Source organism: Lepisma saccharinum, chromosome 2 (assembly GCF_977018435.1).
Source record: "Lepisma saccharinum chromosome 2, izLepSacc3.1, whole genome shotgun sequence".
NCBI classification, from domain to species: Eukaryota; Metazoa; Arthropoda; class Insecta; order Zygentoma; family Lepismatidae; genus Lepisma; species Lepisma saccharinum.
In genome coordinates, this window is record NC_139230.1 from 156,836,116 (window position 1) to 156,958,011 (window position 121,896).

The 121,896-nt window shown below is 40.0% G+C and overlaps 38 non-coding genes across 38 annotated transcripts; 18 read left to right on the top strand and 20 right to left on the bottom strand.

The window, feature by feature from the left end:
- Positions 1-3,170: 3,170 nt before the first annotated feature.
- Positions 3,171-3,252, bottom strand: TRNAS-GCU (transfer RNA serine (anticodon GCU)). The gene has a single exon. It is a non-coding gene; the product is annotated as a tRNA-Ser (tRNA).
- A 434-nt stretch (positions 3,253-3,686) lies between these two features.
- TRNAK-CUU (transfer RNA lysine (anticodon CUU)) lies at positions 3,687-3,759 on the top strand. Its single transcript has one exon. It is a non-coding gene; the product is annotated as a tRNA-Lys (tRNA).
- An 8,010-nt stretch (positions 3,760-11,769) lies between these two features.
- Positions 11,770-11,842, top strand: TRNAK-CUU (transfer RNA lysine (anticodon CUU)). Its single transcript has one exon. It is a non-coding gene; the product is annotated as a tRNA-Lys (tRNA).
- A 2,606-nt stretch (positions 11,843-14,448) lies between these two features.
- On the bottom strand, positions 14,449-14,530 carry TRNAS-GCU (transfer RNA serine (anticodon GCU)). Its single transcript has one exon. It is a non-coding gene; the product is annotated as a tRNA-Ser (tRNA).
- A 434-nt stretch (positions 14,531-14,964) lies between these two features.
- TRNAK-CUU (transfer RNA lysine (anticodon CUU)) lies at positions 14,965-15,037 on the top strand. Its single transcript has one exon. It is a non-coding gene; the product is annotated as a tRNA-Lys (tRNA).
- Positions 15,038-17,645: 2,608 nt separating this feature from the next.
- On the bottom strand, positions 17,646-17,713 carry TRNAS-GCU (transfer RNA serine (anticodon GCU)). The gene has a single exon. It is a non-coding gene; the product is annotated as a tRNA-Ser (tRNA).
- Positions 17,714-26,018: 8,305 nt separating this feature from the next.
- Positions 26,019-26,086, bottom strand: TRNAS-GCU (transfer RNA serine (anticodon GCU)). Its single transcript has one exon. It is a non-coding gene; the product is annotated as a tRNA-Ser (tRNA).
- Positions 26,087-34,388: 8,302 nt separating this feature from the next.
- On the bottom strand, positions 34,389-34,470 carry TRNAS-GCU (transfer RNA serine (anticodon GCU)). The gene has a single exon. It is a non-coding gene; the product is annotated as a tRNA-Ser (tRNA).
- A 434-nt stretch (positions 34,471-34,904) lies between these two features.
- TRNAK-CUU (transfer RNA lysine (anticodon CUU)) lies at positions 34,905-34,977 on the top strand. Its single transcript has one exon. It is a non-coding gene; the product is annotated as a tRNA-Lys (tRNA).
- Positions 34,978-37,273: 2,296 nt separating this feature from the next.
- On the bottom strand, positions 37,274-37,355 carry TRNAS-GCU (transfer RNA serine (anticodon GCU)). The gene has a single exon. It is a non-coding gene; the product is annotated as a tRNA-Ser (tRNA).
- Positions 37,356-37,789: 434 nt separating this feature from the next.
- On the top strand, positions 37,790-37,862 carry TRNAK-CUU (transfer RNA lysine (anticodon CUU)). The gene has a single exon. It is a non-coding gene; the product is annotated as a tRNA-Lys (tRNA).
- A 2,347-nt stretch (positions 37,863-40,209) lies between these two features.
- On the bottom strand, positions 40,210-40,291 carry TRNAS-GCU (transfer RNA serine (anticodon GCU)). The gene has a single exon. It is a non-coding gene; the product is annotated as a tRNA-Ser (tRNA).
- A 434-nt stretch (positions 40,292-40,725) lies between these two features.
- TRNAK-CUU (transfer RNA lysine (anticodon CUU)) lies at positions 40,726-40,798 on the top strand. Its single transcript has one exon. It is a non-coding gene; the product is annotated as a tRNA-Lys (tRNA).
- A 2,347-nt stretch (positions 40,799-43,145) lies between these two features.
- Positions 43,146-43,227, bottom strand: TRNAS-GCU (transfer RNA serine (anticodon GCU)). The gene has a single exon. It is a non-coding gene; the product is annotated as a tRNA-Ser (tRNA).
- A 434-nt stretch (positions 43,228-43,661) lies between these two features.
- TRNAK-CUU (transfer RNA lysine (anticodon CUU)) lies at positions 43,662-43,734 on the top strand. The gene has a single exon. It is a non-coding gene; the product is annotated as a tRNA-Lys (tRNA).
- A 2,558-nt stretch (positions 43,735-46,292) lies between these two features.
- On the bottom strand, positions 46,293-46,374 carry TRNAS-GCU (transfer RNA serine (anticodon GCU)). The gene has a single exon. It is a non-coding gene; the product is annotated as a tRNA-Ser (tRNA).
- A 434-nt stretch (positions 46,375-46,808) lies between these two features.
- Positions 46,809-46,881, top strand: TRNAK-CUU (transfer RNA lysine (anticodon CUU)). The gene has a single exon. It is a non-coding gene; the product is annotated as a tRNA-Lys (tRNA).
- Positions 46,882-49,440: 2,559 nt separating this feature from the next.
- TRNAS-GCU (transfer RNA serine (anticodon GCU)) lies at positions 49,441-49,522 on the bottom strand. The gene has a single exon. It is a non-coding gene; the product is annotated as a tRNA-Ser (tRNA).
- Positions 49,523-49,956: 434 nt separating this feature from the next.
- TRNAK-CUU (transfer RNA lysine (anticodon CUU)) lies at positions 49,957-50,029 on the top strand. The gene has a single exon. It is a non-coding gene; the product is annotated as a tRNA-Lys (tRNA).
- Positions 50,030-52,325: 2,296 nt separating this feature from the next.
- TRNAS-GCU (transfer RNA serine (anticodon GCU)) lies at positions 52,326-52,407 on the bottom strand. Its single transcript has one exon. It is a non-coding gene; the product is annotated as a tRNA-Ser (tRNA).
- Positions 52,408-52,841: 434 nt separating this feature from the next.
- On the top strand, positions 52,842-52,914 carry TRNAK-CUU (transfer RNA lysine (anticodon CUU)). The gene has a single exon. It is a non-coding gene; the product is annotated as a tRNA-Lys (tRNA).
- Positions 52,915-55,261: 2,347 nt separating this feature from the next.
- Positions 55,262-55,343, bottom strand: TRNAS-GCU (transfer RNA serine (anticodon GCU)). The gene has a single exon. It is a non-coding gene; the product is annotated as a tRNA-Ser (tRNA).
- A 434-nt stretch (positions 55,344-55,777) lies between these two features.
- Positions 55,778-55,850, top strand: TRNAK-CUU (transfer RNA lysine (anticodon CUU)). Its single transcript has one exon. It is a non-coding gene; the product is annotated as a tRNA-Lys (tRNA).
- Positions 55,851-58,197: 2,347 nt separating this feature from the next.
- Positions 58,198-58,279, bottom strand: TRNAS-GCU (transfer RNA serine (anticodon GCU)). The gene has a single exon. It is a non-coding gene; the product is annotated as a tRNA-Ser (tRNA).
- Positions 58,280-58,713: 434 nt separating this feature from the next.
- Positions 58,714-58,786, top strand: TRNAK-CUU (transfer RNA lysine (anticodon CUU)). The gene has a single exon. It is a non-coding gene; the product is annotated as a tRNA-Lys (tRNA).
- Positions 58,787-63,617: 4,831 nt separating this feature from the next.
- Positions 63,618-63,690, top strand: TRNAK-CUU (transfer RNA lysine (anticodon CUU)). The gene has a single exon. It is a non-coding gene; the product is annotated as a tRNA-Lys (tRNA).
- A 2,559-nt stretch (positions 63,691-66,249) lies between these two features.
- TRNAS-GCU (transfer RNA serine (anticodon GCU)) lies at positions 66,250-66,331 on the bottom strand. The gene has a single exon. It is a non-coding gene; the product is annotated as a tRNA-Ser (tRNA).
- Positions 66,332-66,765: 434 nt separating this feature from the next.
- Positions 66,766-66,838, top strand: TRNAK-CUU (transfer RNA lysine (anticodon CUU)). The gene has a single exon. It is a non-coding gene; the product is annotated as a tRNA-Lys (tRNA).
- A 2,554-nt stretch (positions 66,839-69,392) lies between these two features.
- On the bottom strand, positions 69,393-69,474 carry TRNAS-GCU (transfer RNA serine (anticodon GCU)). Its single transcript has one exon. It is a non-coding gene; the product is annotated as a tRNA-Ser (tRNA).
- A 434-nt stretch (positions 69,475-69,908) lies between these two features.
- On the top strand, positions 69,909-69,981 carry TRNAK-CUU (transfer RNA lysine (anticodon CUU)). The gene has a single exon. It is a non-coding gene; the product is annotated as a tRNA-Lys (tRNA).
- Positions 69,982-72,535: 2,554 nt separating this feature from the next.
- Positions 72,536-72,617, bottom strand: TRNAS-GCU (transfer RNA serine (anticodon GCU)). The gene has a single exon. It is a non-coding gene; the product is annotated as a tRNA-Ser (tRNA).
- A 434-nt stretch (positions 72,618-73,051) lies between these two features.
- Positions 73,052-73,124, top strand: TRNAK-CUU (transfer RNA lysine (anticodon CUU)). Its single transcript has one exon. It is a non-coding gene; the product is annotated as a tRNA-Lys (tRNA).
- A 2,558-nt stretch (positions 73,125-75,682) lies between these two features.
- TRNAS-GCU (transfer RNA serine (anticodon GCU)) lies at positions 75,683-75,764 on the bottom strand. The gene has a single exon. It is a non-coding gene; the product is annotated as a tRNA-Ser (tRNA).
- Positions 75,765-76,198: 434 nt separating this feature from the next.
- TRNAK-CUU (transfer RNA lysine (anticodon CUU)) lies at positions 76,199-76,271 on the top strand. The gene has a single exon. It is a non-coding gene; the product is annotated as a tRNA-Lys (tRNA).
- Positions 76,272-78,829: 2,558 nt separating this feature from the next.
- TRNAS-GCU (transfer RNA serine (anticodon GCU)) lies at positions 78,830-78,911 on the bottom strand. Its single transcript has one exon. It is a non-coding gene; the product is annotated as a tRNA-Ser (tRNA).
- Positions 78,912-86,824: 7,913 nt separating this feature from the next.
- Positions 86,825-86,906, bottom strand: TRNAS-GCU (transfer RNA serine (anticodon GCU)). The gene has a single exon. It is a non-coding gene; the product is annotated as a tRNA-Ser (tRNA).
- Positions 86,907-105,340: 18,434 nt separating this feature from the next.
- On the bottom strand, positions 105,341-105,422 carry TRNAS-GCU (transfer RNA serine (anticodon GCU)). The gene has a single exon. It is a non-coding gene; the product is annotated as a tRNA-Ser (tRNA).
- A 434-nt stretch (positions 105,423-105,856) lies between these two features.
- Positions 105,857-105,929, top strand: TRNAK-CUU (transfer RNA lysine (anticodon CUU)). Its single transcript has one exon. It is a non-coding gene; the product is annotated as a tRNA-Lys (tRNA).
- The last annotated feature ends 15,967 nt before the right edge of the window (positions 105,930-121,896 follow it).

Here is a 121,896-nt window from a genome sequence, read left to right on the forward strand (position 1 = left end):
ACAATTAGACCTTTCATCAATTTTAATTACGCAGTTCAGCGAAATCAGTTGATAAGCACCAAATCGTTTAACACGGATCTCCTTCATTCTATTCTAATTAACTCCTACTGAAGTCAAGTAGTAGCGAGGCTAATATTCAACGCTGATAATACATACATCGATTTGAAGGAATATTTACATACAACTAAATACTTCACATTCACAATTCGACGATATGCAGTTCTCTACTGTACGTTTTTCATCAATGACAATATTTGTAGCTGCAAAGTTAATGCATCAAAGTGAAAAACATTTTTCAGGGCCACAAGGAACTACTATATACATATATACGTGGTTTGGTTCAAGAAGAAACTTCATTGCTATACGCAGAGACTATTAAGTGATGTTAACAAGAGTTAAATTATGGTATATTACTTGAACTCTTTGTGAGAATCAGAATCACTCAAGCATTAATTTTATGGACAAATGTTAGTGCTGTGATTTTATCTATCGAACACTATTATATTCTTATTTTCAAATACATAAATTCATGTACATATATTATTACTCAAGGACAATTACTGATACAGTGTATATATTTTGATTAACTTCAAGTTTTCTAATTAAATATTTACTGTGATAATTGACATATATTATAAATAAAAACAACAGCGATATTTACACGATACACTAAAGTAAGAGACGGTGAACTTTACATCGAAAATGTGTGTGCAAGTGTAACTCGGATGAGTATCACAAACGTTGCTGATTTTGTAAATATTAACTTCAAAATATTTAATAGTGTTGTGCAGTGTCAGTGTTTACATGATCAATATTACATACTACTTCGCTAGTGTCTCATTGAGACATCAATTTTGACAAGATCCATTCTTGTGGAACAATGCTTTTATAATTTTCTCAATTGGTGTCAGAGTGTTGCATGCATATGCACGGCCTACGTTACGTCATCATGTAGAATTGGAACTTAGGTGTGGAGCGTAAGACTCTCAATGAATACGCGCACGAGCAGATTGATGAGTTAGCATAACAAACTCACATGTCAGTGTTTACCTTTCATATGCTGACAAGTTTTGTTTATTTATTTTGTTTGTTTATTGGTTATTTTTTTCCATTCCTTTTTTTTCTTTTTAAAGAACTATATTAATCAAATTACATATTTTTGGTTATGGTATGTTAACTCAATAATTTTGGGACTATATTTTATAATAAAAAAAAAATCTCTCCATAGAAAGGATCGATATGGAATCCAACTTTAAATCTTTCATATTTAAGTGAAAATCAAAAGATTTTCTTTAGGGGGTAGAGGAGCGTATCGTACCCAAGGTATTGGGCAAGCAGTATAAAGTCTTAGCATAGCAGGTATCAGAGAAAGGAATGCTGAATAAGTAATCAGGCAAAGGTCGGGTGATTGACTTGGAAGGCGTATGTGGCATGAGGGTTGGAATTGTCAGGAGGTGTGATCAGTTGGCGAGAATAGGCGAGAGAGTAAGGTATGCGGATTGTGAGAGAGGAGCAAAGTAGAGAACGATTATTGGACGATGGTGTGTGATAGATTCGATGTCTGACAGGGAGGTCAGACAAGTGATAGTCGAGAGGACAAGCTAGGAACAATCTCCATATATTTGTAAGGCAAGTAATATCCTTTCATTAACCAATCCATATCGATTCGGTCATGGAGAGTATAAAACCCATATTTAATCTAAGCTAATTTCTATCGCCATTCCTTTAAAAGGTAACCTCTTGCATTTATCACATTTAGGCCAAGCGAGTGATAACTACCTGAGGGATGAATGAGGAATAGCTACATCACCCAATTAAATCTAGAGGTTCTTGGTTCGATCCCAAACGCAGCTTGGGAGTTGCGTTACGAAACCATCAACTTTGGGGAGGCTATGACCAGATACAGCAAAACACATGACTTATTACTATATGCTAAGTATATAATTATGGGTATTGTTAACATTTTTACTAAAAAGAGTTTCAACAGAAGATGTGCATGAACTAGGAGAGTGGATGGGACGTTCGGGCTACAAATGGCTCTCACATGACATTCAAAACGAGATCGTTGATATATTAGGGAGATCTGTTTTGCGCTCCGTGGTAGCAGATATTAAAAGTCGGGAATATTTTGCTATTATGGTTGACGAAACTTGTGACATATCCATTCGTGAACAATTGGAATTTTGCATTCGAACTGTAAATTAAAATTTTAATATTTTTATGGAATTCATGGGCTCTTACGAGATTCCGAACACTGAGGCCAAAACTTAAAAAAGGGAGGGAGTGGTTCGGATCTAGTTCAAGGGTGGTGTTCGGAGGGATGCTGCCACACGGTCGATAGGGGCGTAGGCGTGGGGAAAACAAGATTTGATTGACTTAGTTTGTTTTACTTCGCGTTTTGTGCCTCTTGGCTAATTTGCGAAGATGGGGATGAGTGATAAAATGATGAAATTGATGAATGGACTTTCACAAACAAACAAGTCCGAGCGGGATTTCTCTATTCGGCAGTATACCCGTCATTCACACATTTTCACAATCTTTCACACATGTCAATTTTCACTGTATGCACGTTGGTTCTCATTGTTCGGACAAACACGAAGATCATGCCCGAGAGGGATTCGAACAAAGAACCTCTAGCATTTCAGCGCGATGAAATAACCACTCGACCACAGGGTCCGGCTGAGAAAAACATAAGAATAAGTTCTACTTGCAGGGTAAAACCGGTTAAACTTTGGCGTTTGCGGGTGGACGATATCGTAAACTAAAATCAAAGTTACCAAACAACTTGTCCAGGAAAGCACGAACGCGGGGCTTCCACAGATCACCAGAGCTTCCACAAAATGGCACACAGGCCCGATTCTCTCACCTCCTATTTTCATCCACATTGCTAAGATTCGCCTACACTCGAGCTGCCTTGGCATCACTTTAGAGGTTAGTTGTGGTCAGCGCAACGAAATTCCACTCTTTGTTGTATGTTTTACAAAACCGGGTTACGCTACTCATTCGTTGCTCCCCAATTGCCTCACACCGCTCCCATACACTGGCCGAGATCTCAGATTAAAAGTTGTTAAGCTCTCCCTGCAGGACACTTGAACGAGATGGCCACGAAGCGGGAATTCTTTACTATAAGAAATCAATAATATCCTTGATAGTGAGAACAAAATTTGTAACGACGAGGATGGGATTCGAACCCACGCGGGCAGAGCCCATTGGATTAGCAGTCCAACGCCTTAACCACTCGGCCACCTCGTCCTGTAATGCTACCAAAGGTATCGTAGTGGGTATTTATGTAAATTGTTCAGCTTCGAATCTCAAAGGTTTGTTGTGTAAAATCTTTGTGGATACTTTTCTAAAAAATAATTTGGTTGCCATTTTTGTTTGTAAAAAAGAGTAAGTAGAATCGTCCTTTGATGGCTGTCTGTCTGAAGTGTTTTCATGAAATTTATGAAGTCGACCGAATATTGCAACCGAAGGGATGTTATGTGCCCGGATAGCTCGGTCGATAGATCTTTAGGCTTTTAACCTAACGGTCTAGGGTTCGTTGAGTCTTAAAATTGAATGTGTCTATCTAATTTAATCTAATCACCTGTAGAAAAATTATCACACATTAGCTCAAGAATATCCGTTTACTTCTGCCACAATGCTATGTAGAGGTATGACCAACTTTTGCCATAGTGTAGGTGCAAGCCCGGCTAGCTCAGTCGGTAGAGCATGAGACTCTTCATCTCAGGGTCGTGGGTTCGAGCCCCACGTTGGGCGACTTTCATTTTCCGACACTACAATATTCACAGAGGGTCAAAGTATTGTATTTGTTGACGCCCAGAATATCCAAATCTCTGTCTGTTCAACTCTTCAAACCATTTCACTTGTAGACTCGAATAAAATATGAGTGTCAAATACCTATCTCAGTATCGTCATTTACATGCAAGAGAGGGGGAGGTCATTTGATCAGGGAAGGGGGAGTGAGGTGTCTTATGTAAATATGGGGTGAAGATTCTAAATAAGATGAACATTGCATTGCCATCTGATTCGCAACAATTACCTTTATCGCGACTACGTACTATGCAGGGGCTGCTCAAGATAAGACTTCTCTCCAGGGAGAGATGGAATTTTGGCGCTCTAATAAGAAACATGTACGGTTTTAATGACGAAAAATTGTAACCTTATGAATAATATACTTTAAGTGTTACTGTTACAGAAACGTTTATTGTGCGTATTTGTTCAGTGACGTGCACTGAGGAGTAGCTAGTCTAGCAGAGATAGATCAATCAATCACGTCTCTAATTATTTTCAAATCACAATATTTATTATCTTGAAGCCTATGTTCATATGCAACATTTCTTTCCACGCGCTTCTCGTCCCTCAATGTGATCAGCTGGCAAGGCTAAATACCTTAGCTGGCCCTTCTTCCGCCTTACCAGATCCAGGTATAGACAACCGCCCGAAGGGAAAGGGAAGATTTCTGCCTGTACCTCCATTGCCCCCTATTTTTAAGAATACTGAGCCCTAAAGCGCGGAGGGGGATTATGACTCACACTACCCTCCCTTGCGCACGCCACTGATTGTTACCCCAAGTGTCGACATCGCCCCACGTCACTGTATTTGTTTATTTAATACTTACTTACTTAACTCTAGATGTTCTTTTCAATATACTTATTATGTCTTATGCAACAGTATCTTCAATTAATTCTTCTCAACAATAAATCCAACTCTTTTAAAAACAAATAGCCATGTATCCGATCATAGGCGCCGACTTCATGGGGCCTGGGGGGGGCTTGACCCCCCCAATGTTAACGATGTGGGGGCAGAGCCCCCAAAATAATTTTGCTTAAGAGGATTTAATATATTATTTTGCTTCTCTTGTAAGGTTTACTCTGAATTGTGCCACATGAACTTAACTTTAAATACACAATTGAAATGTTCTAGACCATCAACTTTGGGGGGGCTATGACCAGATACAGCAAAACACATGACTTATTACTATATACTAAGTATATAATTATGAGTATTGTTAACATTTTTACCAAAAAGAGTTTCAACAGAAGATGTGCATGAACTAGGAGAGTGGATGGGACGTTCGGGCTACAAATGGCTCTCACATGACATTCAAAACGAGATCGTTGATATATTAGGGAGATCTGTTTTGCGCTCCGTGGTAGCAGATATTAAAAGTCGGGAATATTTTGCTATTATGGTTGACGAAACTTGTGACATATCCATTCGTGAACAATTGGAATTTTGCATTCGAACTGTAAATTAAAATTTTAATACTTTTATGGAATTCATGGGCTCTTACGTGATTCCGAACACTGAGGCCAAAACTTAAAAAAGGGAGGGAGTGAGTCATTCATTAATTTATTTCAGTGATCAGAGCTCCCCCAATAATTTTGACAAGTCTGTCAAAGCCCTGTATCCGATGGAGGCACATAGTGGTTCGGATCTAGTTCAAGGGTGGTGTTCGGAGGGATGCTGCCACACGGTCGATAGGGGCGTAGGCGTGGGGAAGAACAAAGAACCTCTAGCATTTCAGCGCGATGAAATAACCACTCGACCACAGGGTCCGGCTGAGAAAAACATAAGAATAAGTTCTACTTGCAGGGTAAAACCGGTTAAACTTTGGCGTTTGCGGGTGGACGATATCGTAAACTAAAATCAAAGTTACCAAACAACTTGTCCAGGAAAGCACGAACGCGGGGCTTCCACAGATCACCAGAGCTTCCACAAAATGGCACACAGGCCCGATTCTCTCACCTCCTATTTTCATCCACATTGCTAAGATTCGCCTACACTCGAGCTGCCTTGGCATCACTTTAGAGGTTAGTTGTGGTCAGCGCAACGAAATTCCACTCTTTGTTGTATGTTTTACAAAACCGGGTTACGCTACTCATTCGTTGCTCCCCAATTGCCTCACACCGCTCCCATACACTGGCCGAGATCTCAGATTAAAAGTTGTTAAGCTCTCCCTGCAGGACACTTGAACGAGATGGCCACGAAGCGGGAATTCTTTACTATAAGAAATCAATAATATCCTTGATAGTGAGAAGAAAATTTGTAACGACGAGGATGGGATTCGAACCCACGCGGGCAGAGCCCATTGGATTAGCAGTCCAACGCCTTAACCACTTTTTTTTTTTTTTTTTTTTAAGTTTTATTTCACTATTCTGTTTACATCTATGGATTTTTTTCCTACATGTATACATTCAATTACATTACATCCAGATATTTACCAAAATATTGTGACAATCTGACATTTTGTTTTTTTGATTGTTTCCATCTAGATCTTTTAAGATACATTGTATATAGGGTGATATTTGGTTCAAACTTTTTGCTATATATATAGTATATTGTATGTGCTATTAACCACACAATAGCATTTTGTTTCTTCACAGGGAAATATTTGAAGTCTGGTAATATACATATTTTTGCTTGAAAGCATTTTGGCGATATACGACATATTTTGGCAAGGCACATAATGAGAAAGGCCCAAATTTCTGAAATGCCTTTACATGTAGTGAGGCGATGTTCATTTGTATCCACCTCTCCACATTGTCTACACTCATTTGTTGGTAATCTTTTTATTTCATTTAGTCGAACATTTGTTGGAACTAGATCATGCACCAGGGTATACCACAAACTTCGTATGTCCGTGTCAAGGAAAGGCTTGTGGAGATTTTGCCAGACATTTGACCAAATAACATTAGGAAATTTTTTCTCTATTCGACTCTGCTGCAAGATAAGTTGTCGTTGAAAATGTTCATACAAATATTTGGACAACGTATTATCCTTCAAATCCATGGGAAACTCAACATAACTCCATTCTTGTACAAAAATTCGTACATACATAGGGTTCTTTGTTAGTCGAGACAAGTTGGGTGGATTTTGCGGTGGAAACGTATCGGTAAATATACGCAACCACATTGATGTAATCGACCGTTCGATTAAGTACAATTTATAATTTCTAGCTAAAAATAGCAACTTACATTTATTTTCAATATTCCATAGTTCTAGACCACCTGTTATTTGTGTTTGGCACATGATCGGGAAAGGTACCCGAAAAAAATGTCCGTACCACATGAACCATCCCACAGCAGACTTTATTTGTCGGAGATATTGCTGTGTGATTGGCAACACTTGAGCGACATAATTTAATTTACTAAAAATAAAAGTGTGTAGGAACCAAACACGCTGAATTAAATTGAGTTGTCTTCCTCTCATTTGATAGCACTGTAACCTGATTTCGCTTACAATTTTCGTCCAGTTTAGATCCAGCATTCTGGATTCGTTAGTATGAAAAGTAATGCCCAGTATTTTGAGTTCGTTTACATATTGTATCCCTATGTCCGGATTATCTTGCTTCCAGTTGCCAACAGGTAAAGCTCTTGATTTTGTCATGTTTACTTCCGCTCCGCTGGCAGAACAATACAAACACATTGCATTTAGTATATTTTGAAGCTGGTTCGTTGTTGTTACACAAGCTGATAAATCGTCTGCGAATGTAAACACTTGCGTTTCAAGGAAAGCACTCGCTGCGGGTGGGGCTCGGCACTGAATATATCGGAGTAGTGGGTCCAAGGTCAAAGCGAAGAGAAGCATACTCAAGGGGCACCCCTGGCGAATGGATCTCGTCACGTGTATTGCAGGAGTCACGAATCCATTGATAAGAAGACGGGAGGTTGCCTTTCTATAGAAACATTGCAAAACAGATATAAAAGCTTCACTGAAGCGATACGCTCGAAGTACTTCAAACAAATATTGGTGAATTACAAGGTCAAAAGCTTTTGTAAAATCAAAGGATAGTACACAAGCTGATGTTTGTTGCATTTCATAATAAGATATGACATCACGTATACCCGCCACTGTTGAAAATATATTTTGAGTTTTACTGACACATGTTTGCTGTGAACTGAGTAAGGAAGATAATATAGGTTTCAGTCTATTAGCCAAGACTTTGGCCATAATCTTATAGTCACAGTTTAGTAAAGTAATGGGTCTAAAGTCAGTCACTGCACTCGGACGCTTTTTTTTGGCAATCAGTACAATTATACCTTCATTTTGAAGCACGCATTTGTTTCGAAAAGCATCTTGTATTATCTTGACCAATTCATGTTTCATAATATCAAAAAAACGTATATAAAATTGGTAGCCTATGCCATCGTTCCCAGGAGTGCGCTTAACGTTACAAGTACGCAGTGCTTCATACACCTCATCGACAGTGACGTCACTGTCTAACAAAGTTCTATCTTCGTCCGTCAAAAAATTATTTACCGAGGTGAGCAATTGTTGTACAGCCAATTGATCTACTTCTTTGCCAGTATACAAATTATTATAATACGTGTAAAGCGCTTGTGATATACCTTGTTGAGTTCTATGTGTATCTCCGCCAGAATCGACAATATTGTTTATCAAAAGAGCTCGCTTTTGTTTTTGTGTTTGTACATAGTGAAATAGAGAGGTTCGTTCATCTTGCAAAGATGACGCATGAGTAGCTCTTATCTTTATACCCTCCAAATGATGCCGTTGCAACGTAAGGATTTGTGCTTTGTATTTTTGTATCTGTGGATAATGTTCGGTGACGTCAGGTCGCATACATAACTCATGTAAACATTGGTAATAGAAGTTCAACATTAAGTTCCGGTCACGTGCACTCTCTTTCCCTAGCCATTGAAAATAGGATTTTATTCGAGGTTTTACGTATTTTACCCACCACGTATTGTAATCAGTATAGTGTTTTTGTTGCCGGCACCAATACTTCCATTTTTCTTCAAACATTTCATTAACATTAGGCAGTTGAAGTAGGGCAGAGTTCATTTTCCAATAGGACGGACCCCAAACTAATTTAGATTCTTGTAGATTAATACTCATTCTGATTGCTATATGATCTGAAAAAGGTACCGGCAAAGCATCTATTGTCGTCACATATTTTATAGTATGACCAAGTGTATAGAATCTGTCCAGTCTAGAACCTGCTTTGTTATTGAAATAGGTAAACATTATGTCCTTTCGTTTTTCGGTCCAGATGTCCTTCAGCTGTAAATCGCTGATTAAGGTCGTTAAAGCTAAACTATTTTGAAACTTGCCTACACAATCACATGATCGCAGCACTTGATTAAAATCACCACCTAGGATTATACACGAATCATTATTTGGAAGTAAGTATACTATGTCAGTCTGGTAAAATTGTTCCCTTTTCCATCTGTTTTGCTGTCCGGAGGGGGCGTAGATATTAACAAAAGTATAGTGTTGACTTTGAAAACTAATTCCCCTCCCATCGACTAATTTCTTTACATTTTGTATTTCTATACCACTTTTGATTAAAATTGCCGTCCCTCTCCCGCGTGTCCCCAAGTTTACAATAGCCTCGTACCCATACAAGAAGTTAAAATCTACAATACAAACTTCCTGCAAGTATAAGATGTCAATCGAGTGGATTCGGACAAGGTCCGCAAGGAATTTGCATTTCACTGGAGTCAAGATCCCATTGATATTAAGGGTACACAGACGAGTGCTGTAATTCATGCACAATATGAAGTTATAAAAAACTGAATATAAGAATACCACGTAAATGTGCATTTTTGGTGCTCAATTACACTAAAGTAATTATTATTCCTAAGTGGTTTCAGAATGATAATAATCGTTCATGTGCATGACACAATTTACACTATTTTTTCTACCTGTTATTATATCGATATTCATCTTGTAACTCACTATCATGTAATATGTAACATTACACTGTATACATTAGGAAAGTAAACAAATTTCTGTCCCGCACTACACCCGTAAATCATTCTCCTCTCAAAACATAAACAAACATTTCTCCTTACACAAACTACCTAATGAAGGGGGAGGGAAAGGCGATCGGAACCACATCTAATTAACATTTCGCTTTTGTTGGGTCTTCTTGCTGGGTATGACGGACTGCTGGCTTAGAGACATCCTTGTACATTTCTTTTTCTTACCTTCTGTTACCGCTTTCAGTCGTGAACTGGTGCGTTTTTTTCTATTTCGTTGACCTTTGTCCATAACTTGCTTATCATCTGTGGATTCCTCTTCGGTTTGTGAGTCATCTCCTGATACCATTTCTTGCGATTGTGATGAGGGAAGGGGGTAAACAATTGTAGGTTGGTCATGTTGTTCACTCACGTTTGCTTCTGCTAGTTTCAAGGTCGTTGTGGAAGAGGAAGCGCCTGGTAGGAAAAGCTCATGACCTGCCTGGCTCCTTTCACCTTCCGATACACAGCTGTTCGCGGGGAGGGGAGGGACCATCTTATCACTAATCGAGGCTTCAGGCGTGACCTGGTAGTTACTCGAAAGTTCCTCGCGTTCAACTTCTGCTGCCCATGTCGAATTGTGAACTTCTGTTGCTAACAAATGGGAATTTTCCTTTGCTGCCCTCTCTGATGAAACTTCGTTCGTCGGAAGATCCAGTGGCGTGTGTGCGGCACCTTCGGATTCCTTTACATACAGTTCCTTTGGGAATTCTGTCATTTCTATGTCCAGGGTTGTCTTGGGTAATTGAAAACTTGTAGGCTGGTATGGCAGTGGTTGTTCTGCTGCATCAATATTGATTGGCGATCGGTGGATGGCTTCCGCATATGTTGAAGCTGTCCTTCTTCCAGGTTTTCTACGCTTATCGCAACAATTTGAGAGATGTTCTGTAGATTCACATATCCTGCACGTAATCTTTTGACCATAGTACGTTTCCCAATATCGATCACCTTTGATAGTGATGTACGATGGAATTGGTTTTTTAAGCGTCATGCGAATTCGCTTTGTACCGGTACGCGTAGGGTATATATGTTCATCCGTGTATTTTTCATCGTCAACATATTTCACATCACCATATGTTGTCAGTGTCTGTTGTAGAACGTCCATTGGAAGTTCCATAGGAACTACGTGTACGTTTACAATTACACTATTTTGATCCGCCCATTCCAGTTTTACCTCATGCTCCCCATTGTCATCAGTGTATACTAATGTGCCTCCCGATCGTAATATTATCTGCTCGCCTAACACTCGCGATATTAACTTTATAAACACACACTTACGATATTGATCAATTTCAATACTAAGCACGTGATCTTCTGTTAGTGACAAATTCTGCTGTATCCACCGATGCAGTTGTATCGATGTCGGATTTTGTCGCACATTCGTGAAGACCAATTTCACAGTATTCACTCGCCGTACAGACATGGTTCAGAACACGGAAGGTAGACTTATCGGAATTTCACTCGCTTGCACGTAAATGCTCAACACGGACCGCACGTAGAGACGATGCAAAGCGTGCCAGTGCTGGCAGCGAACTTGTATTGTATTTGTACCACTCGGCCACCTCGTCCTGTAATGCTACCAAAGGTATCGTAGTGGGTATTTATGTAAATTGTTCAGCTTCGAATCTCAAAGGTTTGTTGTGTAAAATCTTTGTGGATACTTTTCTAAAAAATAATTTGGTTGCCATTTTTGTTTGTAAAAGTGAGTAAGTAGAATCGTCCTTTGATGGCTGTCTGTCTGAAGTGTTTTCATGAAATTTATGAAGTCGACCGAATATTGCAACCGAAGGGATGTTATGTTCCCGGATAGCTCGGTCGATAGATCTTTAGGCTTTTAACCTAACGGTCTAGGGTTCGTTGAGTCTTAAAATTGAATGTGTCTATCTAATTTAATCTAATCACCTGTAGAAAAATTATCACACATTAGCTCAAGAATATCCGTTTACTTCTGCCACAATGCTATGTAGAGGTATGACCAACTTTTGCCATAGTTTAGGTGGAAGCCCGGCTAGCTCAGTCGGTAGAGCAAGAGACTCTTAATCTCAGGGTCGTGGGTTCGAGCCCCACGTTGGGCGACTTTCATTTTCCGACACTACAATATTCACAGAGGGTCAAAGTATTGTATTTGTTGACGCCCAGAATATCCAAATCTCTGTCTGTTCAACTCTTCAAACCATTTCACTTGTAGACTCGAATAAAATATGAGTGTCAAATACCTATCTCAGTATCGTCATTTACATGCAAGAGAGGGGGAGGTCATTTGATCAGGGAAGGGGGAGTGAGGTGTCTTATGTAAATATGGGGTGAAGATTCTAAATAAGATGAACATTGCATTGCCATCTGATTCGCAACAATTACCTTTATCGCGACTACGTACTATGCAGGGGCTGCTCAAGATAAGACTTCTCTCCAGGGAGAGATGGAATTTTGGCGCTCTAATAAGAAACATGTACGGTTTTAATGACGAAAAATTGTAACCTTATGAATAATATACTTTAAGTGTTACTGTTACAGAAACGTTTATTGTGCGTATTTGTTCAGTGACGTGCACTGAGGAGTAGCTAGTCTAGCAGAGATAGATCAATCAATCACGTCTCTAATTATTTTCAAATCACAATATTTATTATCTTGAAGCCTATGTTCATATGCAACATTTCTTTCCACGCGCTTCTCGTCCCTCAATGTGATCAGCTGGCAAGGCTAAATACCTTAGCTGGCTCTTCTTCCGCCTTACCAGATCCAGGTATAGACAACCGCCCGAAGGGAAAGGGAAGATTTCTGCCTGTACCTCCATTGCCCCCCTATTTTTAAGAATACTGAGCCCTAAAGCGCGGAGGGGGATTATGACTCACACCAACCTCCCTTGCGCACGCCACTGATTGTTACCCCAAGTGTCGACATCGCCCCACGTCACTGTATTTGTTTATTTAATACTTACTTACTTAACTCTAGATGTTCTTTTCAATATACTTATTATGTCTTATGCAACAGTATCTTCAATTAATTCTTCTCAACAATAAATCCAACTCTTTTAAAAACAAATAGCCATGTTTCATTCCCAACAATAAATCCAACTCTTTTAAAAACAAATAGCCATGTATCCGATCATAGGCGCCGACTTCATGGGGCCTGGGGGGGGGCTCGACCCCCCCAATGTTAACGATGTGGGGCAGAGCCCCCCAAATAATTTTGCTTAAGAGGATTTAATATATTATTTTGCTTCTCTTGTAAGGTTCACTCTGAATTGTGCCACATGAACTTAACTTTAAATACACAATTGAAATGTTCTAGACCATCAACTTTGGGGGGGCTATGACCAGATACAGCAAAACACATGACTTATTACTATATACTAAGTATATAATTATGAGTATTGTTAACATTTTTACCAAAAAGAGTTTCAACAGAAGATGTGCATGAACTAGGAGAGTGGATGGGACGTTCGGGCTACAAATGGCTCTCACATGACATTCAAAACGAGATCGTTGATATATTAGGGAGATCTGTTTTGCGCTCCGTGGTAGCAGATATTAAAAGTCGGGAATATTTTGCTATTATGGTTGACGAAACTTGTGACATATCCATTCGTGAACAATTGGAATTTTGCATTCGAACTGTAAATTAAAATTTTAATATTTTTATGGAATTCATGGGCTCTTACGTGATTCCGAACACTGAGGCCAAAACTTAAAAAAGGGAGGGAGTGAGTCATTCATTAATTTATTTCAGTGATCAGAGCTCCCCCAATAATTTTGACAAGTCTGTCAAAGCCCTGTATCCGATGGAGGCACATAGTGGTTCGGATCTAGTTCAAGGGTGGTGTTCGGAGGGATGCTGCCACACGGTCGATAGGGGCGTAGGCGTGGGGAAAACAAGATTTGATTGACTTAGTTTGTTTTACTTCGCGTTTTGTGCCTCTTGGCTAATTTGCGAAGATGGGGATGAGTGATAAAATGATGAAATTGATGAATGGACATTCACAAACAAACAAGCCCGAGCGGGATTTCTCTATTCGGCAGTATACCCGTCATTCACACATTTTCACAATCTTTCACACATGTCAATTTTCACTGTATCCACGTTGGTTCTCATTGTTCGGACAAACACGAAGATCATGCCCGAGAGGGATTCGAACAAAGAACCTCCAGCATTTCAGCGCGATGAAATAACCACTCGACCACAGGGTCCGGCTGAGAAAAACATAAGAATAAGTTCTACTTGCAGGGTAAAACCGGTTAAACTTTGGCGTTTGCGGGTGGACGATATCGTAAACTAAAATCAAAGTTACCAAACAACTTGTCCAGGAAAGCACGAACGCGGGGCTTCCACAGATCACCAGAGCTTCCACAAAATGGCACACAGGCCCGATTCTCTCACCTCCTATTTTCATCCACATTGCTAAGATTCGCCTACACTCGAGCTGCCTTGGCATCACTTTAGAGGTTAGTTGTGGTCAGCGCAACGAAATTCCACTCTTTGTTGTATGTTTTACAAAACCGGGTTACGCTACTCATTCGTTGCTCCCCAATTGCCTCACACCGCTCCCATACACTGGCCGAGATCTCAGATTAAAAGTTGTTAAGCTCTCCCTGCAGGACACTTGAACGAGATGGCCACGAAGCGGGAATTCTTTACTATAAGAAATCAATAATATCCTTGATAGTGAGAAGAAAATTTGTAACGACGAGGAAGGGATTCGAACCCACGCGGGCAGAGCCCATTGGATTAGCAGTCCAACGCCTTAACCACTCGGCCACCTCGTCCTGTAATGCTACCAAAGGTATCGTAGTGGGTATTTATGCAAATTGTTCAGCTTCGAATCTCAAAGGTTTGTTGTGTGAAATCTTTGTGGATACTTTTCTAAAAAATAATTTGGTTGCCATTTTTGTTTGTAAAAGTGAGTAAGTAGAATCGTCCTTTGATGGCTGTCTGTCTGAAGTGTTTTCATGAAATTTATGAAGTCGACCGAATATTGCAACCGAAGGGATGTTATGCGCCCGGATAGCTCGGTCGATAGATCTTTAGGCTTTTAACCTATCGGTCTAGGGTTCGTTGAGTCTTAAAATTGAATGTGTCTATCTAATTTAATCCAATCACCTGTAGAAAAATTATCACACATTAGCTCAAGAATATCCGTTTACTTCTGCCACAATGCTATGTAGAGGTATGACCAACTTTTGCCACAGTGTAGGTGCAAGCCCGGCTAGCTCAGTCGGTAGAGCATGAGACTCTTAATCTCAGGGTCGTGGGTTCGAGCCCCACGTTGGGCGACTTTCATTTTCCGACACTACAATATTCACAGAGGGTCAAAGTATTGTATTTGTTGACGCCCAGAATATCCAAATCTCTGTCTGTTCAACTCTTCAAACCATTTCACTTGTAGACTCGAATAAAATATGAGTGTCAAATACCTATCTCAGTATCGTCATTTACATGCAAGAGAGGGGGAGGTCATTTGATCAGGGAAGGGGGAGTGAGGTGTCTTATGTAAATATGGGTTGAAGATTCTATATAAGATGAACATTGCATTGCCATCTGATTCGCAACAATTACCTTTATCGCGACTACGTACTATGCAGGGGCTGCTCAAGATAAGACTTCTCTCCAGGGAGAGATGGAATTTTGGCGCTCTAATAAGAAACATGTACGGTTTTAATGACGAAAAATTGTAACCTTATGAATAATATACTTTAAGTGTTACTGTTACAGAAACGTTTATTGTGCGTATTTGTTCAGTGACGTGCACTGAGGAGTAGCTAGTCTAGCAGAGATAGATCAATCAATCACGTCTCTAATTATTTTCAAATCACAATATTTATTATCTTGAAGCCTATGTTCATATGCAACATTTCTTTCCACGCGCTTCTCGTCCCTCAATGTGATCAGCTGGCAAGGCTAAATACCTTAGCTGGCTCTTCTTCCGCCTTACCAGATCCAGGTATAGACAACCGCCCGAAGGGAAAGGGAAGATTTCTGCCTGTACCTCCATTGCCCCCCTATTTTTAAGAATACTGAGCCCTAAAGCGCGGAGGGGGATTATGACTCACACCAACCTCCCTTGCGCACGCCACTGATTGTTACCCCAAGTGTCGACATCGCCCCACGTCACTGTATTTGTTTATTTAATACTTACTTACTTAACTCTAGATGTTCTTTTCAATATACTTATTATGTCTTATGCAACAGTATCTTCAATTAATTCTTCTCAACAATAAATCCAACTCTTTTAAAAACAAATAGCCATGTTTCATTCCCAACAATAAATCCAACTCTTTTAAAAACAAATAGCCATGTATCCGATCATAGGCGCCGACTTCATGGGGCCTGGGGGGGGAGCTCGACCCCCCCCAATGTTAACGATGTGGGGCAGAGCCCCCCAAATAATTTTGCTTAAGAGGATTTAATATATTATTTTGCTTCTCTTGTAAGGTTCACTCTGAATTGTGCCACATGAACTTAACTTTAAATACACAATTGAAATGTTCTAGACCATCAACTTTGGGGGGGCTATGACCAGATACAGCAAAACACATGACTTATTACTATATACTAAGTATATAATTATGAGTATTGTTAACATTTTTACCAAAAAGAGTTTCAACAGAAGATGTGCATGAACTAGGAGAGTGGATGGGACGTTCGGGCTACAAATGGCTCTCACATGACATTCAAAACGAGATCGTTGATATATTAGGGAGATCTGTTTTGCGCTCCGTGGTAGCAGATATTAAAAGTCGGGAATATTTTGCTATTATGGTTGACGAAACTTGTGACATATCCATTCGTGAACAATTGGAATTTTGCATTCGAACTGTAAATTAAAATTTTAATATTTTTATGGAATTCATGGGCTCTTACGTGATTCCGAACACTGAGGCCAAAACTTAAAAAAGGGAGGGAGTGAGTCATTCATTAATTTATTTCAGTGATCAGAGCTCCCCCAATAATTTTGACAAGTCTGTCAAAGCCCTGTATCCGATGGAGGCACATAGTGGTTCGGATCTAGTTCAAGGGTGGTGTTCGGAGGGATGCTGCCACACGGTCGATAGGGGCGTAGGCGTGGGGAAAACAAGATTTGATTGACTTAGTTTGTTTTACTTCGCGTTTTGTGCCTCTTGGCTAATTTGCGAAGATGGGGATGAGTGATAAAATGATGAAATTGATGAATGGACATTCACAAACAAACAAGCCCGAGCGGGATTTCTCTATTCGGCAGTATACCCGTCATTCACACATTTTCACAATCTTTCACACATGTCAATTTTCACTGTATCCACGTTGGTTCTCATTGTTCGGACAAACACGAAGATCATGCCCGAGAGGGATTCGAACAAAGAACCTCCAGCATTTCAGCGCGATGAAATAACCACTCGACCACAGGGTCCGGCTGAGAAAAACATAAGAATAAGTTCTACTTGCAGGGTAAAACCGGTTAAACTTTGGCGTTTGCGGGTGGACGATATCGTAAACTAAAATCAAAGTTACCAAACAACTTGTCCAGGAAAGCACGAACGCGGGGCTTCCACAGATCACCAGAGCTTCCACAAAATGGCACACAGGCCCGATTCTCTCACCTCCTATTTTCATCCACATTGCTAAGATTCGCCTACACTCGAGCTGCCTTGGCATCATTTTAGAGGTTAGTTGTGGTCAGCGCAACGAAATTCCACTCTTTGTTGTATGTTTTACAAAACCGGGTTACGCTACTCATTCGTTGCTCCCCAATTGCCTCACACCGCTCCCATACACTGGCCGAGATCTCAGATTATAAGTTGTTAAGCTCTCCCTGCAGGACACTTGAACGAGATGGCCACGAAGCGGGAATTCTTTACTATAAGAAATCAATAATATCCTTGATAGTGAGAAGAAAATTTGTAACGACGAGGATGGGATTCGAACCCATGCGGATTAGCAGTCCAACGCCTTAACCACTCGGCCACCTCGTCCTGTAATGCTACCAAAGGTATCGTAGTGGGTATTTATGTAAATTGTTCAGCTTCGAATCTCAAAGGTTTGTTGTGTGAAATCTTTGTGGATACTTTTCTAAAAAATAATTTGGTTGCCATTTTTGTTTGTAAAAGTGAGTAAGTAGAATCGTCCTTTGATGGCTGTCTGTCTGAAGTGTTTTCATGAAATTTATGAAGTCGACCGAATATTGCAACCGAAGGGATGTTATGCGCCCGGATAGCGCGGTCGATAGATCTTTAGGCTTTTAACCTAACGGTCTAGGGTTCGTTGAGTCTTAAAATTGAATGTGTCTATCTAATTTAATCTAATCACCTGTAGAAAAATTATCACACATTAGCTCAAGAATATCCGTTTACTTCTGCCACAATGCTATGTAGAGGTTTGACCAACTTTTGCCATAGTGTAGGTGCAAGCCCGGCTAGCTCAGTCGGGCAGTTCGCTGCCAGCACTGGCACGCGGTGCATCGTCTCTACGTGCGGTCCGTGTCGAGCATTTACGTGCAAGCGAGTGAAATTCCGGTTAAGTCTACCTTCTGTGTTCTGAACCATGTCTGTACGGCGAGTGAATACTGTGAAATTGGTCTTCACGAATGTGCGACAAAAACCAACATCGATACAACTGCATCGGTGGATACAGCAGAATTTGTCACTAACAGAAGATCAAGTGCTTAGTATTGAAATCGATCAATATCGAAAGTGTGTGTTTATAAAGTTAATATCGCGAGTGTTAGGCGAGCAGATAATATTACGATCGGGAGGCACATTAGTTTACACTGATGACAATGGGGAGCATGAGGTAAAACTGGAATGGGCGGATCAAAATAGCGTAATTGTGAACGTACATGTAGTTCCTATGGAACTTCCAATGGACGTTCTACAACAGACACTGACAACATATGGTGCTGTGAAATATGTTGATGATGAAAAGTACACGGATGAACATATATACCCAACGCGTACCGGTACAAAGCGAATTCGCATGACGCTTAAAAAACCAATTCCATCGTACATCACTATCAAAGGTGATCGATATTGGGTCACGTACTATGGTCAAAAGATTACGTGCAGGATATGTGAATCTACAGAACATCTCTCAAATTGTTGCGATAAGCGTCGAAAACCAGGAAGAAGGACAACCTCCACATATGCGGAAGCCACCCACCGATCACCAATCAATATTGATGCAGCAGAACAACCACTGCCATACCAGCCTACAGGTTTTCAAGTACCCAAGACAACCCTGGACATAGAAATGAAAGAATCCCCAAAGAACCCAGATGTAAAAGAACCCGAAGGTGCCGCACAGACGCCACTGGATCCTCCGACGAACAAAGTTTCATCAGAGATAGCAGCAAAGGAAAATTCCCATTTGTTAACAAAAGAAGGTCAAACTTCGTCATGGGTCGCAGAAGTTGAACGCGAGGAACTTTCGAGTAACTACCAGGTCTCGCCTGAAGCCTCGATTAGTGATAAGATAGCCCCTCCCCTCCCCGCGAACAGCTGTGTATCGGAAGGTGAAAAGAGCCAGGCAGGTCATGAGCTTTCCCTGCCAGGCGCTTCCTCGCACACAACGACCTTGAAACTAGCAGAAGGAAACGTGAGTGGACAACATGACCAACCTAAAATTGCTCCCCCCCTTCCCTCGTCACAATCGCAACAAATGGTATCAGGAGATGACTCCCAAACTGAAGAGGAATCCACAGATGATAAGCAAGTTATGGACAAAGGTCAAAGAAATAGAAAAAAACGCACAAGTTCACGACTGAAAGCGGTAACAGAAGGTAAGAAAAAGAAATGTACCAGGATGTTTCTAAGCCAGCAGTCCGTCACACACAGCAGGAAGACCCAACAAAAGTGAAATGTTAATTAGATGTGGGTTCAGATCGCCTTCCCCCCCCCCCCCTCCATTAGGTAGTTAGTGTAAGGAGAAATGTTTGTTTATGTTTTGAGATGAGAGTGATTTACGAGTGTAGTGCGCGACATAAATTTGTGTACTTTCCTAGTGCATACAGTGTAATGTTATATATTACATGTTAGAGAGTTACAAGATGAATATCGATATAATAACAGGTAGAAAAAATAGTGTAAATTGTGTCATGCACATGAACGATTATCATCATTCTGAAAACACTTCGGACTAATACTTACTTTAGTGTAATTGAGCACCAAAAATGCACATTTACGTGGTATTCTTATATACAGTTTTTTTATAATATCTTATTGTGCATGAATTACAGCACTCGTCTTTGTACCCTTAACATCAATGGGATCCTGACGCCAGTGAAATGCAAATTGCTTGCGGACTTTGTCCGAATCCACTCGATTGACATTTTATACTTGCAGGAAGTTTGTATTGTAGATTTTAACTTCCTGTATGGGTACGAGGCTATTGTAAACTTGGGGACAAGCGGGAGAGGGACGGCAATTATAATCAAAAGTGGTATAGAAATAAAAAATGTAAAGAAATTAGTCGATGGGAGGGGAATTAGTTTTCAAAGTCAACGTTATACTTTTGTTAATATCTACGCCCCCTCCGGACAGCAAAACAGATGGAAGAGAGAACAATTTTACCAGGCTGAGATCGTATACTTACTTCCAAATAATGATTCGTGTATCATCCTAGGTGGTGATTTTAATCAAGTGCTGCAATCATGTGATTGTATAGGAAAGTTTCAAAATAGTTTAGCTTTAACGACCTTAATCAGCGATTTACAGCTGAAGGACATCTGGACCGAAAAACGAAAGGATATAGTGTTTTTAACTATTTCAATAACAAAGCAGGTTCTAGACTGGACAGATTCTATACACTTGGTCATACTATAAAATATGTGACGACAATAGATGCTTTGCCGGTACCTTTTTCAGATCATATAGCAATCAGAATGAGTATTAATCTACAAGAATCTAAATTAGTTTGGGGTCCGTCCTATTGGAAAATGAACTCTGCCCTACTTCAACAGCCTAATGTTAATGATATGTTTGAAGAAAAATGGAAGTATTGGTGCCGGCAACAAAAACACTCTACTGATTACAATACGTGGTGGGTAAAATACGTCAAACCTCGAATTAAATCCTATTTTCAATGGCTAGGGAAAGAGAGTGCACGTGACCGGAACTTAATGTTGAACTTCTATTACAAATGTTTACATGAGTTATGTATGCGACCTGATGTCACCGAATATTATCCACAGATACAAAAATATAAAGCACAAATCCTTACGTTGCAACGGCATCACTTGGAGGGTATAAAGATAAGAACTACTCATGCGTCATCCTTGCAAGATGAACGAACCTCTTTATTTCACTATGTTCACACACAAAAACAAAAGCGAGCTCTTTTGATAAACAATATTGTCGATTCTGGCGGAGATACACATAGAACTCAACAAGGTATATCACAGGCGTTTTACACGTATTATAATAATTTGTATACTGGTAAAGAAGTAGATCAATTGGCTGTACAACAATTGCTCACATCGGTAAATAATTTTTTGACGGACGAAGACAGAACTTTGTTAGACAGTGACGTCACTGTCGATGAGGTGTATGAAGCACTGCGTACTTGTAACGTTAAGCGCACTCCTGGCAACGATGGCATAGGCTACCAATTTTATATACGTTTTTTTGATGTTATGAAACATGAATTGGTCAAGATAATACAAGATGCATTTCGAAACGAATGCGTGCTTCAAAATGAAGGTATAATTGTACTGATTGCCAAAAAAACGCGTCCGAGTGCAGTGACTGACTTTAGGCCCATTACTTTGTTAAACTGTGATTATAAGATTATGGCCAAAGTTTTGGCTAATAGACTGAAACCTATATTATCTTCCTTACTCAGTTCACGGCAAACATGTGTCAGTAAAACTCAAAATATATTTTCTACGGTGGCGGGTATACGTGATATAATGTATTATTATGAAATGCAACAAACCGCAGCTTGTATACTATCCTTTGATTTCACAAAAGCTTTTGATCTTGTAATTCACCAATATTTGTTTGAAGTACTTCGAGCCTATCGCTTCAGTGAAGCCTTTATATCTGTTTTGCAAATTTTCTATAGAAAGGCAACCTCCCGTCTTCTTATCAATGGATTCGTGACTCCTGCAATACACGTGACGAGATCCATTCGCCAGGGGTGCCCCTTGAGTATGCTTCTCTTCGCTTTGACCTTGGACCCGCTACTTCGATATATTCAGTGCCGAGCCCCACCCGCAGCGAGTGCTTTCCTTGAAACGCAAGTGTTTACATTCGCAGACGATTTATCAGCTTGTGTGACAACAACGACCCAGCTCCAAAATATACTGAATGCAATGTGTTTGTATTGTTCTGCCAGTGGAGCGGAAGTTAACATGACAAAATCAAAGGCTTTACCTGTTGGCAACTGGAAGCAAGACAATCCGGACATAGGGATAAAATATGTAAACGAACTCAAAGTATTGGGCATTACTTTTCATACTAACGAATCCAGAATGCTGGATCTAAACTGGACGAAAATTGTAAGCGAAATCAGGTTACAGTGTTATCAAATGAGAGGAAGACAACTCAATTTAATTCAGCGTGTTTGGTTCCTACACACTTTTATTTTTAGTAAATTAAATTATGTCGTTCAAGTGTTGCCAATCACACAGCAATATCTCCGACAAATAAAGTCTGCTGTGGGATGGTTCATGTGGTACGGACATTTCTTTCGGGTACCATTCCCGATCATGTGCCAAACACAAATGACAGGTGGTCTAGAATTATGGAATATTGAAAATAAATGTAAGTCCCTGTTTTTAGCTAGAAATTATAAATTGTACTTAATTGAACGGTCGATTACATCAATGTGGTTGCGTATATTTACCGATACGTTTCCACCGCAAAATCCACCCAACTTGTCTCGACTAACAAAGAGCCCTATGTATGTACGAAATTTTGTACAAGAATGGAGTTATGTGGAGTTTCCCATGGACTTGAAGGAAAATACTCTGTCAAAATATTTGTATGAACATTTTCAACGACAACTTATTTTGCAGCAGAGTCGAATAGAGAAAAAATTTCCTAATGTTATCTGGTCAAATGTATGGCAAAATCTCCACAAGCCTTTCCTTGACACGGACATACGAAGTTTGTGGTATACCCTGGTGCATGATCTAGTTCCAACAAATGTTCGACTAAATGAAATCAAAAGACTACCAACAAATGAGTGTAGACAATGCGGAGAGGTGGATACAAATGAACATCGCCTCACTACATGTAAAGGAATTTCAGAAATTTGGGCCTTTCTCCTTATGTGCCTTGCCAAAATATGTCGTATATCGCCACAATGCTATCAAGCAAAAATTTGTATATTACCAGACTTCAAATATTTCCCTGTGAAGAAACAAAATGCCATTGTGTGGCTAATAGCACATACAGTATATTATATATATAGCAAAAAGTTTGAACCAAATATCACCCTATATACAATGTATCTTAAAAGATCTAGATGGAAACAATCAAATAAACAAAATGGCCGATTGTCACAATATTTTGGTAAATATCTGGATGTAATGTAATTGTATGTATACATGTAGGGAAAAAAATCCATAGATGTAAACAGAATAGTGAAATAAAACTTATAAAAAAATAAAAAGAAAGTGGCCCCGTGGTAGCGGATAAGTTTCACGTAAAAAAAAAAAAAAAGTCGGTAGAGCATGAGACTCTTAATCTCAGGGTCGTGGGTTCGAGCCCCACGTTGGGCGACTTTCATTTTCCGACACTACAATATTCACAGAGGGTCAAAGTATTGTATTTGTTGACGCCCAGAATATCCAAATCTCTGTCTGTTCAACTCTTCAAACCATTTCACTTGTAGACTCGAATAAAATATGAGTGTCAAATACCTATCTCAGTATCGTCATTTACATGCAAGAGAGGGGGAGGTCATTTGATCAGGGAAGGTGGAGTGAGGTGTCTTATGTAAATATGGGGTGAAGATTCTAAATAAGATGAACATTGCATTGCCATCTGATTCGCAACAATTACCTTTATCGCGACTACGTACTATGCAGGGGCTGCTCAAGATAAGACTTCTCTCCAGGGAGAGATGGAATTTTGGCGCTCTAATAAGAAACATGTACGGTTTTAATGACGATAAATTGTAACCTTATGAATAATATACTTTAAGTGTTACTGTTACAGAAACGTTTATTGTGCGTATTTGTTCAGTGACGTGCACTGAGGAGTAGCTAGTCTAGCAGAGATAGATCAATCAATCACGTCTCTAATTATTTTCAAATCACAATATTTATTATCTTGAAGCCTATGTTCATATGCAACATTTCTTTCCACGCGCTTCTCGTCCCTCAATGTGATCAGCTGGCAAGGCTAAATACCTTAGCTGGCTCTTCTTCCGCCTTACCAGATCCAGGTATAGACAACCGCCCGAAGGGAAAGGGAAGATTTCTGCCTGTACCTCCATTGCCCCCTATTTTTAAGAATACTGAGCCCTAAAGCGCGGAGGGGGATTATGACTCACACCAACCTCCCTTGCGCACGCCACTGATTGTTACCCCAAGTGTCGACATCGCCCCACGTCACTGTATTTGTTTATTTAATACTTACTTACTTAACTCTAGATGTTCTTTTCAATATACTTATTATGTCTTATGCAACAGTATCTTCAATTAATTCTTCTCAACAATAAATCCAACTCTTTTAAAAACAAATAGCCATGTATCCGATCATAGGCGCCGACTTCATGGGGCCTGGGGGGGGGCTCGACCCCCCCAATGTTAACGATGTGGGGGCAGAGCCCCCCAAATAATTTTGCTTAAGAGGATTTAATATATTATTTTGCTTCTCTTGTAAGGTTTACTCTGAATTGTGCCACATGAACTTAACTTTAAATACACAATTGAAATGTTCTAGACCATCAACTTTGGGGGGGCTATGACCAGATACATCAAAACACATGACTTATTACTATATACTAAGTATATAATTATGAGTATTGTTAACATTTTTACCAAAAAGAGTTTCAACAGAAGATGTGCATGAACTAGGAGAGTGGATGGGACGTTCGGGCTACAAATGGCTCTCACATGACATTCAAAACGAGATCGTTGATATATTAGGGAGATCTGTTTTGCGCTCCGTGGTAGCAGATATTAAAAGTCGGGAATATTTTGCTATTATGGTTGACGAAACTTGTGACATATCCATTCGTGAACAATTGGAATTTTGCATTCGAACTGTAAATTAAAATTTTAATATTTTTATGGAATTCATGGGCTCTTACGTGATTCCGAACACTGAGGCCAAAACTTAAAAAAGGGAGGGAGTGAGTCATTCATTAATTTATTTCAGTGATCAGAGCTCCCCCAATAATTTTGACAAGTCTGTCAAAGCCCTGTATCCGATGGAGGCACATAGTGGTTCGGATCTAGTTCAAGGGTGGTGTTCGGAGGGATGCTGCCACACGGTCGATAGGGGCGTAGGCGTGGGGAAAACAAGATTTGATTGACTTAGTTTGTTTTACTTCGCGTTTTGTGCCTCTTGGCTAATTTGCGAAGATGGGGATGAGTGATAAAATGATGAAATTGATGAATGGACATTCACAAACAAACAAGCCCGAGCGGGATTTCTCTATTCGGCAGTATACCCGTCATTCACACATTTTCACAATCTTTCACACATGTCAATTTTCACTGTATCCACGTTGGTTCTCATTGTTCGGACAAACACGAAGATCATGCCCGAGAGGGATTCGAACAAAGAACCTCCAGCATTTCAGCGCGATGAAATAACCACTCGACCACAGGGTCCGGCTGAGAAAAACATAAGAATAAGTTCTACTTGCAGGGTAAAACCGGTTAAACTTTGGCGTTTGCGGGTGGACGATATCGTAAACTAAAATCAAAGTTACCAAACAACTTGTCCAGGAAAGCACGAACGCGGGGCTTCCACAGATCACCAGAGCTTCCACAAAATGGCACACAGGCCCGATTCTCTCACCTCCTATTTTCATCCACATTGCTAAGATTCGCCTACACTCGAGCTGCCTTGGCATCATTTTAGAGGTTAGTTGTGGTCAGCGCAACGAAATTCCACTCTTTGTTGTATGTTTTACAAAACCGGGTTACGCTACTCATTCGTTGCTCCCCAATTGCCTCACACCGCTCCCATACACTGGCCGAGATCTCAGATTATAAGTTGTTAAGCTCTCCCTGCAGGACACTTGAACGAGATGGCCACGAAGCGGGAATTCTTTACTATAAGAAATCAATAATATCCTTGATAGTGAGAAGAAAATTTGTAACGACGAGGATGGGATTCGAACCCATGCGGATTAGCAGTCCAACGCCTTAACCACTCGGCCACCTCGTCCTGTAATGCTACCAAAGGTATCGTAGTGGGTATTTATGTAAATTGTTCAGCTTCGAATCTCAAAGGTTTGTTGTGTGAAATCTTTGTGGATACTTTTCTAAAAAATAATTTGGTTGCCATTTTTGTTTGTAAAAGTGAGTAAGTAGAATCGTCCTTTGATGGCTGTCTGTCTGAAGTGTTTTCATGAAATTTATGAAGTCGACCGAATATTGCAACCGAAGGGATGTTATGCGCCCGGATAGCGCGGTCGATAGATCTTTAGGCTTTTAACCTAACGGTCTAGGGTTCGTTGAGTCTTAAAATTGAATGTGTCTATCTAATTTAATCTAATCACCTGTAGAAAAATTATCACACATTAGCTCAAGAATATCCGTTTACTTCTGCCACAATGCTATGTAGAGGTTTGACCAACTTTTGCCATAGTGTAGGTGCAAGCCCGGCTAGCTCAGTCGGGCAGTTCGCTGCCAGCACTGGCACGCGGTGCATCGTCTCTACGTGCGGTCCGTGTCGAGCATTTACGTGCAAGCGAGTGAAATTCCGGTTAAGTCTACCTTCTGTGTTCTGAACCATGTCTGTACGGCGAGTGAATACTGTGAAATTGGTCTTCACGAATGTGCGACAAAAACCAACATCGATACAACTGCATCGGTGGATACAGCAGAATTTGTCACTAACAGAAGATCAAGTGCTTAGTATTGAAATCGATCAATATCGAAAGTGTGTGTTTATAAAGTTAATATCGCGAGTGTTAGGCGAGCAGATAATATTACGATCGGGAGGCACATTAGTTTACACTGATGACAATGGGGAGCATGAGGTAAAACTGGAATGGGCGGATCAAAATAGCGTAATTGTGAACGTACATGTAGTTCCTATGGAACTTCCAATGGACGTTCTACAACAGACACTTACAACATATGGTGCTGTGAAATATGTTGATGATGAAAAGTACACGGATGAACATATATACCCAACGCGTACCGGTACAAAGCGAATTCGCATGACGCTTAAAAAACCAATTCCATCGTACATCACTATCAAAGGTGATCGATATTGGGTCACGTACTATGGTCAAAAGATTACGTGCAGGATATGTGAATCTACAGAACATCTCTCAAATTGTTGCGATAAGCGTCGAAAACCAGGAAGAAGGACAACCTCCACATATGCGGAAGCCACCCACCGATCACCAATCAATATTGATGCAGCAGAACAACCACTGCCATACCAGCCTACAGGTTTTCAAGTACCCAAGACAACCCTGGACATAGAAATGAAAGAATCCCCAAAGAACCCAGATGTAAAAGAACCCGAAGGTGCCGCACAGACGCCACTGGATCCTCCGACGAACAAAGTTTCATCAGAGATAGCAGCAAAGGAAAATTCCCATTTGTTAACAAAAGAAGGTCAAACTTCGTCATGGGTCGCAGAAGTTGAACGCGAGGAACTTTCGAGTAACTACCAGGTCTCGCCTGAAGCCTCGATTAGTGATAAGATAGCCCCTCCCCTCCCCGCGAACAGCTGTGTATCGGAAGGTGAAAAGAGCCAGGCAGGTCATGAGCTTTCCCTGCCAGGCGCTTCCTCGCACACAACGACCTTGAAACTAGCAGAAGGAAACGTGAGTGGACAACATGACCAACCTAAAATTGCTCCCCCCCTTCCCTCGTCACAATCGCAACAAATGGTATCAGGAGATGACTCCCAAACTGAAGAGGAATCCACAGATGATAAGCAAGTTATGGACAAAGGTCAAAGAAATAGAAAAAAACGCACAAGTTCACGACTGAAAGCGGTAACAGAAGGTAAGAAAAAGAAATGTACCAGGATGTTTCTAAGCCAGCAGTCCGTCACACACAGCAGGAAGACCCAACAAAAGTGAAATGTTAATTAGATGTGGGTTCAGATCGCCTTCCCCCCCCCCTCCATTAGGTAGTTAGTGTAAGGAGAAATGTTTGTTTATGTTTTGAGATGAGAGTGATTTACGAGTGTAGTGCGCGACATAAATTTGTGTACTTTCCTAGTGCATACAGTGTAATGTTATATATTACATGTTAGAGAGTTACAAGATGAATATCGATATAATAACAGGTAGAAAAAATAGTGTAAATTGTGTCATGCACATGAACGATTATCATCATTCTGAAAACACTTCGGACTAATACTTACTTTAGTGTAATTGAGCACCAAAAATGCACATTTACGTGGTATTCTTATATACAGTTTTTTTATAATATCTTATTGTGCATGAATTACAGCACTCGTCTTTGTACCCTTAACATCAATGGGATCCTGACGCCAGTGAAATGCAAATTGCTTGCGGACTTTGTCCGAATCCACTCGATTGACATTTTATACTTGCAGGAAGTTTGTATTGTAGATTTTAACTTCCTGTATGGGTACGAGGCTATTGTAAACTTGGGGACAAGCGGGAGAGGGACGGCAATTATAATCAAAAGTGGTATAGAAATAAAAAATGTAAAGAAATTAGTCGATGGGAGGGGAATTAGTTTTCAAAGTCAACGTTATACTTTTGTTAATATCTACGCCCCCTCCGGACAGCAAAACAGATGGAAGAGAGAACAATTTTACCAGGCTGAGATCGTATACTTACTTCCAAATAATGATTCGTGTATCATCCTAGGTGGTGATTTTAATCAAGTGCTGCAATCATGTGATTGTATAGGAAAGTTTCAAAATAGTTTAGCTTTAACGACCTTAATCAGCGATTTACAGCTGAAGGACATCTGGACCGAAAAACGAAAGGATATAGTGTTTTTAACTATTTCAATAACAAAGCAGGTTCTAGACTGGACAGATTCTATACACTTGGTCATACTATAAAATATGTGACGACAATAGATGCTTTGCCGGTACCTTTTTCAGATCATATAGCAATCAGAATGAGTATTAATCTACAAGAATCTAAATTAGTTTGGGGTCCGTCCTATTGGAAAATGAACTCTGCCCTACTTCAACAGCCTAATGTTAATGATATGTTTGAAGAAAAATGGAAGTATTGGTGCCGGCAACAAAAACACTCTACTGATTACAATACGTGGTGGGTAAAATACGTCAAACCTCGAATTAAATCCTATTTTCAATGGCTAGGGAAAGAGAGTGCACGTGACCGGAACTTAATGTTGAACTTCTATTACAAATGTTTACATGAGTTATGTATGCGACCTGATGTCACCGAATATTATCCACAGATACAAAAATATAAAGCACAAATCCTTACGTTGCAACGGCATCACTTGGAGGGTATAAAGATAAGAACTACTCATGCGTCATCCTTGCAAGATGAACGAACCTCTTTATTTCACTATGTTCACACACAAAAACAAAAGCGAGCTCTTTTGATAAACAATATTGTCGATTCTGGCGGAGATACACATAGAACTCAACAAGGTATATCACAGGCGTTTTACACGTATTATAATAATTTGTATACTGGTAAAGAAGTAGATCAATTGGCTGTACAACAATTGCTCACATCGGTAAATAATTTTTTGACGGACGAAGACAGAACTTTGTTAGACAGTGACGTCACTGTCGATGAGGTGTATGAAGCACTGCGTACTTGTAACGTTAAGCGCACTCCTGGCAACGATGGCATAGGCTACCAATTTTATATACGTTTTTTTGATGTTATGAAACATGAATTGGTCAAGATAATACAAGATGCATTTCGAAACGAATGCGTGCTTCAAAGTGAAGGTATAATTGTACTGATTGCCAAAAAAACGGGTCCGAGTGCAGTGACTGACTTTAGGCCCATTACTTTGTTAAACTGTGATTATAAGATTATGGCCAAAGTTTTGGCTAATAGACTGAAACCTATATTATCTTCCTTACTCAGTTCACGGCAAACATGTGTCAGTAAAACTCAAAATATATTTTCTACGGTGGCGGGTATACGTGATATAATGTATTATTATGAAATGCAACAAACCGCAGCTTGTATACTATCCTTTGATTTCACAAAAGCTTTTGATCTTGTAATTCACCAATATTTGTTTGAAGTACTTCGAGCCTATCGCTTCAGTGAAGCTTTTATATCTGTTTTGCAAATTTTCTATAGAAAGGCAACCTCCCGTCTTCTTATCAATGGATTCGTGACTCCTGCAATACACGTGACGAGATCCATTCGCCAGGGGTGCCCCTTGAGTATGCTTCTCTTCGCTTTGACCTTGGACCCGCTACTTCGATATATTCAGTGCCGAGCCCCACCCGCAGCGAGTGCTTTCCTTGAAACGCAAGTGTTTACATTCGCAGACGATTTATCAGCTTGTGTGACAACAACGACCCAGCTCCAAAATATACTGAATGCAATGTGTTTGTATTGTTCTGCCAGTGGAGCGGAAGTTAACATGACAAAATCAAAGGCTTTACCTGTTGGCAACTGGAAGCAAGACAATCCGGACATAGGGATAAAATATGTAAACGAACTCAAAGTATTGGGCATTACTTTTCATACTAACGAATCCAGAATGCTGGATCTAAACTGGACGAAAATTGTAAGCGAAATCAGGTTACAGTGTTATCAAATGAGAGGAAGACAACTCAATTTAATTCAGCGTGTTTGGTTCCTACACACTTTTATTTTTAGTAAATTAAATTATGTCGTTCAAGTGTTGCCAATCACACAGCAATATCTCCGACAAATAAAGTCTGCTGTGGGATGGTTCATGTGGTACGGACATTTCTTTCGGGTACCATTCCCGATCATGTGCCAAACACAAATGACAGGTGGTCTAGAATTATGGAATATTGAAAATAAATGTAAGTCCCTGTTTTTAGCTAGAAATTATAAATTGTACTTAATTGAACGGTCGATTACATCAATGTGGTTGCGTATATTTACCGATACGTTTCCACCGCAAAATCCACCCAACTTGTCTCGACTAACAAAGAGCCCTATGTATGTACGAAATTTTGTACAAGAATGGAGTTATGTGGAGTTTCCCATGGACTTGAAGGAAAATACTCTGTCAAAATATTTGTATGAACATTTTCAACGACAACTTATTTTGCAGCAGAGTCGAATAGAGAAAAAATTTCCTAATGTTATCTGGTCAAATGTATGGCAAAATCTCCACAAGCCTTTCCTTGACACGGACATACGAAGTTTGTGGTATACCCTGGTGCATGATCTAGTTCCAACAAATGTTCGACTAAATGAAATCAAAAGACTACCAACAAATGAGTGTAGACAATGCGGAGAGGTGGATACAAATGAACATCGCCTCACTACATGTAAAGGAATTTCAGAAATTTGGGCCTTTCTCCTTATGTGCCTTGCCAAAATATGTCGTATATCGCCACAATGCTATCAAGCAAAAATTTGTATATTACCAGACTTCAAATATTTCCCTGTGAAGAAACAAAATACCATTGTGTGGCTAATAGCACATACAGTATATTATATATATAGCAAAAAGTTTGAACCAAATATCACCCTATATACAATGTATCTTAAAAGATCTAGATGGAAACAATCAAATAAACAAAATGGCCGATTGTCACAATATTTTGGTAAATATCTGGATGTAATGTAATTGTATGTATACATGTAGGGAAAAAAATCCATAGATGTAAACAGAATAGTGAAATAAAACTTATAAAAAAATAAAAAGAAAGTGGCCCCGTGGTAGCGGATAAGTTTCACGTAAAAAAAAAAAAAAAGTCGGTAGAGCATGAGACTCTTAATCTCAGGGTCGTGGGTTCGAGCCCCACGTTGGGCGACTTTCATTTTCCGACACTACAATATTCACAGAGGGTCAAAGTATTGTATTTGTTGACGCCCAGAATATCCAAATCTCTGTCTGTTCAACTCTTCAAACCATTTCACTTGTAGACTCGAATAAAATATGAGTGTCAAATACCTATCTCAGTATCGTCATTTACATGCAAGAGAGGGGGAGGTCATTTGATCAGGGAAGGTGGAGTGAGGTGTCTTATGTAAATATGGGGTGAAGATTCTAAATAAGATGAACATTGCATTGCCATCTGATTCGCAACAATTACCTTTATCGCGACTACGTACTATGCAGGGGCTGCTCAAGATAAGACTTCTCTCCAGGGAGAGATGGAATTTTGGCGCTCTAATAAGAAACATGTACGGTTTTAATGACGATAAATTGTAACCTTATGAATAATATACTTTAAGTGTTACTGTTACAGAAACGTTTATTGTGCGTATTTGTTCAGTGACGTGCACTGAGGAGTAGCTAGTCTAGCAGAGATAGATCAATCAATCACGTCTCTAATTATTTTCAAATCACAATATTTATTATCTTGAAGCCTATGTTCATATGCAACATTTCTTTCCACGCGCTTCTCGTCCCTCAATGTGATCAGCTGGCAAGGCTAAATACCTTAGCTGGCTCTTCTTCCGCCTTACCAGATCCAGGTATAGACAACCGCCCGAAGGGAAAGGGAAGATTTCTGCCTGTACCTCCATTGCCCCCTATTTTTAAGAATACTGAGCCCTAAAGCGCGGAGGGGGATTATGACTCACACCAACCTCCCTTGCGCACGCCACTGATTGTTACCCCAAGTGTCGACATCGCCCCACGTCACTGTATTTGTTTATTTAATACTTACTTACTTAACTCTAGATGTTCTTTTCAATATACTTATTATGTCTTATGCAACAGTATCTTCAATTAATTCTTCTCAACAATAAATCCAACTCTTTTAAAAACAAATAGCCATGTATCCGATCATAGGCGCCGACTTCATGGGGCCTGGGGGGGGGCTCGACCCCCCCAATGTTAACGATGTGGGGGCAGAGCCCCCAAAATAATTTTGCTTAAGAGGATTTAATATATTATTTTGCTTCTCTTGTAAGGTTTACTCTGAATTGTGCCACATGAACTTAACTTTAAATACACAATTGAAATGTTCTAGACCATCAACTTTGGGGGGGCTATGACCAGATACAGCAAAACACATGACTTATTACTATATACTAAGTATATAATTATGAGTATTGTTAACATTTTTACCAAAAAGAGTTTCAACAGAAGATGTGCATGAACTAGGAGAGTGGATGGGACGTTCGGGCTACAAATGGCTCTCACATGACATTCAAAACGAGATCGTTGATATATTAGGGAGATCTGTTTTGCGCTCCGTGGTAGCAGATATTAAAAGTCGGGAATATTTTGCTATTATGGTTGACGAAACTTGTGACATATCCATTCGTGAACAATTGGAATTTTGCATTCGAACTGTAAATTAAAATTTTAATATTTTTATGGAATTCATGGGCTCTTACGTGATTCCGAACACTGAGGCCAAAACTTAAAAAAGGGAGGGAGTGAGTCATTCACTAATTTATTTCAGTGATCAGAGCTCCCCCAATAATTTTGACAAGTCTGTCAAAGCCCTGTATCCGATGGAGGCACATAGTGGTTCGGATCTAGTTCAAGGGTGGTGTTCGGAGGGATGCTGCCAAACGGTCGATAGGGGCGTAGGCGTGGGGAAAACAAGATTTGATTGACTTAGTTTGTTTTACTTCGCGTTTTGTGCCTCTTGGCTAAATTGCGAAGATGGGGATGAGTGATAAAATGATGAAATTGATGAATGGACATTCACAAACAAACAAGCCCGAGCGGGATTTCTCTATTCGGCAGTATACCCGTCATTCACACATTTTCACAATCTTTCACACATGTCAATTTTCACTGTATCCACGTTGGTTCTCATTGTTCGGACAAACACGAAGATCATGCCCGAGAGGGATTCGAACAAAGAACCTCTAGCATTTCAGCGCGATGAAATAACCACTCGACCACAGGGTCCGGCTGAGAAAAACATAAGAATAAGTTCTACTTGCAGGGTAAAACCGGTTAAACTTTGGCGTTTGCGGGTGGACGATATCGTAAACTAAAATCAAAGTTACCAAACAACTTGTCCAGGAAAGCACGAACGCGGGGCTTCCACAGATCACCAGAGCTTCCACAAAATGGCACACAGGCCCGATTCTCTCACCTCCTATTTTCATCCACATTGCTAAGATTCGCCTACACTCGAGCTGCCTTGGCATCACTTTAGAGGTTAGTTGTGGTCAGCGCAACGAAATTCCACTCTTTGTTGTATGTTTTACAAAACCGGGTTACGCTACTCATTCGTTGCTCCCCAATTGCCTCACACCGCTCCCATACACTGGCCGAGATCTCAGATTAAAAGTTGTTAAGCTCTCCCTGCAGGACACTTGAACGAGATGGCCACGAAGCGGGAATTCTTTACTATAAGAAATCAATAATATCCTTGATAGTGAGAAGAAAATTTGTAACGACGAGGATGGGATTCGAACCCACGCGGGCAGAGCCCATTGTATTAGCAGTCCATCGCCTTAACCACTCGGCCACCTCGTCCTGTAATGCTACCAAAGGTATCGTAGTGGGTATTTATGTAAATTGTTCAGCTTCGAATCTCAAAGGTTTGTTCTGTGAAATCTTTGTGGATACTTTTCTAAAAAATAATTTGGTTGCCATTTTTGTTTGTAAAAGTGAGTAAGTAGAATCGTCCTTTGATGGCTGTCTGTCTGAAGTGTTGTCATGAAATTTATGAAGTCGACCGAATATTGCAACCGAAGGGATGTTATGCGCCCGGATAGCTCGGTCGATAGATCTTTAGGCTTTTAACCTAACGGTCTAGGGTTCGTTGAGTCTTAAAATTGAATGTGTCTATCTAATTTAATCTAATCACCTGTAGAAAAATTATCACACATTAGCTCAAGAATATCCGTTTACTTCTGCCACAATGCCATGTAGAGGTATGACCAACTTTTGCCATAGTGTAGGTGCAAGCCCGGCTAGCTCAGTCGGTAGAGCATGAGACTCTTAATCTCAGGGTCGTGGGTTCGAGCCCCACGTTGGGCGACTTTCATTTTCCGACACTACAATATTCACAGAGGGTCAAAGTATTGTATTTGTTGACGCCCAGAATATCCAAATCTCTGTCTGTTCAACTCTTCAAACCATTTCACTTGTAGACTCGAATAAAATATGAGTGTCAAATACCTATCTCAGTATCGTCATTTACATGCAAGAGAGGGGGAGGTCATTTGATCAGGGAAGGGGGAGTGAGGTGTCTTATGTAAATATGGGGTGAAGATTCTAAATAAGATGAACATTGCATTGCCATCTGATTCGCAACAATTACCTTTATCGCGACTACGTACTATGCAGGGGCTGCTCAAGATAAGACTTCTCTCCAGGGAGAGATGGAATTTTGGCGCTCTAATAAGAAACATGTACGGTTTTAATGACGAAAAATTGTAACCTTATGAATAATATACTTTAAGTGTTACTGTTACAGAAACGTTTATTGTGCGTATTTGTTCAGTGACGTGCACTGAGGAGTAGCTAGTCTAACAGAGATAGATCAATCAATCACGTCTCTAATTATTTTCAAATCACAATATTTATTATCTTGAAGCCTATGTTCATATGCAACATTTCTTTCCACGCGCTTCTCGTCCCTCAATGTGATCAGCTGGCAAGGCTAAATACCTTAGCTGGCTCTTCTTCCGCCTTACCAGATCCAGGTATAGACAACCGCCCGAAGGGAAAGGAAAGATTTCTGCCTGTACCTCCATTGCCACCTATTTTTAAGAATACTGAGCCCTAAAGCGCGGAGGGGGATTATGACTCACACCAACCTCCCTTGCGCACGCCACTGATTGTTACCCCAAGTGTCGACATCGCCCCACGTCACTGTATTTGTTTATTTAATACTTACTTACTTAACTCTAGATGTTCTTTTCAATATACTTATTATGTCTTATGCAACAGTATCTTCAATTAATTCTTCTCAACAATAAATCCAACTCTTTTAAAAACAAATATCCATGTATCCGATCATAGGCGCCGACTTCATGGGGCCTGGGGGGGGCTCGACCCCCCCAATGTTAACGATGTGGGGGCAGAGCCCCCAAAATAATTTTGCTTAAGAGGATTTAATATATTATTTTGCTTCTCTTGTAAGGTTTACTCTGAATTGTGCCACATGAACTTAACTTTAAATACACAATTGAAATGTTCTAGACCATCAACTTTGGGGGGGCTATGACCAGATACAGCAAAACACATGACTTATTACTATATACTAAGTATATAATTATGAGTATTGTTAACATTTTTACCAAAAAGAGTTTCAACAGAAGATGTGCATGAACTAGGAGAGTGGATGGGACGTTCGGGCTACAAATGGCTCTCACATGACATTCAAAACGAGATCGTTGATATATTAGGGAGATCTGTTTTGCGCTCCGTGGTAGCAGATATTAAAAGTCGGGAATATTTTGCTATTATGGTTGACGAAACTTGTGACATATCCATTCGTGAACAATTGGAATTTTGCATTCGAACTGTAAATTAAAATTTTAATATTTTTATGGAATTCATGGGCTCTTACGTGATTCCGAACACTGAGGCCAAAACTTAAAAAAGGGAGGGAGTGAGTCATTCATTAATTTATTTCAGTGATCAGAGCTCCCCCAATAATTTTGACAAGTCTGTCAAAGCCCTGTATCCGATGGAGGCACATAGTGGTTCGGATCTAGTTCAAGGGTGGTGTTCGGAGGGATGCTGCCACACGGTCGATAGGGGCGTAGGCGTGGGGAAGAACAAAGAACCTCTAGCATTTCAGCGCGATGAAATAACCACTCGACCACAGGGTCCGGCTGAGAAAAACATAAGAATAAGTTCTACTTGCAGGGTAAAACCGGTTAAACTTTGGCGTTTGCGGGTGGACGATATCGTAAACTAAAATCAATGTTACCAAACAACTTGTCCAAAAAAGCACGAACGCGGGGCTTCCACAGATCACCAGAGCTTCCACAAAATGGCACACAGGCCCAATTCTCTCACCTCCTATTTTCATCCACATTGCTAAGATTCGCCTACACTCGAGTTGCCTTGGCATCACTTTAGAGGTTAGTTGTGGTCAGCGCAACGAAATTCCACTCTTTGTTGTATGTTTTACAAAACCGGGTTACGCTACTCATTCGTTGCTCCCCAATTGCCTCACACCGCTCCCATACAATGGCCGAGATCTCAGATTAAAAGTTGTTAAGCTCTCCCTGCAGGACACTTGAACGAGATGGCCACGAAGCGGGAATTCTTTACTATAAGAAATCAATAATATCCTTGATAGTGAGAAGAAAATTTGTAACGACGAGGATGGGATTCGAACCCACGCGGGCAGAGCCCATTGGATTAGCAGTCCAACGCCTTAACCACTCGGCCACCTCGTCCTGTAATGCTACCAAAGGTATCGTAGTGGGTATTTATGTAAATTGTTCAGCTTCGAATCTCAAAGTTTTGTTGTGTAAAATCTTTGTGGATACTTTTCTAAAAAATAATTTGGTTGCCATTTTTGTTTGTAAAAGTGAGTAAGTAGAATCGTCCTTTGAAGGCTGTCTGTCTGAAGTGTTTTCATGAAATTTATGAAGTCGACCGAATATTGCAACCGAAGGGATGTTATGTGCCCGGATAGCTCGGTCGATAGATCTTTAGGCTTTTAACCTAACGGTCTAGGGTTCGTTGAGTCTTAAAATTGAATGTGTCTATCTAATTTAATCTAATCACCTGTAGAAAAATTATCACACATTAGCTCAAGAATATCCGTTTACTTCTGCCACAGTGCTATGTAGAGGTATGACCAACTTTTGCCATAGTGTAGGTGCAAGCCCGGCTAGCTCAGTCGGTAGAGCAAGAGACTCTTCATCTCAGGGTCGTGGGTTCGAGCCCCACGTTGGGCGACTTTCATTTTCCGACACTACAATATTCACAGAGGGTCAAAGTATTGTATTTGTTGACGCCCAGAATATCCAAATCTCTGTCTGTTCAACTCTTCAAACCATTTCACTTGTAGACTCGAATAAAATATGAGTGTCAAATACCTATCTCAGTATCGTCATTTACATGCAAGAGAGGGGGAGGTCATTTGATCAGGGAAGGGGGAGTGAGGTGTCTTATGTAAATATGGGGTGAAGATTCTAAATAAGATGAACATTGCATTGCCATCTGATTCGCAACAATTACCTTTATCGCGACTACGTACTATGCAGGGGCTGCTCAAGATAAGACTTCTCTCCAGGGAGAGATGGAATTTTGGCGCTCTAATAAGAAACATGTACGGTTTTAATGACGAAAAATTGTAACCTTATGAATAATATACTTTAAGTGTTACTGTTACAGAAACGTTTATTGTGCGTATTTGTTCAGTGACGTGCACTGAGGAGTAGCTAGTCTAGCAGAGATAGATCAATCAATCACGTCTCTAATTATTTTCAAATCACAATATTTATTATCTTGAAGCTTATGTTCATATGCAACATTTCTTTCCACGCGCTTCTCGTCCCTCAATGTGATCAGCTGGCAAGGCTAAATACCTTAGCTGGCTCTTCTTCCGCCTTACCAGATCCAGGTATAGACAACCGCCCGAAGGGAAAGGGAAGATTTCTGCCTGTACCTCCATTGCCACCTATTTTTAAGAATACTGAGCCCTAAAGCGCGGAGGGGGATTATGACTCACACCAACCTCCCTTGCGCACGCCACTGATTGTTACCCCAAGTGTCGACATCGCCCCACGTCACTGTATTTGTTTATTTAATACTTACTTACTTAACTCTAGATGTTCTTTTCAATATACTTATTATGTCTTATGCAACAGTATCTTCAATTAATTCTACTCAACAATAAATCCAACTCTTTTAAAAACAAATAGCCATGTTTCATTCCCAACAATAAATCCAACTCTTTTAAAAACAAATAGCCTTGTATCCGATCATAGGCGCCGACTTCATGGGGCCTGGGGTGGGGGGCTCGACCCCCCCAATGTTAACGATGTGGGGGCAGAGCCCCCCAAATAATTTTGCTTAAGAGGATTTAGTATATTATTTTGCTTCTCTTGTAAGGTTTACTCTGAATTGTGCCACATGAACTTAACTTTAAATACACAATTGAAATGTTCTAGACCATCAACTTTGGGGGGGCTATGACCAGATACAGCAAAACACATGACTTATTACTATATACTAAGTATATAATTATGAGTATTGTTAACATTTTTACCAAAAAGAGTTTCAACAGAAGATGTGCATGAACTAGGAGAGTGGATGGGACGTTCGGGCTACAAATGGCTCTCACATGACATTCAAAACGAGATCGTTGATATATTAGGGAGATCTGTTTTGCGCTCCGTGGTAGCAGATATTAAAAGTCGGGAATATTTTGCTATTATGGTTGACGAAACTTGTGACATATCCATTCGTGAACAATTGGAATTTTGCATTCGAACTGTAAATTAAAATTTTAATATTTTTATGGAATTCATGGGCTCTTACGTGATTCCGAACACTGAGGCCAAAACTTAAAAAAGGGAGGGAGTGAGTCATTCATTAATTTATTTCAGTGATCAGAGCTCCCCCAATAATTTTGACAAGTCTGTCAAAGCCCTGTATCCGATGGAGGCACATAGTGGTTCGGATCTAGTTCAAGGGTGGTGTTCGGAGGGATGCTGCCACACGGTCGATAGGGGCGTAGGCGTGGGGAAGAACAAAGAACCTCTAGCATTTCAGCGCGATGAAATAACCACTCGACCACAGGGTCCGGCTGAGAAAAACATAAGAATAAGTTCTACTTGCAGGGTAAAACCGGTTAAACTTTGGCGTTTGCGGGTGGACGATATCGTAAACTAAAATCAATGTTACCAAACAACTTGTCCAAAAAAGCACGAACGCGGGGCTTCCACAGATCACCAGAGCTTCCACAAAATGGCACACAGGCCCAATTCTCTCACCTCCTATTTTCATCCACATTGCTAAGATTCGCCTACACTCGAGTTGCCTTGGCATCACTTTAGAGGTTAGTTGTGGTCAGCGCAACGAAATTCCACTCTTTGTTGTATGTTTTACAAAACCGGGTTACGCTACTCATTCGTTGCTCCCCAATTGCCTCACACCGCTCCCATACAATGGCCGAGATCTCAGATTAAAAGTTGTTAAGCTCTCCCTGCAGGACACTTGAACGAGATGGCCACGAAGCGGGAATTCTTTACTATAAGAAATCAATAATATCCTTGATAGTGAGAAGAAAATTTGTAACGACGAGGATGGGATTCGAACCCACGCGGGCAGAGCCCATTGGATTAGCAGTCCAACGCCTTAACCACTCGGCCACCTCGTCCTGTAATGCTACCAAAGGTATCGTAGTGGGTATTTATGTAAATTGTTCAGCTTCGAATCTCAAAGTTTTGTTGTGTAAAATCTTTGTGGATACTTTTCTAAAAAATAATTTGGTTGCCATTTTTGTTTGTAAAAGTGAGTAAGTAGAATCGTCCTTTGAAGGCTGTCTGTCTGAAGTGTTTTCATGAAATTTATGAAGTCGACCGAATATTGCAACCGAAGGGATGTTATGTGCCCGGATAGCTCGGTCGATAGATCTTTAGGCTTTTAACCTAACGGTCTAGGGTTCGTTGAGTCTTAAAATTGAATGTGTCTATCTAATTTAATCTAATCACCTGTAGAAAAATTATCACACATTAGCTCAAGAATATCCGTTTACTTCTGCCACAGTGCTATGTAGAGGTATGACCAACTTTTGCCATAGTGTAGGTGCAAGCCCGGCTAGCTCAGTCGGTAGAGCAAGAGACTCTTCATCTCAGGGTCGTGGGTTCGAGCCCCACGTTGGGCGACTTTCATTTTCCGACACTACAATATTCACAGAGGGTCAAAGTATTGTATTTGTTGACGCCCAGAATATCCAAATCTCTGTCTGTTCAACTCTTCAAACCATTTCACTTGTAGACTCGAATAAAATATGAGTGTCAAATACCTATCTCAGTATCGTCATTTACATGCAAGAGAGGGGGAGGTCATTTGATCAGGGAAGGGGGAGTGAGGTGTCTTATGTAAATATGGGGTGAAGATTCTAAATAAGATGAACATTGCATTGCCATCTGATTCGCAACAATTACCTTTATCGCGACTACGTACTATGCAGGGGCTGCTCAAGATAAGACTTCTCTCCAGGGAGAGATGGAATTTTGGCGCTCTAATAAGAAACATGTACGGTTTTAATGACGAAAAATTGTAACCTTATGAATAATATACTTTAAGTGTTACTGTTACAGAAACGTTTATTGTGCGTATTTGTTCAGTGACGTGCACTGAGGAGTAGCTAGTCTAGCAGAGATAGATCAATCAATCACGTCTCTAATTATTTTCAAATCACAATATTTATTATCTTGAAGCTTATGTTCATATGCAACATTTCTTTCCACGCGCTTCTCGTCCCTCAATGTGATCAGCTGGCAAGGCTAAATACCTTAGCTGGCTCTTCTTCCGCCTTACCAGATCCAGGTATAGACAACCGCCCGAAGGGAAAGGGAAGATTTCTGCCTGTACCTCCATTGCCACCTATTTTTAAGAATACTGAGCCCTAAAGCGCGGAGGGGGATTATGACTCACACCAACCTCCCTTGCGCACGCCACTGATTGTTACCCCAAGTGTCGACATCGCCCCACGTCACTGTATTTGTTTATTTAATACTTACTTACTTAACTCTAGATGTTCTTTTCAATATACTTATTATGTCTTATGCAACAGTATCTTCAATTAATTCTACTCAACAATAAATCCAACTCTTTTAAAAACAAATAGCCATGTTTCATTCCCAACAATAAATCCAACTCTTTTAAAAACAAATAGCCTTGTATCCGATCATAGGCGCCGACTTCATGGGGCCTGGGGTGGGGGGCTCGACCCCCCCAATGTTAACGATGTGGGGGCAGAGCCCCCCAAATAATTTTGCTTAAGAGGATTTAGTATATTATTTTGCTTCTCTTGTAAGGTTTACTCTGAATTGTGCCACATGAACTTAACTTTAAATACACAATTGAAATGTTCTAGACCATCAACTTTGGGGGGGCTATGACCAGATACAGCAAAACACATGACTTATTACTATATACTAAGTATATAATTATGAGTATTGTTAACATTTTTACCAAAAAGAGTTTCAACAGAAGATGTGCATGAACTAGGAGAGTGGATGGGACGTTCGGGCTACAAATGGCTCTCACATGACATTCAAAACGAGATCGTTGATATATTAGGGAGATCTGTTTTGCGCTCCGTGGTAGCAGATATTAAAAGTCGGGAATATTTTGCTAATATGGTTGACGAAACTTGTGACATATCCATTCGTGAACAATTGGAATTTTGCATTCGAACTGTAAATTAAAATTTTAATATTTTTATGGAATTCATGGGCTCTTACGTGATTCCGAACACTGAGGCCAAAACTTAAAAAAGGGAGGGAGTGAGTCATTCATTAATTTATTTCAGTGATCAGAGCTCCCCCAATAATTTTGACAAGTCTGTCAAAGCCCTGTATCCGATGGAGGCACATAGTGGTTCGGATCTAGTTCAAGGGTGGTGTTCGGAGGGATGCTGCCACACGGTCGATAGGGGCGTAGGCGTGGGGAAGAACAAAGAACCTCTAGCATTTCAGCGCGATGAAATAACCACTCGACCACAGGGTCCGGCTGAGAAAAACATAAGAATAAGTTCTACTTGCAGGGTAAAACCGGTTAAACTTTGGCGTTTGCGGGTGGACGATATCGTAAACTAAAATCAAAGTTACCAAACAACTTGTCCAGGAAAGCACGAACGCGGGGCTTCCACAGATCACCAGAGCTTCCACAAAATGGCATACAGGCCCAATTCTCTCACCTCCTATTTTCATCCACATTGCTAAGATTCGCCTGCACTCGAGTTGCCTTGGCATCACTTTAGAGGTTAGTTGTGGTCAGCGCAACGAAATTCCACTCTTTGTTGTATGTTTTACAAAACCGGGTTACGCTACTCATTCGTTGCTCCCCAATTGCCTCACACCGCTCCCATACACTGGCCGAGATCTCAGATTAAAAGTTGTTAAGCTCTCCCTGCAGGACACTTGAACGAGATGGCCACGAAGCGGGAATTCTTTACTATAAGAAATCAATAATATCCTTGATAGTGAGAAGAAAATTTGTAACGACGAGGACGGGATTCGAACCCACGCGGGCAGAGCCCATTAGATTAGCAGTCCAACGCCTTAACCACTCGGCCACCTCGTCCTGTAATGCTACCAAAGGTATCGTAGTGGGTATTTATGTAAATTGTTCAGCTTCGAATCTCAAAGGTTTGTTGTGTAAAATCTTTGTGGATACTTTTCTAAAAAATAATTTGGTTGCCATTTTTGTTTGTAAAAGTGAGTAAGTAGAATCGTCCTTTGATGGCTGTCTGTCTGAAGTGTTTTCATGAAATTTATGAAGTCGACCGAATATTGCAACCGAAGGGATGTTATGTGCCCGGATAGCTCGGTCGATAGATCTTTATGCTTTTAACCTAACGGTCTAGGGTTCGTTGAGTCTTAAAATTGAATGTGTCTATCTAAATTAATCTAATCACCTGTAGAAAAATTATCACACATTAGCTCAAGAATATCCGTTTACTTCTGCCACAATACTATGTAGAGGTATGACCAACTTTTGCCATAGTGTAGGTGCAAGCCCGGCTAGCTCAGTCGGTAGAGCAAGAAACTCTTCATCTCAGGGTCGTGGGTTCGAGCCCCACGTTGGGCGACTTTCATTTTCCGACACTACAATATTCACAGAGGGTCAAAGTATTGTATTTGTTGACGCCCAGAATATCCAAATCTCTGTCTGTTCAACTCTTCAAACCATTTCACTTGTAGACTCGAATAAAATATGAGTGTCAAATACCTATCTCAGTATCGTCATTTACATGCAAGAGAGGGGGAGGTCATTTGATCAGGGAAGGTGGAGTGAGGTGTCTTATGTAAATATGGGGTGAAGATTCTAAATAAGATGAACATTGCATTGCCATCTGATTCGCAACAATTACCTTTATCGCGACTACGTACTATGCAGGGGCTGCTCAAGATAAGACTTCTCTCCAGGGAGAGATGGAATTTTGGCGCTCTAATAAGAAACATGTACGGTTTTAATGACGATAAATTGTAACCTTATGAATAATATACTTTAAGTGTTACTGTTACAGAAACGTTTATTGTGCGTATTTGTTCAGTGACGTGCACTGAGGAGTAGCTAGTCTAGCAGAGATAGATCAATCAATCACGTCTCTAATTATTTTCAAATCACAATATTTATTATCTTGAAGCCTATGTTCATATGCAACATTTCTTTCCACGCGCTTCTCGTCCCTCAATGTGATCAGCTGGCAAGGCTAAATACCTTAGCTGGCTCTTCTTCCGCCTTACCAGATCCAGGTATAGACAACCGCCCGAAGGGAAAGGGAAGATTTCTGCCTGTACCTCCATTGCCCCCTATTTTTAAGAATACTGAGCCCTAAAGCGCGGAGGGGGATTATGACTCACACCAACCTCCCTTGCGCACGCCACTGATTGTTACCCCAAGTGTCGACATCGCCCCACGTCACTGTATTTGTTTATTTAATACTTACTTACTTAACTCTAGATGTTCTTTTCAATATACTTATTATGTCTTATGCAACAGTATCTTCAATTAATTCTTCTCAACAATAAATCCAACTCTTTTAAAAACAAATAGCCATGTATCCGATCATAGGCGCCGACTTCATGGGGCCTGGGGGGGGGCTCGACCCCCCCAATGTTAACGATGTGGGGGCAGAGCCCCCAAAATAATTTTGCTTAAGAGGATTTAATATATTATTTTGCTTCTCTTGTAAGGTTTACTCTGAATTGTGCCACATGAACTTAACTTTAAATACACAATTGAAATGTTCTAGACCATCAACTTTGGGGGGGCTATGACCAGATACAGCAAAACACATGACTTATTACTATATACTAAGTATATAATTATGAGTATTGTTAACATTTTTACCAAAAAGAGTTTCAACAGAAGATGTGCATGAACTAGGAGAGTGGATGGGACGTTCGGGCTACAAATGGCTCTCACATGACATTCAAAACGAGATCGTTGATATATTAGGGAGATCTGTTTTGCGCTCCGTGGTAGCAGATATTAAAAGTCGGGAATATTTTGCTATTATGGTTGACGAAACTTGTGACATATCCATTCGTGAACAATTGGAATTTTGCATTCGAACTGTAAATTAAAATTTTAATATTTTTATGGAATTCATGGGCTCTTACGTGATTCCGAACACTGAGGCCAAAACTTAAAAAAGGGAGGGAGTGAGTCATTCACTAATTTATTTCAGTGATCAGAGCTCCCCCAATAATTTTGACAAGTCTGTCAAAGCCCTGTATCCGATGGAGGCACATAGTGGTTCGGATCTAGTTCAAGGGTGGTGTTCGGAGGGATGCTGCCAAACGGTCGATAGGGGCGTAGGCGTGGGGAAAACAAGATTTGATTGACTTAGTTTGTTTTACTTCGCGTTTTGTGCCTCTTGGCTAAATTGCGAAGATGGGGATGAGTGATAAAATGATGAAATTGATGAATGGACATTCACAAACAAACAAGCCCGAGCGGGATTTCTCTATTCGGCAGTATACCCGTCATTCACACATTTTCACAATCTTTCACACATGTCAATTTTCACTGTATCCACGTTGGTTCTCATTGTTCGGACAAACACGAAGATCATGCCCGAGAGGGATTCGAACAAAGAACCTCTAGCATTTCAGCGCGATGAAATAACCACTCGACCACAGGGTCCGGCTGAGAAAAACATAAGAATAAGTTCTACTTGCAGGGTAAAACCGGTTAAACTTTGGCGTTTGCGGGTGGACGATATCGTAAACTAAAATCAAAGTTACCAAACAACTTGTCCAGGAAAGCACGAACGCGGGGCTTCCACAGATCACCAGAGCTTCCACAAAATGGCACACAGGCCCGATTCTCTCACCTCCTATTTTCATCCACATTGCTAAGATTCGCCTACACTCGAGCTGCCTTGGCATCACTTTAGAGGTTAGTTGTGGTCAGCGCAACGAAATTCCACTCTTTGTTGTATGTTTTACAAAACCGGGTTACGCTACTCATTCGTTGCTCCCCAATTGCCTCACACCGCTCCCATACACTGGCCGAGATCTCAGATTAAAAGTTGTTAAGCTCTCCCTGCAGGACACTTGAACGAGATGGCCACGAAGCGGGAATTCTTTACTATAAGAAATCAATAATATCCTTGATAGTGAGAAGAAAATTTGTAACGACGAGGATGGGATTCGAACCCACGCGGGCAGAGCCCATTGTATTAGCAGTCCATCGCCTTAACCACTCGGCCACCTCGTCCTGTAATGCTACCAAAGGTATCGTAGTGGGTATTTATGTAAATTGTTCAGCTTCGAATCTCAAAGGTTTGTTCTGTGAAATCTTTGTGGATACTTTTCTAAAAAATAATTTGGTTGCCATTTTTGTTTGTAAAAGTGAGTAAGTAGAATCGTCCTTTGATGGCTGTCTGTCTGAAGTGTTGTCATGAAATTTATGAAGTCGACCGAATATTGCAACCGAAGGGATGTTATGCGCCCGGATAGCTCGGTCGATAGATCTTTAGGCTTTTAACCTAACGGTCTAGGGTTCGTTGAGTCTTAAAATTGAATGTGTCTATCTAATTTAATCTAATCACCTGTAGAAAAATTATCACACATTAGCTCAAGAATATCCGTTTACTTCTGCCACAATGCCATGTAGAGGTATGACCAACTTTTGCCATAGTGTAGGTGCAAGCCCGGCTAGCTCAGTCGGTAGAGCATGAGACTCTTAATCTCAGGGTCGTGGGTTCGAGCCCCACGTTGGGCGACTTTCATTTTCCGACACTACAATATTCACAGAGGGTCAAAGTATTGTATTTGTTGACGCCCAGAATATCCAAATCTCTGTCTGTTCAACTCTTCAAACCATTTCACTTGTAGACTCGAATAAAATATGAGTGTCAAATACCTATCTCAGTATCGTCATTTACATGCAAGAGAGGGGGAGGTCATTTGATCAGGGAAGGTGGAGTGAGGTGTCTTATGTAAATATGGGGTGAATATTCTAAATAAGATGAACATTGCATTGCCATCTGATTCGCAACAATTACCTTTATCGCGACTACGTACTATGCAGGGGCTGCTCAAGATAAGACTTCTCTCCAGGGAGAGATGGAATTTTGGCGCTCTAATAAGAAACATGTACGGTTTTAATGACGATAAATTGTAACCTTATGAATAATATACTTTAAGTGTTACTGTTACAGAAACGTTTATTGTGCGTATTTGTTCAGTGACGTGCACTGAGGAGTAGCTAGTCTAGCAGAGATAGATCAATCAATCACGTCTCTAATTATTTTCAAATCACAATATTTATTATCTTGAAGCCTATGTTCATATGCAACATTTCTTTCCACGCGCTTCTCGTCCCTCAATGTGATCAGCTGGCAAGGCTAAATACCTTAGCTGGCTCTTCTTCCGCCTTACCAGATCCAGGTATAGACAACCGCCCGAAGGGAAAGGGAAGATTTCTGCCTGTACCTCCATTGCCCCCTATTTTTAAGAATACTGAGCCGTAAAGCGCGGAGGGGGATTATGACTCACACCAACCTCCCTTGCGCACGCCACTGATTGTTACCCCAAGTGTCGACATCGCCCCACGTCACTGTATTTGTTTATTTAATACTTACTTACTTAACTCTAGATGTTCTTTTCAATATACTTATTATGTCTTATGCAACAGTATCTTCAATTAATTCTTCTCAACAATAAATCCAACTCTTTTAAAAACAAATAGCCATGTATCCGATCATAGGCGCCGACTTCATGGGGCCTGGGGGGGGGGCTCGACCCCCCCAATGTTAACGATGTGGGGGCAGAGCCCCCAAAATAATTTTGCTTAAGAGGATTTAATATATTATTTTGCTTCTCTTGTAAGGTTTACTCTGAATTGTGCCACATGAACTTAACTTTAAATACACAATTGAAATGTTCTAGACCATCAACTTTGGGGGGGCTATGACCAGATACAGCAAAACACATGACTTATTACTATATACTAAGTATATAATTATGAGTATTGTTAACATTTTTACCAAAAAGAGTTTCAACAGAAGATGTGCATGAACTAGGAGAGTGGATGGGACGTTCGGGCTACAAATGGCTCTCACATGACATTCAAAACGAGATCGTTGATATATTAGGGAGATCTGTTTTGCGCTCCGTGGTAGCAGATATTAAAAGTCGGGAATATTTTGCTATTATGGTTGACGAAACTTGTGACATATCCATTCGTGAACAATTGGAATTTTGCATTCGAACTGTAAATTAAAATTTTAATATTTTTATGGAATTCATGGGCTCTTACGTGATTCCGAACACTGAGGCCAAAACTTAAAAAAGGGAGGGAGTGAGTCATTCACTAATTTATTTCAGTGATCAGAGCTCCCCCAATAATTTTGACAAGTCTGTCAAAGCCCTGTATCCGATGGAGGCACATAGTGGTTCGGATCTAGTTCAAGGGTGGTGTTCGGAGGGATGCTGCCAAACGGTCGATAGGGGCGTAGGCGTGGGGAAAACAAGATTTGATTGACTTAGTTTGTTTTACTTCGCGTTTTGTGCCTCTTGGCTAAATTGCGAAGATGGGGATGAGTGATAAAATGATGAAATTGATGAATGGACATTCACAAACAAACAAGCCCGAGCGGGATTTCTCTATTCGGCAGTATACCCGTCATTCACACATTTTCACAATCTTTCACACATGTCAATTTTCACTGTATCCACGTTGGTTCTCATTGTTCGGACAAACACGAAGATCATGCCCGAGAGGGATTCGAACAAAGAACCTCTAGCATTTCAGCGCGATGAAATAACCACTCGACCACAGGGTCCGGCTGAGAAAAACATAAGAATAAGTTCTACTTGCAGGGTAAAACCGGTTAAACTTTGGCGTTTGCGGGTGGACGATATCGTAAACTAAAATCAAAGTTACCAAACAACTTGTCCAGGAAAGCACGAACGCGGGGCTTCCACAGATCACCAGAGCTTCCACAAAATGGCACACAGGCCCGATTCTCTCACCTCCTATTTTCATCCACATTGCTAAGATTCGCCTACACTCGAGCTGCCTTGGCATCACTTTAGAGGTTAGTTGTGGTCAGCGCAACGAAATTCCACTCTTTGTTGTATGTTTTACAAAACCGGGTTACGCTACTCATTCGTTGCTCCCCAATTGCCTCACACCGCTCCCATACACTGGCCGAGATCTCAGATTAAAAGTTGTTAAGCTCTCCCTGCAGGACACTTGAACGAGATGGCCACGAAGCGGGAATTCTTTACTATAAGAAATCAATAATATCCTTGATAGTGAGAAGAAAATTTGTAACGACGAGGATGGGATTCGAACCCACGCGGGCAGAGCCCATTGTATTAGCAGTCCATCGCCTTAACCACTCGGCCACCTCGTCCTGTAATGCTACCAAAGGTATCGTAGTGGGTATTTATGTAAATTGTTCAGCTTCGAATCTCAAAGGTTTGTTCTGTGAAATCTTTGTGGATACTTTTCTAAAAAATAATTTGGTTGCCATTTTTGTTTGTAAAAGTGAGTAAGTAGAATCGTCCTTTGATGGCTGTCTGTCTGAAGTGTTGTCATGAAATTTATGAAGTCGACCGAATATTGCAACCGAAGGGATGTTATGCGCCCGGATAGCTCGGTCGATAGATCTTTAGGCTTTTAACCTAACGGTCTAGGGTTCGTTGAGTCTTAAAATTGAATGTGTCTATCTAATTTAATCTAATCACCTGTAGAAAAATTATCACACATTAGCTCAAGAATATCCGTTTACTTCTGCCACAATGCCATGTAGAGGTATGACCAACTTTTGCCATAGTGTAGGTGCAAGCCCGGCTAGCTCAGTCGGTAGAGCATGAGACTCTTAATCTCAGGGTCGTGGGTTCGAGCCCCACGTTGGGCGACTTTCATTTTCCGACACTACAATATTCACAGAGGGTCAAAGTATTGTATTTGTTGACGCCCAGAATATCCAAATCTCTGTCTGTTCAACTCTTCAAACCATTTCACTTGTAGACTCGAATAAAATATGAGTGTCAAATACCTATCTCAGTATCGTCATTTACATGCAAGAGAGGGGGAGGTCATTTGATCAGGGAAGGGGGAGTGAGGTGTCTTATGTAAATATGGGGTGAAGATTCTAAATAAGATGAACATTGCATTGCCATCTGATTCGCAACAATTACCTTTATCGCGACTACGTACTATGCAGGGGCTGCTCAAGATAAGACTTCTCTCCAGGGAGAGATGGAATTTTGGCGCTCTAATAAGAAACATGTACGGTTTTAATGACGAAAAATTGTAACCTTATGAATAATATACTTTAAGTGTTACTGTTACAGAAACGTTTATTGTGCGTATTTGTTCAGTGACGTGCACTGAGGAGTAGCTAGTCTAACAGAGATAGATCAATCAATCACGTCTCTAATTATTTTCAAATCACAATATTTATTATCTTGAAGCCTATGTTCATATGCAACATTTCTTTCCACGCGCTTCTCGTCCCTCAATGTGATCAGCTGGCAAGGCTAAATACCTTAGCTGGCTCTTCTTCCGCCTTACCAGATCCAGGTATAGACAACCGCCCGAAGGGAAAGGGAAGATTTCTGCCTGTACCTCCATTGCCACCTATTTTTAAGAATACTGAGCCCTAAAGCGCGGAGGGGGATTATGACTCACACCAACCTCCCTTGCGCACGCCACTGATTGTTACCCCAAGTGTCGACATCGCCCCACGTCACTGTATTTGTTTATTTAATACTTACTTACTTAACTCTAGATGTTCTTTTCAATATACTTATTATGTCTTATGCAACAGTATCTTCAATTAATTCTTCTCAACAATAAATCCAACTCTTTTAAAAACAAATATCCATGTATCCGATCATAGGCGCCGACTTCATGGGGCCTGGGGGGGGCTCGACCCCCCCAATGTTAACGATGTGGGGGCAGAGCCCCCAAAATAATTTTGCTTAAGAGGATTTAATATATTATTTTGCTTCTCTTGTAAGGTTTACTCTGAATTGTGCCACATGAACTTAACTTTAAATACACAATTGAAATGTTCTAGACCATCAACTTTGGGGGGGCTATGACCAGATACAGCAAAACACATGACTTATTACTATATACTAAGTATATAATTATGAGTATTGTTAACATTTTTACCAAAAAGAGTTTCAACAGAAGATGTGCATGAACTAGGAGAGTGGATGGGACGTTCGGGCTACAAATGGCTCTCACATGACATTCAAAACGAGATCGTTGATATATTAGGGAGATCTGTTTTGCGCTCCGTGGTAGCAGATATTAAAAGTCGGGAATATTTTGCTATTATGGTTGACGAAACTTGTGACATATCCATTCGTGAACAATTGGAATTTTGCATTCGAACTGTAAATTAAAATTTTAATATTTTTATGGAATTCATGGGCTCTTACGTGATTCCGAACACTGAGGCCAAAACTTAAAAAAGGGAGGGAGTGAGTCATTCATTAATTTATTTCAGTGATCAGAGCTCCCCCAATAATTTTGACAAGTCTGTCAAAGCCCTGTATCCGATGGAGGCACATAGTGGTTCGGATCTAGTTCAAGGGTGGTGTTCGGAGGGATGCTGCCACACGGTCGATAGGGGCGTAGGCGTGGGGAAGAACAAAGAACCTCTAGCATTTCAGCGCGATGAAATAACCACTCGACCACAGGGTCCGGCTGAGAAAAACATAAGAATAAGTTCTACTTGCAGGGTAAAACCGGTTAAACTTTGGCGTTTGCGGGTGGACGATATCGTAAACTAAAATCAATGTTACCAAACAACTTGTCCAAAAAAGCACGAACGCGGGGCTTCCACAGATCACCAGAGCTTCCACAAAATGGCACACAGGCCCAATTCTCTCACCTCCTATTTTCATCCACATTGCTAAGATTCGCCTACACTCGAGTTGCCTTGGCATCACTTTAGAGGTTAGTTGTGGTCAGCGCAACGAAATTCCACTCTTTGTTGTATGTTTTACAAAACCGGGTTACGCTACTCATTCGTTGCTCCCCAATTGCCTCACACCGCTCCCATACAATGGCCGAGATCTCAGATTAAAAGTTGTTAAGCTCTCCCTGCAGGACACTTGAACGAGATGGCCACGAAGCGGGAATTCTTTACTATAAGAAATCAATAATATCCTTGATAGTGAGAAGAAAATTTGTAACGACGAGGATGGGATTCGAACCCACGCGGGCAGAGCCCATTGGATTAGCAGTCCAACGCCTTAACCACTCGGCCACCTCGTCCTGTAATGCTACCAAAGGTATCGTAGTGGGTATTTATGTAAATTGTTCAGCTTCGAATCTCAAAGTTTTGTTGTGTAAAATCTTTGTGGATACTTTTCTAAAAAATAATTTGGTTGCCATTTTTGTTTGTAAAAGTGAGTAAGTAGAATCGTCCTTTGAAGGCTGTCTGTCTGAAGTGTTTTCATGAAATTTATGAAGTCGACCGAATATTGCAACCGAAGGGATGTTATGTGCCCGGATAGCTCGGTCGATAGATCTTTAGGCTTTTAACCTAACGGTCTAGGGTTCGTTGAGTCTTAAAATTGAATGTGTCTATCTAATTTAATCTAATCACCTGTAGAAAAATTATCACACATTAGCTCAAGAATATCCGTTTACTTCTGCCACAGTGCTATGTAGAGGTATGACCAACTTTTGCCATAGTGTAGGTGCAAGCCCGGCTAGCTCAGTCGGTAGAGCAAGAGACTCTTCATCTCAGGGTCGTGGGTTCGAGCCCCACGTTGGGCGACTTTCATTTTCCGACACTACAATATTCACAGAGGGTCAAAGTATTGTATTTGTTGACGCCCAGAATATCCAAATCTCTGTCTGTTCAACTCTTCAAACCATTTCACTTGTAGACTCGAATAAAATATGAGTGTCAAATACCTATCTCAGTATCGTCATTTACATGCAAGAGAGGGGGAGGTCATTTGATCAGGGAAGGGGGAGTGAGGTGTCTTATGTAAATATGGGGTGAAGATTCTAAATAAGATGAACATTGCATTGCCATCTGATTCGCAACAATTACCTTTATCGCGACTACGTACTATGCAGGGGCTGCTCAAGATAAGACTTCTCTCCAGGGAGAGATGGAATTTTGGCGCTCTAATAAGAAACATGTACGGTTTTAATGACGAAAAATTGTAACCTTATGAATAATATACTTTAAGTGTTACTGTTACAGAAACGTTTATTGTGCGTATTTGTTCAGTGACGTGCACTGAGGAGTAGCTAGTCTAGCAGAGATAGATCAATCAATCACGTCTCTAATTATTTTCAAATCACAATATTTATTATCTTGAAGCTTATGTTCATATGCAACATTTCTTTCCACGCGCTTCTCGTCCCTCAATGTGATCAGCTGGCAAGGCTAAATACCTTAGCTGGCTCTTCTTCCGCCTTACCAGATCCAGGTATAGACAACCGCCCGAAGGGAAAGGGAAGATTTCTGCCTGTACCTCCATTGCCACCTATTTTTAAGAATACTGAGCCCTAAAGCGCGGAGGGGGATTATGACTCACACCAACCTCCCTTGCGCACGCCACTGATTGTTACCCCAAGTGTCGACATCGCCCCACGTCACTGTATTTGTTTATTTAATACTTACTTACTTAACTCTAGATGTTCTTTTCAATATACTTATTATGTCTTATGCAACAGTATCTTCAATTAATTCTACTCAACAATAAATCCAACTCTTTTAAAAACAAATAGCCATGTTTCATTCCCAACAATAAATCCAACTCTTTTAAAAACAAATAGCCTTGTATCCGATCATAGGCGCCGACTTCATGGGGCCTGGGGTGGGGGGCTCGACCCCCCCAATGTTAACGATGTGGGGGCAGAGCCCCCAAAATAATTTTGCTTAAGAGGATTTAGTATATTATTTTGCTTCTCTTGTAAGGTTTACTCTGAATTGTGCCACATGAACTTAACTTTAAATACACAATTGAAATGTTCTAGACCATCAACTTTGGGGGGGCTATGACCAGATACAGCAAAACACATGACTTATTACTATATACTAAGTATATAATTATGAGTATTGTTAACATTTTTACCAAAAAGAGTTTCAACAGAAGATGTGCATGAACTAGGAGAGTGGATGGGACGTTCGGGCTACAAATGGCTCTCACATGACATTCAAAACGAGATCGTTGATATATTAGGGAGATCTGTTTTGCGCTCCGTGGTAGCAGATATTAAAAGTCGGGAATATTTTGCTATTATGGTTGACGAAACTTGTGACATATCCATTCGTGAACAATTGGAATTTTGCATTCGAACTGTAAATTAAAATTTTAATATTTTTATGGAATTCATGGGCTCTTACGTGATTCCGAACACTGAGGCCAAAACTTAAAAAAGGGAGGGAGTGAGTCATTCATTAATTTATTTCAGTGATCAGAGCTCCCCCAATAATTTTGACAAGTCTGTCAAAGCCCTGTATCCGATGGAGGCACATAGTGGTTCGGATCTAGTTCAAGGGTGGTGTTCGGAGGGATGCTGCCACACGGTCGATAGGGGCGTAGGCGTGGGGAAGAACAAAGAACCTCTAGCATTTCAGCGCGATGAAATAACCACTCGACCACAGGGTCCGGCTGAGAAAAACATAAGAATAAGTTCTACTTGCAGGGTAAAACCGGTTAAACTTTGGCGTTTGCGGGTGGACGATATCGTAAACTAAAATCAATGTTACCAAACAACTTGTCCAAAAAAGCACGAACGCGGGGCTTCCACAGATCACCAGAGCTTCCACAAAATGGCACACAGGCCCAATTCTCTCACCTCCTATTTTCATCCACATTGCTAAGATTCGCCTACACTCGAGTTGCCTTGGCATCACTTTAGAGGTTAGTTGTGGTCAGCGCAACGAAATTCCACTCTTTGTTGTATGTTTTACAAAACCGGGTTACGCTACTCATTCGTTGCTCCCCAATTGCCTCACACCGCTCCCATACAATGGCCGAGATCTCAGATTAAAAGTTGTTAAGCTCTCCCTGCAGGACACTTGAACGAGATGGCCACGAAGCGGGAATTCTTTACTATAAGAAATCAATAATATCCTTGATAGTGAGAAGAAAATTTGTAACGACGAGGATGGGATTCGAACCCACGCGGGCAGAGCCCATTGGATTAGCAGTCCAACGCCTTAACCACTCGGCCACCTCGTCCTGTAATGCTACCAAAGGTATCGTAGTGGGTATTTATGTAAATTGTTCAGCTTCGAATCTCAAAGTTTTGTTGTGTAAAATCTTTGTGGATACTTTTCTAAAAAATAATTTGGTTGCCATTTTTGTTTGTAAAAGTGAGTAAGTAGAATCGTCCTTTGAAGGCTGTCTGTCTGAAGTGTTTTCATGAAATTTATGAAGTCGACCGAATATTGCAACCGAAGGGATGTTATGTGCCCGGATAGCTCGGTCGATAGATCTTTAGGCTTTTAACCTAACGGTCTAGGGTTCGTTGAGTCTTAAAATTGAATGTGTCTATCTAATTTAATCTAATCACCTGTAGAAAAATTATCACACATTAGCTCAAGAATATCCGTTTACTTCTGCCACAGTGCTATGTAGAGGTATGACCAACTTTTGCCATAGTGTAGGTGCAAGCCCGGCTAGCTCAGTCGGTAGAGCAAGAGACTCTTCATCTCAGGGTCGTGGGTTCGAGCCCCACGTTGGGCGACTTTCATTTTCCGACACTACAATATTCACAGAGGGTCAAAGTATTGTATTTGTTGACGCCCAGAATATCCAAATCTCTGTCTGTTCAACTCTTCAAACCATTTCACTTGTAGACTCGAATAAAATATGAGTGTCAAATACCTATCTCAGTATCGTCATTTACATGCAAGAGAGGGGGAGGTCATTTGATCAGGGAAGGGGGAGTGAGGTGTCTTATGTAAATATGGGGTGAAGATTCTAAATAAGATGAACATTGCATTGCCATCTGATTCGCAACAATTACCTTTATCGCGACTACGTACTATACAGGGGCTGCTCAAGATAAGACTTCTCTCCAGGGAGAGATGGAATTTTGGCGCTCTAATAAGAAACATGTACGGTTTTAATGACGAAAAATTGTAACCTTATGAATAATATACTTTAAGTGTTACTGTTACAGAAACGTTTATTGTGCGTATTTGTTCAGTGACGTGCACTGAGGAGTAGCTAGTCTAGCAGAGATAGATCAATCAATCACGTCTCTAATTATTTTCAAATCACAATATTTATTATCTTGAAGCTTATGTTCATATGCAACATTTCTTTCCACGCGCTTCTCGTCCCTCAATGTGATCAGCTGGCAAGGCTAAATACCTTAGCTGGCTCTTCTTCCGCCTTACCAGATCCAGGTATAGACAACCGCCCGAAGGGAAAGGGAAGATTTCTGCCTGTACCTCCATTGCCACCTATTTTTAAGAATACTGAGCCCTAAAGCGCGGAGGGGGATTATGACTCACACCAACCTCCCTTGCGCACGCCACTGATTGTTACCCCAAGTGTCGACATCGCCCCACGTCACTGTATTTGTTTATTTAATACTTACTTACTTAACTCTAGATGTTCTTTTCAATATACTTATTATGTCTTATGCAACAGTATCTTCAATTAATTCTACTCAACAATAAATCCAACTCTTTTAAAAACAAATAGCCATGTTTCATTCCCAACAATAAATCCAACTCTTTTAAAAACAAATAGCCTTGTATCCGATCATAGGCGCCGACTTCATGGGGCCTGGGGTGGGGGGCTCGACCCCCCCAATGTTAACGATGTGGGGGCAGAGCCCCCCAAATAATTTTGCTTAAGAGGATTTAGTATATTATTTTGCTTCTCTTGTAAGGTTTACTCTGAATTGTGCCACATGAACTTAACTTTAAATACACAATTGAAATGTTCTAGACCATCAACTTTGGGGGGGCTATGACCAGATACAGCAAAACACATGACTTATTACTATATACTAAGTATATAATTATGAGTATTGTTAACATTTTTACCAAAAAGAGTTTCAACAGAAGATGTGCATGAACTAGGAGAGTGGATGGGACGTTCGGGCTACAAATGGCTCTCACATGACATTCAAAACGAGATCGTTGATATATTAGGGAGATCTGTTTTGCGCTCCGTGGTAGCAGATATTAAAAGTCGGGAATATTTTGCTAATATGGTTGACGAAACTTGTGACATATCCATTCGTGAACAATTGGAATTTTGCATTCGAACTGTAAATTAAAATTTTAATATTTTTATGGAATTCATGGGCTCTTACGTGATTCCGAACACTGAGGCCAAAACTTAAAAAAGGGAGGGAGTGAGTCATTCATTAATTTATTTCAGTGATCAGAGCTCCCCCAATAATTTTGACAAGTCTGTCAAAGCCCTGTATCCGATGGAGGCACATAGTGGTTCGGATCTAGTTCAAGGGTGGTGTTCGGAGGGATGCTGCCACACGGTCGATAGGGGCGTAGGCGTGGGGAAGAACAAAGAACCTCTAGCATTTCAGCGCGATGAAATAACCACTCGACCACAGGGTCCGGCTGAGAAAAACATAAGAATAAGTTCTACTTGCAGGGTAAAACCGGTTAAACTTTGGCGTTTGCGGGTGGACGATATCGTAAACTAAAATCAAAGTTACCAAACAACTTGTCCAGGAAAGCACGAACGCGGGGCTTCCACAGATCACCAGAGCTTCCACAAAATGGCACACAGGCCCAATTCTCTCACCTCCTATTTTCATCCACATTGCTAAGATTCGCCTGCACTCGAGTTGCCTTGGCATCACTTTAGAGGTTAGTTGTGGTCAGCGCAACGAAATTCCACTCTTTGTTGTATGTTTTACAAAACCGGGTTACGCTACTCATTCGTTGCTCCCCAATTGCCTCACACCGCTCCCATACAATGGCCGAGATCTCAGATTAAAAGTTGTTAAGCTCTCCCTGCAGGACACTTGAACGAGATGGCCACGAAGCGGGAATTCTTTACTATAAGAAATCAATAATATCCTTGATAGTGAGAAGAAAATTTGTAACGACGAGGACGGGATTCGAACCCACGCGGGCAGAGCCCATTAGATTAGCAGTCCAACGCCTTAACCACTCGGCCACCTCGTCCTGTAATGCTACCAAAGGTATCGTAGTGGGTATTTATGTAAATTGTTCAGCTTCGAATCTCAAAGGTTTGTTGTGTAAAATCTTTGTGGATACTTTTCTAAAAAATAATTTGGTTGCCATTTTTGTTTGTAAAAGTGAGTAAGTAGAATCGTCCTTTGATGGCTGTCTGTCTGAAGTGTTTTCATGAAATTTATGAAGTCGACCGAATATTGCAACCGAAGGGATGTTATGTGCCCGGATAGCTCGGTCGATAGATCTTTATGCTTTTAACCTAACGGTCTAGGGTTCGTTGAGTCTTAAAATTGAATGTGTCTATCTAAATTAATCTAATCACCTGTAGAAAAATTATCACACATTAGCTCAAGAATATCCGTTTACTTCTGCCACAATACTATGTAGAGGTATGACCAACTTTTGCCATAGTGTAGGTGCAAGCCCGGCTAGCTCAGTCGGTAGAGCAAGAAACTCTTCATCTCAGGGTCGTGGGTTCGAGCCCCACGTTGGGCGACTTTCATTTTCCGACACTACAATATTCACAGAGGGTCAAAGTATTGTATTTGTTGACGCCCAGAATATCCAAATCTCTGTCTGTTCAACTCTTCAAACCATTTCACTTGTAGACTCGAATAAAATATGAGTGTCAAATACCTATCTCAGTATCGTCATTTACATGCAAGAGAGGGGGAGGTCATTTGATCAGGGAAGGGGGAGTGAGGTGTCTTATGTAAATATGGGGTGAAGATTCTAAATAAGATGAACATTGCATTGCCATCTGATTCGCAACAATTACCTTTATCGCGACTACGTACTATGCAGGGGCTGCTCAAGATAAGACTTCTCTCCAGGGAGAGATGGAATTTTGGCGCTCTAATAAGAAACATGTACGGTTTTAATGACGAAAAATTGTAACCTTATGAATAATATACTTTAAGTGTTACTGTTACAGAAACGTTTATTGTGCGTATTTGTTCAGTGACGTGCACTGAGGAGTAGCTAGTCTAGCAGAGATAGATCAATCAATCACGAGTCTAATTATTTTCAAATCACAATATTTATTATCTTGAAGCCTATGTTCATATGCAACATTTCTTTCCACGCGCTTCTCGTCCCTCAATGTGATCAGCTGGCAAGGCTAAATACCTTAGCTGGCTCTTCTTCCGCCTTACCAGATCCAGGTATAGACAACCGCCCGAAGGGAAAGGGAAGATTTCTGCCTGTACCTCCATTGCCACCTATTTTTAAGAATACTGAGCCCTAAAGCGCGGAGGGGGATTAAGACTCACACCAACCTCCCTTGCGCACGCCACTGATTGTTACCCCAAGCGTCGACATCGCCCCACGTCACTGTATTTGTTTATTTAATACTTACTTACTTAACTCTAGATGTTCTTTTCAATATACTTATTATGTCTTATGCAACAGTATCTTCAATTAATTCTACTCAACAATAAATCCAACTCTTTTAAAAACAAATATCCATGTTTCATTCCCAACAATAAATCCAACTTTTTAAAAACAAATAGCCATGTATCCGATCATAGGCGCCGACTTCATGGGGCCTGGGGGGGGGGCTCGACCCCCCCAATGTTAACGATGTGGGGGCAGAGCCCCCAAAATAATTTTGCTTAAGAGGATTTAATATATTATTTTGCTTCTCTTGTAAGGTTTACTCTGAATTGTGCCACATGAACTTAACTTTAAATTCACAATTGAAATGTTCTAGACCATCAACTTTGGGGGGGCTATGACCAGATACAGCAAAACACATGACTTATTACTATATACTAAGTATATAATTATGAGTATTGTTAACATTTTTACCAAAAAGAGTTTCAACAGAAGATGTGCATGAACTAGGAGAGTGGATGGGACGTTCGGGCTACAAATGGCTCTCACATGACATTCAAAACGAGATCGTTGATATATTAGGGAGATCTGTTTTGCGCTCCGTGGTAGCAGATATTAAAAGTCGGGAATATTTTGCTATTATGGTTGACGAAACTTGTGACATATCCATTCGTGAACAATTGGAATTTTGCATTCGAACTGTAAATTAAAATTTTAATATTTTTATGGAATTCATGGGCTCTTACGTGATTCCGAACACTGAGGCCAAAACTTAAAAAAGGGAGGGAGTGAGTCATTCATTAATTTATTTCAGTGATCAGAGCTCCCCCAATAATTTTGACAAGTCTGTCAAAGCCCTGTATCCGATGGAGGCACATAGTGGTTCGGATCTAGTTCAAGGGTGGTGTTCGGAGGGATGCTGCCACACGGTCGATAGGGGCGTAGGCGTGGGGAAAACAAGATTTGATTGACTTAGTTTGTTTTACTTCGCGTTTTGTGCCTCTTGGCTAATTTGCGAAGATGGGGATGAGTGATAAAATGATGAAATTGATGAATGGACATTCACAAACAAACAAGCCCGAGCGGGATTTCTCTATTCGGCAGTATACCCGTCATTCACACATTTTCACAATCTTTCACACATGTCAATTTTCACTGTATCCACGTTGGTTCTCATTGTTCGGACAAACACGAAGATCATGCCCGAGAGGGATTCGAACAAAGAACCTCCAGCATTTCAGCGCGATGAAATAACCACTCGACCACAGGGTCCGGCTGAGAAAAACATAAGAATAAGTTCTACTTGCAGGGTAAAACCGGTTAAACTTTGGCGTTTGCGGGTGGACGATATCGAAAACTAAAATCAAAGTTACCAAACAACTTGTCCAGGAAAGCACGAACGCGGGGCTTCCACAGATCACCAGAGCTTCCACAAAATGGCACACAGGCCCGATTCTCTCACCTCCTATTTTCATCCACATTGCTAAGTTTCGCCTACACTCGAGCTGCCTTGGCATCACTTTGGAGGTTAGTTGTGGTCAGCGCAACGAAATTCCACTCTTCGTTGTATGTTTTAGAAAACCGGGTTACGCTACTCATTCGTTGCTCCCCAATTGCCTCACACCGCTCCCATACACTGGCCGATATCTCAGATTAAAAGTTGTTAAGCTCTCCCTGCAGGACACTTGAACGAGATGGCCACGAAGCGGGAATTCTTTACTATAAGAAATCAATAATATCCTTGATAGTGAGAAGAAAATTTGTAACGACGAGGATGGGATTCGAACCCACGCGGATTAGCAGTCCAACGCCTTAACCACTCGGCCACCTCGTCCTGTAATGCTACCAAAGGTATCGTAGTGGGTATTTATGTAAATTGTTCAGCTTCGAATCTCAAAGGTTTGTTGTGTGAAATCTTTGTGGATACTTTTCTAAAAAATAATTTGGTTGCCATTTTTGTTTGTAAAAGTGAGTAAGTAGAATCGTCCTTTGATGGCTGTCTGTCTGAAGTGTTTTCATGAAATTTATGAAGTCGACCGAATATTGCAACCGAAGGGATGTTATGCGCCCGGATAGCGCGGTCGATAGATCTTTAGGCTTTTAACCTAACGGTCTAGGGTTCGTTGAGTCTTAAAATTGAATGTGTCTATCTAATTTAATCTAATCACCTGTAGAAAAATTATCACACATTAGCTCAAGAATATCCGTTTACTTCTGCCACAATGCTATGTAGAGGTTTGACCAACTTTTGCCATAGTGTAGGTGCAAGCCCGGCTAGCTCAGTCGGGCAGTTCGCTGCCAGCACTGGCACACGGTGCATCGTCTCTACGTGCGGTCCGTGTCGAGCATTTACGTGCAAGCGAGTGAAATTCCGGTTAAGTCTACCTTCTGTGTTCTGAACCATGTCTGTACGGCGAGTGAATACTGTGAAATTGGTCTTCACGAATGTGCGACAAAAACCAACATCGATACAACTGCATCGGTGGATACAGCAGAATTTGTCACTAACAGAAGATCAAGTGCTTAGTATTGAAATCGATCAATATCGAAAGTGTGTGTTTATAAAGTTAATATCGCGAGTGTTAGGCGAGCAGATAATATTACGATCGGGAGGCACATTAGTTTACACTGATGACAATGGGGAGCATGAGGTAAAACTGGAATGGGCGGATCAAAATAGCGTAATTGTGAACGTACATGTAGTTCCTATGGAACTTCCAATGGACGTTCTACAACAGACACTGACAACATATGGTGCTGTGAAATATGTTGATGATGAAAAGTACACGGATGAACATATATACCCAACGCGTACCGGTACAAAGCGAATTCGCATGACGCTTAAAAAACCAATTCCATCGTACATCACTATCAAAGGTGATCGATATTGGGTCACGTACTATGGTCAAAAGATTACGTGCAGGATATGTGAATCTACAGAACATCTCTCAAATTGTTGCGATAAGCGTCGAAAACCAGGAAGAAGGACAACCTCCACATATGCGGAAGCCACCCACCGATCACCAATCAATATTGATGCAGCAGAACAACCACTGCCATACCAGCCTACAGGTTTTCAAGTACCCAAGACAACCCTGGACATAGAAATGAAAGAATCCCCAAAGAACCCAGATGTAAAAGAACCCGAAGGTGCCGCACAGACGCCACTGGATCCTCCGACGAACAAAGTTTCATCAGAGATAGCAGCAAAGGAAAATTCCCATTTGTTAACAAAAGAAGGTCAAACTTCGTCATGGGTCGCAGAAGTTGAACGCGAGGAACTTTCGAGTAACTACCAGGTCTCGCCTGAAGACTCGATTAGTGATAAGATAGCCCCTCCCCTCCCCGCGAACAGCTGTGTATCGGAAGGTGAAAAGAGCCAGGCAGGTCATGAGCTTTCCCTGCCAGGCGCTTCCTCGCACACAACGACCTTGAAACTAGCAGAAGGAAACGTGAGTGGACAACATGACCAACCTAAAATTGCTCCCCCCCTTCCCTCGTCACAATCGCAACAAATGGTATCAGGAGATGACTCCCAAACTGAAGAGGAATCCACAGATGATAAGCAAGTTATGGACAAAGGTCAAAGAAATAGAAAAAAACGCACAAGTTCACGACTGAAAGCGGTAACAGAAGGTAAGAAAAAGAAATGTACCAGGATGTTTCTAAGCCAGCAGTTTTGTTTGTAAAAGTGAGTAAGTAGAATCGTCCTTTGATGGCTGTCTGTCTGAAGTGTTTTCATGAAATTTATGAAGTCGACCGAATATTGCAACCGAAGGGATGTTATGCGCCCGGATAGCTCGGTCGATAGATCTTTAGGCTTTTAACCTAACGGTCTAGGGTTCGTTGATTCTTAAAATTGAATGTGTCTATCTAATTTAATCTAATCACCTGTAGAAAAATTATCACACATTAGCTCAAGAATATCCGTTTACTTCTGCCACAATGCTATGTAGAGGTATGACCAACTTTTGCCATAGTGTAGGTGCAAGCCCGGCTAGCTCAGTCGGTAGAGCATGAGACTCTTAATCTCAGGGTCGTGGGTTCGAGCCCCACGTTGGGCGACTTTCATTTTCCGACACTACAATATTCACAGAGGGTCAAAGTATTGTATTTGTTGACGCCCAGAATATCCAAATCTCTGTCTGTTCAACTCTTCAAACCATTTCACTTGTAGACTCGAATAAAATATGAGTGTCAAATACCTATCTCAGTATCGTCATTTACATGCAAGAGAGGGGGAGGTCATTTGATCAGGGAAGGGGGAGTGAGGTGTCTTATGTAAATATGGGGTGAAGATTCTAAATAAGATGAACATTGCATTGCCATCTGATTCGCAACAATTACCTTTATCGCGACTACGTACTATGCAATGGCTGCTCAAGATAAGACTTCTCTCCAGGGAGAGATGGAATTTTGGCGCTCTAATAAGAAACATGTACGGTTTTAATGACGATAAATTGTAACCTTATGAATAATATACTTTAAGTGTTACTGTTACAGAAACGTTTATTGTGCGTATTTGTTCAGTGACGTGCACTGAGGAGTAGCTAGTCTAGCAGAGATAGATCAATCAATCACGTCTCTAATTATTTTCAAATCACAATATTTATTATCTTGAAGCCTATGTTCATATGCATCATTTCTTTCCACGCGCTTCTCGTCCCTCAATGTGATCAGCTGGCAAGGCTAAATACCTTAGCTGGCTCTTCTTCCGCCTTACCAGATCCAGGTATAGACAACCGCCCGAAGGGAAAGGGAAGATTTCTTCCTGTACCTCCATTGCCCCCTATTTTTAAGAATACTGAGCCCTAAAGCGCGGAGGGGGATTATGACTCACACCAAATTCCCTTGCGCACGCCACTGATTGTTACCCCAAGTGTCGACATCGCCCCACGTCACTGTATTTGTTTATTTAATACTTACTTACTTAACTCTAGATGTTCTTTTCAACATACTTATTATGTCTTATGCAACAGTATCTTCAATTAACTCTTCTCAACAATAAATCCAACTCTTTTAAAAACAAATAGCCATGTATCCGATCATAGGCGCCGACTTCACGGGGCCTGGGGGGGGGGCTCGACCCCCCCAATGTTAACGATGTGGGGGCAGAGCCCCCAAAATAATTTTGCTTAAGAGGATTTAATATATTATTTTGCTTCTCTTGTAAGGTTTACTCTGAATTGTGCCACATGAACTTAACTTTAAATACACAATTGAAATGTTCTAGACCATCAACTTTGGGGGGGCTATGACCAGATACAGCAAAACACATGACTTATTACTATATACTAAGTATATAATTATGAGTATTGTTAACATTTTTACCAAAAAGAGTTTCAACAGAAGATGTGCATGAACTAGGAGAGTGGATGGGACGTTCGGGCTACAAATGGCTCTCACATGACATTCAAAACGAGATCGTTGATATATTAGGGAGATCTGTTTTGCGCTCCGTGGTAGCAGATATTAAAAGTCGGGAATATTTTGCTATTATGGTTGACGAAACTTGTGACATATCCATTCGTGAACAATTGGAATTTTGCATTCGAACTGTAAATTAAAATTTTAATATTTTTATGGAATTCATGGGCTCTTACGTGATTCCGAACACTGAGGCCAAAACTTAAAAAAGGGAGGGAGTGAGTCATTCATTAATTTATTTCAGTGATCAGAGCTCCCCCAATAATTTTGACAAGTCTGTCAAAGCCCTGTATCCGATGGAGGCACATAGTGGTTCGGATCTAGTTCAAGGGTGGTGTTCGGAGGGATGCTGCCACACGGTCGATAGGGGCGTAGGCGTGGGGAAAACAAGATTTGATTGACTTAGTTTGTTTTACTTCGCGTTTTGTGCCTCTTGGCTAATTTGCGAAGATGGGGATGAGTGATAAAATGATGAAATTGATGAATGGACATTCACAAACAAACAAGCCCGAGCGGGATTTCTCTATTCGGCAGTATACCCGTCATTCACACATTTTCACAATCTTTCACACATGTCAATTTTCACTGTATCCACGTTGGTTCTCATTGTTCGGACAAACACGAAGATCATGCCCGAGAGGGATTCGAACAAAGAACCTCTAGCATTTCAGCGCGATGAAATAACCACTCGACCACAGGGTCTGGCTGAGAAAAACATAAGAATAAGTTCTACTTGCAGGGTAAAACCGGTTAAACTTTGGCGTTTGCGGGTGGACGATATCGTAAACTAAAATCAAAGTTACCAAACAACTTGTCCAGGAAAGCACGAACGCGGGGCTTCCACAGATCACCAGAGCTTCCACAAAATGGCACACAGGCCCGATTCTCTCACCTCCTATTTTCATCCACATTGCTAAGATTCGCCTACACTCGAGCTGCCTTGGCATCACTTTAGAGGTTAGTTGTGGTCAGCGCAACGAAATTCCACTCTTTGTTGTATGTTTTACAAAACCGGGTTACGCTACTCATTCGTTGCTCCCCAATTGCCTCACACCGCTCCCATACACTGGCCGAGATCTCAGATTAAAAGTTGTTAAGCTCTCCCTGCAGGACACTTGAACGAGATGGCCACGAAGCGGGAATTCTTTACTATAAGAAATCAATAATATCCTTGATAGTGAGAAGAAAATTTGTAACGACGAGGATGGGATTCGAACCCACGCGGGCAGAGCCCATTGGATTAGCAGTCCAACGCCTTAACCACTCGGCCACCTCGTCCTGTAATGCTACCAAAGGTATCGTAGTGGGTATTTATGTAAATTGTTCAGCTTCGAATCTCAAAGGTTTGTTGTGTGAAATCTTTGTGGATACTTTTCTAAAAAATAATTTGGTTGCCATTTTTGTTTGTAAAAGTGAGTAAGTAGAATCGTCCTTTGATGGCTGTCTGTCTGAAGTGTTTTCATGAAATTTATGAAGTCGACCGAATATTGCAACCGAAGGGATGTTATGCGCCCGGATAGCTCGGTCGATAGATCTTTAGGCTTTTAACCTAACGGTCTAGGGTTCGTTGAGTCTTAAAATTGAATGTGTCTATCTAATTTAATCTAATCACCTGTAGAAAAATTATCACACATTAGCTCAAGAATATCCGTTTACTTCTGCCACAATGCTATGTAGAGGTATGACCAACTTTTGCCATAGTGTAGGTGCAAGCCCGGCTAGCTCAGTCGGTAGAGCATGAGACTCTTAATCTCAGGGTCGTGGGTTCGAGCCCCACGTTGGGCGACTTTCATTTTCCGACACTACAATATTCACAGAGGGTCAAAGTATTGTATTTGTTGACGCCCAGAATATCCAAATCTCTGTCTGTTCAACTCTTCAAACCATTTCACTTGTAGAATAAAATATGAGTGTCAAATACCTATCTCAGTATCGTCATTTACATGCAAGAGAGGGGGAGGTCATTTGATCAGGGAAGGGGGAGTGAGGTGTCTTATGTAAATATGGGGTGAAGATTCTAAATAAGATGAACATTGCATTGCCATCTGATTCGCAACAATTACCTTTATCGCGACTACGTACTATGCAAGGGCTGCTCAAGATAAGACTTCTCTCCATAGAGAGATGGAATTTTGGCGCTCTAATAAGAAACATGTACGGTTTTAATGACGAAAAATTGTAACCTTATGAATAATATACTTTAAGTGTTACTGTTACAGAAACGTTTATTGTGCGTATTTGTTCAGTGACGTGCACTGAGGAGTAGCTAGTCTAGCAGAGATAGATCAATCAATCACGTCTCTAATTATTTTCAAATCACAATATTTATTATCTTGAAGCCTATGTTCATATGCATCATTTCTTTCCACGCGCTTCTCGTCCCTCAATGTGATCAGCTGGCAAGGCTAAATACCTTAGCTGGCTCTTCTTCCGCCTTACCAGATCCAGGTATAGACAACCGCCCGAAGGGAAAGGGAAGATTTCTTCCTGTACCTCCATTGCCCCCTATTTTTAAGAATACTGAGCCCTAAAGCGCGGAGGGGGATTATGACTCACACCAACCTCCCTTGCGCACGCCACTGATTGTTACCCCAAGTGTCGACATCGCCCCACGTCACTGTATTTGTTTATTTAATACTTACTTACTTAACTCTAGATGTTCTTTTCAACATACTTATTATGTCTTATGCAACAGTATCTTCAATTAACTCTTCTCAACAATAAATCCAACTCTTTTAAAAACAAATAGCCATGTATCCGATCATAGGCGCCGACTTCATGGGGCCTGGGGGGGGGGCTCGACCCCCCCAATGTTAACGATGTGGGGGCAGAGCCCCCAAAATAATTTTGCTTAAGAGGATTTAATATATTATTTTGCTTCTCTTGTAAGGTTTACTCTGAATTGTGCCACATGAACTTAACTTTAAATACACAATTGAAATGTTCTAGACCATCAACTTTGGGGGGGCTATGACCAGATACAGCAAAACACATGACTTATTACTATATACTAAGTATATAATTATGAGTATTGTTAACATTTTTACCAAAAAGAGTTTCAACAGAAGATGTGCATGAACTAGGAGAGTGGATGGGACGTTCGGGCTACAAATGGCTCTCACATGCCATTCAAAACGAGATCGTTGATATATTAGGGAGATCTGTTTTGCGCTCCGTGGTAGCAGATATTAAAAGTCGGGAATATTTTGCTATTATGGTTGACGAAACTTGTGACATATCCATTCGTGAACAATTGGAATTTTGCATTCGAACTGTAAATTAAAATTTTAATATTTTTATGGAATTCATGGGCTCTTACGTGATTCCGAACACTGAGGCCAAAACTTAAAAAAGGGAGGGAGTGAGTCATTCATTAATTTATTTCAGTGATCAGAGCTCCCCCAATAATTTTGACAAGTCTGTCAAAGCCCTGTATCCGATGGAGGCACATAGTGGTTCGGATCTAGTTCAAGGGTGGTGTTCGGAGGGATGCTGCCACACGGTCGATAGGGGCGTAGGCGTGGGGAAAACAAGATTTGATTGACTTAGTTTGTTTTACTTCGCGTTTTGTGCCTCTTGGCTAATTTGCGAAGATGGGGATGAGTGATAAAATGATGAAATTGATGAATGGACATTCACAAACAAACAAGCCCGAGCGGGATTTCTCTATTCGGCAGTATACCCGTCATTCACACATTTTCACAATCTTTCACACATGTCAATTTTCACTGTATCCACGTTGGTTCTCATTGTTCGGACAAACACGAAGATCATGCCCGAGAGGGATTCGAACAAAGAACCTCTAGCATTTCAGCGCGATGAAATAACCACTCGACCACAGGGTCCGGCTGAGAAAAACATAAGAATAAGTTCTACTTGCAGGGTAAAACCGGTTAAACTTTGGCGTTTGCGGGTGGACGATATCGTAAACTAAAATCAAAGTTACCAAACAACTTGTCCAGGAAAGCACGAACGCGGGGCTTCCACAGATCACCAGAGCTTCCACAAAATGGCACACAGGCCCGATTCTCTCACCTCCTATTTTCATCCACATTGCTAAGATTCGCCTACACTCGAGCTGCCTTGGCATCACTTTAGAGGTTAGTTGTGGTCAGCGCAACGAAATTCCACTCTTTGTTGTATGTTTTACAAAACCGGGTTACGCTACTCATTCGTTGCTCCCCAATTGCCTCACACCGCTCCCATACACTGGCCGAGATCTCAGATTAAAAGTTGTTAAGCTCTCCCTGCAGGACACTTGAACGAGATGGCCACGAAGCGGGAATTCTTTACTATAAGAAATCAATAATATCCTTGATAGTGAGAAGAAAATTTGTAACGACGAGGATGGGATTCGAACCCACGCGGGCAGAGCCCATTGGATTAGCAGTCCAACGCCTTAACCACTCGGCCACCTCGTCCTGTAATGCTACCAAAGGTATCGTAGTGGGTATTTATGTAAATTGTTCAGCTTCGAATCTCAAAGGTTTGTTGTGTGAAATCTTTGTGGATACTTTTCTAAAAAATAATTTGGTTGCCATTTTTGTTTGTAAAAGTGAGTAAGTAGAATCGTCCTTTGATGGCTGTCTGTCTGAAGTGTTTTCATGAAATTTATGAAGTCGACCGAATATTGCAACCGAAGGGATGTTATGCGCCCGGATAGCTCGGTCGATAGATCTTTAGGCTTTTAACCTAACGGTCTAGGGTTCGTTGAGTCTTAAAATTGAATGTGTCTATCTAATTTAATCTAATCACCTGTAGAAAAATTATCACACATTAGCTCAAGAATATCCGTTTACTTCTGCCACAATGCTATGTAGAGGTATGACCAACTTTTGCCATAGTGTAGGTGCAAGCCCGGCTAGCTCAGTCGGTAGAGCATGAGACTCTTAATCTCAGGGTCGTGGGTTCGAGCCCCACGTTGGGCGACTTTCATTTTCCGACACTACAATATTCACAGAGGGTCAAAGTATTGTATTTGTTGACGCCCAGAATATCCAAATCTCTGTCTGTTCAACTCTTCAAACCATTTCACTTGTAGACTCGAATAAAATATGAGTGTCAAATACCTATCTCAGTATCGTCATTTACATGCAAGAGAGGGGGAGGTCATTTGATCAGGGAAGGTGGAGTGAGGTGTCTTATGTAAATATGGGGTGAAGATTCTAAATAAGATGAACATTGCATTGCCATCTGATTCGCAACAATTACCTTTATCGCGACTACGTACTATGCAGGGGCTGCTCAAGATAAGACTTCTCTCCAGGGAGAGATGGAATTTTGGCGCTCTAATAAGAAACATGTACGGTTTTAATGACGATAAATTGTAACCTTATGAATAATATACTTTAAGTGTTACAGAAACGTTTATTGTGCGTATTTGTTCAGTGACGTGCACTGAGGAGTAGCTAGTCTAGCAGAGATAGATCAATCAATCACGTCTCTAATTATTTTCAAATCACAATATTTATTATCTTGAAGCCTATGTTCATATGCATCATTTCTTTCCACGCGCTTCTCGTCCCTCAATGTGATCAGCTGGCAAGGCTAAATACCTTAGCTGGCTCTTCTTCCGCCTTACCAGATCCAGGTATAGACAACCGCCCGAAGGGAAAGGGAAGATTTCTGCCTGTACCTCCATTGCCCCCTATTTTTAAGAATACTGAGCCCTAAAGCGCGGAGGGGGATTATGACTCACACCAACCTCCCTTGCGCACGCCACTGATTGTTACCCCAAGTGTCGACATCGCCCCACGTCACTGTATTTGTTTATTTAATACTTACTTACTTAACTCTAGATGTTCTTTTCAATATACTTATTATGTCTTATGCAACAGTATCTTCAATTAATTCTTCTCAACAATAAATCCAACTCTTTTAAAAACAAATAGCCATGTATCCGATCATAGGCGCCGACTTCACGGGGCCTGGGGGGGGGGCTCGACCCCCCCAATGTTAACGATGTGGGGGCAGAGCCCCCAAAATAATTTTGCTTAGAGAGGATTTAATATATTATTTTGCTTCTCTTGTAAGGTTTACTCTGAATTGTGCCACATGAACTTAACTTTAAATTCACAATTGAAATGTTCTAGACCATCAACTTTGGGGGGGCTATGACCAGATACAGCAAAACACATGACTTATTACTATATACTAAGTATATAATTATGAGTATTGTTAACATTTTTACCAAAAAGAGTTTCAACAGAAGATGTGCATGAACTAGGAGAGTGGATGGGACGTTCGGGCTACAAATGGCTCTCACATGACATTCAAAACGAGATCGTTGATATATTAGGGAGATCTGTTTTGCGCTCCGTGGTAGCAGATATTAAAAGTCGGGAATATTTTGCTATTATGGTTGACGAAACTTGTGACATATCCATTCGTGAACAATTGGAATTTTGCATTCGAACTGTAAATTAAAATTTTAATATTTTTATGGAATTCATGGGCTCTTACGTGATTCCGAACACTGAGGCCAAAACTTAAAAAAGGGAGGGAGTGAGTCATTCATTAATTTATTTCAGTGATCAGAGCTCCCCCAATAATTTTGACAAGTCTGTCAAAGCCCTGTATCCGATGGAGGCACATAGTGGTTCGGATCTAGTTCAAGGGTGGTGTTCGGAGGGATGCTGCCACACGGTCGATAGGGGCGTAGGCGTGGGGAAAACAAGATTTGATTGACTTAGTTTGTTTTACTTCGCGTTTTGTGCCTCTTGGCTAATTTGCGAAGATGGGGATGAGTGATAAAATGATGAAATTGATGAATGGACATTCACAAACAAACAAGCCCGAGCGGGATTTCTCTATTCGGCAGTATACCCGTCATTCACACATTTTCACAATCTTTCACACATGTCAATTTTCACTGTATCCACGTTGGTTCTCATTGTTCGGACAAACACGAAGATCATGCCCGAGAGGGATTCGAACAAAGAACCTCTAGCATTTCAGCGCGATGAAATAACCACTCGACCACAGGGTCCGGCTGAGAAAAACATAAGAATAAGTTCTACTTGCAGGGTAAAACCGGTTAAACTTTGGCGTTTGCGGGTGGACGATATCGTAAACTAAAATCAAAGTTACCAAACAACTTGTCCAGGAAAGCACGAACGCGGGGCTTCCACAGATCACCAGAGCTTCCACAAAATGGCACACAGGCCCGATTCTCTCACCTCCTATTTTCATCCACATTGCTAAGATTCGCCTACACTCGAGCTGCCTTGGCATCACTTTAGAGGTTAGTTGTGGTCAGCGCAACGAAATTCCACTCTTTGTTGTATGTTTTACAAAACCGGGTTACGCTACTCATTCGTTGCTCCCCAATTGCCTCACACCGCTCCCATACACTGGCCGAGATCTCAGATTAAAAGTTGTTAAGCTCTCCCTGCAGGACACTTGAACGAGATGGCCACGAAGCGGGAATTCTTTACTATAAGAAATCAATAATATCCTTGATAGTGAGAACAAAATTTGTAACGACGAGGATGGGATTCGAACCCACGCGGGCAGAGCCCATTGGATTAGCAGTCCAACGCCTTAACCACTCGGCCACCTCGTCCTGTAATGCTACCAAAGGTATCGTAGTGGGTATTTATGTAAATTGTTCAGCTTCGAATCTCAAAGGTTTGTTGTGTGAAATCTTTGTGGATACTTTTCTAAAAAATAATTTGGTTGCCATTTTTGTTTGTAAAAGTGAGTAAGTAGAATCGTCCTTTGATGGCTGTCTGTCTGAAGTGTTTTCATGAAATTTATGAAGTCGACCGAATATTGCAACCGAAGGGATGTTATGCGCCCGGATAGCTCGGTCGATAGATCTTTAGGCTTTTAACCTAACGGTCTAGGGTTCGTTGAGTCTTAAAATTGAATGTGTCTATCTAATTTAATCTAATCACCTGTAGAAAAATTATCACACATTAGCTCAAGAATATCCGTTTACTTCTGCCACAATGCTATGTAGAGGTATGACCAACTTTTGCCATAGTGTAGGTGCAAGCCCGGCTAGCTCAGTCGGTAGAGCATGAGACTCTTAATCTCAGGGTCGTGGGTTCGAGCCCCACGTTGGGCGACTTTCATTTTCCGACACTACAATATTCACAGAGGGTCAAAGTATTGTATTTGTTGACGCCCAGAATATCCAAATCTCTGTCTGTTCAACTCTTCAAACCATTTCACTTGTAGACTCGAATAAAATATGAGTGTCAAATACCTATCTCAGTATCGTCATTTACATGCAAGAGAGGGGGAGGTCATTTGATCAGGGAAGGTGGAGTGAGGTGTCTTATGTAAATATGGGGTGAAGATTCTAAATAAGATGAACATTGCATTGCCATCTGATTCGCAACAATTACCTTTATCGCGACTACGTACTATGCAGGGGCTGCTCAAGATAAGACTTCTCTCCAGGGAGAGATGGAATTTTGGCGCTCTAATAAGAAACATGTACGGTTTTAATGACGAAAAATTGTAACCTTATGAATAATATACTTTAAGTGTTACTGTTACAGAAACGTTTATTGTGCGTATTTGTTCAGTGACGTGCACTGAGGAGTAGCTAGTCTAGCAGAGATAGATCAATCAATCACGTCTCTAATTATTTTCAAATCACAATATTTATTATCTTGAAGCCTATGTTCATATGCATCATTTCTTTCCACGCGCTTCTCGTCCCTCAATGTGATCAGCTGGCAAGGCTAAATACCTTAGCTGGCTCTTCTTCCGCCTTACCAGATCCAGGTATAGACAACCGCCCGAAGGGAAAGGGAAGATTTCTTCCTGTACCTCCATTGCCCCCTATTTTTAAGAATACTGAGCCCTAAAGCGCGGAGGGGGATTATGACTCACACCAACCTCCCTTGCGCACGCCACTGATTGTTACCCCAAGTGTCGACATCGCCCCACGTCACTGTATTTGTTTATTTAATACTTACTTACTTAACTCTAGATGTTCTTTTCAACATACTTATTATGTCTTATGCAACAGTATCTTCAATTAACTCTTCTCAACAATAAATCCAACTCTTTTAAAAACAAATAGCCATGTATCCGATCATAGGCGCCGACTTCACGGGGCCTGGGGGGGGGCTCGACCCCCCCAATGTTAATGATGTGGGGGCAGAGCCCCCAAAATAATTTTGCTTAAGAGGATTTAATATATTATTTTGCTTCTCTTGTAAGGTTTACTCTGAATTGTGCCACATGAACTTAACTTTAAATACACAATTGAAATGTTCTAGACCATCAACTTTGGGGGGGCTATGACCAGATACAGCAAAACACATGACTTATTACTATATACTAAGTATATAATTATGAGTATTGTTAACATTTTTACCAAAAAGAGTTTCAACAGAAGATGTGCATGAACTAGGAGAGTGGATGGGACGTTCGGGCTACAAATGGCTCTCACATGCCATTCAAAACGAGATCGTTGATATATTAGGGAGATCTGTTTTGCGCTCCGTGGTAGCAGATATTAAAAGTCGGGAATATTTTGCTATTATGGTTGACGAAACTTGTGACATATCCATTCGTGAACAATTGGAATTTTGCATTCGAACTGTAAATTAAAATTTTAATATTTTTATGGAATTCATGGGCTCTTACGTGATTCCGAACACTGAGGCCAAAACTTAAAAAAGGGAGGGAGTGAGTCATTCATTAATTTATTTCAGTGATCAGAGCTCCCCCAATAATTTTGACAAGTCTGTCAAAGCCCTGTATCCGATGGAGGCACATAGTGGTTCGGATCTAGTTCAAGGGTGGTGTTCGGAGGGATGCTGCCACACGGTCGATAGGGGCGTAGGCGTGGGGAAAACAAGATTTGATTGACTTAGTTTGTTTTACTTCGCGTTTTGTGCCTCTTGGCTAATTTGCGAAGATGGGGATGAGTGATAAAATGATGAAATTGATGAATGGACATTCACAAACAAACAAGCCCGAGCGGGATTTCTCTATTCGGCAGTATACCCGTCATTCACACATTTTCACAATCTTTCACACATGTCAATTTTCACTGTATCCACGTTGGTTCTCATTGTTCGGACAAACACGAAGATCATGCCCGAGAGGGATTCGAACAAAGAACCTCTAGCATTTCAGCGCGATGAAATAACCACTCGACCACAGGGTCCGGCTGAGAAAAACATAAGAATAAGTTCTACTTGCAGGGTAAAACCGGTTAAACTTTGGCGTTTGCGGGTGGACGATATCGTAAACTAAAATCAAAGTTACCAAACAACTTGTCCAGGAAAGCACGAACGCGGGGCTTCCACAGATCACCAGAGCTTCCACAAAATGGCACACAGGCCCGATTCTCTCACCTCCTATTTTCATCCACATTGCTAAGATTCGCCTACACTCGAGCTGCCTTGGCATCACTTTAGAGGTTAGTTGTGGTCAGCGCAACGAAATTCCACTCTTTGTTGTATGTTTTACAAAACCGGGTTACGCTACTCATTCGTTGCTCCCCAATTGCCTCACACCGCTCCCATACACTGGCCGAGATCTCAGATTAAAAGTTGTTAAGCTCTCCCTGCAGGACACTTGAACGAGATGGCCACGAAGCGGGAATTCTTTACTATAAGAAATCAATAATATCCTTGATAGTGAGAACAAAATTTGTAACGACGAGGATGGGATTCGAACCCACGCGGGCAGAGCCCATTGGATTAGCAGTCCAACGCCTTAACCACTCGGCCACCTCGTCCTGTAATGCTACCAAAGGTATCGTAGTGGGTATTTATGTAAATTGTTCAGCTTCGAATCTCAAAGGTTTGTTGTGTGAAATCTTTGTGGATACTTTTCTAAAAAATAATTTGGTTGCCATTTTTGTTTGTAAAAGTGAGTAAGTAGAATCGTCCTTTGATGGCTGTCTGTCTGAAGTGTTTTCATGAAATTTATGAAGTCGACCGAATATTGCAACCGAAGGGATGTTATGCGCCCGGATAGCTCGGTCGATAGATCTTTAGGCTTTTAACCTAACGGTCTAGGGTTCGTTGAGTCTTAAAATTGAATGTGTCTATCTAATTTAATCTAATCACCTGTAGAAAAATTATCACACATTAGCTCAAGAATATCCGTTTACTTCTGCCACAATGCTATGTAGAGGTATGACCAACTTTTGCCATAGTGTAGGTGCAAGCCCGGCTAGCTCAGTCGGTAGAGCATGAGACTCTTAATCTCAGGGTCGTGGGTTCGAGCCCCACGTTGGGCGACTTTCATTTTCCGACACTACAATATTCACAGAGGGTCAAAGTATTGTATTTGTTGACGCCCAGAATATCCAAATCTCTGTCTGTTCAACTCTTCAAACCATTTCACTTGTAGACTCGAATAAAATATGAGTGTCAAATACCTATCTCAGTATCGTCATTTACATGCAAGAGAGGGGGAGGTCATTTGATCAGGGAAGGTGGAGTGAGGTGTCTTATGTAAATATGGGGTGAAGATTCTAAATAAGATGAACATTGCATTGCCATCTGATTCGCAACAATTACCTTTATCGCGACTACGTACTATGCAGGGGCTGCTCAAGATAAGACTTCTCTCCAGGGAGAGATGGAATTTTGGCGCTCTAATAAGAAACATGTACGGTTTTAATGACGATAAATTGTAACCTTATGAATAATATACTTTAAGTGTTACTGTTACAGAAACGTTTATTGTGCGTATTTGTTCAGTGACGTGCACTGAGGAGTAGCTAGTCTAGCAGAGATAGATCAATCAATCACGTCTCTAATTATTTTCAAATCACAATATTTATTATCTTGAAGCCTATGTTCATATGCATCATTTCTTTCCACGCGCTTCTCGTCCCTCAATGTGATCAGCTGGCAAGGCTAAATACCTTAGCTGGCTCTTCTTCCGCCTTACCAGATCCAGGTATAGACAACCGCCCGAAGGGAAAGGGAAGATTTCTGCCTGTACCTCCATTGCCCCCTATTTTTAAGAATACTGAGCCCTAAAGCGCGGAGGGGGATTATGACTCACACCAACCTCCCTTGCGCACGCCACTGATTGTTACCCCAAGTGTCGACATCGCCCCACGTCACTGTATTTGTTTATTTAATACTTACTTACTTAACTCTAGATGTTCTTTTCAATATACTTATTATGTCTTATGCAACAGTATCTTCAATTAATTCTTCTCAACAATAAATCCAACTCTTTTAAAAACAAATAGCCATGTATCCGATCATAGGCGCCGACTTCACGGGGCCTGGGGGGGGGCTCGACCCCCCCAATGTTAACGATGTGGGGGCAGAGCCCCCAAAATAATTTTGCTTAAAAGGATTTAATATATTATTTTGCTTCTCTTGTAAGGTTTACTCTGAATTGTGCCACATGAACTTAACTTTAAATTCACAATTGAAATGTTCTAGACCATCAACTTTGGGGGGGCTATGACCAGATACAGCAAAACACATGACTTATTACTATATACTAAGTATATAATTATGAGTATTGTTAACATTTTTACCAAAAAGAGTTTCAACAGAAGATGTGCATGAACTAGGAGAGTGGATGGGACGTTCGGGCTACAAATGGCTCTCACATGACATTCAAAACGAGATCGTTGATATATTAGGGAGATCTGTTTTGCGCTCCGTGGTAGCAGATATTAAAAGTCGGGAATATTTTGCTATTATGGTTGACGAAACTTGTGACATATCCATTCGTGAACAATTGGAATTTTGCATTCGAACTGTAAATTAAAATTTTAATATTTTTATGGAATTCATGGGCTCTTACGTGATTCCGAACACTGAGGCCAAAACTTAAAAAAGGGAGGGAGTGAGTCATTCATTAATTTATTTCAGTGATCAGAGCTCCCCCAATAATTTTGACAAGTCTGTCAAAGCCCTGTATCCGATGGAGGCACATAGTGGTTCGGATCTAGTTCAAGGGTGGTGTTCGGAGGGATGCTGCCACACGGTCGATAGGGGCGTAGGCGTGGGGAAAACAAGATTTGATTGACTTAGTTTGTTTTACTTCGCGTTTTGTGCCTCTTGGCTAATTTGCGAAGATGGGGATGAGTGATAAAATGATGAAATTGATGAATGGACATTCACAAACAAACAAGCCCGAGCGGGATTTCTCTATTCGGCAGTATACCCGTCATTCACACATTTTCACAATCTTTCACACATGTCAATTTTCACTGTATCCACGTTGGTTCTCATTGTTCGGACAAACACGAAGATCATGCCCGAGAGGGATTCGAACAAAGAACCTCTAGCATTTCAGCGCGATGAAATAACCACTCGACCACAGGGTCCGGCTGAGAAAAACATAAGAATAAGTTCTACTTGCAGGGTAAAACCGGTTAAACTTTGGCGTTTGCGGGTGGACGATATCGTAAACTAAAATCAAAGTTACCAAACAACTTGTCCAGGAAAGCACGAACGCAGGGCTTCCACAGATCACCAGAGCTTCCACAAAATGGCACACAGGCCCGATTCTCTCACCTCCTATTTTCATCCACATTGCTAAGATTCGCCTACACTCGAGCTGCCTTGGCATCACTTTAGAGGTTAGTTGTGGTCAGCGCAACGAAATTCCACTCTTTGTTGTATGTTTTACAAAACCGGGTTACGCTACTCATTCGTTGCTCCCCAATTGCCTCACACCGCTCCCATACACTGGCCGAGATCTCAGATTAAAAGTTGTTAAGCTCTCCCTGCAGGACACTTGAACGAGATGGCCACGAAGCGGGAATTCTTTACTATAAGAAATCAATAATATCCTTGATAGTGAGAAGAAAATTTGTAACGACGAGGATGGGATTCGAACCCACGCGGGCAGAGCCCATTGGATTAGCAGTCCAACGCCTTAACCACTCGGCCACCTCGTCCTGTAATGCTACCAAAGGTATCGTAGTGGGTATTTATGTAAATTGTTCAGCTTCGAATCTCAAAGGTTTGTTGTGTGAAATCTTTGTGGATACTTTTCTAAAAAATAATTTGGTTGCCATTTTTGTTTGTAAAAGTGAGTAAGTAGAATCGTCCTTTGATGGCTGTCTGTCTGAAGTGTTTTCATGAAATTTATGAAGTCGACCGAATATTGCAACCGAAGGCATGTTATGCGCCCGGATAGCTCGGTCGATAGATCTTTAGGCTTTTAACCTAACGGTCTAGGGTTCGTTGATTCTTAAAATTGAATGTGTCTATCTAATTTAATCTAATCACCTGTAGAAAAATTATCACACATTAGCTCAAGAATATCCGTTTACTTCTGCCACAATGCTATGTAGAGGTATGACCAACCTTTGTGATCAGCTGGCAAGGCTAAATACCTTAGCTGGCTCTTCTTCCGCCTTACCAGATCCAGGTATAGACAACCGCCCGAAGGGAAAGGGAAGATTTCTGCCTGTACCTCCATTGCCCCCTATTTTTAAGAATACTGAGCCCTAAAGCGCGGAGGGGGATTATGACTCACACCAACCTCCCTTGCGCACGCCACTGATTGTTACCCCAAGTGTCGACATCGCCCCACGTCACTGTATTTGTTTATTTAATACTTACTTACTTAACTCTAGATGTTCTTTTCAATATACTTATTATGTCTTATGCAACAGTATCTTCAATTAATTCTTCTCAACAATAAATCCAAATCTTTTAAAAACAAATAGCCATGTATCCGATCATAGGCGCCGACTTCATGGGGCCTGGGGGGGGCTCGACCCCCCCAATGTTAACGATGTGGGGGCAGAGCCCCCAAATAATTTTGCTTAAGAGGATTTAATATATTATTTTGCTTCTCTTGTAAGGTTCACTCTGAATTGTGCCACATGAACTTAACTTTAAATACACAATTGAAATGTTCTAGACCATCAACTTTGGGGGGGCTATGACCAGATACAGCAAAACACATGACTTATTACTATATACTAAGTATATAATTATGAGTATTGTTAACATTTTTACCAAAAAGAGTTTCAACAGAAGATGTGCATGAACTAGGAGAGTGGATGGGACGTTCGGGCTACAAATGGCTCTCACATGACATTCAAAACGAGATCGTTGATATATTAAAGAGATCTGTTTTGCGCTCCGTGGTAGCAGATATTAAAAGTCGGGAATATTTTGCTATTATGGTTGACGAAACTTGTGACATATCCATTCGTGAACAATTGGAATTTTGCATTCGAACTGTAAATTAAAATTTTAATATTTTTATGGAATTCATGGGCTCTTACGTGATTCCGAACACTGAGGCCAAAACTTAAAAAAGGGAGGGAGTGAGTCATTCATTAATTTATTTCAGTGATCAGAGCTCCCCCAATAATTTTGACAAGTCTGTCAAAGCCCTGTATCCGATGGAGGCACATAGTGGTTCGGATCTAGTTCAAGGGTGGTGTTCGGAGGGATGCTGCCACACTGTCGATAGGGGCGTAGGCGTGGGGAAAACAAGATTTGATTGACTTAGTTTGTTTTACTTCGCGTTTTGTGCCTCTTGGCTAATTTGCGAAGATGGGGATGAGTGATAAAATGATGAAATTGATGAATGGACATTCACAAACAAACAAGCCCGAGCGGGATTTCTCTAATCTGCAGTATACCCGTCATTCACACATTTTCACAATCTTTCACACATGTCAATTTTCACTGTATTCATGTTGGTTCTCATTGCTCGGACAAACACAAGGATCATGCCCGAGAGGGATTCGAACAAAGAACCTCTAGCATTTCAGCGCGATGAAATAACCACTTTTTTTTTTTATTTCACTATTCTTTTTACATCAATGGATTTTTTTCCTACATGTATACATACAATTACACTACATCCAGATATTTACCAAAAAATTGTGACAATCTGACATTTTGTTTTTTTGATTGTTTCCATCTAGATCTTTTAAGATACATTGTATATATTGTGATATTTGGTTCAAACTTTTTGCTATATATATAGTATATTGTATGTGCTATTAGCCACACAATAGCATTTTGTTTCTTTACAGGGAAATATTTGAAGTCTGGTAATATACATATTTTTGCTTGAAAGCATTTTGGCGATATACGACATATTTTGGCAAGGCACATAATGAGAAAGGCCTAAATTTCTGGAATTCCTTTACATGTAGTGAGGCGATGTTCATTTGTATCCACCTCTAAACATTGTCTACACTCATTTGTTGGTAATCTTTTTATTTCATTTAGTCGAACATTTGTTGGAACGAGATCATGCACCAGGGTATACCACAAACTTCGTATGTCCGTGTCAAGGAAAGGCTTGTGGAGATTTTGCCATACATTTGACCAAATAACATTAGGAAACTTTTTCTCTATTCGACTCTGCTGCAAGATAAGTTGTCGTTGAAAATGTTCATACAAATATTTGGACAAAGTATTCTCCTTCAAATCCATGGGAAACTCCACATAACTCCATTCTTGTACAAAAATTCGTACATACATAGGGTGCTTTGTTAGTCGAGACAAGTTGGGTGGATTTTGCGGTGGCAACGTATCGGTAAATATACGCAACCACATTGATGTAATCGACTGTTCGATTAAGTACAATTTATAATTTCTAGCTAAAAATAGCGACTTACATTTATTTTCAATATTCCATAGTTCTAGACCACCTGTCATTTGTGTTTGGCACATGATCGGGAAAGGTACCCGAAAAAAATGTCCGTACCACATGAACCATCCCACAGCAGACTTTATTTGTCGGAGATATTGCTGTGTGATTGGCAACACTTGAGCGACATAATTTAATTTACTAAAAATAAAAGTGTGTAGGAACCAAACACGCTGAATTAAATTGAGTTGTCTGCCTCTCATTTGATAGCACTGTAACCTGATTTCGCTTACAATTTTCGTCCAGTTTAGATCCAGCATTCTGGATTCGGTAGTATGAAAAGTAATGCCCAGTATTTTGAGTTCGTTTACATATTGTATCCCTATGTCCGGATTTTCTTGCTTCCAGGTGCCAACAGGTAAAGCTTTTGATTTTGTCATGTTTACCTCCGCTCCGCTGGCAGAACAATACAAACACATTGCATTTAGTATATTTTGAAGTTGGTTCGTTGTTGTTACACAAGCTGATAAATCGTCTGCGAATGTAAACACTTGCGTTTCAAGGAAAGCACTCGCTGCGGGTGGGGCTCGGCACTGAATATATCGGAGTAGCGGGTCCAAGGTCAAAGCGAAGAGAAGCATACTCAAGGGGCACCCCTGGCGAATGGATCTCGTCACGTGTATTGCAGGAGTCACGAATCCATTGATAAGAAGACGGGAGGTTGCCTTTCTATAGAAACTTTGCAAAACAGATATAAAAGCTTCACTGAAGCGATAGGCTCGAAGTACTTCAAACAAATATTGGTGAATTACAAGGTCAAAAGCTTTTGTAAAATCAAAGGATAGGACACAAGCTGATGTTTGTTGCATTTCATAATAAGATATGACATCACGTATACCCGCCACCGTTGAAAATATATTTTGAGTTTTACTGACACATGTTTGCTGTGAACTGAGTAAGGAAGATAATATAGGTTTCAGTCTATTAGCCAAGACTTTGGCCATAATCTTATAGTCACAGTTTAGTAAAGTAATGGGCCTAAAGTCAGTCACTGCACTCGGACGCGTTTTTTTGGCAATCAGTACAATTATACCTTCATTTTGAAGCACGCATTTGTTTCGAAAAGCATCTTGTATTATCTTGACCAATTCATGTTTTATAATATCAAAAAAACGTATATAAAATTGGTAGCCTATGCCATCGTTCCCAGGAGTGCGCTTAACGTTACAAGTACGCAGTGCTTCATACACCTCATCGACGGTGACTTCACTATCTAACAAAGTTCTGTCTTCGTCCGTCAAAAATGTATTTACCGAGGTGAGCAATTGTTGTGCAGCCAATTGATCTACTTCTTTACCAGTATACAAATTATTATAATACGTGTAAAACGCCTGTGATATACCTTGTTGAGTTCTATGTGTATCTCCGCCAGAATCGACAATATTGTTTATCAAAAGAGCTCTCTTTTGTTTTTGTGTTTGTACATAGTGAAATAAAGAGGTTCGTTCATCTTGCAAGGATGACGCATGAGTAGCTCTTATCTTGATACCCTCCAAATGATGCCGTTGCAACGTAAGGATTTGTGCTTTGTATTTTTGTATCTGTGGATAATGTTCGGTGACGTCAGGTCGCATACATAACTCATGTAAACATTGGTAATAGAAGTTCAACATTAAGTTCCGGTCACGTGCACTCTCTTTCCCTAGCCATTGAAAATAGGATTTTATTCGAGGTTTTACGTATTTTACCCACCACGTATTGTAATCAGTATAGTGTTTTTGTTGCCGGCACCAATACTTCCATTTTTCTTCAAACATATCATTAACATTAGGCTGTTGAAGTAGGGCAGAGTTCATTTTCCAATAGGACGGATCCCAAACTAATTTAGATTCTTGTAGATTAATACTCATTCTGATTGCTATATGATCTGAAAAAGGTACCGGCAAAGCATCTATTGTCGTCACATATTTTATAGTATGACCAAGTGTATAGAATCTGTCCAATCTAGAACCTGCTATGTTATTGAAATAGGTAAACACTATGTCCTTTCGTTTTTCGGTCCAGATATCCTTCAGCTGTAAATCGCTGATTAAGGTCGTTAATGCTAAACTATTTTGAAACTTGCCTACACAATCACATGATCGCAGAACTTGATTAAAATCACCACCTAGGATTATACACGAATCATTATTTGGAAGTAAGTATACTATGTCAGTCTGGTAAAATTGTTCCCTTTTCCATCTGTTTTGCTGTCCTGAAGGGGCGTAGATATTAACAAAAGTATAGTGTTGACTTTGAAAACTAATTCCCCTCCCATCGACTAATTTCTTTACATTTTGTATTTCTATACCACTTTTAATTAAAATTGCGTCCCTCTTCCGCTTGTCCCCAAGTTGACAATAGCCTCGTACCCATACAAGAAGTTAAAATCTACAATACAAACTTCCTGCAAGTATAAAATGTCAATCGAGTGAATTCGGACAAATTCCACAAGCAATTTGCATTTCACTGGAGTCAAGATCCCATTGATATTAAGGGTACACAGACGAGTACTGTAATTCATGCACAATAGGAAGTTATAATAAACTGAATATAAGAATACCACGTAAATGTGCATTTTTGGTGCTCAATTACACTAAAGTAAGTATTTTTTTCTAAGTGGTTTCAGAATGATAATAATCGTTCATGTGCATGACACAATTTACACTATTTTTTCGACCTGTTATTATATCGATATTCATCTTGTAACTCACTATCATGTAATATGTAACATTTCACTGTATGCATTAGGAAAGTAAACTAATTTCTGTCCCGCACTACACCCGTAAATCATTCTCATCTCAAAACATAAACCAACATTTCTCCTTACACAAACTACCTAATGAAGGGAGGTAAATGTTTGCCTGATTAGAACTGTCCACAAAAGAAAACTAACCTTGCTTACATTCTTCAACATTACTAAACTCTAATTTCTGCCCAGAATGCATTAACTATGCTTTCCACTAAATAAATCTGGGGTAAGTTTGTTACTCGTCGAAGGTTTCTCTTTAATTACATTTCCTGAATGACTTGTTAAACTACCCTTTGAAACATCTTGTTTTGGGGTACCAGGTTCTACTCTAAATTCGTTATGAACTTTTGTGGAACTTACGCATTCATTATTTTTCTTCTTCTTTCTACGTAGCACCATGGACTCTTCCGCCACTGACCGTAACCTTGATACAGATCTTGACCGTGATTTCCTAGGAGAGGTAACTACGGGGAATTCTGCCTCCGCGAACAAAGCACTTGGGGGTGGGGGCGGCGGTATGTGATGCATCTCCTCTGAAATGGTCAATGTTGGCTGCTCCATCTCTTCCCTTTCTGTTGGTGCATTCTTCTCACTAACTTCCTGTCTGGTACCTGTCTCCTCGTCGGTGATTCTGGGGCTATCCGTGTTCCCTCCATTGCTATCTCCTGACGCTGGGACTGCAACTAACGGAGCTGAATCTCTTGGTTTAGTCCGTACGGGTAGCACAGTTGGTTCATATACCATCGGTACATTGTCAACGGGTATATTAACCGGACCCCTGCGGGGCTGATTCCCTGAGGATCGACGCTTAGGGCACTGAGCAACTACATGATCCTCCCCCGAACACGCGAGGCACGTACGCACCTGCCCAGGGTATGTTACCCAATAAGAGTCTCCATTCATTGTTACATATGAGGGTATGGGTTTACGTAGTATCATTTTAATCAAGACACGTCCAGTTCGAGTAGGGTAAATGTGATCTGCAGAGTATGTCTCGTCTTCAATTTTTAACACTTCCCCATAAGACCTCATGACACGACTTATCACTTCTGCACTTAATTCAATTGGGACTACATGGATTCTGACGATTACATGCCGCTGGTGGGCCCATTCTACTTCAACTTTATGATCACCATCTACGTCACTGTAGATTACCTCAGCACCAAAATCATTTAGTAACCTTTCTCCTACCACTTTTGTCGCAAATTTCACGTACAAACACTTACGAAAGTAATCTATTTCAAAACTGAGCACTTGGTTCGTAGGCACTTGGTAGACATCATGAAACCATCGATGAAAATCCAATGACGTAGGTCGCGTTTTGACCTCACGGAAAACAAATTTCAAGGTGTTTTCTCTTTGTGTATTCATCGTGAACTATTTCATCGTATCTTCACTGGCGCACGGTAATTGTAGTCAAAACCTCGCTTGCACTCGGAAGGAAAAAGAACTAACACAACACTAGCAAACCGTATACGGCCCTAGCTAACTCGGACAGTTCGATCACTAAGCCTTCTCACGCGAAGAGCAGGGCCTTCCCCATGGCGCAGTGGTAGCTTCATTGCCTTGTAATCAAGGGGTCCCGGGTTCGATACCCGGTGGAGGCACAAGTGGTTCGGATCCCACTTTAAACTGTAGGTCCAGTCCCAATTAGCCTTACTGTGCATAAAGTGGACTTAAAACACCAACTCAAACCAACTCACGCGAAGAGCGGAGCGCGGTACGAACTGATACCTGCACGATCTGCAGGCAGATTGCCACTCGACCACAGGGTCCGGCTGAGAAAAAGATAAGAATAAGTTCTACTTGCAGGGTAAAACCGGTTAAACTTCGGCGTTTGCGGGTGGACGATATCGTAAACTAAAATCAAAGTTACCAAACAACTTGTCCAGGAAAGCACGAACGCGGGGCTTCCACAGATCATAAGAGCTTCCACAAAATGGCACACAGGCCCGATTCTCTCACCTCCTATTTTCATCCACATTGCTAAGATTCGCCTACACTCGAGCTGCCTTGGCGGCCTCCCAGATGGCGCAGTGGTAACGTCGTCGCCTTGTAATCAAGGGGTCCCGGGTTCGATACCCGGTGGAGGCACAAGTGATTCGGATCCCACTTTAAACTGTAGGTCCAGTCCCGATTAGCCTTACTGTGCATAAAGTGGACTTAAAACACTAACTCAACAACAACTCGAGCTGCCTTGGCATCACTTTAGAGGTTAGTTGTGGTCAGCGCAACGAAATTCCACTCTTTGTTGTATGTTTTACAAAACCGGGTTACGCTACTCATTCGTTGCTCCCCAATTGCCTCACACCGCTCCCATACACTGGCCGAGATCTCAGATTAAAAGTTGTTAAGCTCTCCCTGCAGGACACTTGAACGAGATGGCCACGAAGCGGGAATTCTTTACTATAAGAAATCAATAATATCCTTGATAGTGAGAAGAAAATTTGTAACGACGAGGATGGGATTCGAACCCACGCGGGCAGAGCCCATTGGATTAGCAGTCCAACGCCTTAACCACTCGGCCACCTCGTCCTGTAATGCTACCAAAAGTATCGTAGTGGGTATTTATGTAAATTGTTCAGCTTCGAATCTCAAAGGTTTGTTGTGTAAAATCTTTGTGGATACTTTTCTAAAAAATAATTTGGTTGCCATTTTTGTTTGTAAAAGTGAGTAAGTAGAATCGTCCTTTGATGGCTGTCTGTCTGAAGTGTTTTCATGAAATTTATGAAGTCGACCGAATATTGCAACCGAAGGGATGTTATGCGCCCGGATAGCTCGGTCGATAGATCTTTAGGCTTTTAACCTAACGGTCTAGGGTTCGTTGAGTCTTAAAATTGAATGTGTCTATCTAATTTAATCTAATCACCTGTAGAAAAATTATCACACATTAGCTCAAGAATATCCGTTTACTTCTGCCACAATGCTATGTAGAGGTATGACCAACTTTTGCCATAGTGTAGGTGCAAGCCCGGCTAGCTCAGTCGGTGGGCGGCCCCTGTGGCGGAGTGGTTAGCACATCGCGCTACTACGCTAGGGGTCCCGGGTTCGATTCCCGGCTCGGCCTTGGATGTTTGTGATTGTCTGTCCTGAAAAGTCTTGAAATTGAAATATGAATGAAATGATATGGGTGAATGAAGTGTGATGGGGGAAGCTTCCGCATAGGGGCTTTCCTTTAAAAAAAAAAAAAAAAAAAAAGTCGGTAGAGCATGAGACTCTTAATCTCAGGGTCGTGGGTTCGAGCCCCACGTTGGGCGACTTTCATTTTCCGACACTACAATATTCACAGAGGGTCAAAGTATTGTATTTGTTGACGCCCAGAATATCCAAATCTCTGTCTGTTCAACTCTTCAAACCATTTCACTTGTAGACTCGAATAAAATATGAGTGTCAAACACCTATCTCAGTATCGTCATTTACATGCAAGAGAGGGGGAGGTCATTTGATCAGGGAAGGGGGAGTGAGGTGTCTTATGTAAATATGGGGTGAAGATTCTAAATAAGATGAACATTGCATTGCCATCTGATTCGCAACAATTACCTTTATCGCGACTACGTACTATGCAGGGGCTGCTCAAGATAAGACTTCTCTCCAGGGAGAGATGGAATTTTGGCGCTCTAATAAGAAACATGTACGGTTTTAATGACGAAAAATTGTAACCTTATGAATAATATACTTTAAGTGTTACTGTTACAGAAACGTTTATTGTGCGTATTTGTTCAGTGACGTGCACTGAGGAGTAGCTAGTCTAGCAGAGATAGATCAATCAATCACGTCTCTAATTATTTTCAAATCACAATATTTATTATCTTGAAGCCTATGTTCATATGCAACATTTCTTTCCACGCGCTTCTCGTCCCTCAATGTGATCAGCTGGCAAGGCTAAATACCTTAGCTGGCTCTTCTTCCGCCTTACCAGATCCAGGTATAGACAACCGCCCGAAGGGAAAGGGAAGATTTCTGCCTGTACCTCCCTTGCCCCATATTTTTAAGAATACTGAGCCCTAAAGCGCGGAGGGGGATTATGACTCACACCAACCTCCCTTGCGCACGCCACTGATTGTTATCCCAAGTATCGACATCGCCCCACGTCACTGTATTTGTTTATTTAATACTTACTTACTTAACTCTAGATGTTCTTTTCAATATACTTATTATGTCTTATGCAACAGTATCTTCAATTAATTCTTCTCAACAATAAATCCAACTCTTTTAAAAACAAATAGCCATGTATCCGATCATAGGCGCCGACTTCATGGGGCCTGGGGGGGGGGCTCGGCCCCCCAATGTTAACGATGTGGGGGCAGAGCCCCCCAAATAATTTTGCTTAAGAGGATTAGTAGTAGAGAGGCAGCACTTCGTTCCTACGCGTCAGCAAAAATTTGATGCGACTGGTGTTATGTTACATCCGGTCGTAGCGGGCCACGAGCGGTTTTATTGTTGAGTCAGCAGAACGTGTCTGATCACGTTGAAGACATCGGAAGCGTTGGGGGAGGGGGTCAATGGGTTTGTCACGTTGTTTCTTGATGTATGCTAACCTAACACGTGCATATGTTTGTGTGTGTATGTGTGTGTGTGGAGGAAATGCGCGCGCAACCATTGCGTATGATGGAAAGACATGAAGAAATGATTTAAAGATGGCGCCGAAGGTGCTGTACCCCCGAAAGCTTAGCGGCTAAGGTTATTGCTCTGTAAAACAAGAGGCGTCGGGGGTTCGATTCCTGGCAGAGTCAATATTGATTGATTGATAGATTGAGTTAGTTTTTTTTTAAGTCCGTTTTATGCACGGCAAAACTAATCAGGATTGGAGCTACAGTTGAAAAGTGGTGATTCGGACCACTATGTGCCTCCACCGAGTATCGAACCTGGGACCCTTTGATTACAAGGCGACGATGTCAATATTGAATGGTCTCGATTAGCCTGTGTGTAAATAAAGGCAACAAAATGGTTGAGTTCGAAAATCGAGTTGGGTTAGTGGTTAATGTTGTCACCTGGCAATGAAGAGGTCGCGGATTCGATTCTCTAGGTAGTTAAATTAGGCAAATTGTTTAGTCCCGCCATTATAGGTCCCCGATTAGTCCATCTGTGCATAAATAGTGTTTGAATAAAATCAATATGGCGGCCTTGGGTTAGTGGTTATTGTTGTCGCCTGGTAATGAAGAGGTCGCGGGTTCGATTTTCTAGGTAGTTAAATGAAACCAATTGTTTTGTCCCGCCATTATAGGTCCCGATTAGTCCATCTGTGCATAAATAGTATTTCAATAAAATCAAAATGGCGGCCGAGTTTTGTGTTTAGCGGCGGCGACCGGGGCGGCGCGGCGCGGGGGGTGTTTTTTATTCCGCGAGATGTTTTAACCAAGTGGTTGAGGGTTCGATTCCCAATGTTGGTGAAAATTGGATATTCAATTGTATTTGTTTAAAAGTTCCGTTTAGCTTTTTGTGCACAAAGAGAAAATGAACTAATTGGAAATGGGATGTTTATGCTGTAATGAAAAGGTCCCCGGGTCCGATTCACAATGTGAAATTGGCTGATAATGATGTTGTTTTTAAAATAAAAAAAAAGAAGTGTGAATAAATTAGAATCTGTTGTTTTGCCGTGTGGGGCCCCAGTAACGATTATCTTAAATGCATAAAGAGTAGGTAAAATAAGCAAGATGGCCGTCACTATTGTTTTGTGATCAAAGAGGAGTCACAGGTTCGATTCAATCAAAGGAGGCAACATTCTATGTTTCAATTCCATGTAAAAGTCTAAAGTTATGTTTCGATTAACCTCAATGCATAAAGAGGAATTAAACAAAAACAAGCCAAATGGCGACAGATGTGATAAAAGAAAAGTTGAATTAGTTTTTTTATAGTGACAAGAAAAAATAGCGAATCACTGTTAGAAATAGAATGAAAATAAAGATACTTGCCTTTGCGTGTCCAGCGCTGTGCAGAAAAGCTCTCATGCTTTATCTCCGACAAGTCCACAATACACAATTTTTTTTTATTGTATAGTTAATTATTAACGTTGTTATTAACACAGATTCTTACCAGTGTGAAGAAAAGCTCTCATGCTTTATCTCCGACAAGTCCACAATACACACTTTTTCATTATATAGTTAATTATTAATGTTGTTATTAACACCGATTTTTACCAGTGTGAAGAAAAGCTCTCATGCTTTATCTTCGACAAGTCCACAATACACATTTTTTCATTATATAGTTAATTATTAATGTTGTTATTAACGATTGTTACCAGTAAAAATATAAACCATGAGGATTTTTAAAGGGGTGATAAATGAAAAAAAAGCCAAGACATATATTTTATCCCTGTTTATTACCAATATTTACAAAATTCAAAAGAGCCGCACACACACACATACATATGTAAAATGTTTATATTGTGTCACCAGTTTATCAGCATGTTATTTAACAAGTTTTTATTCTTCAAGTTTGTTCACTCACCCACATAAGGAATTGTATCACTATCATATCCATTTTCTGCTGCAACCACTGAATTAAAATGTTTCACTATTTTTTCCACAAGCATGTTCTCGCAAAAAAGAAACACTTCTATGGAAAGTATTTTTCCGTCGATGTTTTGTATAGACAAAGGCTCAGGTTTTGTACATCCATGTAGATGGGAAAGCACAAACTTCTCCTTATTACATGCATGGACAGGGGAAATATCTGTGCAACCGAAACATTGTTCGCGAAGGTCGAGAATGCAAGATTCCACACAGTTTCCAAAATATGATTTCAGATACGGCGACACTGTTTCACACATAACTTTCGCATGCTCGATGCACACAAATATCTTCATAAAGTTCCGCCACGAACTTTCTGCGATGAACACTATCTCCAGGGAACCGTAAGCTGGTTTTTTCCTTATAATGATCTGACGACGATTGTACAGTGTGGTTATCAGCAATTCATGTTGCTCACTTAGTGGGTAGGAAACACGAGGCTGCTCACCTGGAATAGCGATGTAATTGTCGATTACTGGAAACAATTCCTGAAGAGCGTGCCACTCCTGCAACTGTAGTTCAACACCGGCCGCCCCGCTTCTGTGTAGCCTGACCACAGGTTGGAAATCCAGATGAGAGGAAAGTCCGATTGAGATAACCTTTGTTTTCGAAGCATTCAAATAGTAGACGTGATCAAATAATATCGACTGGCGTATAAGACTAGTTACTTGTTTTTGTTCTTCAGGTAAATGCTGATCGCTCTCTTTCTGAAGAACCCCCTTGAAATTAGTGTACGGTTGAAATCTTTTTTTCAGCGGCATCGAAATAGAGGATTCCATGATTAAGAACTGCGAGATACTGCATGTCGCAGCGTGCAGATATACATTTGAAGAAATGCGTGGTTGTGTTTTCGAGATGCATGCGCGCGTAGCAAACCAAGCATGTGCTGGACAAAAAAGGTGGAGGGGGCGGGGCGTTACAAAGATCAATGATGAGAGAAAAATCAGCAGAATATCATAAACGTCATATTGAGGAAATATTGGATAACAAATATTAATTAATTTAATTAAAGCATCAACCGCATTGTCGATCTGAAATTAGGTTTATAGACAGGGGGCAAAATGGAAAATATCGACGATGTTCTAGTATTGGATTGTTTCTGTATTTCCATCGGTATAATCCTCCACCACATTTGAAGCATACTGTTTTATCCTCTTTTTGAATGTAAAATAATCCTGCTTCGGACAGAGCTTCTACAAACGGGAATTCTTTTGATTGCCAGTTTCTGAAAGAGGACAATCTAGCATTGAAAGATCCCATCTCTGGATATTGCGTCATTGTTCTGTAAAGACACAAAACAAGATAAAGATTATAAGTAAGCTGTTGTAAACTGTAACGCTACAAAATTATTAATATACTATTAGGACTATATGTAACTTGTATAAAATTTCAAACAGTATTTACTGTCAATATTTTCTAGTATACGTACCGAGTATTATAAATTTAATTTACGAGTCAGCAAATAAGTTGTTATAATATTGTCGTTTTTTTTCGGTACTGGGAATAAAATTTGAAATTTATGCATGGGTTTGTTTACCAGAGGCTCTATGGAATAAATACAGAAAACAGTAATGCCCACAGTACACAGACCCGTAACTTTGTATCTGATGAGTGTTGTACGTATATAATTTAGAGTTACTTTCCAAAAATCGCAAATGGTTATGCACATGTGGAGGTTTTCCGTAACTATCAAAAAATTCCCCCCGGGAGTTACTGTCTATGTAAATTGCTACCCAGTGCTTCCCGGGGCTATCTTTGGGGTCTGTATTTACAATCAACGCTGCTGGTAGTTCCACATGTACAGGTAATTCATTAGCTGCGAAAACCCCAACATGATGATTGTCAAAGGCTCTATTTGATATGAACCCGTGAAGCAAATTTAAAGTCGACAGCATTGCTGGACACTAAATAGTAATATTGTGCAACTCACCTTTTTATACTTCAAAGTAGACGGTACACGTCACAGTAGATTCCAGAACCAATTTGATCTGGACCACCAAGCTGTTTATCGTTGTTGAAACAATGGAGAGCTATCTAACACAACGCTGATGCTCGGAATATGTAGGCGGGGTTTACAAGCGCGCATGCGTACAGTGGTAATGCTACCTGGCATTTTTTTGTGCTGTTGTAAAGTGAATTTTGTACTATAAGAAAATTGTTTGTATGTGTGTGTGTGTGTGTATATATATATATACAGACACACACACATATTTATTTATTGATGAAGTATATATATATATATATATATATATAATACAATACAATATAATATATATATGTAATTTGAAGATACAACATATCAGTAAAATCTAACAACTAGAAAAATATTCATAACATTCGACTTTTATATTATATGTAATTTAAAACATTCTTCACAGTTTGAAAAATGGAGTGCTTGTGGAAGCACCCCGTTCTCTGCAATATTGTCTGGTCCATCAGGATGCGGAAAGACATATTTTGTGAAGCATTTTCTCCAGTGTTTACTCCAAATGGTAAATGTAAAATTCAACAATATTTTGGTGTGCTACGGGGAATGGCAATCTGCATACAATGATTTCCCTGGTTTTGTACAATTTCGGGAAGGAATGCCTAATATTGACCAATTTGTGCCAAATTCTGGACCTCATCTTATTATTATCGATGATCAGATGAGGGAATGCGATCAAAGAGTCACAGATTTATTCACAAAAGGGTGTCATCATCGTGATATTAGTCTTTTCTTTATCACTCAAAATCTATTCCATCAGGGAAAAGGGAATAGAGATATATCTTTAAACAGTCATTATATTGTATGCTTCAAAAATCCAAGAGACAGAGCCCAAATTAATTATTTATCTAGACAAGTATACCCGGAGAATCCAAATTTTATAAAAGATGCATATTACAATGCCACCGCTGAACCCCATGGATATTTGCTGTTTGATCTGAAGCAGAACACTCCGGAAGAAGTACGTTTTCGGTCGCGGATATTTCCCGACGATGATATCAATAATGTATATATTCCTATAATAAAAGCAAGCATAATCACTAGTCGTTTATTCTGTCATCATGGCTCCAAGAGTGAAACACGCTAAAGTGCTCCAAGTTTTGTCGGATGCTAAACCAGCTCTTCGCACAGCGATATTACAAGCTGCTGATTCTTCCTTAGTTAATTCAATCTGTGAGTGTTGTTACAATGTTCTAAAAGGGAATGTTCCTCTTTCAACACCTCAGAAAACAAGATTGAGCCGGTACAAGAAGGTGATACGTAATCTCTCTGCCAAAGGACACTCTACAAAACAGAAGAAACAGATACTAGTGCAAAACGGAGGATTTCTACCTGCGTTATTAGCCCCTTTAATAGGAGGTGTGTTATCAAGTTTATTTAAGTGAAAAAAAAATCTGAACATGGAGCATGCCAAAAAAATGGTTATAATACCTCAAGAATTTATGGATAACATAAGACATCCTGTTATGTCTGCACCGTCTACATCCTTATCGCAATTGGATCAGGATATGCAAGTAATTTTGAATCTCAAAGGTCTTTCGGATGATGAAAAATGGAATCGTTACAGCATTGTGCTCCAAAAATTTCTGTCTATTACTCGAAAACAAAGAGAACCTGTGTCGCTACCGATTACAGAATCTACTGAGAAGTTGACTGATATGAAAGAAGAAATTCTACCTGCTACACCTAGCATGTATCGTAGAAAAGCCGAACTGTTGTATGAACGTCTTTTACATAATAGTAATATTGATTGGGATAAATATGGGGCAGTTTTTATTAACAATAATAAAATTGAAGGCTCAAATATTGTCGATCTAGTATCGGATATAATTCGACCACGAAAAACAAGCAATCCTGTTGGGTGGCAACTGTTCAATAGAGCTCTGGCGTTATCTAATATTCTTCAAGAATATATTGGAAACCCCCGGAGACAGGAGTTTATTCAACAGATTGTTTTTGGCAACCCCGGACGCCATATTCCGCTGTCCGGAGCTAACCAAGAAGAGGCTCAATAATTAACAGAAGCAGAAGAAGAAGAAGAAGAAGAAGAAGAAGAAGAAGAAAAAGAAACAATTTCTTTTGTATCATCATTTCCAGGGCACAAACGTAAACGTACTGTTCCAGTTTGGTCAAGATAGAAACCATGAGCGAAAAAATATTAGAGAATATCTGGTACAATCCATCTCATCCAGCATCCTATTCTACAGCTTCAACACTATGGAAAGCTGTAAAAAAATCCATACCATTGTCAACAATCAAACATTGGTTGACAAAGCAAACTGCATACACTTTGCATAGACCTGTAAAGCGTCGATTTCCGAGAAACTTTTATTTTGTGCATAATATTGATGACCAATGGCAGGCTGACTTGAATGACATGCAGAGTTTGCGGAATCACAACAAAGGGTACAGATATATACTCACAGTTATCGATATTTTTAGTAGGCATGCTTGGGCTGTCCCTGTAAAAAATAAAACTGGTGTATGTATAAAAAAGGCTTTCCAGCTAATTTTCAAACAAAGCAAAAGAAAACCTTTGAAATTACAAACTGACAAAGGGCGTGAGTTTACCAACAGTATTGTGCAGGAATATCTCAAAAAACAAAATGTAATTTATTTTACAACAAAGAATCCTGATATTAAAGCTAGTATTGTTGAAAGATTCAACAGAACTTTAAAGGAACGCATGTGGAAGTATTTTACTAAGCAAAGAACCAGCTGCTATGTTAATGTACTCCCAAAGCTTTTGAAAGCTTATAATCATAAAATTCACTCGAGTATTAAAATGCCACAGCAGATGTTACTCCTGAGAAGGTTTTGAAAGTATGGCACAATATGTATGACAAAAAACTCAAATCTGATTCATCTCCACTATTGTCATTGAAGATGCCATTCAAAATAGGCTATACAGTGAGAATAACAAAAACCAAAAAACGCTTTGACAAAGGTTACATGGAAAATTGGACAAGAGAAATATTTGTGGTGGAACGTATTTTGAAAAGAACTCCTCAAGTGTATGAATTAAAAGATCTACAAGGACATAAAATCGATGGAACATTTTATACGGAAGAGTTGCAACTGGTCCGCTTACCGGATATGCATGAAATTGATAAAATCCTTGCGACCAAAGGTAAAGGAGCCAGTAAAAAGTTGTTAGTTCATTGGAAAGGTTACTCCAGATTATTTGACAGTTGGATTAGCGCATCGTTTTTGGAGTCAAAAAGAGAGAGAGAGAGAGGCATACATTTTGGTAGATATTCTCATCAGTGGTACAAATAACCTTTATAACACATCATGAGAAAAGCAAACGCTTTCTACATTACTTTGCCTAGTAACAGTTCCATGAAATATTTCCCAAGTAATACTCTAACTAATTACACCACAAAGCTTCAGAACCGTGTGGAGTTGGACACCAACAAATGGGAGATGGCATTGGTAGAAGTGCATTATCCTTATTCAATACTAAACATTACAAGATTTAACAACTATATTCAATATAAATCTATGGATGATGTCAAATGGAACGAACTTCGAATATCCGAAGGCTATTACGCATCTATAAACAGTATTGTTGCAGAAATCAATAAATATTCTGAAACATTAAAATTTAGTCTCCGAAATCATCCTGCGTACAAACATGTGACTGTTGATATATCTACCAAGCAGAGAAACATAAATGTACAATTGTCACCTCAACTGGCACGGATATTAGGTTTTAAACCGATCGATGATTTATCAGAAGTAAAAATTGGACGCTCGCCTCCAAATGTTGTGAGAGAGATTCCTTCCCAGATGTATATTTACACAGATATTGTGGAATCACATATGGTGGGGGATGCTATCGCCCCTCTATTACGTATTATAAACATTAATCCTATGGAACATACTTTTGGAAGTGATGGTGTGCAAATTTTCGATTCACCACATTACATCCCAGTGCAGAAACATAATTTCGAACAAATAGAAATTGACTTAAGGGATAGCACTGGTGCACACATCCCATTCTCCTTCGGACTAGTGTGTTTGAAACTTCATTTTAGATGTTGTGGTGAAAAGCTCTGATTATGAATGACCCATATTTTCAATACTACCATCAACAAGCTGGATCTGGTGTGGGTAACATATATTACGGTGCTGCCTATCAAAAAGGACATGGCGTTGGAAGTTTTCTTGGAGGACTTTTTCGCTCAGCTTTGCCTCTTATCAAGAAAGGAGCGAAAGCTGTAGGGAAAGAAATGTTAAAAACAGGGGTAAATGTGTTAGGTGATGTTGTACACAAAACACCCCTAAAACAGTCACTACAATCCAGAATTTCGGATGCCAGATCAAATCTTAAAAGAAAAGCTGAAACAAAGCTAAAGGAAATGATTGGTTCAGGTTATCAGGGGCATAAACATTTCAAAAGGAATCACTCTGCTTCGGGACAGCGAACTGGAAGGACTGCTCAGAGAAAGAAGAGATCCAGTGCCAATACAAACACCAAGAAAACAACCAAACGCAACCGTAAAAAAATTCAAATAACATCAGATATTTTTGATTAGATATGGCGCTAATTAGGGAGAAATCATGTGAGTGTTTTAAAAGTGAATTGGATATTTTCTCGGTAAAACCTACTCAGACAAGCATCTTAGAACACCACACCATCGGATACAAACCTGTTAGTTCTCTGGCAGATAATGCTCCCACCGAGTTTGTAATACCTGGACATGGTGATGATTATATGGATTTAGCACACACAATGTTGAATATAGATGCCAGAATTGTAAAAGCGAATGGTCAGTTATTGCTACCCACAGATAAAACAATTGGGCCTGTCAATGATTTTCTCAATGCAATGTTCAGCGAAGTACAAATCTACTTAAATAACAAACTCATCTCGTTTCCATCTCACATGCACCCATACAGGTCTTATTTTGAAAAAGCACTGAACTATGACATATCTGCAAAATCATCTCATCTCCAAAGTGCATTGTGGTACAAGGATACAGCAGGCGCTTTTGATAACGTTTCGGAAGACAACAAAGGCTTTACAAAACGTAACCAACTAACAAAACAGAGTAAAACATTTGATATGTTTGGTTACTTGCATTCTGATATTTTCAATCAAGAGAAATTTTTGATCAATGGAGTGGAAATGCGAATAAAACTGATTCCTTCGAAAAACACTTTCTGCTTGATGGGAGTAGATGACAGTGAAGGCAAAGTGGAAATTCTGGATGCTACACTATATGTGAGAAAAGTATCGGTCAGTTCATCCATCAAACTTAGTTACAATCGCATATTGCAAAAACATACAGCAAAATACCCTCTAACAAGAGTACAACTTAAAGCTGTAACTATTCCAAAAGATATTGTTTCAAAAACAATTGACAATGTGATACTTGGACGTCTTCCGAAACGATTAGTTGTGGGGTTTGTTACCAACGATGCATTCAACGGCACTCTGTCTACAAACCCATTCAATTTTCAACATTTCAATTACAACTTCTTTACTTTATATGTTGATGGAGTCCAAATTCCCGGCAAACCACTTCAACCAGACTTTGAAAACAACAAGTACATAACAGCATATCACACATTATTCTCTGGAACAGGGATACACTATATGGATGAAGGAAACAATATATCGCGTGAGGAATACCCCCAGGGATACGCATTACTTGTTTTCGATATAACACCAGACGCAGCTGCAAGTGCCATATCCCACTGCAGTCTTCAACGGCAAGGGGCTGTTAGCTTGGAAGTCCACTTCAAATCGGCTTTGGAATCTACTGTGACTTGTGTCATCTACTCTGAATTTGACGCTCTCATGGAAATTAATAATCAAAGAGATATTCATCTGGATTAATTGTATAACAAGGTGAGTTGCACAATATTACTATTTAGTGTCCAGCAATGCTGTCGACTTTAAATTTGCTTCACGGGTTCATATCAAATAGAGCCTTTGACAATCATCATGTTGGGGTTTTCGCAGCTAATGAATTACCTGTACATGTGGAACTACCAGCAGCGTTGATTGTAAATACAGACCCCAAAGATAGCCCCGGGAAACACTGGGTAGCAATTTACATAGACAGTAACTCCCGGGGGGAATTTTTTGATAGTTACGGAAAACCTCCACATGTGCATAACCATTTGCGATTTTTGGAAAGTAACTCTAAATTATATACGTACAACACTCATCAGATACAAAGTTACGGGTCTGTGTACTGTGGGCATTACTGTTTTCTGTATTTATTCCATAGAGCCTCTGGTAAACAAACCCATGCATAAATTTCAAATTTTATTCCCAGTACCGAAAAAAAACGACAATATTATAACAACTTATTTGCTGACTCGTAAATTAAATTTATAATACTCGGTACGTATACTAGAAAATATTGACAGTAAATACTGTTTGAAATTTTATACAAGTTACATATAGTCCTAATAGTATATTAATAATTTTGTAGCGTTACAGTTTACAACAGCTTACTTATAATCTTTATCTTGTTTTGTGTCTTTACAGAACAATGACGCAATATCCAGAGATGGGATCTTTCAATGCTAGATTGTCCTCTTTCAGAAACTGGCAATCAAAAGAATTCCCGTTTGTAGAAGCTCTGTCCGAAGCAGGATTATTTTACATTCAAAAAGAGGATAAAACAGTATGCTTCAAATGTGGTGGAGGATTATACCGATGGAAATACAGAAACAATCCAATACTAGAACATCGTCGATATTTTCCATTTTGCCCCCTGTCTATAAACCTAATTTCAGATCGACAATGCGGTTGATGCTTTAATTAAATTAATTAATATTTGTTATCCAATATTTCCTCAATATGACGTTTATGATATTCTGCTGATTTTTCTCTCATCATTGATCTTTGTAACGCCCCGCCCCCTCCACCTTTTTTGTCCAGCACATGCTTGGTTTGCTACGCGCGCATGCATCTCGAAAACACAACCACGCATTTCTTCAAATGTATATCTGCACGCTGCGACATGCAGTATCTCGCAGTTCTTAATCATGGAATCCTCTATTTCGATGCCGCTGAAAAAAAGATTTCAACCGTACACTAATTTCAAGGGGGTTCTTCAGAAAGAGAGCGATCAGCATTTACCTGAAGAACAAAAACAAGTAACTAGTCTTATACGCCAGTCGATATTATTTGATCACGTCTACTATTTGAATGCTTCGAAAACAAAGGTTATCTCAATCGGACTTTCCTCTCATCTGGATTTCCAACCTGTGGTCAGGCTACACAGAAGCGGGGCGGCCGGTGTTGAACTACAGTTGCAGGAGTGGCACGCTCTTCAGGAATTGTTTCCAGTAATCGACAATTACATCGCTATTCCAGGTGAGCAGCCTCGTGTTTCCTACCCACTAAGTGAGCAACATGAATTGCTGATAACCACACTGTACAATCGTCGTCAGATCATTATAAGGAAAAAACCAGCTTACGGTTCCCTGGAGATAGTGTTCATCGCAGAAAGTTCGTGGCGGAACTTTATGAAGATATTTGTGTGCATCGAGCATGCGAAAGTTATGTGTGAAACAGTGTCGCCGTATCTGAAATCATATTTTGGAAACTGTGTGGAATCTTGCATTCTCGACCTTCGCGAACAATGTTTCGGTTGCACAGATATTTCCCCTGTCCATGCATGTAATAAGGAGAAGTTTGTGCTTTCCCATCTACATGGATGTACAAAACCTGAGCCTTTGTCTATACAAAACATCGACGGAAAAATACTTTCCATAGAAGTGTTTCTTTTTTGCGAGAACATGCTTGTGGAAAAAATAGTGAAACATTTTAATTCAGTGGTTGCAGCAGAAAATGGATATGATAGTGATACAATTCCTTATGTGGGTGAGTGAACAAACTTGAAGAATAAAAACTTGTTAAATAACATGCTGATAAACTGGTGACACAATATAAACATTTTACATATGTATGTGTGTGTGTGCGGCTCTTTTGAATTTTGTAAATATTGGTAATAAACAGGGATAAAATATATGTCTTGGCTTTTTTTTCATTTATCACCCCTTTAAAAATCCTCATGGTTTATATTTTTACTGGTAACAATCGTTAATAACAACATTAATAATTAACTATATAATGAAAAAATGTGTATTGTGGACTTGTCGAAGATAAAGCATGAGAGCTTTTCTTCACACTGGTAAAAATCGGTGTTAATAACAACATTAATAATTAACTATATAATGAAAAAGTGTGTATTGTGGACTTGTCGGAGATAAAGCATGAGAGCTTTTCTTCACACTGGTAAGAATCTGTGTTAATAACAACGTTAATAATTAACTATACAATAAAAAAAAATTGTGTATTGTGGACTTGTCGGAGATAAAGCATGAGAGCTTTTCTGCACAGCGCTGGACACGCAAAGGCAAGTATCTTTATTTTCATTCTATTTCTAACAGTGATTCGCTATTTTTTCTTGTCACTATAAAAAAACTAATTCAACTTTTCTTTTATCACATCTGTCGCCATTTGGCTTGTTTTTGTTTAATTCCTCTTTATGCATTGAGGTTAATCGAAACATAACTTTAGACTTTTACATGGAATTGAAACATAGAATGTTGCCTCCTTTGATTGAATCGAACCTGTGACTCCTCTTTGATCACAAAACAATAGTGACGGCCATCTTGCTTATTTTACCTACTCTTTATGCATTTAAGATAATCGTTACTGGGGCCCCACACGGCAAAACAACAGATTCTAATTTATTCACACTTCTTTTTTTTTATTTTAAAAACAACATCATTATCAGCCAATTTCACATTGTGAATCGGACCCGGGGACCTTTTCATTACAGCATAAACATCCCATTTCCAATTAGTTCATTTTCTCTTTGTGCACAAAAAGCTAAACGGAACTTTTAAACAAATACAATTGAATATCCAATTTTCACCAACATTGGGAATCGAACCCTCAACCACTTGGTTAAAACATCTCGCGGAATAAAAAACACCCCCCGCGCCGCGCCGCCCCGGTCGCCGCCGCTAAACACAAAACTCGGCCGCCATTTTGATTTTATTGAAATACTATTTATGCACAGATGGACTAATCGGGACCTATAATGGCGGGACAAAACAATTGGTTTCATTTAACTACCTAGAAAATCGAACCCGCGACCTCTTCATTACCAGGCGACAACAATAACCACTAACCCAAGGCCGCCATATTGATTTTATTCAAACACTATTTATGCACAGATGGACTAATCGGGGACCTATAATGGCGGGACTAAACAATTTGCCTAATTTAACTACCTAGAGAATCGAACCCGCGACCTCTTCATTGCCAGGTGACAACATTAACCACTAACCCAACTCGATTTTCGAACTCAACCATTTTGTTGCCTTTATTTACACACAGGCTAATCGAGACCATTCAATATTGACATCGTCGCCTTGTAATCAAAGGGTCCCAGGTTCGATACTCGGTGGAGGCACATAGTGGTCTGAATCACCACTTTTCAACTGTAGCTCCAATCCTGATTAGTTTTGCCGTGCATAAAACGGACTTAAAAAAAAACTAACTCAATCTATCAATCAATCAATATTGACTCTACCAGGAATCGAACCCTCGACGCCTCTTGTTTTACAGAGCAATAACCTTAGCCGATAAGCTTTCGGGGGTACAGCACCTTCGGCGCCATCTTTAAATCATTTCTTCATGTCTTTCCATCATACGCAATGGTTGCGCGCGCATTTCCTCCACACACACACATACACACACAAACATATGCACGTGTTAGGTTAGCATACATCAAGAAACAACGTGACAAACCCATTGACCCCCTCCCCCACCGCTTCCGATGTCTTCAACGTGATCAGACACGTTTTGCTGACTCAACAATAAAACCGCTCGTGGCCCGCTACGACCGGATGTAACATAACACCAGTCGCATCAAATTTTTGCTGACGCGTAGGAACGAAGTGCTGCCTCTCTACTGGATTTAATATATTATTTTGCTTCTCTTGTAAGGTTTACTCTGAATTGTGCCACATGAACTTAACTTTAAATACACAATTGAAATGTTCTAGACCAGGGGTTTCCAACTGGCGGCCCGCGGGCCGCATGCGGCCCCCGTTGTCTTTTTCTGCGGCCTGCGAAGCCAGTTTGCAAAATACATTAATTTTATTCATTTTTATTAAAATACGTTATTTTTTTACTGAACGAACGGATGCTCTGTGAAGAAAGACAATATCACAGGTAGAATTGATTTTGCAGTCAATAATGATAATTAGAAGAATCTAAAGTGACGTAACTTTCTCTTCACACCATGCATTCCATCCCTTCGCTATGTGGAATGAACTCGCCTGCTTCCGCGAAGGCTTCACTCTTTGTGTTCAGAAACAAAATGCAGAGAGGCGCTATAGAGATCTGTTTTACTATGCACGAAGTACGAAGAGATTTCCAGTGTTCCAAATCGGATTGTACTGTGACTGATTGTTAAAGTTTCTGCAAACATCGAAATGTTGAATTGCGTGATTTGCAAGGCGATGTGTTCCTTCAAACTAGGCAAGAAAAGGGGCCAAAGTTTTTCAAATACCTTTCAAAGGAATGCTTTCCAAACCTTCGTAGTTTTGGGCAAAGAATGACATAGATGTTCGGCAGCACATACACGTGTGAAAGTGTTTTTTCTTCAATGAAGTTCATCAAGAACCGCTACAGAAGCAGACTGGCAGATTCTTCACTGCTTCACCTTCTGAGACTTTCAAATACAGAAATTCAAATACAACTTTAATAAAAGAAGCAGATCAGGCTCAATTTTCACATTGAACACTTACTATGAAGGATTCTTATTTGTATGGTGTCTCTTTAATTTATTTCGATTCATCAATAAGTATTGGGTTTTTGTGAAATAAATTGTAATTATACAATTTTGATTTGTAATTCCATTGTTTAATTGCCTCATTTTAGAAATTTAGGTCATGCGAAAATACTACATTTTCAGTTCAGTACAATTTTTGTAATTTTTAATCCCCCCCCCCCAAAAAAAAATGCGGCCCGCCTATCAACTGCTGGATATAATTTTGGCCCTCGGACCTTTTGAAGTTGGAAACCACTGTTCTAGACCATCAACTTTGGGGGGGCTATGACCAGATACAGCAAAACACATGACTTATTACTATATACTAAGTATATAATTATGAGTATTGTTAACATTTTTACTAAAAAGAGTTTCAACAGAAGATGTGCATGAACTAGGAGAGTGGATGGGACGTTCGGGCTACAAATGGCTCTCACATGACATTCAAAACGAGATCGTTGATATATTAGGGAGATCTGTTTTGCGCTCCGTGGTAGCAGATATTAAAAGTCGGGAATATTTTGCTATTATGGTTGACGAAACTTGTGACATATCCATTCGTGAACAATTGGAATTTTGCATTCGAACTGTAAATTAAAATTTTAATATTTTTATGGAATTCATGGGCTCTTACGTGATTCCGAACACTGAGGCCAAAACTTAAAAAAGGGAGGGAGTGAGTCATTCATTAATTTATTTCAGTGATCAGAGCTCCCCCAATAATTTTGACAAGTCTGTCAAAGCCCTGTATCCGATGGAGGCACATAGTGGTTCGGATCTAGTTCAAGGGTGGTGTTCGGAGGGATGCTGCCACACGGTCGATAGGGGCGTAGGCGTGGGGAAAACAAGATTTGATTGACTTAGTTTGTTTTACTTCGCGTTTTGTGCCTCTTGGCTAATTTGCGAAATGGGGATGAGTGATAAAATGATGAAATTGATGAATGGACATTCACAAACAAACAAGCCCGAGCGGGATTTCTCTAATCTGCAGTATACCCGTCATTCACACATTTTCACAATCTTTCACACATGTCAATTTTCACTGTATGCACGTTGGTTCTCATTGTTCGGACAAACACGAAGATCATGCCCGAGAGGGATTCGAACAAAGAACCTCTAGCATTTCAGCGCGATGAAATAACCACTCGACCACAGGGTCCGGCTGAGAAAAACATAAGAATAAGTTCTACTTGCAGGGTAAAACCGGTTAAACTTTGGCGTTTGCGGGTGGACGATATCGTAAACTAAAATCAAAGTTACCAAACAACTTGTCCAGGAAAGCACGAACGCGGGGCTTCCACAGATCACCAGAGCTTCCACAAAATGGCACACAGGCCCGATTCTCTCACCTCCTATTTTCATCCACATTGCTAAGATTCGCCTACACTCGAGCTGCCTTGGCATCACTTTAGAGGTTAGTTGTGGTCAGCGCAACGAAATTCCACTCTTTGTTGTATGTTTTACAAAACCGGGTTACGCTACTCATTCGTTGCTCCCCAATTGCCTCACACCGCTCCCATACACTGGCCGAGATCTCAGATTAAAAGTTGTTAAGCTCTCCCTGCAGGACACTTGAACGAGATGGCCACGAAGCGGGAATTCTTTACTATAAGAAATCAATAATATCCTTGATAGTGAGAAGAAAATTTGTAACGACGAGGATGGGATTCGAACCCACGCGGGCAGAGCCCATTGTATTAGCAGTCCATCGCCTTAACCACTCGGCCACCTCGTCCTGTAATGCTACCAAAGGTATCGTAGTGGGTATTTATGTAAATTGTTCAGCTTCGAATCTCAAAGGTTTGTTGTGTGAAATCTTTGTGGATACTTTTCTAAAAAATAATTTGGTTGCCATTTTTGTTTGTAAAAGTGAGTAAGTAGAATCGTCCTTTGATGGCTGTCTGTCTGAAGTGTTTTCATGAAATTTATGAAGTCGACCGAATATTGCAACCGAAGGGATGTTATGCGCCCGGATAGCTCGGTCGATAGATCTTTAGGCTTTTAACCTAACGGTCTAGGGTTCGTTGAGTCTTAAAATTGAATGTGTCTATCTAATTTAATCTAATCACCTGTAGAAAAATTATCACACATTAGCTCAAGAATATCCGTTTACTTCTGCCACAATGCTATGTAGAGGTATGACCAACTTTTGCCATAGTGTAGGTGCAAGCCCGGCTAGCTCAGTCGGTAGAGCATGAGACTCTTAATCTCAGGGTCGTTGGTTCGAGCCCCACGTTGGGCGACTTTCATTTTCCGACACTACAATATTCACAGAGGGTCAAAGTATTGTATTTGTTGACGCCCAGAATATCCAAATCTCTGTCTGTTCAACTCTTCAAACCATTTCACTTGAAGACTCGAATAAAATATGTGTGTCAAATACCTATCTCAGTATCGTCATTTACATGCAAGAGAGGGGGAGGTCATTTGATCAGGGAAGGGGGAGTGAGGTGTCTTATGTAAATATGGGGTGAAGATTCTAAATAAGATGAACATTGCATTGCCATCTGATTCGCAACAATTACCTTTATCGCGACTACGTACTATGCAGGGGCTGCTCAAGATAAGACTTCTCTCCAGGGAGAGATGGAATTTTGGCGCTCTAATAAGAAACATGTACGGTTTTAATGACGAAAAATTGTAACCTTATGAATAATATACTTTAAGTGTTACTGTTACAGAAACGTTTATTGTGCGTATTTGTTCAGTGACGTGCACTGAGGAGTAGCTAGTCTAGCAGAGATAGATCAATCAATCACGTCTCTAATTATTTTCAAATCACAATATTTATTATCTTGAAGCCTATGTTCATATGCAACATTTTTTTCCACGCGCTTCTCGTCCCTCAATGTGATCAGCTGGCAAGGCTAAATACCTTAGCTGGCTCTTCTTCCGCCTTACCAGATCCAGGTATAGACAACCGCCCGAAGGGAAAGGGAAGATTTCTGCCTGTACCTCCCTTGCCCCCTATTTTTAAGAATACTGAGCCCTAAAGCGCGGAGGGGGATTATGACTCACATCAACCTCCCTTGAGCACGCCACTGATTGTTACCCCAAGTGTCGACATCACCCCACGTCACTGTATTTGTTTATTTAATACTTACTTTCTTAACTCTAGATGTCCTTTTCAATATACTTATTATGTCTTATGCAACAGTATCTTCAATTAATTCTTCTCAACAATAAATCCAACTCTTTTAAAAACAAATAGCCATGTATCCGATCATTTGCGCCGACTCCATGGGGCCTGGGGGGAGCTCGAGCCTCCCCCAATGTTAATGATGTGGGGGCAGAGCCTCCCAAATAATTTTGCTTAAGAGGATCTAATATATTATTTTGCATATCTTGCAAGGTTTACTCTGAATTGTGCCACATGAACTTAACTTTAAATACACAATTGAAATGTTCTAGACCATCAACTTTGGGGGGCTGAGACCGCTAAACCATCAACTTTGGGGGGGGGGGCTATGACCAGATACAGCAAAACACATGACTTATTACTATATGCTAAGTATATAATTATGAGTATTGTTAACATTTTTACGAAAAAGAGTTTCAACAGAAGATGTGCATGAACTAGGAGAGTGGATGGGACGTTCGGGCTACAAATGGCTCTCACATGACATTCAAAACGAGATCGTTGATATATTAGCGAGATCTGTTTTGCGCTCCGTGGTAGCAGATATTAAAAGTCGAGAATATTTTGCTATTATGGTTGACGAAACTTGTGACATATCCATTCGTGAACAATTTCAATTTTGCATTCGAACTGTAAATTAAAATTTTAATATTTTTATGGAATTCATGGGCTTTTACGAGATTCCGAACACTGAGGCCAAAACTTAAAAAAGGGAGGGAGTGAGTCATTCATTAACTTATTTCGGTGATCAGAGCTCCCCAATAATTTTGACAAGTTTGTCAAAGCCCTGTATCCGATGGAGGCACATAGTGGTTCGGATCTAGTTCAAGGGTGGTGTTCGGAGGGATGCTGCCACACGGTCGATAGGGGCGTAGGCGTGGGGAAAACAAGATTTGATTGACTTAGTTTGTTTTACTTCGCGTTTTGTGCCTCTTGGCTAATTTGCGAAGATGGGGATGAGTGATAAAATGATGAAATTGATGAATGGACATTCACAAACAAACAAGCCCGAGCGGGATTTCTCTATTCGGCAGTATACCCGTCATTCACACATTTTCACAATCTTTCACACATGTCAATTTTCACTGTATCCACGTTGGTTCTCAATGTTCGGACAAACACAAAGATCATGCCCGAGAAGGATTCGAACAAAGAACCTCTAGCATTTCAGCGCGATGAAATAACCACTCGACCACAGGGTCCGGCTGAGAAAAACATAAGAATAAGTTCTACTTGCAGGGTAAAACCGGTTAAACTTTGGCGTTTGCGGGTGGACGATATCGTAAACTAAAATCAAAGTTACCAAACAACTTGTCCAGGAAAGCACGAACGCGGGGCTTCCACAGATCACCAGAGCTTCCACAAAATGGCACACAGGCCCGATTCTCTCACCTCCTATTTTCATCCACATTGCTAAGATTCGCCTACACTCGAGCTGCCTTGGCATCACTTTAGAGGTTAGTTGTGGTCAGCGCAACGAAATTCCACTCTTTGTTGTATGTTTTACAAAACCGGGTTACGCTACTCATTCGTTGCTCCCCAATTGCCTCACACCGCTACCATACACTGGCCGAGATCTCAGATTAAAAGTTGTTAAGCTCTCCCCGCAGGACACTTGAACGAGATGGCCACGAAGCGTTAATTCTCTACTACAAGAAATCAATAATATCCTTGATAATGAGAAGAAAATTTGTAGCGACGAGGATGGGATTCGAACCCACGCGGGCAGAGCCTATTGGATTAGCAGTCCCACGCCTTAACCACTCTCTTTTTTTTACTTTTCCATTTTAAATCAAACAATTACAGTAATTTTTTACAATTCTTACAGATATGTTATTTTAGTATTACATTTAAAAAGTTAAGATAATGTAATTTTCTATAATCTAAAAACATTTGTTCATATTCTTGTATTAGAGTTAGTCCAAAATCCAAGTAATTATAATTTGCTCCCACAGGAAATATAAACATTATAATATATAAATAAATAATAAAATATATAAATATTAGATATTAGACAAATTCTACTGAGCATTGTTGTTAAGCTGTGGCTGCTTTCTTGCATTTTGTTATCTTATGGGTAATCGAATCTGGAGAATTACTTAAGCCGTATTTATGACATCTATCTGCCGTTACAATTACTTGTTGAATCACTTTGTACCATATAGATAATGCCTTGTTCGTGAGATGTTTCGCCGTTACATTATTCCAAATTTGTTTCCAAGTTTTGGATTTTCTCTTTCAATTCGAACGGTTATTATATTTCAGTTAAGTTGCTCTCTGTAAATCTGTTTGACAGAAGGACTGTCATAAGTATGTTGCACAGTATAAAATGTATGAATAGTGATTTCGGTATAAAACATTAATTCTCTGGGAATAATTTTTATATCCATTGGTGCCGTTAATGGTACATCTTTTAACAGTGTAATTATTATTTGTTGCGTGGTGGAGTCAATTGGAGAATATATCGCTGAAAGACAGCTTTGAATAAATAAAGTTCTTGATTGTATCTCCACGCTCTTTAAGTTCATACCTTCCCTCTTTTCCGGGAGATATAGCTCGCTCATAGCAACGCGGAACACAGAGTCATGCCAGAGAAATGGTGTCTCTGATATTTGTATAAAAATGTATACCTAGTATTTTCACTTTCTGTGCTACACGTACACTAGTGTTATTACTAAACAAATTGTTGACTCCCAAGGGTAACAAAAACGTTTTGTTTAAATTTAGCGTTGCACCCAATAACATAACCCTACAGCTCTACAGCACCATGGCGGGCCTTGGCTTACCTACCGACTGCTGGTCTCCCTCCCACACTGTTCCGCCGTCACCTGTTATAGCGTGGAGGTCTCAGACCAGTGTTGGGGTGACGGGTGATCAGCCCGACGAACCCCCAGCCGTTATTGTCGTTGCACCCAATACATTTTCGAAATTTTTCAAGTACTTTTGTGCATTCTCCAAATTCCTTTCGCTATTTAAGAATAAGGTAATGTCATCCATATAACTACTGACATGAATCGTTTTTGACATAACAGAAATGCCTTCATTTATTTCTTGTAATTTTTTAAGTAAGGGAACCAGTGTTAATACATATAATGCACTACTAAGTGGACTTCCTTGTAACACCCCTCGTTTCATTTGAAATTTTTTCGTAAGACACCCATTAAGTTTTAGTTTTAACTGAGTGTTTCCGTACAAAATTTGTATCCATTTTATAAAGGCATCTTCGAAACCAAAAGCCTTTAAAACACTGTACATATATTTATGACTAACTCTATCATAAGTTTGTGAGAAATCCACTGATAAAATTGCTTTGTTAACTTGCTGGTTTTGTGTTGTAATAATTACATCACGTATGGTTTGTAATAAATGATGAATTGTTCTTTGAGGATTACATGCATATTGTGTGTCCCCTATTAGTTTATGCATGTAAGGAATTAGGCGGATGTTTATGATTCTGCTAATAATCTTAATATCGCTACTTAGAATTGTAATCGGGCGGTAGTCAGTAACCACTTTGGGTTTCGATTTTTTTTGGAACAAAACCACTATTCCTGTTCGACTTGAGGACCCTAATTTCCCACTCTGTAATACATCATTGACCCATTGCGTGAAAACATCCCCAATGAGATTCCAAAAGGTTTGATAAAAGTCTGAGGGCAGGCCATCCTCTCCCGTTGATTTATTTCTGGCCGCTTTGAAAACTGCATTTCTTACTTCCGTATTCGTAAAGGGTTTACTAATTTCCTTTCGTTCTTCTTCAGTTAGTCTTTCTGTTACTTGGTTCGTAAAGTCCCAATCGGATTCTATGGGGTTATGGGCTTGACCCATTAATTTTAAATAATATTGTGAAAATGTACTCTGAATTACTCTGGGATTAGTTGTAATCTCTCCTGTGTGATCTGTTATCTCGGTTATTAGGTGACTTTTAACTTGTAAAATATGATGTAAATTTGCCTCTTCATCATTATCCAAAGGTAACGTTCTGCTTTTAATTTTTACGATGATTCTCTTTTATCGGTGTAGAGAAAGTAATTTTGATTTCATCTCGTTAATATAAGTTGTAATGCTAGACTTTGTAAATCGTGTAACACAGCATAGTAAAAATTATACATGTTAAAATCTCTACTTTTTTCTATACTATACGTTACTAATATAACGAAATTTTGGATTTAAAATGAATTCCCACCATTCTCTTAGGGTCTTAATGGGTGATCTACGCCTAACTAGCTCTAGCCAAGTGTATTTTATTAGCTGTTCATAATTTTTATCCGCCAATACTGAACAATTTAGCATCCAGTATCCTCTTCCCATACATGATTTGTTTTGTTCCAATTTTACTTTTAGAATTAAGGCATTATGATCACTGAAGCAGACGGGAAACACACTTACACTATATACATTTTCTTTGTAACCCTTCGCTATATAAAATCGGTCAATGAGTGAAGAACTTTGAGCTGTAAAATGTGTAAATCCTAGTTGGTCTCTATGTTCACAACTCCATGCATCTTGTAACTGTAATCCTTTTGTTATCATAGAGTGCCCGAGAAAAATACTCGGCCACCTCGTCCGGTGATGCTACCAAAGATATGGTAATGGGTATTTCTGTAAATTATTCAGCTTCGAATCTCAAAGGTTTGTTGTGTAAAATCCTTGTGGATACTTTTCTAAAAAAAATTGTTGCCATTTTTGTTTGTAAGAGTGAGTAATTAGAATGTTCCTTTGATGGCTGTCTGTCTGAATTGTTATCATGAAATTTATGAAGTCGACCGAATATTGCAACCAAAGGAATGTTATGCGCCCGGATAGTTCAGTCGATAGATCTTTAGGCTTTTAACCTAACGGTCCAGGGTTCGTTGAGTCTTAAAATTGAATGTGTCTATCTAATTTAATCTAATCACCTGTAGAAAAATTATCACACATTAGCTCAAGAATATCCGTTTACTTCTGCCACAATGCTATGTAGAGGTATGACCAACTTTTGCCATACTGTAGGTGCAAGGTCGCCTAGCTCAGTCGGTAGAGCATGAGGTCGTTGGTTCGAGCCCCACGTTGGGCGACTTTCCTTTTCCGACACTACAATAGCTACAGAGGGTCAAAGTAGTGTATTTGTTGACGCGCAGAATATCCAGATCTCTGTCTGTTCGAGTCTTTAATCCATTCCACTTGTAGACTCGAATAAAATATAACACCTATCTCAGTATCGTCATTTGCATACAAGGGAGGGGAAGGCATTGGATCAGGGAAGGAGTAGTGGGGGGTGTCTTAAGCAAATATTGGTTGAAGATTCTAAATTCTAATATCATTGCATTGTTTTCTGATTCGTAACAATGTACTTTATCGCGACTATGTACTATCCAGGGGCGGATCAAGATAAGAATTTTCACCAGGGAGAGATGGATTGTTGGCGCTTCCATAAGAAACATGACCATGTTATATATTTACGGTTTTAATGATGAAAAATTATATCCTTATAAATGAAATTCTTTAAGTGTTACTGTTAAAGAAACTTTTATTGTGCGTATTTGTTTGTTTAATACTTACTTAACTCTACATGTTTTTATCAATATACTTATTACTTATGCAGCAGTATTTTCAATTAATTCTTCTCAACAATAAATCCAACTCTTTTAAAAACAAATAGCCATGTATCCGGTGGAGGCACGTAGTGGTTCGAATCTAGTTCAAGAGTGATTTTCGGAGGGATGCCGTCACACGGTCGATAGGGGCGTGGGAAAAACATGAGAATGGGTATTTCTGTAAGTATATATGATATTTTATTAGTGTGTTTAGCTTGATGCAAAATTACAAAACTACCATCTTGACAACGCATGCTCAAACTGAAAACTATTTCCAACAAAGGATATCACATTCCAACTCACCAATGTGTTTTAGTTTGATTGATTGATTGATTTAGTTTATTTTACTTCACTTGTCTGCCACTTTTGGCTAATTGCGAAGATGGGAATGAGTGATGATATGATGAAATTGATGAATGGACACTCACAAACACCTATGCACGGGCTGGGATTCCAACCCGGGACCCTTGGCGTTGTAGCACAATTTGCTAATCACTCCCCAACGAGGACCGACCCATTTGTTTTAATTCAGTGAAAGATAATGTATCTGTCACTTCAATATATACATCAAGTTACGGCTGTGTAATTTTGCATTTGTTAAATTTTTCACAGGCACGTAACAATCAAAAGGAACTCACCACATTAATACTCCTGCCTTCGTATGTAGATGCACTTGCAAATTTTCAGAACCCATCCTTTGATCAACACAGCCTTCACAGCCACCAGATTTCGTTCATCTTGAAGGCAGATTCATTATATTGCAGAGTCTGGAACTCGTAATGCTCACTTTTCTCACCAACATTCTAGCTTCTCAAATAAATCTAGTTCATTCTTCTCAAAAAAGAGCACACTTGTTCTTTAAAACATGACTTCGTAAAGGGCTATCGCGCTCACGTCCAAAATTCTATGCGTTTTCGAGTTTTTATGCATAACTAGGCTCTGAAAACGCGATTAATTTGATATTTCGACACTAGGATATCTTCGTGCACTATTGTTCCACTCATACAAATACAGACGTTCTGTGGTGACAAGTTCGAGTCACGTGACAACTCATTTGTAACTTTTACATTAATTGGGGTGGCATTTTCTTCCCAAATTCCGTGGACAAAGAAAAGAGAAGAGGGTAGGTGGTCTTCACCCCTGGCCACTTGTTTGACAGTTCCAGGAATAGAGCAGCGCTTGAGGCTACATCTGCGTTCGCCTGTTAGAGCTTCCAGTTGTCTGACAGAAAATGTTGCAATTGAATGGCGAAGTGTAAAAAGTAAGCAAATTGCCAATAATTTCTTGTTTCACCCCCAAATATCATTCCCCCCAGGGATAAAATTTATCAAGAGGGGGGAATTCCCCCAACCCCCCTACAAATACCACACTGAGTAAGGGGCTTGCTCCCGTATTATGTGACGAACTCGATTAGAAATTACGCTACATATTACCAAAGGATAATTTCCAAATAAATTATTACAGTCTGTGTGCTCGAAACGAGACGGAGAGCATTTGTTCTTCATTCGTCGATTTCATCATCTGTCGCAAGCCTCTCTTGCGATTATTGATATTGCATTACAGTCGAAAATCCATGGAGACTTTTTAGAATGAACACTCTTGAAACTCAGTCCTAATTTATTGGAAATCCTTTGCCTTGGTAAGTTTGTAAATACTGTAAATACTTCTTACAACATCGCAAGTATCGTCATTCTTTTGTATTTTGATCAGGTAAGACTGGCAAGTGACGCTAGTGGCAACCCTGCCGCGCGCCTCTGGAAGTTGTCAGAGCGGTCGTTTGCTGCGTTGGGTTGCATACTACAGGATATATTTTAAGCGCTTGTAGCGCAGAAACTAAGCTCTTTCGAGGTAAAGTTTATTAGGAAAAGTTACTTGTTTTCTATATATCTACCAGCACCCAAGCGTTGTTATATCTTTCGTGGTTCCAGCCTTGATATGAAAAAGATTTAGTCTCTGTCTGTGATAGAGATAATTTTAGTTCTCGGCCTCCTCGATGGTGTAGTGGTAACGTCGTCGTCTTGTTATCAAGGGGTCCCGAATTCAATCCAAGGTGGATGCTCATTATTGGCTCGGATCTCACTTTCCAGTCTCGATTAGCCTATCTGAGCATACATTGGACTTAAACTTTGTTCTCGTTTTGTTTTCAATGAACAGATTTTCCGAGTTTTCTTTTACATTACTATTCCTTTTTCGAAAAAGGTTCACTTGCTGACATTTCTTAACTTCCTTTCCATCCTCGTCTTACTACCAAATTTCCATTTGCTTCAGGATCACGGTCCTGCGCGGTCTTGTGAAAAACTAGGAAGTTGCAGCGGAAGTGTTTCCAGCAATCCGGTCACGTCTGCGTTACGTAACGTCCGGTTTTCGAATTCCTGGGGTGCCAGGAATGGACGCACACTTTGAGAGATTTCCGTAGAGATCACGTTTCCTCAGCGTATCAAGACTCCGTCCTCTTCGTGTCTTTCAGTTTCTGTCATTCCCCTTTGCTCGACAGCATACGAAAGTGCAAGCGACGAAAAGAAATGGAGAACGAACTGTTCTGTCACTTCAGTCAAACTTTGACCTATCTCCTAGAATTCCAAGGTACAGTCACCGGCAATAAAAATGAAACATCTAGATCCTTAAATAATCTCTTCCCTGAAATGCGTTATGTGTGTTGCCTAAGTCTACGCCAATAAGTGGAATTTTAATAGCAAATTTTCAATGGCAACTTCTACCACCGCCGTAGAGTTAGGCAACACATATAAACACATAGCAGGGACGATATTATTCAATAATCTAGGTGTCCCATTTATATTTCCGGTGACTGTATATGAAGGAATTTCTCAGGATTTTCACCACCTACTGCTGAAATTGCCAGAATTTAAACCCCATTCGTACTTCCCACTATCTGCTTCACAGGTTGCCTATTCAAACATATCCAACAGTTATGTTTCTCTTTCTTTTTTTAAAAAAAATAATACCTACTAACAGAACGTTCTATTTGTAAAATTATTTTTACTCTTTGTTCTAGAAAAAAATTGTAAGAATGGAATATCTAAAATACGAAAGTACCAACTCTTACGACTTGCTTGCAACTTTCTATGTGATCACCCTTATCTAATTTTTAATTCAAATAATCTCTGTAGGTCAGGGGCGGCGCCCCCCTTACTTTTCTTCCGCACCCCCTTCAGCACTCCCTATCCAAAACCTATATATCGAAAATATTACCTCTTACAGTGTCATATTATGTCAAACTCAATATGCTGACCAAGGCAGAAATTTATTTTATTATAAAACATAAACTAAACGTAACGTTTCAACCATCTAGCAAGGTCTTTTTTTGTGTATATATATCGTCCTGTTTTGTACCTTTGTACTTGGTGCAGAGTCTGAAGAAGACATTGCTAGAAGGTTGAAACGTTACGTTTAGTTTATGTTTTATAATAAAATAAATTTCTGCCTTGGTCAGCATATTGAGTTTTTCATATCATGGAAACAAGGCTTAATGGTGTTATCATATTATGTCATGTCGTTGTCATATTGAGGGCCGAATGTTAGGTACCTGACGTGAGACTGCTCTTATTATTTACAACAGGCAAGCATGGATCCTCCTCTCAAAGAGATTCCGCATTTCTTTTCCTGTACTGTCGGCAGCCTATACAGCGGCCCTTGTCTTCGTTTCTTCAGAATTGTTGTAAAGAATTGTTACTACTTGTGTTTCAAGTAGTTTGTTTGTGTTTTTCGACAAATATATATAGCTCAGTGTTGTACATTTTTCTTTGTACTGTTGATACACGGTTTTCATGTCCGCCTACTTGTTCTTCCTCTTCAAGTCGCATTGGAACAACAATTTTAGTTGTTTTCAAGTATCAGGTCGTTCTCAGGAAATTAATTAACGCGAGTTGTATCGTGATGGTAGTTTCCTTGTTAATTCTTTCTATTTGTTCTTACCATATCAGATTTTGTTTCAAAGACTGTTACGAAGATTCCAAAAATTTGCTAAGAAATGTTATAATCCGTTGTTTGGGGACAGTGTGGCGCAAGGGATTTTAACAAAGAAGTTGCTTTGCACTAAGCGTTTTGTCCTGACACCACAGCATCTGTGAAGACGGAAGGTAGCCTATGTACCTATTATGTAAAACGAACGCATATGAAGAGAAAGGTAACAAAGCAACGGAACATATTCAGAAAATTGAAGCAATCCAAAAAAAATTGAATTGATAATTACATGAAAGTGACTACATGATTTCGTATTCATTGTGTTATTTTCTTATTCAAATTGCAGAACTTTAGGTTGCACAGCAGCGATCTCTTTCTTTTACGCAACGCACAGCAACTGAACACTCAGCAGTTGTTGTCACCTATAGGTGTGTTTCACCTACGTCACAAACTGTTGCATTGTGGGATCGAGCAGCCATGATTGAGGCCGGTTCTTGTAAATATACGGAATTCAAGCGGGTGGGCGGGAGATCTCAACCTTGCTTACGATGGTACTGTGCAGTTTTTGGTTGTTTAACAGAAACACGTATATCCTCGAATTTTCCGAGAAAGAACAGAAGGTGCCCTTCAGGGGCACGGGACTCGATAATTGTTGATCAGAAGATATCGCGTCGTCTGGATGGCGAAAGTAAATCGTGCCAACATTAATGAACAAAGCAAACATTACAGAGTGTGCAGTGAACATTTCCTCTCAGCTAAGTTCATATGCTACCTATCTCTGTGACGTTTAGTACAAATGGACCGAACTGGTGTGTTTTATCATACTTGCAACAGTGTTTCCTTGTTTTTTTGGTAGCAAGGTGCTGATACTTCCGATTAGTTTGACGATAAAAATGATAATTTTCAAAGTTTGATCCATCTTGATAATTGTACGTTTGTACTTTATTTATTATATTTCGTTCGTTAACACAAACTGTTATTCGATCCATGAGAAAATGTGCCGGTAGTAGGTTTGCGTACTTTCAGAACAAAAAAACCACTGCAATCAAAATATCCCAAATTGATTGATTTGGTTTATTTTAATTCGCTTTTATGCCAGTTTTGGCTAATCGTGAAGACGAGGCTGAGTGATGATATATTGAAACTGATAGAGCGAAATTCACAAAGAACACGCATGCTCAGGCGGGATTCGAACCCGGGGCCCCTGACATCATAGCGCGCTGTGTTAACCACTCTGCCACGGAAGCCGGTAATCCCAAATTGTTAAAGCAAAGAGTGAAATTACTGTTTTCGAGCACCTCAACATTTCAAATTACTGCGCTTGAACAAGCCTTAAAAGGAAACAGAGACGATAATGGCGGAGTCGTGGAATTTAGTTAATCTTTAGGCCTACTGGATGTAAATATTTCAAGCAGAATTTTAACCACTAATAAATATGAAAACAAATTGATTCCAGGTAGCTGGGTCAAGTAAATAAACACACTTGAACTACAATTGGCCAAAGGCCAAAGGTTTAGGCCCCTTTTCATTTCGTTATCGTCCAGTTCATATGGATTTACACCGCAAAACTTCGCTTTTTCTCCATATCTTTTTCAGTCGACTGGGCAAATAGTTTGAACATATGAAAAATTACCGCTGTTTCTAGATGGCACGACAATGTTATTAATTTTATGCAATATTACCGACATTTTACACAGTACTAACAAACGTACAGTTGGCGCAGGTGTAACTAACGCTACGTGGTGGGTATTTCCTTGCAGAGGACAAACAACTTGGCCACGAACATCCTGACGTCACATGAAACCCACCTATACAACGTATTTGACATTTGATTAATAACTTAATTTTGCCTTGTAATCAAGGGATCCCAGGTTTGATACCCGGTGGAGGCACATAGTGAGTGATTCGGATCCCACTTTAAACTGTAGGTTCAGTCCCGATTAGCCTATATGTTCATAAAGTGGACTTAAAACAATGGATGTCAATCTACAAGTGTACATTTCGGTCACGGTCATTTATGTTAATTACACTAGTCAACAAATTTAAACTTTTTTTCTGCAACACGGAAAAAAAGGGTCAGTTTAACTAAATCGAACCTCCTGAACACGAAAATGATAGTAAAAATGTCATAAAACGTAACGTTTTTGTGTTACACTGGTAAAGAGGTTTGTAGTGGAGGCGATGAAAATATATTATGTGACTTGTATTTTTAACTAGGTCCCTGGACTAAGGATAAGATCTACGTTAGGAATAAGGATATTAAATTAGGCACCTGGAATGTTCTGAGCCTTTACCGGCCTGGGGCATTTCAGTGTACAGTTAATGAGATACTTAAGTATAAATTAGATGTAGTAGCTGTCCAGGAAGTTAGGTGGCCAGGAGAAGGGAATTGTAAAACTAAAAATTATACTTTCTTCTATGGTGGTACTGAAAATCATAATTTTGGAACAGGCTTTTTCATAAATAATAGAATTATCTCGGCTCTTAAAACAGTAGAATTTATTAATGATAGGATATCATATGCAGTTTTACAGGGTAGGTGGTGTAAAATTATTTTAATAAACATACATGCACCAACGGAAGATAAAGATGATAATACTAAAGATGATTTTTATACAGAGTTAGATCAGGTCTTTGATAAATTTTCTCAGTATGATATGAAAATTCTGTTAGGTGACTGTAATGCACAGATTGGCAAAGAAGAGACATTTAAACCCACGATTGGTAAAGAAAGTCTTCATGAATTAAGTAATGATAATGGTATAAGATTGATTACTTTTGCAACGTCAAAGAATTTAATTGTGAAAAGTACCACTTTTAAACATAAAGATATCCATAAATATACCTGGTCTTCTCCAGATGGTAAAACTCATAATCAGATAGATCATATTCTCATTGATAAGAGAAGGCATACTAGTATAATTGACGTTCGTACACATAGAGGTGCTGACTGTGCCAGTGACCATTATTTAGTAATTGCTAAATTAAGAGAAAGACTCTCAGTGATAAATCATAAGCAACAAAATCTAAAAGTTACAAAATTTGATACAGGAAAGTTTACTGATGAAAGAATTAAGAAAGATTACCAAATTAAACTGTCAAATAGATTTGATGTTTTGCAGGATTTAAATGATGATGAAAATATAAATGACACAGACGTAAATAAGAATTGGGAGCACATACGTAATGCAATAGAATCAGCAGCTAAAGAAAGTATAGGATACCATAAACCGAGAAAAAGTAAGCCATGGTTTGATAATGAATGTCATAATCTAATAGAAATAAGAAATCAGGCTAGACTTAGGTGGTTAAATAACTCTGATGATACAAATCTAAACAATTATAATAGAATAAAGCGAGAAGTTAACCGCACGTTTAGAAGTAAAAAAAGAGATTACTTGAAAAGCAAAATTAACGAAATTGAAACAAACAGCAAAAATAAAAATATCAGAGATTTATATAAAGGTGTAAATGAGTTTAGAAAGGTGTGGCAACCTAAAGTAAACTTGATAAAAGATAAAGACGGTGATTTTCTAGCTGACCCAAGCGATATTCTAAATAGATGGAAGAACTACTTTAATGACCTTTTAAATGTCCATGTAGGAGATAAATCAGAAGTAAATGAAGTCCACACAGCAGAACCTTTAGTTCCAGAACCTAACTTGACTGAAGTTAAAGATGCTATTAAAAGGCTAAAGAATAACAAAGCACCTGGCATTGATTTAATACCAGCTGAGTTAATTAAATATGGTGGAAATTCATTAATATGTCAAATTCATAAATTAATTTGTTTAATATGGAATAAAGAAGAAATCCCTCAACAGTGAAAAGAATCCATAATTGTTCCTGTGTTTAAAAAAGGTGATAAAATGAACTGCAATAATTACCGTGGAATTTCTCTACTCTCAACAACATATAAAATATTATCTAACATTCTTTTAACAAGACTAACCCCATATGCTAATGAAATTATAGGTGATTATCAATGTGGATTTAAACGCAACAGATCAACTACAGATCAAATTTTTCACATTAGACAGACACTTGAAAAAAAGTGGGAATATAATCAAAATGTCCATCAGCTACTCGTTGATTTCAAAAAAGCATATGATTCGGTCAAAAGAGATAAATTATATAATATATTAGTAGAGTTTGGAATACCTAAGAAGCTTGTTAGTATGATAAAAGTATGCACCAGTGAAACAGAAAGTAAAATTCGTGTGGGTATTAATATGTCTGACAAATTTATAATTCATGATGGGTTAAAACAAGGAGATGCATTATCTCCATTGCTCTTTAATTTTGCCTTAGAATATGCTGTTAGGAAGGTAAACGAAACTAAAGAAGGACTAAAATTAAATGGTGTGACTCAGTTGTTAGCATATGCAGATGATGTAGACTTACTGGGGGATGATGTGAATACAATTAAGAATAATGCTAAAATATTTTTCAAAACTGCTAAAGAGATAGGTTTGGAAGTTAACAAAGAGAAAACTAAATATATGCTTACAGGCCGAAACCAAGTGTTAGGTAATAATCAAAATCTAATTATTGATAACAACTCGTTTTAACCAGTTTCCAAATTCAAATACTTAGGAGTAATATTAACAAATGAAAATTATATTAAAGAGGAAATAAAAAGTAGGCTTAATTTAGGAAATGCATGTTACTTCTCTCTTCATAAACTTTTGTCTTCTCGTTTAATATCTAAGAAACTAAAAGTTAAAATATACAAAACAGTAATTTTGCCTGTAGTATTATATGGGTGTGAAACTTGGTCCCTTACATTGAAAGAGGAACATAAATTGAGAGTATTTGAAAATAGGATCCTTAGGAAAATATTTGGACCTAAAAGGGATGAGGAGACAAGTGAGTGGAGAAGGTTACATAATTTAGAACTACATAATTTGTATTCATGTCCAGACATTATTAGAATAATTAAATCAAGAAGACTTAGGTGGGCAGGCCATGTGGCACGAATGGGAGAGGAAAGAGGAGTTTACAGGATTCTTGTTGGGAAACCTGATGGTAAGAGACCAGTAGGAAGGCCAAGACGAAGATGGAGGGACAACGTTGAGATGGACCTAAGGGAAATCGGTAGGGATGGAAGAGAGTATATAGATCTTGCACAAGATAGGGACAGATGGAAGGCCTGTGTTGCTGCAGCCATGAACCTTCGGGTTTAAGAAGGCTAGAATACGAATGCAGTTATTACACTTGTATGAGTAAATATCATCAATAAGATGTAAAAAAAGATCAAGGTACAAACACGCACACATATATGTGTGTGTGTATATATATGTAATATACACAATATACAGCTATCACAATGGATGCACTTACCCTTATTTCCTCCTCTTGTAACGTTTATCACTATCTCTAACTAGCAACCAGCAGTAATCGCCGATCATGTGAGGATCCCATCTGCTCTATTTTTTCTGCTCCATTCTGCGAATGTCTTGATGGAATTGTTCCCCTTGTTCATCACTGACGGCTCCTAAGTTCTTTGGGAAAAAATCCAGGTGGGAGTGGAGAAAGTGGATTTTGAGCTACATTCGACATCCAAGCTTTGC